Source organism: Cololabis saira, chromosome 12 (assembly GCF_033807715.1).
Source record: "Cololabis saira isolate AMF1-May2022 chromosome 12, fColSai1.1, whole genome shotgun sequence".
NCBI lineage: Eukaryota > Metazoa > Chordata > Actinopteri > Beloniformes > Belonidae > Cololabis > Cololabis saira.
In genome coordinates, this window is record NC_084598.1 from 30,739,061 (window position 1) to 30,851,490 (window position 112,430).

Genomic DNA, 112,430 nt, shown 5'->3' on the forward strand with positions numbered 1-112,430 from the left:
TCTGCGTTGGTGTAACGCGGAACTATAAATCAGCCTTGACAGCAAATCAATGACTTTTGGAGAGTGGGTGTAAGCAAACACCGGAAATCCTTCTTCTGGGATATCGTACTGTGCATGACCGAGGATGTTTGGAGCATTTTAGCCCTTATAAGGAAAATAAATCGGTTCTAATTCTGTCTAGGTCAAAATCAACAGTGCTTAATTTATTTACGAATAAAAAAGTCCAAAACAAATGATCAAATAATGGTAAAATGGAGTGTTCAGTGTCAGAGGTGTCAAAGGTATTCACATTTATTACTCAGGTAGAAGTATAGATACTAGAGTTTACAAATACTCCTGTAGAAGTTGAAGTATAAACTCAAGTTTTTTACTCAAGTAAAATTATAAAAGTACTGGTTTCAAAACTACTTAAAAGTATGAAAGTAAAAGTAATGTAAGGGGTAAAAAAGCAATTAAGGACAAAAGCCATTGAAAATGAATGCATCTTAGTATAATGCAAATATATTAAAGAACCATATATGTGTACTATTGAGCATTAACATGTGTTTCAGAGAGCAGAAGATATGATGACTAGTTGCCAATAAGTATTGTAATGGTGCAAAAAGTCAAACTTCAGAGGCATGTTATCATTTATCCTAACCTTTATTGGAATGTACATCCAAGTTTAGTTGCAGGAATCTGAGGGCAACGGATGTAAGAACAAAACTGGACAAGAACATCTGTGCCACAACCACAACCAAATTCATTCTATCCGGATGGAGCAATTTAACTGGATAGTTTTTTTTTTAAAGGCCGAAATGAAATAGAGTAACAAGGCTGTTTTTAAAATGTAAGGAGTAAAAAGTACAGATAATTGCGTGAAAATGTAAGGAGAAAAAGTAAAAAGTTGTCTGAAAAATAATTACTCCAGTGAAGTATAGATAACCAAAATTCCTACTTAAGTAAGGTACAAAGTATTTGTACTTCGTTACTTGACACCTCTGTTCAGTGTCTAACCCAAATACTGACCATGCTTACAAATACAACTATCATATTTATGAACTGCAACAAAAGAACGTTAAGAAATGATGAGTAATAGTATTTTTTTTAAATCTAGGAAAACTTTAATTTTACTAAATTATACCTCAATTAATTAACAATGTACCACTGGCCTATTTATCTCATGCTGTAATTTTCATCAATCTTGAAATTACAATAACAAGTGACAAAAATTGTGTTAGACATCCTAATGATACACTGTAGCTTTTTCATGTTTTCTTATATTTCTAAAAATAAAATGTAATGCCAAAGTTCACAATTGGCAAAGCTTATATTTGAGCTCACTCTGTAAATGGTTCTTGTATATGCTTTTTGAAAGTGTTTGGGGATTTTAACCCACTCCTTTTCCACAGCAATGTCTTTGAGGTTACAATGCTTTGTTTTAATCACTTTATTCTTTATTTCTCTTGAAAGATTCTCAGTTTGATTCAGGTCCAGACTCTGGTTTGGCCACTTTAAAATGCTGGTAATTTTCAAAGTTAAGTTCTTCTTCTTTTTCTTTTCTTTTCTGAAGCTCTCTGCTCTGCTCTCTGCTCTGCAGTTAAAGCTGATGGCTGTATATTTGACCTGTGCAAGATTAAAGCTCATTTCACACTTGGTCTGATCATCTTATGTGAATGTGAGTTGCAAAACTGCAGGAAACATCAAGCACACACACATAAAAACAGCACTTTAAAGATGTTTCACATGCCACTGTTGTTTACATCACTGCTTCCTTTCTCATGGGAACAATGAAGAGCAGCTTATTACAGTAGAAGAGGAGCAAAAGGAAGTTTCTTGCAGAGTTGGTCTCTGTCACTTCAAAAGAATTCTAGGAATCTTAGTGCTGGCAGTTTTCATAGAGACTGTAACTATAAAAACGCAAACCAGTGTAGTTAATGTCAATCTGATATATATATATATATATATATATATATATATATATATATATACATATATGTAGAGTTACTCCACGTTTGTAAAGACTCCCATGACTTTCCACATTCTACTATGTTACCATTTTTCAGTAAATGTAGGATGATTTCAGTGTGACAATTTTTGCTGTTAATTCTTTGAATCCTGGCATTTTTCGCTGCTTCTCCACTCCAAACTTCATTCTCAAATAATCCTTTTTGGCAAAGGTCTCAGTCATAGAATATTTAAAGATCAATTTCCTGTTTAGGTCAGAGGTTGTAAAAACAAGAGTGGGTATGCAATAGAAGTCACCAGCAGTCCCAGATAGAAGTCCTAACATAGTTTCCTTTCAAAACAGAAACCACCCAGAGCTGGGACAAATGTGCTTATTTCATCTTTTGTTGGATTTTATAGAAATTGCTTTTTTTCTAACAGAGAAGGAAATAAAACAAGGGTGACAGACAGTCAGCCTTTAAAATCTGCAGTCACTGAATTCCCATGGATGAGACACAAGCATTTGTGGTTAAAAAATTAACCACAAGCACCTGTCAACAGCTTATGTTTTAGTACAATACTAAGCTGCTTAATTGCTAAATCTCCTTCTGAGACATCAGTTCTTTAATCCTCAATGTGTTCTTTAGCTGGTAATAGGCTGACTTCACTCCTGTCTTGATGTGGCTGTTAAAATTCCAGTCTGAGTCCAGAACCACTCACAGATTTCTGGCTATTATTATTTCTATTCTTACTATAGTAAGTATACTATAGTTTTGTCTTCATTTAACTGAAGGAAATACTGGCACATCCACTCTTTAATTTGATCAATGTTTGAATTAGATTATAGTATCCTGGTGACATGGTTATATACATTTGTGTGTCATTTGCATAGTTATGGTAATGCTTTTTTTTCATAATTCGAGCAAGTGGAAGCATATAGATGTTAAACAACAGAGGCCCCAGAACTGAACCTTGAGGAACTCCACATGTTATAGCTCAGATTTATAGTTACCTAAAGACACAAAAAAGTATTTTAGATACAAGTCTGAAAAGATTCTCCGTAGCAAATGCCTTTTTACAAGTTTATTGAGATTTTTACTACAACACAGAGCCTCACATACAATACAGCATACTGCTGAGTCTATATATACAGATATTCTGCAAAGTGATTCTTCACGTAATCATGTTGACGCTACAGTATAGGCATACAGAAATAAATAAAAGAAGCATTTCTCTAAACAAAGTTAGAATGCATCTTATGCATGTGCATGACACGCTATTTTACTTACAAGATTAACAATAAATAGCACATTTATTTTAGATATGTTGAAATCAGACGGTGTAACAGCAGGTGACAACATAGCACACACTCCCAAGATTCAGATTTAGTCAGAAATAAAACATGATGTGAAGTAGAGTCTGTTTGACCAGTTCCTTAATTTTAGATGCCATGTGTTAGAATGCAGATGTTACAGTATATATATGTACATTTTATCACATTAGTCATACCATACCATTGCTTAAGCCTTTAATCAAACACACTGACATGATTGTTCATCAGCAATCACATAGTTTAGGAGGAAAAAGATGTTGGTGATGCATGGTTAATATGATTGTGAATGTCAAGCCCTGAGATGTTGTTAATTCCAGTTGGAGCATCAGGCCCAGTCCCTGCTGTGATGCTGCGGTACTGTGATGGATGAGGATGTTAGGGACTACACTAATGACAAGAGTCAAACACCTTACATCTGGGGTCCTTTTGGGCTATTTCAAAATTGCAACACATCAAGCAGATGTTAATTTAAACCCAGAGAAGTCACGTCCTCTGAAATTTTAATCAAGAGTAAACATCAGATATAAATGGAACTCAAAACCAAAATGTTTCTCACACTGAATTGTGCAAACAATGGCTGGGTGGTTTGCAACACTCATTTCGCTCTAATTTGTTCTTTGAGTAAGAGATTCAGTACAAACACAACTGTTTACCCAGGACATGCTGCTTTCCTCTATCCTGATTGGCTGGTCAGGATTTTTCACAGAAGAATAACAGCAACCTGGTAACCTGGTACAGGCTTCCGTCAAAGTGTCCCAGACTGGTGGCAGCTCAGCTGGGGACACACATGCAGACACAACTGAATCTCTGCACTCTGGTCCAAAGCACTGACCCATACAATCTTTAAACGTGATGACAAATAGTGAAAAATTACAATTACAGTTTTCGTTCCGGTATAATGTGAGCACTTCAGTTTTTATGCTTTACGAATATATTCTTGGGGAACACTTTTTTGCTTAGCTCTGATCCTGCAGTGTTGTGGAGAATGAAAATGTGAATGTATAAACTTGCAGGAGAGGATAATTTAACTCTTCACTGGTACTAGTATTTTAAACGTACAATAGTCTGTAGAAACTCTAAGATCAGCTCTTATTCAGCATTTGAAAGGATGATATCTGCGTATACTGTAAGAAGCGTATACAATAAGCTGCTCTAGAGGTAGCAATTTAAATTTTTTTTTCAAGGGACAGCATATTTATTTGAGTGAGATAAATCTGCTCATGTTAAGGCTCGGTAAGAAGACTCACAAGGTGTGTGCGCGATGCAGAGAATGTACAGTAGCGCCGGACAGCCGCAACTCAGCTGCAATGAAAATATCAAAGCATTTAAAAAAGGTTTTCTTGACATCACTGCAACTCTGAGCTGGGTTTACTCTCACTTAAAATGATATCCCAATGTTATGTTTTTTTCTGTCTTCAAGCCAACAAACAGATCTGCCATATGTTTGTTTCAAAATAAAAAAAATCTAGAGCACAGAGACCAGGATCAGGATTGAAGGGAAACCATCTCTCTCTCTTTCTCTCTCTGTGTCTGGCATCTGTCAAAGTCGATCAGACGTTCCTCGCAGCATTCCAGCTCCAGACCGGAATCACGACACATGCAAAGGTTTGAAAGCTTACCCGCCCGGCGACATGCATGAAGAGTGTGGGGGTTCTCTTACGAGCTACACACTATATGCACTTATTTATGACAGAGAAAAAGGTCATGGCTGCCAACAGTTTGTCACCCACATGATGGCCGTAAGAAAATATGTGCAGGGGACAAAGAAAGCTGTGCATTCACATAAACGTTGCTGGTCAAAAACCTCTACTGGAGTATACAGCAATATTATTTACATGTTTGTTTGCTGAGCGATCAGGAATGGGATCAGTCCTGTCTCAATCCACCCACCTCAAGAGGTAATCAGTGTTATCCGGTGATCAATTATCTATTTGATGTATCAAGACGTTGTATTGAGTTGATGTCGTTGAGTTATATAAAATAAATATTTGATATAATTTCAGCACTGACTGAACTGAAAGGGACTGAAACCCAAACCTGAGGGCCAGAGTGGTCACCGTAGGAGGAGGGGGGGGGGGGGTCTTCATCTATGTGGAGACTACAGGGCTACAGATCTTCATTATCATCTTCATTGGAGATCCAGCAGAGGGACAGGAGAAAGGCTGCATGCAAATGGAGGGAAGTGTCCTTGGAGGGTACAGTATTTGGTCGTTTTCTGCAAAAAGAGTAAAGAAAATTGTACAGAAACACAAAAATTAGTTACTATTTTGACAATACGATCACTAATCAGCTTATTATTAAACTATATTATTTTCGGGACCGATTTTTGCTTTAAAATGTAATGACATGATTTGAATCTTTCACTTTCCATTTTCAAGACTGCAGGGTGCCATATGCTTTATGACGCTTAAGATATCTGTACTGTAGGTTACAAGTAAACACACACATATTTTAAGGAATGTGTGCATGTACACATGTGTATATATTTCTTGTATGGCTACTCTTGTGTGGATTATTAATGCCAACCTCTTTAAATACTTTTTTGTGGTAAAAAGTTTGATTTACTGTGTCTGGATTATAATAAGGTTTAGTTTTAAGCATTCATTTGAAATGTTTAATGTTAAAGGGTATGGAAATGTCCAGGAGTATACAGTTGATCTCAGTGTAGTTTGTAACTTACCATCGGATTAACTTGCAGCAGTCTCCTGCTGAATGACGTAATGCCTGTTTGAATCATCCACCTCACTGCCACAGTGAACCTCGCTCCTGTTAATACAATCATATAAAACAATTCACTACACCATTCTTTGAACTCATTGGCTTTCTTTTGCTATTCTTTGGTTCATTCATGCAATAATGTTCCATGAAGAACAGCTACCAAACTGATCATAACATGACCATTTTATCTTTACTAAAAGGACCCAACACAATTCCACTCTCTCTTATAGATCAAAAAGTACTGAGTTATGTTTAAAACCACTCTATGTAGAAATACAACTTCTGCCCACATGGAGGCAGCACATTACAAAAACGTAATATGTCACCCCATTAACTATATGCCTTTGATCCCTAACCAACACAAAACTGCTCACAGTTGTCTTTTGCTCCAGTTAACCGTATAACAAGCCGTATTAGCGTTGCCATTAAAAAGGACTATGCTCTGTTAAGTCTTTATTCAGAGTTCAGAAGTCAAGTCAAGACATAAGTGCCAAGCAGCAAAAGTGATGACAGCTAGCCATTTTACTGCAACCATACTGTAAATATGTACATTTCTGCTGCAGAGTTGCAACTTTTAAAATGGGATTCAATGACTAACCTTTGGAGCATTCCCCAGTGGTCAGTTGATTATTACAGTAATTTAATTGTCTCTTTTGTCTAAACAGCAGAGCTATATGCTCCTATGTGGTCAAGAGCTATTCAATATTACTTTCAAGTAAAGTTTTATTCATTTGTTCATGTTTTCTATTTGCTTTTACCTAATCATTATAGTGACATGCTCACCTGTTGTCATTAATGTCTCTGGTGTCGCTGATAGTTTTGCTGTTGCCTGTTAGAAAAAAACAGCAGTTTAACAAATACAGTTATTAGGATTATCATTTAAAAAAAATGCATTAAAAAAAAATGGAATTGCTTTAATTACCGTTGTCAATGTTGAGTGGGTAGGACTCCAGCACATCCCCGTTATATCTTCCTGCTCTGTAGCCAAGCGCTGTGGAAACGCTGCTTTAAATGCCACAGTGGAAATGAAACACACTGTTAAACACCAGTTAAAGGTGACATCAAGATAAATGTCTGCCAGTTTTAAAAATCTAGTCAAAGACTAAAATCATTTTCCCATTTAGAATGGTCATGTGTCATGCTTTAAATACGGAAAAAAAATGTAACTCACGTGTTACTCTGGATTGAGTTGGGGTTGCAGTTGACGCTGGCGGAGCTCTGTTGTGCCATGTTGCTCTGGAAGAGCGCGTTGCTGTAGGCGTTGCCTTGTTCAGTGGCACGGATGTAGGTGTAGAAGGGGTTTGTAGGAGAGCAAACAGGCAGCTGCTTTGGTCTCACTGGTTTTGCTGTAAGTGGGATAAAGCCAGGGAAAGTAAAGTACACCTCTAATAAAACTGAGCCAATACTGCTAAAAAGTAAGAGGGTAAAAAAAATTACAAAGGGTGCTTTCACACCTGTACCGTTTCAAGCAGTTGTTCCGATACAGGGAACGTTTCCCCCTAAAGATCGGAACGTTTGGTATATGTGAACACAGCAATCGCGCCCTGAAACGGTACAAAACAAGCGTTCCGAGATCGCCTAGGAGAGGTGGTCTCGGCCCGATTCCAATCAAACCTGAAACGGTTCATTTTTTTTATTATGGAGTGAGAACATAATCCACACTGCAACCGAGCTACTCCATTCATTCATTGTGTGTGTGCTGCCGCGGCGCAAGGAGAGGAGTCGGTCCAGCCTCCACCACCTTCTCTCCTATTGGACGTGCGAGATGTCTTCCCAGCACGGCACAAATTAAACTTTGTTTGAAATTAAACAATGTACAATTCGGGCAGGGTTTGCGCAGCCCAAACCCGGCTGCAGCAGGCGGCCTCTCGTCCGCTGCCGGGCTCCGCTCTGCGCCGAGCGCACATAAATGAATGGGTAAAGCCTGATTTATGGTTTCGCGTTAAATCGACGCAGAGCCTACGCCGTACTCTATGCCGTAGGCTCTGCGTTGGTGTAACGCGGAACCATAAATCAGCCAAAGCCAACGGCTGCGGTCTGCGCTGCGCTGAAAGGGGCGTGTTGTCCCGAAACACGCCCCAAACACGCCCCCGAAACACGTTCTATAATACATCCATGGTTGTTTATCCCGGGGTGCGGAAGAGGAAACTCCTTCCGCGTTCATTTGACCAATCAGAGAGCAGCTGGTTAGCGCATGGAATTTGTTAACAGCTTTGAAACGGTACAGACGTTTGCCTTGTGAACACAAACCCCACGAACGAGAAACGGAACAACTGTATCGGTTCAGCCCCTGAATCGGAACAAAACAAACGGGCCACAGGTGTGAAAGCACCCAAAATGTGCAAAATGTGTCACGTTGGTCACATGCATTTACACGAATAAATGTTCTCCGAAAACAATATCACAACTGAAGATATGGGGCATGATTTTTGTGCAATACCAATTTGTGCTGCATGGCTGCGCCTTGAAGCATTCTTTGTCCTCATGGCTTCTTTGATGCGGTCAACTTCCTGCTGGTAACGGCGACGGTCCATCATGGCGCCCTCTTTGGCATCCCTCAGTGCAGTCTCCAGGGCCTTAACTCTCTCAGCAGTAGACCGAAGACGTTTCTCCAGCTTTGGAAGCTCACAACGCAGATCTGCATTGTCACGAACCAGCTGACGGGACAACACACACAAAAAATATCTTGGTGAAAAATTTGTGCCCACAGCTAAAGATCAACTGAATAACAATGGGGGGAAAAAATAAGCTTCTGTTATAGATACTATATTTTAAACAAATGATTCTGATGAAGCCATCAGACTAACTTATGTTCACATCATTATTAGTTGTCATTTGTGTGTTATTCTAATCCAGTGGCTCCCAAACTATTTCTGGGTTTAAGGTTTTATCATTTTTGCTTACTTTGTGTTCGTGTTTTTAAAATAAATAATAGTTATAAATCTTTTTATTGTAGTGATGTCAGGGCTGAGGTGGACATCAGCTGACTCGGCTTCCGCTACACCGTTGGCTATAATTCTTAATTACTTGCAATAATTTCAGATCAGGCTACGAAATCAATTTGTTTTAGCAAAATAATGTCCTTGTAGGAACACTCTGTACCTTGTATCTGCATTGTAGGTCAGTGGACAGCTCTGTAAGTGGACTTTTTTTTTTTCTAATTTCCACAGGGGTCCAGCTCATAGCCATAGCAGTTTTCAGGACCGCTGTGGCGGTCCAAGGAATAAGTGCTCAGAACTCATGTCTATTTTATTTTAATATGTTCAAAACTTCAGAAAATATAAAACGCACAGGTTTAGGAAAAGTCAGGGAGTGACAAACCTGTAGAGTTTGTTAGGGCAGGTATTCACATAATAAAACCCCTAACCTCCCATGAGACCACCTCGGTGGTTTTAGGGGTAAATAACAAAACAACGATGTATATTTCAAGTGTAATTATTTCAAGTGTAACTTTTTTTATGTATTGTGTAACAGTTTTTGCCGTCAGTGTAATTGAGTCAAAGCTCAACAGATTATATTTTAAAGAAATATAATCTGTTGAGCTTTGACAGTTTTATTATTTTATGCTTTCTTAAACTATTTTTCAAATGTATTAAAAATTTGGCCCCAGAGCCACTCTCAGTGTTTATTCAGAGACAAAACAGCAGCAGAGTTACCAGGAGCTCTACAAACTGTAACTGTCAAATACCTTACCGCAGAACAACATTCGGACAATCAGCTTTCTCAGTAAAGAGCGGTCATCTCTGGAATGGACTCCCGAATGAAATTAAATTGGTATCAGATAGCAGAATCTTTGCATCCATGGTTAAGAACTGGCTGAAAACACAACAGGATTGTACCCACTTTTGAAATGTTGTTACTGTGTGTGTTGTGATGCGTGTTGAGAGGGAGTGAATGAGTGAGGGAGTATGTGTATGATGTGTGGAGATTGTGGGATTATGTGACTGTTTATTTTGTGATTGTTTTTAAATAGATGTAATTTTATATTTTGTATTATAGGTCCTAGATATTGTTGTATTGTATTGTATTGTTAGAAAAGCCCAACTAGGGACAGGAGTTGCAAATTAGCAATAGCTTAGAACATCAGTTGCTGTCATTGCACTGAAACTATGTTTAAACTGCATTGTCCCTATCAACTAAACCAATAAAATAAATAAATAAGTTCAGTGTGACAGGTTGAATTTTTTTTTTTTTTTTACTGTGTAATATTATTCAAAATTGCTGTCAATACATTTTTCAAAAATAAATACCTCTCTAGGCAAAATGTGTTTAAAAACACGAACAACTCCCCATCAAACAAGTCCTGTCAAAAACCTGTCCATTATGCTACAGTGTCTAAGCATTCATTTTTTTCCATTCATTCATACTGCAGTGACTGCAGCACCCCCCACTTTGGGAACCACTGTTCTAACCTGTTTGTGAACCTTTGTAAGTTGGTCCAAGTTATTCTCAAGAAAGGAAATCTTCTGCTTCTGGGTGCAAGACCCCCCGCTATCATCAGGTTCCATTTCGGAACTCTGCAGAGAAGAAAAACAAAGATGTGAGGTCAGAAAATGAAGCTGAAAGCAAATATCTTAAATGGCAGCGTTGCATACTTCATCCTTACAAGCTGTCACAATTGGATGTTTGTGTCTAGTTACCAAAAATGTGGTTTTCTTTTTACATTTATCAAAAATCAAGGGGATATGGGTCATTGAGGTTTGTGTTGTTACCGCTCTGCCAGGACTTCTGGTCATCAGATTCCTTATCTTAAGTCCTTGTTGAGAACTGTGGCGAAATCCCCTCAAACCACTTCTGGTCTGAAAGCAGCCGAGGTGGCATATGTATCCCACTAATGCAGGTTCACGCATAGTCCACTCCCTAACTCTAAATATATTTGGGCATTAAGGGGTTAGGAGGTGCATAAGATGTCTTACTTTTTTAACCCGCGACGTGAGGTCTTGAACGAACAGCTTGCGCAGGTTGTGGAGGGTCTGGAGTTCGCGGGCCTGGAAGGCAGACGGGTGGAGAGAAAGTTAGGGATATAACTGGAGGAAGGTCAAGTATGAGTTAGATGAACAGAGGTCTCTGTTTAACTCACGACAGTCTCCTCCAGACCCTTCAAGTCCTGTTTGGTCTGCTCATGGCGCTCATGCAGGAATCTAACAGAAACAACAAAAACATTATCGTAACTAAGAATCCCACACTTGTTACACATTGTACAGTTTTGGACATTCCTATGTAAGAGTTCAAAGAAAGTAAAGTCCCTGAATATCCTATGTACAGCATTTACAACAGTGTTTCTCACTCCTGCTCCTGAGGGCCTCTGTAAGGTTCAGATGCACAAGTCTGTCAATCACTCATGAATACTGGCCAGGTGAGCAGGAAATCATACAAAAACATTTTAAGCTAGGGATCCTGAAGACCAAGATTGAGAAACGTCTGCTTTTTTTCCGTCCAACACCCATGAACTACTTTAGTGAAAGCAATCTTCATCTCACACTTAACTGCAGGTCTTGTTTCATTCACTTTTAGTCGTCTAGTATGACTAAATATAGTTCGGGAGTACTTACGAGAGCTCCTCCAAGCGCTCACTCTTGCTGCTGTCCTGACTCTTCAGGCGTTCAAAGTCAGCGCGCACCTGAGCCAGCTCCAGCTCCAGCTTGGAGTTACGACTGAGGGAATGTGTGATGAAACAATAAACACACACATTTAGGTGAAAAGAGTAAGAGAGAAGAAATCATGCTTAATTAAAAACAGAGCAAATCTGTTCATTTTAGGTTCTTAAACGAAAATTTCGGTTTGTACTTCTACGTTTGTAGATTAACTGTCAGTAATGAACGTAACGTTAGATTAATGAATAAGAAATGATACTTCTAGGGCTTCTACGTGCAAAAAAGAAAATAAAAAAGGTGATTACTGACTCAGTGAGTTCATCAATGATCCTCTGCTTCTCATTGATCTCATCCCTCAGGCGGGCAAGCTGCTTGTGATGGAGGCCGCGATGAGAGTCTCCCTGCTGACGAAGAGCTTTCTGCAAGTTACCAAAACAAAAACAAAAACCTTAAAAAATGCTGACCGACTGAGAAACTTCAAAGGAGAAAATATTTTTCCATTTTTACTCCCATCTGAACATTAAAAACTTAAATTGTAAATAAACAAAAGGCTATGCAATTAATCCTTTACATCAGAAAAGAGTATGGAGCACGGCTTTTCAGCAGCAGCACCACACGGGAATGTTTGAAACAGAAGAAATGCATGTTCTTCATTTGATGTAACACTTATCTCAAGTTATTTAAAAAATAATCTTACCTTTGCATTTCCATCTTCATTCATGCCCTTCTCTCCATCATTCTCCTCAGCCAGGGAATTATCTGGCAGAAAGAAATGGAAAACAGTATTTAGAGATGCACACTGCACAGCTCCACTAACCATTATTTGCACTACAGCTGTTTTTTTCCCGTGTATTTGTGAGCAGAGTGTGTTACCCTGGTCTTGCAGCTTGGCCAGCTCTTCGCTCAGAGAGTCGTGGCTCTCCTCCAGCTGCCTCTTCTTCTGCTCCACGCTCTGCATGTACTCCGTCAGAGAGCGAATCTTCGCTTCATGCTATGCGAACACAAACACCCACATACCATCAGCGGCATAGAAACCCAGCCAACCTAACCTAAATTTACAAGCTCCTTTCATTCCATCTGTCCACATTCCTCCTGATTTGTTTTATCCATCAGTTTTTCCATTTAGTTTTCTTTCCTCTTTAATTCCTGTCATGCATAAATAGACCCATCCACCTCATTTCATAGTCCCTTACCTGAGAAATGAGGAGCTGGCAGGAGGAGAGCTCCCTCCCGGTCTCCTCCATCTTGCGGTGGCACTCCAGCTGCATATTCTCCAGCTGGCGGCATCGCTTCACCATGCTCTTCACCTCCGATTTGATCTTGCTGATGTAGAGACGGGCTACAGTGAACTCTTCCTCGATTGCACCACTGATCTCCACCGGCTGAGGAGCGGAGTAATAAAAAAAAAAAAGAAAAGTACATTTTTATCACATTCAGAGTTTCTCCATCGCTGATGTGCAGCATCACAAGAGACTTCCTCAAGAAACCTGAAATGAAACTTCCTCTCATGTTCATGCTCACCAGCTTTATTTCCCCGTTGCCCACAATAGTGCTGAACTCGCTGAGATCCCTCATGAGTCCATTAAGGACATCAGCGATGCGTTTCCTCTGCTGACCGCTGACTTCCTGCATGCGAGAAAGCTCTGCCTCCAGCTCCATCAGGCTCGACTATAAAAAAATTAAAAACAAATAATAACAAGATGATGTAAGACTTTTTTTTGTGGCACCACCTATGAGCACCATAACATTTTGTAGGATTCATTTGGAGTATACAGTATACACAGAAAATACAAAGTTGGGTAAATATCACGTCTGCATTTCATCAAACAGAAATATCAGAGGAATTCAACTATTCAATGAAATTGTATGATTAAGTAAAAGGTATCACAGGCTTAATGACTTACAACAAAATAAGACTGCAAACATGATAGCTAGAGGAAACATAACACTTTAAAATATGCCACATTTGAGTGTTTTTACATATATTCGATTTTCCCATAATGCCTGCGTTATTTTGTCACTCATGGAAACCTCTGCTGCTTCTCTGTGGTGAAACAACCAGGCAAGAGGATCCTCCGTGCCAGGTTTTGAGTCTGATTTGACTTCCTACTCCGTGTATCCCAGTCTACCAGCCACACAAGTGTAAAAATGTACCATTTTCTGGGCCAGCTGGTCAGCCAGCTGCTGGTTCTGCAGGCCCTTCTCCTCCACCTCCAGGCTCTTCTGATCGTAGTTGACTGCCAGCTCCTCCAGAGCCTGAAGGACCTCCTTCACCTCCGCCTTGGCGCAGTCACTCTCCACCTGGAGTCTGCCGAGCTCAGCCTGGACCTTGTCCCCATCACCCCTGGAAGAGGCCAGGAGCTGCATGGAGGGAGGGAAAAAGAGATATGGAAGAGGGAAGAGCAGATGAGGCAAATAAGTAAAGTTCTTTTTTTAAATAGGCAACATCAACTCAAGTGTATAATTCTCCTCAGACCTGTGTGAGTAGGGCTGGGGATCGATTCAAATGTCAAGAATCGATTCGATTCCGATTCTTAAGATTCAGAATCGATTATCAAGATTTGATTCGATCCGATTCGTTTCGATTCCGATATTGATTTGGGTTAGTGTTATTAAAACTGTTTTTTGAGCTGTTGCATGAATTATATGACTGTAGTTATGCAAAATACTACTACTAGTATTATATTGAGATTCAACAGCAAGTATTGCAGCTAATGATGCTGTAAGGACCAATCAGCTCCCAGAATGCTGATAGAACTGCTTTCAGAAACATCGTGTGGGTCAGAATTACCAAACAGATCCAGGGAGGAAACAGAGACGGATGAAATCGGTTTTATTTTTTCCCACATTCCGTTTTTATTTGTTCCATTTTCGGTTTATTTTAGTTTTTAATTTTTGAGCATTTGGTTTTTAGCATTTTTTGCAAATGTAACCCCAAGACAGTATATAAAGTAATGAAATATAGACAATGTATGCAATTATAACCTAACATTTTAATGTTTTCATACCTTTAAACATATTTAAAGGCAAAAACATGGCACCAGTTATTCTTGTGTCCAACAAAACATTCTTTTTTTGGGGATAAACAAAAAAATAACCAAAAGTTGTAATTTAATGATGAAAAAAAAAAATACATAAATAAAAAATTTTTAAAAAAATAAATAAATAAAAAAAAAATCGATCTTTAGACATATAAATCGATTTTTAGGAATTAATATGAGAATCGATTTAGAATTGGGAAATCAATTTTTTCAACACAGGCCTATGTGTGAGCATGCAGGTTGTATTTATATGTGAATGTGTTTGTGCTTCCTCACCTCGTCCTGATCAAACATCTGCTGCTTCAGTTCCTCCACCAGCTGGCATTGGAGGTTGATCTCATCATCCTGCATAGTTGTAACATTTATTTTGGGTTAAACACTACTTAAAAGTGCAATATGCTGTTCCTATATATCTCTATTAAAGGATTAACATCTACAGGTAAATGAACATGGCACAATACCAGAAGTCACTAGAAAGCTAAGATTTTGGTGAGTAGTAGCTTTAGCTTCAACCTTGTCATCTAGCTGCTTGTACAGCTTGCGGATCTCCTCCTCATACTTCTGTCGCTCCTCCTCAGAAATGCGGACCACGATGGAGGAGGTGTCGTTGTCCAAAATGGGGCGTTCTTCCACTGTCTCGATACGGGTCACCACGTCGGATGTGGTTCGCTCCGTCTCCGGCACGTTCTCCCCTGAGGGTAAGAATGAAAAAAACAAACAGAAGAAGGAAACGCAAACAAGTGAGAATGACAGAGTTTTTGTTTGGAAGTATGAGTTGGACTGTGGAAGTAAGAATTCTGCTGGAAGTCATCAAAATGTTTAATCTAACCATTTCTCCAGCGGTTGAGCTCGCCCTCAAGCCTCTGGATGGTGTCCTTCAGGGTCTTGTTCTTCTCCTTCTCCTTCTCAAACTTCCTCTTCCACTGCTCGGCCGTCAGCTCCAAGTTGATGGAGGCGGTGTTCCTGATGGTCTTGGCACTGAATAAGATAAAGGCAAAGACAGATTCAGACTTGACTGAGATTCCTCCAAAGCTAAAAATACTAAGAACACAAAGGAATATGATGCTGCTTTCATTGAATTAATATTTGAGACGCAAAAATCACACTTATCACATGTAGTTTTCCTGCTCTGCACACAAGTAAATATTCCAAATCCAAAATGTAACTGGCTGTGTCTACAGTCGTATCTACCGTTGTCCAAACATCAGAGTTGATTTAGTTTCTGCATCGTTGTAGCTGGAAGGAGAGCAGCAGATGAACATGGTGGTCCGACAGTTTCCCCCGAGGGAATCCTGCAGGATGCGGGTCATTTTGCTGTCTCGGTACGGAACGTGAGTTTTCTGTAGGAGACATGAGATGAAAGGAGGGAAAGAGTGTAGGATGTAGAGTGACGGAAATTATGACGAAGATTTTATAATGTATATAGTATATTTTATATACTATATACTATATTCCAACAATAAGGTCTTTTTAGGGGAACGGACAGGAAAAATATTTGCTATCTGAGTAAACAGGACGCCTCTAATTGTACATTGGAAATGTTAGCACGTATTAGTGTAATTAAATGCAGGAGCAACATTTTAAAGACATGGAAGTAAAAAAACAAAAACAAACAAACATTGCAGTAAAAAGATAATTTACCGTTCCCTCAGCCAAGGCAGAGATGACATTTCCAAGAGCAGAAAGAGACTTGTTGATGTTTTTAGCCTCATCCAGGACGGCGCCAGCCGCTCCAGTCTTACTGACCTACAGTGACAAAGAAACAAACATGAGACGTAAAGAATGAAAAAAATGCAACAACCACATTCAGTAACACTATTTTCATGTGTTACGACATTACAGCAGCTACAGTGTCATGGATTTTCAAAAAGCCGTCTCCTACCTTCTCACTACCAGCCAGATCTACCAGGTAGAGTTTTCCACACAGCTTCTGCTCAGTTTCCACATGCTCCTGTTTGATGTTGATCAGGAAGATGCTGTGGCTGCGAGAGCTGTGTTCATTCATGTCTGCAAAAATACAGCAACGACACAAGGTTAAAGACAGGAAACAGTCAAAATGGTCTAAGCTGACAGCAGCGGCTGATTAAAAGGCTTCCTCTAGGTAGGAACTGCAGTAGCACAAAGGGCTGTAAACAGACGGCCACCCATCCTTCCTTTATACTAGATTCATCCTTTTTAGCGTCATTGCTATTTGCAATGCTATTGGTGATACATTAACTACAGTAAAACACAAGGATGCATTTGAAATGCTCCACATTTTGTCATCTGAATACGCCCAATACTGCAGCAGAAGGATGCAGATAAGACGCTGAAGCAGCCTGCTTAATTGCTCTCGAAATGTAGACACGTCTCAAAGTGAAAGTTCAGGTTTCAAAACAGATGAAATCTGAGGGCAATAGCTCAGTGTCTGCAGAGTGTTGCTCCATTAGACTGCTATCAGCACTTTGTTCTGCAGCACAGTGAGTCAGCAGGCACCGACTGGAAACAGACAACACTGTGTTGCTAGGGAGCACAGGCTTATACAGCTACGGTGTTCTTGGATGAATCAAGATAACATTTTAATTGTTCCAAATCCTCCTTCATAAAAGATTCTTCTGTTTTGTGGAGAAATTTGTCTTTGCATCCAAATTACTTTTTAAATCAATCCATCATCTTCCACGTAAGAATGTGAAATAAATTCACTAAAAAGGCCATGTGACCCCTCGCCCCCCTATCTCTTTCCTGCTCTGCCTTTTTATAGTTTTATTTATAAATGTAAAACAATGTCTATGTATCGATGTCATATGGAGGGTCAAACAACATCTCATCGGTCTCTTTGCTAGAAGGCTCATATATCAGCCTTTTAGTCAGTAAGCAGAATTGATGAATTATTTAAAACTACATGCACTTTTTCCACGTTCCGCATCAGAAAACATGAGGGTCCATTCTTACACACAAATCTTGCAGTCAATACCACTATAACTTGGCGTCACACTGAATCAGTGTTGACAGCTACATGCAATTTATTTCTCATGCAGTTTCTTTAGTTTGCCACAACATTTGCTCAGCAAAACATCCATTCTAATATCAGTTAATCATTAGCACTTTAATCTACCTCAAATTAGCTTTTTGGAGGACTTCCCACTGAGAAACAACCTCTTTATCCTCATGTGTACTGTTTTTATATATCTGGGGCCTCATTTAAAATGGACTGCGTAGAATTCATACTAAAAGTGCACGTACGCTCAAAAGCCGAAAATGCCGGGCGCAAAAAAAAATCCGGATCAATAAAACCATGTGCAACGTTCCTTTATGAATCACAGTCCAGCTGGAAGGTTGCGCAGCTGAATATCCCGCCCCCTACACGCCCATAAATGCATATGGATGAGCCTACTGAGCATGCGCAGTGGCTTCCTGCAGCCTGTTAGGCGTCAGAGAGGGTGTCAGCCACCGTGAGACTGACTTTCACGGAGACCTAGATGTTGTAGATGATGTGGAGGACAGAAAAACCACATTATTTGGTGGTCACAGTAAAAGTTAGAATAAGTATATAAATAGTATACAATAAAATAAAGCGAGTGAGTGGCAGCACGCCGTTGCTGCGCTAAACGCCGTGAGTTCCCCGGCGCAACAGGGGGACACACGTCCCCCCGTCTTTTCAAAATCATGTTTTTTTTCCCCTTACTTTTTACAGTTTAAAAACTAACGGTAGGCTCAGCCTTAAATTGCAAATTATCAAGACACTGTATGAAAGCGATACGAAAACGGCCCCGCAGCCCCGCTTCACCCCCCGTTACCCCTCCTCCTCTCCCGTCTCCCCTCAGAGCTGCTCAGGGCGGGTTTATGGTTCTGCGTTCCTTTAACGCAGAGCCTACGGCGTAGGTGCGCGTCGCCGCGTACCCTACGCCGTAGTCTCTGCGTCGTTTAACACGGGACCCTAATTTAGGCACCATACACCGGACCCGCACCTAAAGGTTTCACGCGCGCGTAAAACTAATATATATGAAAAAAAATCTGAGTCCCTTTAGGGGCTCCGTGGGGCTCCCTAAATGAAGCCCCTCATTTGTTCTGTCCTAAAGCGGGTGAAGAGGCTGCAGCTCCAGCAGCAGCAGAGTCCTGACTGACTGAGCTTCACACACAGAGGAACACGATCAGCGCTATTTTATTTAATTTTATTATTTTATTATTTTAAGTCTGATATATGTTGTGATATTTGATGACATTATTAAGAGTATTACATGAATCTGGCTTCATTTCACCCCCTCACAGCCTGCGTCGCCAGTTCCCCGTGTCTTAAGTAAATTCTTACGGGAGGGTCCGAGTTGCCGTAAAGATAAGCAGATTTTTCGGTTAGTTTTTTCTTTTTAGATCCGAGGATTTGCGTAGAAGGTGGCTTCTGCAACTTTCAGGCGCTTTTTCTGCGCAAGCAAGCTTTATAGATGAGGCCCCAGGTCTGCTACAAATGTAAGATGATTTTGATTCATAAAATGTTTTACCCTCACTCTTTGCTATTTAGATTTAATATGTTAAGAACCCAAAAATGCTTTTTTTTTAAATAACTTTTTGCCATTTATTTTCAAGGAAGGTGCAAAAAATGTACTTGAAGTTGAATATGTGTATTTTTCTTACCAGTGAATTGTCTAAATCCTACACGGGGAAGCCATGGAACAATCACTTAAAAAACGTTTGTGTATGACATAATAAACATCTGAGGATATTGAAGTTAATCCTGAGTCCTTCCTCTTTTTGGGGGGAATAACCTTTATCTGTACTTAAAAACTATAAAAATTTGAATTGTACAAGGTGTATGACACATAAATAAAAAATCATTCACTCATTCATTCATTCATTCATGTACAATATTAATTTTAAGTCTAAATGAGGCAGAACCATAGCAGGTTCAATCTCATTTGTCTTGAAAGATTTGCATAAAATGAAGAGCTTTAGAGTCAGAGCACACATAATTAACAGTTTGCATTAACTTATCAAAAATCCATGCCTCTGCAGAAAACTACAAAATTAGAAGACCTTTTTAAAATTTTACAGAAAGTCTGTGGAGACAATAAAGCACCTCTCTCCATTAACTGAGAGACAGAATACATCAACTGAAGAAGAAATGAAGTGTGTGCAGGTTGAGACCTGCAGTGAAGCTGCTGATTCTCAAAGCTCATCTGATCCCACTTTGTTTATTTTAGTCTACAACATGAAGCACACATAAAATGCCACAAGTCTGAATTAATATAGTGCTTGTTATTAGGATAACTCTCTGAGGAGTTTTTCCATTTTATTAAAAATGATTTATGCCAATATAAAATCTGTGCCACTGTTGCAGCCGAAACCAACTCAAGAATACTGTTCCCTGTTATAGTTATGTCATCAAGCACAGGCACAGTTCACAGGGTTTACAAGGAATAAAGTTTTGTACAGTGAGGCAACATTATCACCTAGACCTCTAAACCTGCAGTATTACAGGCGTTAGTCACATAAAATAATGCAAGACAGCGCAAAGAGTGGGAATAACAGATTAAAAGCCTAGTATAACCATACTGAAAACGCACTGTTTCACTAACTTACTAGAAATATCTAACAACTGTTTTTTTTATCAGTTATCCTGAAGTGAAATAATGACTTTATGCAGAGTTGTTGTTTTGCCCAAATATTTTAAGCCGTCCATGAACATTATCTCTGAGTATGAACATAATCCGAGTGAATATCTGAACTGAGCTTTAGAACGATGCACAAGTTATATAACCACACTAGAGACGCGGTGCATGAAGTATCGTTTCATGGATTAGTAACAAGTTCTGTGAGCGAATGGTGGTGTCTGATAAACTCGCGCTTGGGCTTTGACCTGGAAGCAGGCCTGCAAGAAAATTATACATTGTGCACTCTCTGAAAGATAAACGAGCAGAGAAGCGTTTGTCATTGGGGCTGTTGTTACACACATATTTGTCATGAATTATACTATTCATATATTAATGAATGTCATGTGATCCAAAATATATTGTGACTTACTGGTCACAGCAACATGGCGGTTCGCTTTGCCCTCATCGATCACGTCCATAACTTCATCAGGGCTGGAGACAAAGCGCTCAGTGCATCCCTGAGGAGAGACAAAATACGAGACAGAAATGAGATCAGTGACATAAATTAAAACGGTAATCACTTGTGTAGTGCCTTTTTAACCTTGTCTCGGTCGTACATGTTTCCTCATTCACCCATTTTGACAAATACTCCAGTAGTTCTTTCACTCTGCATGCAGAGGCGGTTTTGTTTCTTCAACCACCGACTTGCCTAACGACAATTCAACACATCCAACCCTCTAGTTCAACCTACACAATCATCACTGCTCGGCTATTGCTGCTAATGGCTAGATTTTCCCCTAAGGGGACAAGAAATAATCACATATTTTCACAAACCTTCACATATGGCACTCTGTTCTTGTCCTCATGGACAGACAAGTTGGTTTTTGTCACTAAAAAATAAAGCCACATGAGAATAACATTTGAATAATTGTTCTTGGGTTCAATATTGCAGTGTCATATGAAGGTAACCCTTTGATGCATGTTTGTTTAGCACTAACCATCCAGGAGATCACGGATTTTGTCCATGTAGATTTCAAAGTAGGAAACCTTTTGGAGAGGAAATAAAATACAAAAAGTGAATATGTGACAGAGTAAACAAACCTACTGAATTTAAGGAGAAATGGAGTTTATTTATTTTCGCTAAATTCTGTCTTTCCACAAAGGAATGCAAAATAAAATTGAAAAAGAGAAAATTTCAAGAAGAAATGTGATAAAACGCAACACATCAAACCATGTAAGTAAATATCATACCTTGATATGAAATTCAAGGTTTTCATCCATGCCAAAGATGTGGTTGAAAATATCCTCAGCAATCCGAGGAATGATTCCCATCTGGTGAGGGTCATGCAGCTTCCCCTGCAAAAGGTATAGCCAGATATAAAGTGCAATTAGGTTGGAATGGCAGCAGCTCTCAAGGTTGTATAGATATATAAAATAACACCTTTAGAATCCCATAAAATAACTCTTTAATCAAAGTTTAGGAGAGAAAGAGACATGCTAGAAAAAAGAACTTGATTAGTTGGACCTTCAACTAATCGAGTTGCTGATGGAGTAACAATAAATAACAAACTGTGGAGCAAAGTGCCATGCCACAGTAATTCAGTTGCCCATGAAAGTATAGTCTCAAAGGTCATATTAGAAATGAAAAAGTCAGTGAAGCCCCTGATGCGCTGTAAAACCATCCAGTGTGGTGCTGATTGAGAGAATAGGAAACGGTACCTCCATGGTGTGAGTTTTCCCGGAGGAGGTTTGTCCATATGCGAAGATAGTGCCATTGTATCCCCCGAGCACATCTGTGGGTAGAAAGCAACAATAAACAACCTACACAAACCACACATGCTTCCCAATGTTCATATATCAATCTGTTTGATCATACCCTTGACAATCTGCTTGGCGCAGGTGTTATAAACCTGCTCCTGGGTGGTGTTGGTTGGAAACACGCGATCAAACGCATAGGACCTCCCCTGCAAACATCACGAAAATAGATGTTAAAATGCTGTTGAGAAAAGGGGTTTTCTTATCTGCTTATTGTCGAAGCTTTTTCTGGTAATAATTGGGGGGAAAAAAGTGAAACATTAAATCTTAGTGCTTTTCTTGACATGAAAAGAATGTGTCATCATTGCTTAGTTTGGTAAATGATGTCAGACCTATGACGTGGTCAGTGACTCACTGAAGCGTCTCATGCTTGAAATGACTGAATTAAATTTTGCTGCAAATGTTATAGACCTACACGTCATCGCATAATAGTCTATTGCGTCCCAGTTGTTGCGTTCATAGTCCAGTGTGCTGCCCACATAGACGCCAGGAATCTTTTATCCTCTTCTACCGGGACTTAAACAGTGTTTGGCTTTTTTTTTTTCTTTCTAAAATCCCATTTGCTCTCTTTCAAAGTGACATGAAACCACAGCCATCCATCAGTTCTAAACTCAGCATCTTGACCACCAATGACACAATCCCAAAAACACCATAATCATCTGAGTTTCTGCAGATGGAAGTTATGCGACGAGACAGATACAGAGTGAAAATAACCGCTAAGATTGTGGTTTTATATCTATCAGGGGATCAGGGGTGGAAAGTGGTGATTTATGTCTTATGGGAATTAGCCAGGAACATACTTTTAAGCGCCTTATGCAGCATGACTCCAGGATGTGCTTATAACTTTTAATGAGCCTCTTACAGCAGCATCTTTGTGGGTTGTAGATATTATGTTATTTCATTATGTTTTCTTTAAAAAATTGATGGACTAAATGTTTGTAGATTGTACACTTTCTAGCAAAGAATTGTGGAAAATGTATCTAAAAAAAGTAAAAAAGCCCTGTATCAAGAAAGTTAGAGGACTATTTTAAACGCTTATTTTTGCTGGTTTTAAGAATTTTAATGACGAGAATGTTTCTTACCCCATTGGCAGATATATTTTTACTTAAAATAAGAAAATGTCTACTAGATTTAGGAATATTAGGCTTGTTATCATTACTATTATCATAACTATGCCTAAAAGAGATTATATTTTTATTTGGCTCTACACAATTGCACTAAGGTTTGCCAAACAGTATTTGATGCCTAGTTTTGCATTTTGGTAATGTGAATAATAACTGAATTACAGACATAAATGACTTGGATTTTAAGGGGGACATGTTTTTAATGGTTTTGTGGAAAGTTCCGGTGCCCTCTATTTTTAAATGTTTGGACAAAACTAGGTAAGTTATTTTAAATGCAGTCACTCATGGAAACTATAACTGCTTTACATTGATAGAGTATTTCAAAATTAGTATGGAAATATATTTACATGTCATAACAACCTGGACTGTTCTTATAAATGATACGTAAACAAGTGTTTTGTGCACTTAATCAGCGTTGCCACATAGAACAGCTTTAAAGTGACTTTTTCACATACTGTAAAATTGCTGTTGTGATGTACTGTAAGAGAAAACAAGTGTTTCAACCTAGTTTAAGCATTTATTCTAGTTGAACCTCATTATTGTCTTAAATTGTCTTTGTTAACACTAACACATCAGTTCCGCATTTAATTTACTAACTACATTTCAAGAAAAAGCTGGAAAGTTGTTTTTTCTTCTAAAATAAGTAACTTATCTGTAATTGTTATTTGAACAACACCAGCAAAAATGAAGTTATTTTTTGTGTCTTTGGTTATGTCTTTGGCATGTTTACTTTTGTGTTAAATGGCACTTGTCTTTAAGTAAACTCTGATCATTTGCGACTGGTTTACTGTTTACTGGTTGCTGCCGTTTTGTAAGAAGGATCTGCATCAGTTCTTGCTGAATACAACATTTGGGCTGCACAACAGCCAGTGGTCATTACTGTCTCTGCATGATGTGCCACAGCAAGACAGCAGGAGACAGATCTGGGCTGCAGGTAAGCCAGTCACTGTATTCACTAAGAAGCCCAGTTGTGAGTCTAACAAAAGTATGTCCGTCATTGCCCTGGTGACATAACCACAGATGCTAACTCAATGGTACCGTACGCAGTTATTTCCCAAATTCAGATGTGCTCTTCTGCACCAGTTGCAGAAATATGCATGTTCATTCTGTCATGGGTTTACACCATTTGATAAAAATGCTAATCATCTCATTCACGTCGACCTTTGTGCACTCATTTGCCTACAAAACAGAACAACTGCAGCTGAGCTTGTCCAGACAGTTCAGCTGCATTAATGCCCTGACTTGATGTATGACTTCCTCCCTGAATATTACAGCTTGAGGGTATTTTTATGGGTGCAGAGTTGGACCACATTGAGTGAAAATGGTTTTCTAAGTTACTCACAAGCCCCAGAAGGCTGTATTGATCACAATGTCAAGACGGTTTCCCATGCGGTGGGCTGGAAGGTCACAAACATCCAAAGTGATTTCTTACTTTGGTTTGGAACACAGAGTGTCTTGGTTTTAAGGCTCAACAGATCTAGACAGTTTCCTTTAATGAAAGTACAACGAGACTACAGCTTGCAGATGATGAAATATTATTTTTTCTATTTAGTTGTTGGGTTTTTTTGTTGTTTTTTTTTCCATGAGATTCAATTTGTTGGCCTTTTTTTTTTGTGTTCAGTTCTGACGCCCTCACTTATCTACTCCACCAATTGTTCTGCTGATTGAGGAATTTTCCAGAATGTTGTTACTATTATATTCTATTAAAGCTTCTCTCCTTGTTTACCTTTCTCTTAACATTCTCTAAATGTTTTGCTGCCATTAAATCACGTATTCTGTGCTTGTGTCTGTTGAATAAAGGTTATGTTTTGTTGCATTTTAGAAAGCTCTGCAACATTTCCACCATATGTTGCATTCTTAACCTAAAAAAAATGGACTTTGTTTATTTCAAATTTCCTTGAAAAAACAGAAATCTTCTATTACACATACTGATGGGTGTTTCAGTCCAGACATATGCGGCTACAATAAACCCTTAAACATTACCATCCCATCAGATGGAGAGGTCACATTGCAACACAATAAGCGTGGCTGCCAGAACATGAGCTGTATTAAACGTCATTAGCAAATTGACTCATCTGCAGACTTCCTCCTTGTCAGAGTGATTTACTGGAGGAGTTTAAAGATACAGAAAAGGAGATGGACGACAAGAGGACCAACTAGGATGAGAGTGATGAAGGCAGCAGCAAATGACACAGAAAGAAATATCAGGTCAAGATAATTATTATGGTAAATTCTGTAAAACTAAACAACAAAAAGGAAACAAACAAACAGGTAGTGCCTGAGAGAAAATAAAGCAGGTCAGGCAGAGTTGCATGAGCTCACGAAATGATTATTGATTCTCTCTTTAGGCAATTAGTGAGATCAGTTTCGGACTGTCCTCTCCAGCATGAGAAGGGAGAGCAAGGTCAGGATGAGAGGCTTCCATTACTGCTGGAAATAGTTTCAGCGTGTTTATTCTCTTTACATCTTACGTTTAACTACTAGATGAGACTAAACCAACAATTCCCATCCTTTTTAGCCCTGAGTACAATCTCTGTTCACTCTATTTTCTTCTTTCTTTAAATCATTTTCAAATTTGAGCTACACAATGAAGCATTTTAACTTGTACGACCAGCTACATATACTGTATAAATTTCCTGCATTTATTTTTTTTTACAAGGTTATAGAGCTTTTCTTATTTTTCATTTTGATTTGCAGATTTGTAAAATTGATGGACAAGCTGATAACATTTAATTCAGTCCCGTTCACACTGATGGGATTCAGAAATGGTTTGTTTATTGGAACAGATCTGGAATTATTATATCTCTTATATGTACAAGTAGCAAAACTGCTTTTTACCAAACCTTTTTATGTAGCCTGTTACTAAAACTACATCACTGCATTTGACAAAATGCCAAAAATCTGCCACTGCATGTGATGTCGTCACATCTGTTTTCAAGACAGGGTAGTTTTTTTGCAGTCTGTTTCTCTTTGTTTCCACACAGATTGCTGACGTCGACAGAAAACTGTCTCCCTGTTCCAGAAGACTCTTTATGAAGTCTTATTTAAAATAGAAAATATAAATTACAATAGAAATTGTTATAATGTTGGTTTTTCATAGTTGGATGTCAGAATCATTCAAAGACCAAATTAATATTTTTTGTATCTTGTGTATGAATAACACTAATGAATGTTATATGCTATGTCTTTTTATCATTACAAATTTGCTGAATTAGAAACAAAATTGTGATGTCTGTGCATATGATTGAATCCCTCTTCCTTGAAAGTAAACAAGTCTCCAGGGAATCTGGTTGGGTTCCACCCTGTTTACAAGGGCCCTACACCTGCCTCCAAACATCAACATCCACGCTAGACATCACGTCTGCAGCACCAGTATCTGCACGCCCTGCTATCTGCTGAGTAATAAACCCACCATGGAGGAAGAACTGATTAAAATCCTGTACCATGAATAGGGTAACAATTGTCTCCTTTGTGCATGAATGATACAGCAATCTGTGTGAGGCTAACTCAAACAAACAAGCCAAATTACTGGAGTGAGTTTCTATACATTACTTTCATTTACAATATTTAGTTACATCTTATTACAGATGTTTGCAGACACAATTAATAGATCAAATTAGACAATAGGAGAAATAAACCCATCAAGGTATAGTTTGTAGCATTTCATTCAAATAGATCTATATCCTTACAAATGTGGCTGACGTTAAATGTTGAAAAATAAAGCAGCCTATTGTACTTAATAAGCATCACGTTTCCTTCATTCTTTGGAGAGTTCAGTGCAGACATTTGTCAGCTGATACAGGAGGCCAGTGTGCGCATTTTCAAAACACAACCTACATACAGTTTCAACCACAGGAATGGCTAGTTTCAAAAGTAAACTGAGAGAAACTGTGTTTCAACATAATATTCTGTTACAATAGTCTATTAGAAAACTACGTTAAAGGAATCCATTCATGTTAATTTTTCAATGTTCATATTATTATTATTATTAGTATTTGTTCATATGCACTGAGAAATGTATGTTAATATTTTCAGGTTAATTGATCTACGTAATTCTTTGTATAAATGCTGTATTGTTGATTAATTGTAGGATTTAATGTGGACCCCAGGAAGAATAGTCTTCATATTTATGCGGACTAATGGGGATCCAATAAATAATAAATAATAAATAAAATACAGTTCATTTCCCCCTCCTTCATCACAACATGTAAATATAAGGGATGGATTGTAAAAGGTCTGATATTTCCCTGTTATGTATCATGTTTTCCAGTGGGATGAGTCAACCCCAGGCTCCATCTATGGAGGGCCTGCCTGCACAACAAAGCGGGACCCTTCACTTACCCCGACGGCGACGGTGTCGTCTCCTTGGAATTTGGGCAGGAAGAGATCCCCTCGTACAATCTCAGACTGGTTCAGAGGACGAAAGCGACACAACACTTTGATGTTGCATTCTGATGGTATTTCGGCCATTGCGCAGCTTGGAGGAGGAGGAGGATGGGGAGGATGCTGCTGCTGCTGCTGCTGCTGCTGTAGAGAGCAAAGATGATGCTGAGGCTGATCGGGCCTGATCTGTCCGTCAAAATAAGCGACGAGTGGGTGTAGAAAACGCTGTCCGTTTACGTCGAGAGGGTCTTTGAGCACGATGCAGATTGGTTGCGTGGTATTTATGCTGACCAGCTGAGACGAGGACTAATTGATTTATGCGCAGCTCAACGTTGTTTCTGTGTCGCAGTGAGGCGGGTGGACTAAAAACAGATGTCAAATCCCGAAACTAAACCGCTACATTATTGAATCCATCGGATCTAATTTTAGGCGCTTTTCCTTTGGCTTATTTGGAGCTGTCGGTCTTTCATTTGTCCGGTTTTTGTCTGTCAGGGGCGTCGGCGGGTGTGTGTGGCTGGTTGAAGGTGAGATGCTGCTGGAAGGGCAGTGAGGGGAAAGCTGCTGTTCCCGAGTCCGCTTTGGTCTCTTTAGCGCCCTCTGTCGGCGGGCTGTGGAAGGGCGTGGTCTGCATCCGTGTCTTTAAAGTGGTACCCACAGCCTCAGCATCATGAGCATAGACATAAATACGTAGACGCCGCATAGAGTGGTTTGCCCGCTGCTGCGATACGTCAACGTCGCCGCCATATTGGATGTGGCAAGACTGTAAACTAATACAAGTAAATTGACTTATTTTCATAAAGTGCCTTTCTAAATAATAATAAATTAACGTTTTACGTCTCATTTATTCATTCACACACGCACTAATATACTTGGGAAACAGTTAGGCACCGAATATAATATATTTAATTTTCTCAGATGGCAAAAATAAGAACTTTATTGATCCCACATATAGAAGTAATTCATGTTATATCAGCTATAGAGAACAAAGTAGCCGAAAAACAATATCCCCCCTCACAAAAATTATAAAAATAGAGAAACATATCTTCTCATCAACATAACATATTTTAAATTTTTCAATAAAAAGAATAACATATTTGAACAATTTTTCAGACAATAAAATAACATTTGAACCATTTTTCAGACAATAAAATAACATTTGAACCATTTTCCAGGCAACAAAGTAACATTTGAACCATTTTTCAGACAATAAAATAAAATTTGAATAATTTTTCAGACAATAAAATAACATTTGAACCATTTTCCAGGCAACAAAGTAACATTTGAACCATTTTTCAGACAATAAAATAAAATTTGAACCATTTTTCAGACAATAAAATAACATTTGAACCATTTTTCAGAAAACAAAATAACATTTTAGTCACACACACACACACACACACACACACACACACACACACACAGAGGCAATGAACACTACACTACACTACACACACAGGGTATGTACACTTGACATGAATTACTCCTATGTGGGATCAATAAAGTTCTTATTTTTGCCATCTGAGAAAAATTAAATATATTATATTTGGTGCCTAACTGTTTCCCACGTGTATTAGTGCGTGTGTGAATGAATAAATGATACGTAAAACGTTAATTTCTTTGTAGAAAGGCGCTTTATGAAAATAAGTCAATTTACTTGTATTAGTTTACAGCGCACTTGCCACATCCAATATGGCGGCGGCGTTGACGTATCGCAGCAGCGGGCAAGACCACTCGATGGGGCGTCTACGTAAATATGTCTATGTGCAGCACGATGATGAGGCGGAAGTCAGAGCCAACAATGCAACGTCATATTCGAGCAGAATCAGGAAACTCTTCCTTTATATGTAGGGAGGGAGGGAAAATGACATAATAGCTATTCAAGCTCTTTTCTAATGCGTGGCTGGATGTATTGGAAGTCACGTGGTCACATTATGGGGAGGGAGTGGAGATTATTGATCTTAAGAGTGTAAGCCTCACCTTGAAGGTGTATTACATGGTTTGATGAGAGAGGATGATGCAGCACAATATCAAGACTGACAATACATCTACTATCCTATATTTTTATTTCTTTTTCAAAAATACAGCAGATAGGATCATAAAAGCTCCTATTTGTTATATAAATAAAAGAAAAGGTAATTTTTAGCTTGGCAGACCAAATACATTTATAGGCTATAAACCCATCCCATTCCATTTCATTCAAATTTGATCAACTGTGAGCTAGTTCACTGGAGTCTGCGGTTGAATGTTCACACTGAACATATCAAATGGGCTGGAATTTAAAATAATACATACTGTGTTTAAAATTATTCATAGTTTGTGTTAGGGTCAAATGAATATCAATGTCATTAAGATGTACTATGAATTTTTATAAGCCCAAATTTACAAAACAGAAAGAAACACAATGTACATTTTGTGTAAATAGTTTAATATTAAATAAAAAATGACTTCCATATAAAAAAGAAAGCTACAGTTCACAATTGAATTGTCTTTTTAAACATAAGTATCGAAAGCAAAGGGGTAGAATGAGAAAAATAATTACAATTCCAAGAAAAATTCACAATTATTTTCTCTTGTCTCTCTCCGACAATATAAAATCAAACACATTAACTGTACATATGTACAAATTTCCAAGTGTAGAAATTGCATAATCTGATTTCTTTTTTAGTTTTCCTTTTTTTCTTTTCATTTTAAATACAGCTAGAGATGTCAGTAATCCTGGGACAGGGCAGTGAGTGGAAGAAAACTCAAACAGTGATATGAGGAGACAGAGGGAGGATATCACTCCAAATCCACAGTAACACACTGACTCAACAGATTCACAAGAGATCGTCACTCTCTGTGTTTAAGTAGCCCAGCCATCCATTCCACCAATCCAAAAGGACATACAGTACTTTCTATAAACTTAACGTTCCTCTAAGTGTTAAAAAACCAAATCCTTTTTTCCCTAGACTATCTTGTGGCTGGGGGGTGGGGAGTTGGGAGTGGGTCTTATTTTAAATAAGTCTCCATCACAACATAGCAACATGTAATTCTTCACAGGGACAAATAACACATATGTGAAATGTAAATAGATTTCCAAAATGTCAGTCACTTAAAGATGTTACTGTTCTATTGGAGACCCTGGTGTTTCATAACATTAATTAAGAGGTTGCACAAAAAGACTTCAAGTTAATGTTTCTAATTACTAGTAAGAAACATCTTACAAGACATGAGGAATCATATCCAATGAAAAACTTATTTTCATAATCTGTGTTATCATTGGTTGATGTTTACTGCCAAAAAAAGATGATAAGCTACATAACCTCCTCTGCTCGTCTCAATGTGAGGTTATTTCACACTTTAAGAAAAAGTATTATCCTATTTCCTTTCTGAAAACCTTGCAAACAGCTTTCTTCTCTTTGAAATAAAACCACCATTTCCTAAGTACAACAGTGAAGGAAAATGAGTTTGCCTTTACTTAAACAAAATAAATTTGACCAAAAGTTAGAAAGTAGGGGCTCAGCAACAGCACTGTTGTCCAACACACTCAAACACAAACGGGGACCCACTCATGCACACATGTCCAGACACACTTTTAACAGAGAGCATCATTCAAGTAGATGGGCTTCATCCTGACTCACAGTAACACACTGGTGAGAAGGAAACAGTACTTCTTATTCTGTTTTTCATTGATATAATTCTAACACCAACCTAATTGAAAGATTTTTGATCACAATGTACAGACAACATTACTTTGTGACCTCAGACAAAACCTAGTGAAAAAGTATCCACAATTTTTTTGAGTTTTTTAAAAATAAATTCATCTGACTATATTTTTTTTCCATGTGTTTTTTTATTTTATAGTGGTTGCCATAGCAATTGCTGACATGACAACAGCATTGTATTAGTGCAGTTGATTTTCTTTCAAAGTTCTAAACAGTAGCGATGAAGGTGGAGAGAAGGAGATGTCTCGAGAGGTGTCTGACCACCTTTCGTCGATGAACAGTTTGTGCACCAATCACTGCCTCTGAGACCTGGTGCCTCGTCGCCGCCTGCCACGCACCGACCTCTCAGGCTTCAGGAATGCTGTCTGTAAAAAGAGAGACAATCTACAGTCACATGAGGCTCCTCACTTACCACCCGAGTGCTAGATTGACTTTACCTCTGCAGTCAGAACTGCAACATCATTCTCAGATAAGAATCCTACATTCAGCAGAAATACTTCTATGTAAGTCCTGTAAATATGGTGGTTTTCCTGTATTTAGAAATGTGAACCTGAAAAATAAACATAAATGAATTCTCTCTCATATAATATATATATATATATATATATATATATATATATATATATATATATATATATATATTAATACATTTTGTGTGACTGCCTGCTCCTGTTCAAGCTCATGGCAGTACTGAAGCCTACTCTGGTTATGAAGGAGGGAGAGTTGAAAACGCAATTGGGAGAGAGCGTATTCTAACTATCCAGGCAGATCTTTATTTACTATTTACATAAACACAAGACACCATTCAGACTCATTTGTACTAAATGAAATACTTCACAAGCTTTAACATCTGTTTCAATGTTTGTAATTACCATCAACTTTGAGGTTAGATCTGTATCCTTGATTTGTAACTTAAATACACAGTGCATCTGTATTCTTAGATCAGCATTTTCTGAAGGTACACCAGGGAATGACAAGCTGAACACTGGGTATCTGAATATCTTCAGATATTGGCAACATTTTAACTATTGGTATCAGTTCATATGAACAGATAAGTGCAAACTACTGTCAGCAACACAATCAATGTAGATTTGAGTTCAGTATGTGTACGTTAACAATAAGTACAGAAAACAAATTAATGGGGAACAGCAGGTGTATCAGAAGTTGTTTGAACAAATGTAAAAGTACACACAGTATGGTATTGCATATGTGAGCAGAGCTGCTCTCCAGATTCCCATCATATTTAATATTGGCAATAATGAAACAGAAAGCATTAGTAAGATATTTCAGTATGGCTGTAATGTTTCATAAATGTTGAAACATCTCACAATCTTACTTGTCATGTTTTTTTCTTTAAATCATAGAGAATATTGATAAGGATAAGCAGTAATGGTTTCAATAAAGTCATCAGTAACCAGTGTTGCAGATAATTAAACAGATTATCATGGGAAGTGGATCTTACTGTAGCCTTGGTTTCCTCTAGTGCTGTAGCGTCCATGTCTCTGAAGTCTTCTAACACATTCTGTAGCCTATTGAATTGAGAAAAACATTCATTTTGAAATTAATGTGTAATCAATACATTTTTTGGCCATTTATTTTGACTGAAAGTTACTTTACTTATTTATCCATGCTTGCTATGACACCCAGACCACATCTGTGAAAAGGACCTTTGAGAAAGCAACTTACGTTTGTTTCCTTTTCCTTCCTCTTCTGGCTCCTCCTGCTGCTCCCGCTTGGTCCTTGGGAGATGTAAATCATAATAACATTATAAGCAAATTATGATTAATTGATTTCTCGGTCACTTAAATTTCAGCTTTATCCTCTGATTTTACAGTCCCTATTCCAGATATAGTTATGGATATAAGTCAACTGTGGAGTTTCAGCCGGATGTTTAATAGAGACCCACTTCATCATACAAAATAAAACATGGCATTCTTACTGTTCCCTGTTCTGTGTGCAGCAATGTCCCAGCTGTCTCTTCATTAGGCCTCCCACTGCATCTGCCCGTCGGACTGAGGTATCCTGCATGAGAAAGATGTCCCTGTCTTTCAACCCCTGTCTCCACAAAGGGACACATAGCCGTAGGCCCAGTACAGTCAGTCTTTGCTTCCTCCAAGTATATGGGTGGCAAAGGAGGCTCCAGGTGTGTATGTCCCTCTATAACCGGTTTCCTTTGTAACGGTGATGTAGGCCCATCCTCTGTTGGTTTGGGTGTCCCCTGTGCTGGGGAATGAGCTGCTGCTTCCAGGCTTAGTCGTGATAAGTCTGGGTTGCGGAGGGAACAAGCACGACGTGGGCTGAGGGAGACCGGGGCACTTGCCTGGGGCAAAGTTGGGACAGTGGTGGACTGCGTATGGCATTCCATAGGGAAAGAAACCGGTGGTAAGGCACAGAAGGGTGAAGTAGGGTCAGACGGCCCCACCTGGGCCCCATCTTCCTGCTCTTTAGCACTGACTTGAAGGAAAGAGGTATAAATGGTGTCCATGAAAGAAGTGTAGGGATCAATGACAGGCCTGGCCTCAGATCCTCTGTGAGTGGGTGGGGTAGATTCTTGGGCAGGTGATGGAACAAAAGATGGACCAGGACTCGGGACTACTTCTGGAATAACTTCTCTAGCTGGTATGTCTTCCTGTGGAGCAGGACTTTGGGTTTCCTGCAATAAGTCTGCCTTCTCTCCATCTGAGGGTGGTGCAAGGTTTAGCTAGAGAGAAAAAAAACATTAAAAAAAAAAATCAGTAACAGCCAAAGATCTCAAAATAAATATTTGAGAGTGAAAAATAATTTTTTTCTGTACCGAACACATTTTCTTTACCCGTTTCAGTTTGGGGTTTTTGTTTTTTTTTTTGGGGGAGCTGAGGCCATCACAGAGCTACACTATGACAACCAACCATGCACTCTTACACTCAACTATACGTTTAATTTTGAATCACCAAACCATGTATCGTTGGACTAAAAGAGAAAGCTTGACTACCTGGAGAAAATAACAGAAAAGGGGAGAACATGCATACTCCATACAGAAAAGTCCCAGCTGGCGTTTGAGTAAAAAAATCTTTATGTTTTGAAAGGAGAGTGCTTCCCCAGAGTGGACCATGTAGTTGTATATTATGAACAGTTTAGTAAAATGACAAGTTTGGCAAATATTTGAAATGCATGTATGATCAACTCCCTGCTTCGTGTTGCTACATGAAATAATCTTTATTTATTTTTATAGCACTTTTAAATAAAAGAAGCTGCATCGGTGGCATTGATCAATTATGGGCTCCTGATCATCAACAGTCCTGCCAGGGTGTCTCAGAGAACAACTGTGATGAAACACTAGCGGGGCTGAAGCTGACAAAGTATGAATCTGAAAAACAGAATAAATTAGATAAGCTAAAATTATTTGTTTACTGCATGTACTGTTGCAATTTCTTTCTTTTTTGAATATTGAAAAGGCCTGTTTGAGTTATTTATTTCACAATAATTATTGTGAAATTATTATTTCACTAGTTATTTTACAGTCATATAATTCAGGCAAAAGCTCAAAAAACATTTTAAATAACACTAAGCCAAATCAATATCGAATCAGATCGAATCGGATCATGATAATCGATTCTGAATATTAAGAATCGGAATCGAATCGATTCTTGACATTTGAATCGATACCCAGCCCTACTAATTTTATAGTAACTGCTCAATGAACACAAAGAGTCTGATGTGTTCATTTGGTCTCAAAACTCCTCTGAACTCTGATGGGACCTAAAGGCAACTGTCAGAATCAATCCCAATCTACAGACCAGTATCAAACAGGGTCAAGGACACAATCACATGTATGTTGTTCCGGTCTGACTTGTCACAGATGTGTTGCGAGTACAAGGTAGAGATGTTTAGTAATAAGCAGGCAGTCATAATGTTATGACTGGTCAGTGTACATTATGTTCAATTAATCCCAACAGTGTACCTGTATGTTGTTGAGTAAGTTGATGACCCCATCTGGACCTTGCAGTAGAGACAGGCCCAAAGCAGAAGCCTGGACAGGGGATAGTAAAATGGAACCCGCTCCAATCCCAACCATGTTATGGAGGCCTGTGATACCAGGAATATCTCCTATAAAGACCCAGATCACAAAAACACAGATACAATGGCTTAACGCCCACTGTAAAACTATAAACAAACACATACTTTCTTCCTAATAAAAGGAACCTTAGGGAAAATGATTCCCAACAACTCACCTAATAAGGCAGGGTTAAGCAACGTGGGCAGTAACTGTTGGAGGATGGGATTGTCCTTGCCTTGGAGAGACACAGGGATGAGCGTGTCACCAGCATCAGTGGTTACCTGAAAAACAGTGCAGAGTCGATGAGGGGGTTTTAAAGTTTCTGGCAAAATAATTATAACATAGACAACAAAGACAAGTGGAGTAGAAAAACAGAGGGATCTTAGATTTAAGCTCTTATGAAAAAGTGGGAACCTCATAATATCATACACAGATACCACGAGTGATCAATGATCATATGTTTTTACCAGCTGCCCTACATAGTCTATAGACTCTTACCACATCCAATTATCATTATGATAATGCTCATGTGTTTATTTGTATGCATTAGGAATGGGCGATATTTTACCGTTCACGATATACCGTCAAAAAAATTCCCCAACGATAAATTCCCGTTGATGACGTTTTTGTGTAAAGCTGATTTATGGTTCTGTGTTAAATCCACGCACAACGTACGTTAAGGAAGGAAGGAAGGAAGGAAGGAAGAAAGGAAGAAAGGAAGAAAGGAAGAAAGAAAGAAAGAAAGAAAGAAAGAAAGAAAGAAAGAAAGAAAGAAAGAAAGAAAGAAAGAAAGAAAGAAAGAAAGAAAGAAAGAAAGAAAGAAAGAAAGAAAGAAAGAAAGAAAGAAAGAAAGAAAGAAAGAAAGAAAGAAAGAAAGAAAGAAAGAAAGAAAGAAAGAAAGAAAGAGAATAAATTCCCGTTGATCATGTTTTTATGTAACAAACATGGCGGATCTGAGTCATTACAGTTTTGCAGTACAGGTGTAACTCATTTAATTGGTTTTTATTAATTCAATGTAAGTGGTGTAGTTTAGTAGCATTTAGTATCTTTTAGAGCAGTGATTTGGGGGCTCCAAAGACTAAATGTGGTGATAGATTTATAGTTACAAAGGTGGAGTTGAATTGGTATTTTTTTTTTTATCGTCATTTTTATCGTTATCAGGATAAATGCCAGAAATTATCATGATACATTTTTTAGTCCATACCGCCCATCCCTAGTATGCATAGACTATTTAAATTGATTTGGATTTGGCCTCTAAAACAATGTGAAATAATATTCCAGGACAGTTCTGCTGAAATTATTTTAGGTGAAACCTATGTAAAAGTAAAGAAAAACAACCAATGAGTTTTTGAGGAAGTTGAACTACTGGCGTTGAAAAAACAATGGAATAGAGGAAATGAAATCATAGGTTATTGTAAGGAAATGAGGATGACTTGAGAGGAAAAAGGTGTAGAATATAGGGAGCCTACCTGAGGTTGGGTATGTTGGGTTTGCTGTGCAGGAGCTAATTGGGTGCTGTGAGGAGGGTGGAGCTCAGCAGAGCTCAGGGCAGTAGTGAGCAAGGCAGGGCTGAGGGGCAGGAAGGCTGCAGGGGGGGGAGAAAGAGTAGCGGGAAGGAGCAGAGACTGCAGGGCTTGGACGGGGCCCTCCGTTCCTGCAGTAATTGGAAAAAGGCTCTGGGTGAGTTCTAAGAGCCCAGTGCCTGTAAGAGTGGACGGATCTAGGAGGCCAGAGGCTTTATCCAGAGTAAGGCCCTCCAAAGTGGTGGACATCTGCTGTGACTGCTGGATAGGAACTTCCAGGTTCACCTGACTCAACTGACCAAGTGCAGACAGAGGTAACAAAGAGCTCTGCTGTTGTCCAACTAACACAGAGGCCATAAGCAGAGCCTGAAGACTAGGTTTCTCTGTTAAATCAGGTTCCTGTCCTGCAGAGGGGCCTGAGCCCGGGAGAGGATTTAGCAAACTCAGGAGGTTCAGTGGTAGCTCCCCTTGAGTTGCACCACTCAACAAGGGCATCAGGGGAAATAGAGGACTGCTGTTCATATGCTGATGCTTCTGTTGCTGATCCTGGTTATGCTGCTGTGTGTCTTGTATCAATAACTGTTGCTGCTCTGAGTGGTGCTGCTCCTCGAGATTCTGTGGTGGTTGCGAGTTAACAGAAGCGGTAGGTATGTGTGGATGTTGCCCTCCCATCCACAGCCCCCCGAGGGGCAATGAAGCCAGGACTGTGGGGTCCAAGAGAGATGGTAGGCCTCCTGTAGATGACAGCAGCTGAAGCAGCTGCTCTTGATTCATAAAGGGGAAGGCCTCTGCCAGAGGTAAGGGAGCAGGCGTGTCTCCCACAGCTGATGGTGAAGGAGGCCTGTGATTCTCTTCATGGCGTGATGGCATATTGAATGTGGGACTAGTGGCTGCTGGAGGTTTTGTCAATGTGGAGGCCTTTGGGTGTAAATATCCAGGGTCCTCCGTTCCTGTGGAAAGATATGAATAATTTACGTCTGTTCAAAAAAACACATGTCAATACATAAATATTTTACAGAGATTCTGAATTTGATGGTGTGAATTGTGAGAACATGACTGTATTGTTGACTTTAGAGCAACACGGAGCACTGAGCACTAACAAAAGCGTATTCAATCCACAAGAGACTAACGTATCAAAAACATCCTGTTGTAGCACAACACCAATACAGAAAGCAACAATGAGAAAGAAATCTAGGCCCTTTGCCCTGAACAATCTTCAGAGTTTGTTGCTAACATGGCACACATTAATAAGGTTTTAAGGAGGAAATTGAGTTCCTATGTAAGAAACTTGATTTGACAACCACTAATCAAGTTAGTTCAGTTTAAATTCCATTTTAAAACTCCAATAATAAAAGCAGGATTGGCATGCAACATGAAAAAAAGACAGTGTGAACCTGAGCTATTGTATCTATCCCCTTCTGCATTTCATACCTTAGACAAAGAAAAAAAAAAGATCTGGTTACATCAACAAGTGATTGTAATTAAGATTTGGTTCTAAAGAAGTATCCACAAGAAGGTGAATCTTTAAGGAGTAAAGATAAGTAAATCAATCTAAAGTTTATGAAAAAGTAATTGAAGCTTTCAAAAAACAAAATTCAGCTTGTAAAGGGAAAGGATCCAAGCCTAAGATGGATCCGTGTGACCTCTGATCCATGAGACAGACCTGAATTAGGACCAGTTATCCATCAAAAAGCGGATGTAACTGATATAACCACTTAGGCAAGGGGATTACTTTGGGGAACTTTTTTCAAACATAACAATAAGGAGCTACATTCAAAAATGTCCCATGTGTTAACCTTGGCATAAAATGCTTTGGGCTTGTACACATCCAGGATACATTGGAAACAAACTATATTGTGGTCAGACAAATCAGGATTCAACTCATCTGTTTCAGAAGAATAGGATGCCGTGTGCAAAGAGAGAAAAACAACACGTCTGTGATGGTAGGGGGTTGTATTAATGCCCTTGGCAAGGCAAAGGTGCTTTATGCTTATCAAATACCAGCATTAATGTAGAAAAATCCAATGATATTTCAAAGCATCATATGCTGCCTTATAGATTACATACTTTCTAGGAAAGACCCTGCAATGTTGCACACATTAAAACGTGTTTGCGGAAGGAAAGGCACTAAATAACAACATTCAGATATACGTGAAATGATTCGTCGTTTTCTAACACTCAGTGGCAGTACATCTTTCTAAGTGTTGCGGGGAAAAAATTGGCTTCATTACAAAGTAGTAAAAGCTTTACTGTCCCAACTTATTTGAGAATCTGCAGCAGGTTTGAAATACAGGAATAGATGGATATCAGCAAATTAAATTAGGATGACTAGATAAAATATGGAATGTCTTGCCATCGCACTAATATGTTAGAGGATTAGGGCCACTGAAGAAAGAAAAAACAGAATTCTGAGAAAAAAGTCTGAGTTCTGGATTGTTACAAAGACAATAACATTAACTTTACACTGAAAGCTATCCTTACTTGCAGTACGATTCTCTGGGGAAGACATCTCAACGTCCGTGGCGTGGTTGGAGTCGCCGCCCTCCTCCTGGGTCACAGTGGAGGATGTTGGATAAAGGGCCAGGGCAGGGTTGCTAAGATCAAGAGGCTTTGGCGAAGACGGTATCCCTATAGAAATGCTGCCTTGACAATGACTCATGTCCTGTGAAGCAGATGCACTGTTACTACCATTCTCCATCGCCACTGTACCATGTGATGTGGTTACTTGTAAAGATGCCTGGGAAACAGAATCATCTGTGGGAATGTTATTATCAGCTATTTGATGCTTGTCTGTGGGAGACAGGGGCGTCGGCTGAGATGGGCTGCTGCTGTTGCGGAAAGCTAAACTTGACTTAGGTGACACTGTACGAGAAGAGTTTCTTTGTAGAAGACTTGCTTTCCTAGACTGTGGAGAAGGTTGGGACTGTGATGATGTGAAATGAGAGGAGGTGGGAGGGGAAGGGTGTGGCCGTTGCACCAAGGGTAGAGGATTAGTGTTATCCGTTTGGCATGGGGAAGGAGTCTGTAGGTGTCTTCCATTGGAACTGGGAGCTGGAGAAGACGGTGACTGTGGGGGGCTTTGTTTGTTAGTGTGTCCCCCTCCTTCTACAAACACAGTTCTTGACTGAGCTAAGGTGGAATTGGAAGCTGAAGCAGTTGCCTGCGCATTCTGCACACTGAGTAGGTGTAACAGAGCAGACAGAGGCTGAGTCGGAGGATCCAAGCCAAGAGGTGTGGGTGTTGGGCCTGTAGTGAAATCCAGAGCCTCGTTTGTCCGAGGAGGCCTGGAAAGAGGTGGCGTTCGTCGAGGAGTAGGGATTCTAGGGATATGGCCAGGGAGATTTTGATGATGGTTGTCCAATGTAACAGCACTCTGGTTCGGCACAGCTGAGGTAGAGGAGTGCAAGGTGGAAGGGAAGGGAGTAGATGAAAGATTGATAACTGTAGCAGAAATAGCTTCTTCCGGCGGGGTCTTCTGAGAACCATTAGCCAACACCTGGGTGTCTCTTAGTATGTTGAGGACTGTTGGAGAGCGTCGTTGTCTCTTTCTGTGCAATGCACTGGGTTCTGCTGTGGGAGGCAGGTGAGGCGAAGAAGAAGCCAGGGAGTGGGCCAGAGTGTGGGATGAGGGGAAGAGAGCGGCAGACGCTGCTGCAAGGGAGGGATGGGGAATTCTAGCAGAAGCAATGGAAGAGGGGGAGTGGCTGTTGTATAAAGTGCTGTTTGTTACCTTTTGTTGTTGCTGCGTCTCCTTGATGACATCCACAGGAGAGGACAAGCACCCTGGGTGGTTGGCCGTGTTTGAGCTCTGGCCTTGGCTTATCTGGGTGGCCAGCTGAGCCTTGGCCGCTGCTGAGAGCAGGCTACTAGCAGGGAAAGAAGCTTGTGACACCTTGCCTTGATGGTTATAATTATGATTCGGCATTGGGCCTAGCGGTAAACTCGAGGGCCCTGCAGAGTTCAACCCAAATCCTGGTGGTCCTGCCTTGGTAGTTGGAAGCATGATGTTCTTTGAGGGCTTTGAGGACACAACATGATTACTACTACTTTGGTTGATAAGTAAGGGAGGGTTGGTAGGGTTTAGGAAATGGTGATTATTAGAACTGCTGCTGCCTGAGTTCTTAAACTGTTCCAGGATGTCTTCAAGCTTGTATTTGGAAAAATGGGAGATGGAGTTTGGGGAGCAACTCGGGACTGGGGAGTGTGGAGAAGAGGAGGAGGACTTCCTCCTCTGACGTGCGTTATTTCCCATCAAACCTCCTCCTTCTGCTGTTGTTGAGCTTCCTCTCTGTTCAGACAGAGAGGAAGGTGAGGCTGAGGGGTGGCGGGACCGCTGGTTAGGAGAAGCACATAAGTTGTGGACCAAAGGAGAGAGGGAGAGAGATGGAGACAGGGGAGGAGCTCCCACAATGACAGGATGAGGGTGATGAGTATGAGTCTGTGCTCCTCTTACTCCTCCAAGGGTCATAGGGGAAGAGGAAGGGGGTGATGAAAGGGAACCTAGTCGAGGAGAGCTAGGTGTCTCCGGAGTTCTTTGACTTTGACTCATGTTCTGAGGTGTGGTGGTGCGGGGGGACCTTTGAGCAGTGCTGTGAGCTGAAAACGAGGAGTTGGAGAAAGAATTGGAAGATGCTGAGAGAGATGGATTGTGGAGTCTTTTTAAATCATCTTGGTGACGGTGGGAGTTGGTAGCTGTATGAAGTATAGGAGAGGAACCATTGTAAGGATAAATAAATTGGTGGGAGGATTTGGGGCTGGCACAGGGGTTTGGGTGGAGGTTATTGTGGAGTCGAGCTGGCACTGGATGAAGTTTTGGATAACAAATTCCACGGTCCTCCTCTTTGCATTCTGCAGGTTCTAGATTTGGATCTCGGCCGTCCCTTTGTCTCACATCTGCAAATTTGAGACATACACACACATCTTGTTACTTCATTTTTCTACATTAATAAAAAGGCTTTTAGATTTAGAAATCAATTGCAGTGAATTTAAATGGCAATGGTAATTATTATATTATACACTAGTATTATTGGCTGGCTACTTAATATCTTTGTGGAAAATGTCTTATAAATAAAAGAAGTGCATTTCCTCTCTTCTTTTTCTGCTGGCCAGGAACAACATATAATTTTAAGGTTTTTTTGAAAAGAGGGGATAAATATTTAAGGATATATTTATTTGGTTTCCTTAACAAGGAAAAAAACGTACAGCTGAACTTAAAATATTCAACTTTAAGATCAAATCACTCATTTTTGATTAATTTAAGAATTTGTCTGATCATTTCTATCATTTTAGTAGTAGGTTGTCCTATCTCTAGTGTGTCTCTATGCTCTAAGGTTTACCTGGATGATGAAAGTTGGCAAACGGAAGCTGTGAAGCCTGCATACTCCGACAAAGAGCGGCCATTGCCACCACTTTCCTTCGGTGATTGCACAGTTTGGTCATATCCTGCTCTGGTTTACCTAATGGCTGGCTGTGCTGTTCCACTTTCACCCCCATGCTGAAGTTGAAAACCTGCATAATACAAGATGAAAGAAGCCAAGACAGAATTCAGAGAGAATATGCATAATATTTAACTAAAGCTGAGGGGAAAAACCTACCAGATATGTCAAGTGAGTCTAAACAAGATTAAAGGTCCTTGCCAAGTTTGTTAGTTAAGCATATAGGAATAAGTTCATATTTGTAAGTTAGCATGGAATTTGTTGACAGTGAATTAAAGAAATAGTAGTGGTTTTATTATGTGGTCAGAATGAGATGAAAAGTTAAAGGGGACCAATTATGAAAAACATGTTTTCTCTTGCTTTAGCATATATAAAGTGGTCTCCCCTCAGCCAGCCAACTCAGAGAAGGAGGAAAGCAACCAAATTCTGCAGTGTCTGTACAGCCGCCCGGATGAGCCATTCAGTGTGATGTGGCTTCTACGAGCCGTTCAGATTCTGCTCCCTTTCGTTACGTAACGACGAAGCGATTTACAGAGGTTGACCTCCGATGCGTGAAACCACGCCCATAACTACTGTAACTCCGCCGGCCAGAGCTTCTGCCCTTTTTTCGTAGCGGTGTATCGCGTCATTCAGGCAGCCAATCAGCACAGTGCCTCATTATCATAGCCTCCCCGCCCACTCAGAATCCCACATAGATAATGAGGTTAGAGAATGGGATGCTGAAGACATGGCTCAGAGGCTGAATTTCTAATGTATTTAGCAAAAACAATCAAAAGCTTGTTTTTAAGACATTTACGGCTGTTTACAATAGGTATTAGATGCCATAATAGGTCCCCTTTAAGTTAGGAAAGAAAAAGGAGCCGGCAGCCTTCAGATGCCTCATCTTCACTCCAATGAGCCACAGTTCATTCATAGCATTCGTTTCGATGTCTCACTATGGGAGATGTGCCCCTCGCGTATTACTCAGTAGCATTTATCTCATTACGCCAATCCTGATTTGCTGGTGGTCATGATGATGTGACACCATCCCAAAAATAGCTTGTGCTACGATGCAACGTGATTCAAAATAATAACCTCTTCTCACTTCGCCCGAGCAAGAAGAGCTGCCTGCCAGTTTTTCTGATTGTCTGAGATGTGCAAAATAAGGTGGTGGTTTTAATATTTTGGCTGATTGGAGTATTCCTGGTTCAAAGTCCACCCAAAGTCAAAACCCACCCACTTATAGAAAGTCGTTACCTCAAAGTTTTCTAACACAACATTAGGACTTGGGTAGGACGTCTAGGTAGATTAACAGCCAACCACATATGTTGTGACCCATTCATGTTTTTATTATTCAAAATATTAACAGTTTTTAAAATGTAGATCGATGTGAATATACTTAATTCAATCACACTTTCTTCCTATCACACAAATGCTGACTTATGACTTATGTCCTTCCACTTTAAATGCACAAAAATAACAAATAAAATGATGAACGTGTGTTGAATGAAGCCTTGTTGGGCTACACTGTTACCAGCTGAGTGTTTCTGTCAGTGAGTTTAGTGCTTTTCAGATCCCTTTTTGCATTTTTTTTTCAACCAACAGAAAAAAAAAAAGAAAAGAAAAAGCAAAACACACACCAAAAGAAAAATCTGGCGATCTTATATTGTCCGTCACTTGTACTCACACAGAAGAAAGGGATTGTCAGCCCATTCGACTACTGAATGGCAGCACAAAGAGCAGAATAGCAGTTCATACGGATATTGAGAAACAGATAAATTCTGCCTTACATACAGTAACAAAAAAGTAAACATAATTCCAAATATAGACACAAATACGTTTGAGGCCCTAACAGTGGGACTACTACTACCCCTGTGTGTCAACACAAATATAGTATGACTGTGTGGGAGATATCATACCTTATGAATGATGAGTGGGCATTCCAGACCACATTTGCAGGTACCATCAGTCAGCAGATAGGTCTTGACCTGGTCCAGAGTGGACAGGGCAGTGCCACTGGGACTATAGGGAGAGGGTAGGGAGATTTTTAATTCCACGAATTGACTGGGGCATAACAAGGCTTCTAAAAGGCTGCACATAAATGCACATAGAGAGATGTTGGGTTGCACTTTTTTGTGTTTTGTCTTTAAGCCTGTATAAATTATTAAGTCATTTAAATAAAAAAAAGAATAAATCAGTTTATTTTCTGTGTAAAATGCCTTGATAGAACATTTGTTGTGTCCTGGCACAAAAAAATAAAAATACATTGAACTAAAAATGTATATAACATGAGAAAAAATGAATAAAATATCACACTACAAGTTTGGTAATAAGTGGATTCTGCAACAATTCTGCCCACTGAATATTTGTGGAGATAACAATTTGTATATATAATTTATTATAGTCCTTCAAAGATTACTTGAATTTTGGGGTGCCAAATAGTTCACATGGTTGAAACCATGAATGGAGGCTACCGTCCTTGTGCAGCTGGGCTGGGAACCTTTGCTGCTCATCTTTCACCCCTCTCTCTTCCTGTCAAACTACTTTTGATAAAAGCCAAAGATATGCAAAATCTTCATAATAAAAAAATATTTCAATTTCTGGTCACTGTTTTGCTTATTAGGTTTGACTTAAAACAGTTACTTTAAAGTATTATATTTATATTATCATTTTAAGTCCATTGCTGCTTATTCCCAAAAAACATTTAATTAGTTAATTTAAAATGTGAGGCTTCAAAACTATAATAAAATAAAAAAGGAAAAAAACAATGCTTTGTTTATAAGAAGTTATTAAATGGGTATAAAATGCAAAACAAAATATTACTAATACTCTGGACTGTATTTTACCAGCAATGAATGAAGAAAGCTCAAGGGAAAATAAAAGGGCACAAATAAGGTGGATACATAAAAAAAAAGACATAAAGTCAGACAGCAGTTTTTTTAATGCCAAGTATGGAGTTAAAAAAAAGCATATAGCTTGAAAATATCTACAAATCGTAAAAAAAAAAAAAAAAAAAAAAAAAAAAATCTGTTGACCAAATGTTGCAATAAGTCTTTGTGTGTTTCTTTTTGGAGTGAACCAACACACCTGACATAGATCACCTGCCCTCCCTCCACTTTTCTCTGCCAGCCGATGGGAACGTGTATTGCAGCGGTGTGGACCCCATCCTTGTCCCCGCTGACAGTCTCACTGCCTCCCATCATTTTGTTGCTGTGGCCTGCCAGCAACTTAAAATAGTAGCAAAATGTCAACAAATTTTATCCATCAAAACGGTAAAAAAAAACAAACATAATTTTCTCCTTTACTTGACTGAAAAAATAGGAGAGAGCAGAAAAATAATTCCTTGTAAAGATTTGGTTGGTCAAGTGTAAGGTATTTCTTTATAAGCATATAACGTTTGAAAAGTAAACTAAAATTGCACTCTATTTGGAAAAAGGATCTCCACTCGATTTTCAACATTTTGACATTATGCACTAAATACGGATCACAGAAGGAGTGCATTCAAAGTTAGATTTCAGTAGTGTCATATCATATTTCAATTTCATTTTTTTGACACCGACACTTTGGTCAGTTTCATGACCCTCAGGCTTGTTAGAAGGCTTAAAAGAGAGCCAATTCAAGTTTATATTTAATTCTGTTTATTTTTATGCAACAGCAAGTCGCTGGATGTATAGTTTGGTGAACTTCAGTGAGAGTCACAAATTAAATAAACACAAGCAAATACATGGAAGAGAAGGAAAAAAAGTTGTTCATTTAAGTCTATAGGATAATTAATATTTCTTCTGGATTTCTTCTGGATTGTTAATGTTTTAATCAAACATGAATAAGTCAGAGCATTAATCAAACCACACTGTAAATACATATATTAAAATAAGATATTTATGCTTAAATCAGTTTAGGTATAACTGTATCATAAAAAAAAACAAAAAGGAAGGACTGTAAATTAATTACATTTAACAGTCAGACACAGTGTAAAACATTTACTTTTCCCATGCGTGTGCTTCTTACTATTCAAGATTAGACCAAATGTCAGCATAGTTTAAACCAGTGTGTGTATCACTGGGTGGGTGTGGCCATGGCAAAAGTAAAGATTTATTTTTGGTTTCAAGGAAATATTTTTAAAAGGAATAAAAAGGAACATTTTGTCATTACCTTGTCATCTTTGGGAAGCCAGGATCTTTTTTTGGCTAGGGTATATACTTTCCAATGCACATGCTGGTGGGATAGAAGCACACAGACTGCCAGAAAAACCTGACTTGTCCAAACACCTGGAATTTCTCCCACAGTCCTCCACGACCCTCAACTTTCAGGATGGCTCCAACAGGTTAATGTGCTTAGATCACATCAGAGTTGAGGCTTAGGCATTGACCAAGAGCCTGCAAAGAAAGGTGGAGGTGGGTTATGTAATCTCACAGGGAGGGAGTACATTACACGACTAGCGCAATAAACGTTTCCTGCAACTGATCTCATACGACCACGCTTGAAAAGCAAACCTCAGATGCACAACTCTCCCCGATAGAACAGCATCTCAGGGTAAACTGTGGTTACTTTGAAGTAGGGTTGCCAACTCCCTGAAAAATAAATAAGGGACATCTCAGCAACCCGATTTTTTTTAGCCCCTTTTTTTGTGAGTGAAACGATTTTTTAACTATTTGACTCGAACCTGAATTGAATTAGATGCATATCATGTTTTTTTTTCACTGTTTTTTTGTGTTTACTATTTTTTTTCTCTTGTACATTACTCATTTTTCTACATTTTATATTGCTCTTTTTTTAATTATTCAGCTATTTATTAGTTATTCTATTTACATTTTTTGTATAAACCATTGAGCATGTGTGTGTTTGGCTGCTGCACGATTTAATTTCTCCTCTGGGAGATCAATAAAGTCTTCTATTCTATTCTATATTTTTGAATGCCATGAACACATGGAAAACAAATTATTATCCAGCAATTCACTTTAATACAAAATAACAAAATGAACTGAATAAAATAAGTATTTTTCTTAAACAGAAACCTGTCCTGCTTAACTTTAAATTGTATAAATTAATATAAAATAGAAAGACAGCAGAACATCCATTATGTAATAGTGCACATTTTGAGTGCAATAAAAAAACTGCAAACAGAAAGTCTGTAGAAAACTTGACTGTAGGTTACAATTGTAATAAAAGAGAAAAAAAATATTTATGAACTCCTCAATGCCATTTTCCATTGGCATTTCATGACTATTTTTTGACTCTCACAGTAATACGTCCCTTTTCAGCTCAGCACGGGACACGTACTTTAGTTTATAAATACGGGACGATTCCGTTTTTCCAGCAGGGACTGGTTGGCAGCCCTACTCTGAAGCAGGAGGGTGTGTTTGCAGAGGCCCGTAGCTTCTGCGAGCAGTCGCCTCTGCAACAACCAACTCAAGGCTGATTTATGGTTCCGCGTTACGCCAACGCAGAGCGTACGGCGTAGGGCACGCGGCTACGTGCGTCGATTTAACGCGGAACCATAAATCACCCTTCAGACTACAACAAGGCAGCAACCGTGGCAAGAAGACAGCGATTCAACCCTCTATAATTTGACTTGTAGCCGTGAAATCCGCTCACACTTTGACTCCAGGACAGCAGCCGGGCTAGTCGGTACTATTCTGTGGTCGTGACAGCTGTCAGGCACAAAAACACCCAGCAAAACTCCTGCAGGAGCGACCCTGCAGGCTCCGCCACTCCGACCCCCGTCTAAACCTCACTCACAAACCCCCAAACATTCCCCCCAGACAATATCTGTGCGTTTGGCCAAGTTTTGTGAAGTCTTGTCTTGACTCGCGGGAGAATCAAGTTAGCAGAGCTAGCCAGAACAGGCAGGACTAGCCCAAGTCAATGTTTTGGGTTTTTTACTTTAATAAACGCCTTTAACGTGGAGGGGATCAGAGGGGAAACCATAGGGGTTTAGTTCAGGTCCCTGACAGCCCGGGTTAATAACAAAGAGCCGCGGCCAGCGCTTCATTTGCCTGCGCCGCTTTGCTACGCTAGTTAGCAGCGCTAACTGCTGAAATTTACTTGATCCTGGAGTTTCCCAGCAACACTCACGGATCCGGCCGCTTTGACCTCCGCGCTGCTGAACTCCGAGTGCAGTCCGACAACCATAACGACCCGTGTAATCCTCAGTTCACTGGATCCTACTGTGTTTTTTTGTTTTTGTTTTTTTTTTTCTCTCCTTACAAATTCCGAGGTAAAAAATAATGGAGTTTTCTTTCGCGCATGCGCGCTCCGCTTAAGGAATATTGTACCCAAAATGCAACGGGACCTTTGTAGTGGAGCCGCTTCATAAAGGACCATAATACATCCATGTAAAGGACTAGTGACTGGATAGGCAGGTTTATGTATAGCAGGTTATACACAAGGTAATTCAGAGTGCTTTACATCAACATAGATAGATAGATAGATAGATAGATAGATAGATAGATAGATAGATAGATAGATAGATAGATAGATAGATAGATAGATAGATAGATTGGCAAGGCAAGTTTATTTATATAGCACAATTCAACACAAGGTAATTCAAAGTGCTTTACATTGACATTAAAAGCGGCAAGAAATAATTAGACAGTAAATAACAAATAAGATTGAATAATGTGCAATATCTTTCACTCACTGCAACATGCAATTATGTAAATATCCGTCTCTTATCTTTTTATATACTAGTATTTCTTATTATTTATCTTTCTTATTATTATTATTATTGTATACCAGTTTACTGTTTATAGTGTGTTATTATTATTACTGTGTTATTACTTTTCTATTGATGCCTCTTGTTTTTGCACTATCCCCTTTGCTGCTGTAAACTGCAAATTTCCCCTCTGTGGGACTATTAAAGGTTTATCTTATCTTATCTAAAATTATGAATAAGATGATAAAAAAAGAAGTAAAATAATAAAAAGCACAAGCTGTTAAAAATAAGGGCAGTAGAGTCCAGCAGGTAAGTATTTAATTTAGGAGTACGCTTCAGTAAACAGTAATGTTTTTAGGCCTGATTTGAAGGAGCTGACAGTTGGAGCAGACCTCATAGATAGATAAATAGATGTTTATTTGTATAGCACAATTCAATACAAGGTAATTCAAAGTGCTTTACATCCACACCAAAAGATAGATAGATATATAGACAGACACACAGACAGAGTCCTTACAAACACCAGGAAACTGGACCACATTACACCAGTCATGAAATCACTACACTGGCTTCCAGTGAGTCAAAGGATAGAGTTTAAAATCTTCCTGCTGGTCTACAAAGCACTGAATGGTCTTGGACCAAAATACATGCTTGATCTGTTAATTCCTATGAAGCTCCCAGAGCCCTGAGGTTCATCTGGATCTGGTTTGTTGTGGTTCCCAAGAACCAGAACCAAGCAAGGTGAGGCAGCGTTCAGTTATTCTGCTCCTCACCGGTGGAACAAACTTCCTGTAGACCTGAGGTCTGCTCCAACTGTCAGCTCCTTTAAATCAGACCTAAAAACATTACTGTTTACTGAAGCGTACTCTTAAATTAAACACTTACCTGCTGTACTCTACTGCCCTTACTTTTTAACAACTTGTGCTTTTTATTATTTGACCTCTTTTCTTATCATTTTATTTCCTTGTATTTGTTATTTACTGTTTAATTGTGTCTTGCCGCTTTGAATTATGATGTAAAGCACTTTGAATTACCTTGTGTTGAATTGTGCTATACAAATAAACTTGCCTTGCCTTAAAGTGGAACGTAATCAACATGTTATGTGGGTATTAAAGTTCAAAAGAAAACTCAGTGCTGTTAAAAGCTTGATATTTAAGATTTAGTTGGTATACTTGTTTCTATAAAACAGCTTTTTAGTTTTCCTGGGAAACTTATGTGACCTTCTGATTCTGTAGTTTTTAATGGCAATTTTCAAATAATTTCAAATAAGTTATAAAGGTGCTTTATAAGTGTAAGACCATTTATCACCCTGCTACAGTCAGACATAATTTTGTCGTAGAAAATAATGATTTTTCTTTTTACATTTAATGTGAAAATCATTTTTATCAAATTTCAGTTTTCAAATAATTTCCAATAAGATGAACAACTCTGATACAGAACACGTTGCGTTTTTGTATAAAATTCTTTCCTGGTATTTAGTGACTTTTATGTTGCTTTTTAATTGTGTTGTTTTTGATTACTTGTATTTTGATGACTTGTCTTTTTAGCAACATTTTTCAAAGTTTCCCTATTAAGGATGGTATTACAACTAGGTAAAAATAATACAAACACAGCTAATTTATATATACATTATATAAATATACAATACAAGTTTGGAAATCCGTAAAAGTCCACTCCACAATTACAGCACAATAAAATAAAAAAAAAGTCACACAGTCCAAGAAAACTCTTGTACAGTACCTTCCTTGCGCTTACCTATTCATCCATGATTTTTATTTGCCTCTACCCTGTTCAGAGTCACCATATTGGACTTTATCTCAGCTATGTTTAGGCAAAACCAGGGCAGGATGGGGTACACCCTGGACAGATCAAACATCCATTGCACGGTTTTTATATTTAATGCATAGATATATAGCATTTTTGTATAAAAATAAAACAAACTACAATGCTGAATACCTTTCAAACACTCATACCCCTCACACGCCATACAACTCTGTATTCCACTCTTGTCTACTATAACTTGATCAGGCTTTTTGACTGAGCTGATCCAAATGTGCTGAAAATGCTTTGAGTTACAGTTACTGTGGCCTTGATCTGTGGAACAACATGCCTGCAGTTTTGATACCACACCTGTGTCCTCATTCAAAACAAAACTCAAGACATTATTTTATTTGCTCTGTTCTGTGATTAAGATTAAATCTGCCTGTGAACAAGTGGGACAGGAGGAAAGATGTGTGTGTATATGCATGTAATGAAGACAGAGGGAGAGAATGCATGTGGTTCCCCTTCGTCACTGGCGCTCATTTCAGAGCCCTCAGCTGTTCCAAACTGTCAGCTTGACATAACGGTGCTCAGCCTGCAGTTCATCCAAATACACACACAGAATCATAGATATTCCGAAAGAAGGAATTTCACAACTCCCAAAAAAGTGTGAAATAGTTTAGGTCACACTCAAAGCCCAGATTCAGCTTGGCAATCAGCTGAGGGAAACATAGAGGAACCACAAAGACGGGGCAAGACTTCATTCAAAGGGCCTGAAGTGAGGAAGAGTTTTGGGTGGCAGCTTTGTTCGACTCAGCTGCACTGACCATACGACACCTCAGACATCGCCTTGACACGAAGCACTCGTTCATAGAGACTTGCCAACACACCGGATATATCATTTCTTCTGTGTGATTTGTACAACTTTTAGGCAAAAAGGTAAGTAGTTTTGCAGCTTAATATGTGTACATGTACTTGACAGAAATGTACTTGACAGAAATGAAAAGTCATTTTAACAAAAAAGTATTGTTAATAATTTGATAGCCACCACACGCATAACATATTGCTACATTTTTGTATTATAATTATTATTGCTGTTATTTGGTAATACTTACCAGAATTGTCCTCTTCTTTTCCTGACTGGAAACAAGTTTCCAAATTTAGTTGTGATGAGATTGAATTTCATGACCCAAGAATAGTGTGGGTCAAGTTGTTAAATTCACTGAAATATGTTGCATGTTTGTAAGATTTTAGGAGCTTGGATACATGTAACCTACTGCACATGCAGAATATATGTACCGGTATATGTATATATTTGCTGTTAGGTTATGTGTGTGCCTGACTTTAGCTAATGCTGTATGTTGTAAGAACTTTTTATAATGCAATTTAAGTTAAATTGTTGTCCAAAATATAGTTTTGTAAAGACACATTGTGAGGTAATTCTGTGTAAAAGGGAATATGTTGTTAAAAAACAATGTGTTTGGTACCTTTTAAGTTCAATTCTAGTTGATACATTTTGTTAGTTCTTTGGAACGTTAGAGGGATAAGAAAGCTTTACGTGTTCTAACAGAACAGGTGGTTGGTTATTCATATTTTTAAGTAATAAAGAAAGTGTAAATAAATTACAATTTTTTTTTATTTCATCAGATTTGATTTGGTGTCCCATTACCTTCCACATAAACAACAATAAAACTCACACTGATTTTCTCTTCAGACTGAGCAGTATTGACATTTCCCATCCTGCGCCATGGATGAGTGAGTACCACCCCCCCTTTTCTACCCACAGTGTTAATAAGGGATTCAAGCCATTGATCTTAATCACTTTTTTGTGTGTTAATATGTCTTAGGGAGGATGACAAAAACTCTGTGGATTTCCACGACAACCCTCCGGTCCCTGACAACTTCGTGAAGGAGGACGGAGACACTGTGAGTGACAGCACCACTCCCTATTAGCAGAGCCATTCCCAGGCTGTTTAAAATAGCCCCCAGTTGGACAGGGCTGGACTGCGGCGTCAAGAGTAAAAATATGAGCATGGGCTTAACTGAATCTAACTTTTCTATTGCTGTGGGATTTTAAAAAAAATAACTAAAAATACTCTGTGAGTGGAGCTGTGGTGGAAGAAAACTGCAAGTTCAGCAGAATAATCAGTGGTGGACAGTAACGGAGTAAATTTACTTGAGTACTGTACTTAAGTTTACTTGAGTATTAGATTTGTTTGGTACTTATTACTCTTACTTGAATACATTTCCAAGACAAATATTTTTACTTTTACTCGAGTAAATTTCTAGGAAGGCTGAAAAGTACTCGTTACTTTCAGGTCTGCTCTTTTTTCTTCTTCCCTAAAATCCTATTGGACACAAGCTGTTTTTGTCGAAGGAGGAGACCTATCACAGTGCACGCTCTCCACTGGGATGTACGTAAAGCGGAAATACGTCAAGCCTCCTCAAAACGATACCGCCAAAGTAGCCTGCGTTTGTCAAGACAGAGCCGCAACAAGTCAAGACAGAGCTGCAACAATGGCTACGCCTGCGTCAGGAGAAGAAAGACAATCCGCTGAGTCGTCTGAGTCTGATAATGAGCCGGACTCGGAGCAGGGACTTTCACAAAATCCTTGGCCGTATCTTAACTCAATGTTTGAGTTCGACCGAGTAAAAAACGAGGGCACAGAAAAACCACAGACATTTATTTTCAAATGTTTATTGTGTCTGCCGAAGCAGAACTACCTCTCTGCTTTGAAATTTACTCTTACTCTTACTTTTACTTAAAGTAAATTTAAAAGCATTTACTTTTGGATACTTAAGTACCTTTAAAAGCAAGTACTTTTCTACTCTTACTCGAGTAATATTTTGACTGAGCTACTTTTACTTGTAACGGAGTAAATTTTGACCAGTAGTATTTGTACTCTTACTCAAGTACTGGGGTCGAGTACTCTGTCCACCTCTGAGAATAATGTATTCTTAAATATAAAATATATTGCAATTTGACACAAAAAATATTTATTCATGCTCTTCTCTGAAGACAATGAAAAGCTTTTTGTTAGTTAAGATAATTTTCATAACACTACTCCCAAGCTGACAGTCCACTCAAACCTGCTACCCATTTATAACTTAATTCTTATCTGAGGGAAGTGCTTAGGCAACATGTAAATTCACCCCCTATGCTCTTTATCTACTAAAATTTCTGTCTGTAGGTCTATTTCATATATGAGGAGGAGGTGGAAGTGGAGGAGAAGGAGCCAGAACCTCCACCGCCTGTTATTCGGGTCAACGACAAACCCCACAAGTTTAAGGACCACTACTGCAAGAAACCCAAATTCTGTGACGTCTGTGCTCGCATGATAGTTTGTATGTGTTGTTCAAAGGAAATGAACACAAATATCAAAACATATTCTCATATTTGTGCTGCTTTCTATAATAAGTTGTAGCTAAATGGGTTATAAATATCCTTGATAGTGTTACTTTGCACATCTTTCAGTGAACAACAAATTTTGCCTGAGATGTAAAAACTGCAAGACCAACATCCACCATTCATGTCAATCCTACGTTGAGTTCCAGAGGTGCTTTGGCAAAATTGTGAGTTGTCTAAGAAGAAGCAAGATTCATCCTTTCAGTTCCCAGTTTATGCAATGTATGATGTAACAAGCCACCATAATGTTTGCATATTTAAAAAAAAAAATGTTCGCCTGTGTTTTTTATTATCATTATTTTTTTAATTCTAGCCGCCTGGCTTCAGAAGAGCCTACAGTTCCCCCCTGTACAGTAGTGACCAACCAGACTCAAGTGAGTCCACCAGACCTTGAATGACGATATATCTTTTATTACACCTGTAGTCCTGAATAATTTATTCAAGCTAATGACAAAAAAAGGGAGTAGGAGTAGAGGCTTTTAAGTGAGTTCAGAGAATCTCAGCTACATATTAAATACAGGGGCACTCAATCTTCAAAATAAAACATAAAACATTGAATACAGCTAAGATCAAATTGTAGTATGAAAGAATTAAAAGTTAAACTGAGAGGGCTGATTAACTGTTTGGCTCACAACTCTCTCCTCACCAGATAACCCAAACCGGAACGACCCGGTCTTTGACACCCTGAGAGTCGGAGTCATTATGGCAAACAAGGAGCGCAAAAAGAATGAAAATGACAAGAAAAATGTGAGTATTAGGATGGAATTTATTCCAACATTAAAAACTCCAATATTCAGAGAGAAAAACTCTGCTCACATGACACCCAGGAAACTTTTCAAGTAATGATTTTATAATGTTCTGTTCTCTAGATGATGATGATGATGGAAGAGGAGGAGGAGGAGAACCAACAGCCAAAAGAAAATGAGGAAGGAGGAGAAGGTAAACATACTAACAAAGGGTTGTCTGCTTTCCTTTGCCAGTGATAAATAATCATGTAAACACTTGAAAGCAGCACCACAAACAAAGAAGGTACATACTTGGAACACTATACATCACATGATCTGTTCTCCATTCAGGGAAACCGGAGGATAAAAAAGAGAAAGGAGGAGACAAAGCCGACGAAAAGGTGAGAACAAACAGAACAATTCTGGATACCAGTAACTCCTTGTTTCCAGATTGCACCGTGTCTGCATGCTTTTGATTTCAAATCCATATTATTTGTTTCGAGAGTAGCATGTGTGCCATTTTTCTCAACAGAGTAAAGGGACATTCACTGGATCCCACTACTACCTGGCTCTGTACCGGTTCAAGGCCATTGAAAAAGATGACCTTGACTTCCAGTACGTATGAGTCACATTTTTCAGTATATTTTTTAAAATGGTTTCAATTCAGTCAGTTGAATTCCTTGTGTTTCTAATATTAAGTGAATGCTACACTTTATTAAACAATTTGTTATTTGTTTGTGTATTAGCCCTGGTGATCGCATCATAGTACTGGATGACTCCAATGAAGAGTGGTGGAGGGTCAGTTAAAACTTCTTGTCTATGAAAGTCTCAAATACGTAAACTGTTTTCCATTTGCATTACTGCTCAGACTGGACATAAATTCTGTTGACTGATTTTTAAGGGGAAGATGGGAGAGAAGACAGGCTACTTTCCTACCAACTACATCATAAAAGTGCGCGCATCAGAAAGAGTTTATAAGGTGACTCGCTCCTTTGTTGGCAACAGAGAGATGGGACAAATTACACTCAAGAAAGATCAGGTAACTTCCCTGATGCCAAATATGAAAACATGCATAACATTTGAATGTGCACTGAAAATATATCAAAATTAAAAACCACATGGAGGTCTCAATAGACTGATGCCACACGGCTCTGCCGTTACTCTGTGCTGCAGATTGTGGTGAAGAAAGGAGATGAGAAAGGAGGATACTTGAAGGTCAGCACTGGACGCAAGCTGGGCTACTTCCCCGCTGACCTGCTGGACGAGATCACTGTGACATGAGCGATGTGCAACAACTAGACCCGACACTGTTCCACAAATACATCTGAGATTTCTTGACAGAAGAAAAGAAAAATGAGTTTTTATATTCCTGCACAAGTGAAAATTTGATTGCTTTGATGTACATCACCTTTTGACACACACAGTGATTGAAAAAGACTGTTAAAATCGTATCTACTGTACATTAGTATCTCAGAGAACTTTGCTGTGGGTGCTATAGATAGCAATACAAATGTTGAGATCCTTAAGTCACCGCCTGCTGATTTTAGTTTTGTTTATAAGGGCTGAAGATGAGAAGAGCAAAACTTTGAGCCTTTTACAATGTAGGTAAAGAGGACTGTTAGAGAAGGCTTAATATAATATTAAACATGTATATTTTTAAATCAGTTTCATAAAATGTTTTTAAATAATATGAGCATGAACATTGAAGGTTAACAAATAAATTATGTGACATCATGAAACAATTGCAACTGACAGTTCATGTCAATGAATTATTTAGGACGAAAGAATGAAAAGTTCACCAGCTTATTATGTATGAAAACAATCTGCTGCACATTGTACATATCATATTAAAAAGTCCTTGGTGAGCTCTGCTGGAGTGAAAGGAAAGTGTGTTCAGGGGACTGTATTTTCCAAAAAAAAAAGATAAAAAATAAATAAATACAAAGGTATTTTGTTTCTGTAATCTCCGGGGCCACATCAGTAACAAGTGAGTGCAGATTTGTCCACAACGCTCATTGTACTCATGTCTCTCATTAGTCTTTCATCGTTTCACGTGCAGGCACAAGCAAATACACTGAACCACACACTAACATATAAATAAAACAAAAATAATACAAAACACTGAATTGTCTTGTCCGTCAGTGAGCACAGACAAATCAGTTTTCTTCCCCAGACTTTGTAGTTTTTTCTTACTGGTGTGCTCACTGACGCCGCCTGTGGACTGATGACAATAGTCACCAATGATAATGATCTTATTTATATGTTTAACCCGTTTCTATAATACATCCATGGTTTAACCACGCTAGAAACTGCATCTCGGGATATTTTTGAAATGATCTTTTCAATGCAAGTGCGCATGTATTTTAACCTATAACACGCAAATAATGATTATTAAGAGATTTATTTTTTTTTAACATGTATAGAAAGCCCCGTCAGAAACAGGGCATCAAAAAATTAGTTAAAACTCTTATTGTTCCTCTCCACGGAAATCTTTAGTAAAAGGCGAAAGATTTATACGATCTGAAAAGAAACAAGAGTGTATACTGGAACAAGCGCAAAGTGTCCGACCCCATTCTCCGCCATAGTAAACTTACTTACGGTTCTCACAGTATGTACCTATTTATTTTATTTATTGGACAGCATTGTTACATCATTTGACACTAAAGCTCAGTAAATATTGTAACACTAGTAAAAAACAGATCCCATTCATGGAGGATAACAGATTTCTATGAAGAATTATACCGCTCCATGCGTGGTGCATTGTGGGAATATGATGACGTAACTTCTTTGTTATAAAGACCAGTCATCCTTGCATCCATTGATACTTCTTCAGGACACAAACACACAAAAGCAGCCCACAAATCGGTATTTCAATGTAATTTCTGAAGTAGACTTATGTGTTTTAAATTTATGAAATGCCCGAGTTACTTTTTAACAACTTGTGCTTTTTATTATTTTACCTCTTTTCTTATCGTTTTATTTAATTTGATTTGTTATTTATTCTATTTTATTTCATTGTATTGTTTTATTATATTATACTTGAGGTGACAAATGTATATACCATTTTAGCAGAATCTTTCTGTGACAGGATGTGTCTGATTTTATTTCTATTTTTATCTTTATTTTAATTTTTTTTTATCTTTATATGGGTGTTTGGCTTTGGGGGTGTTTGAATTGTAAATGACAGTGCTGTATGTGTGAAATGGAGATGTCAATTTCCCCGAGGGAAGTTCCCAAAGGGATTAAGTCATCTGAATCTGAATCTGAATCTGAATCTGAATCTGAATCTGAATCTGAATCTACATTACGTAGATGAAAATAGGCAGTTCTTGAAATTTGCTTGATGCAGGATTTAAGGACATATCCTGATTGATCAAATATGACCCCCAGATTCTTTACAGCGGTGCTAAAGGCCACAGTAGGTGTATTACCGTACCCAAAAATGCCTTTCTATGGTGTTCTGGGACGACCACAATGATTTCATTCTTGTCTGAGTTCAGTAATAAAAAAAATACAGGTCATCCAAGTCTTTACGTCCTTGTGGCAAGCTCAAAGTATCTAATGTGATTTTTATTTTAGACTAAGCTCTAAAAGTGTATCTAAGAATATATTTTCATTACCTCATCAACACACAGACTGGTATGTTTATTAAAACAAAACATATGACGTCAATATTCTTGAATTTTCCACTTAACATGTATAGAAAGCCCCGTCAGAGACAGGGCGTCAAAAAATTAGTTAAAACTCTTATTGTTCCTCTCCACTTCTTTCTGATTCTGATTTTAGTACTCAGTCTGGTATATTTCCAACTTTTCTTTACTCTGCCACTGCACTGTAACTTTTATTTTTCCTCCTCACTCTTCATATATTTACGTAAAGCACATCTGATTACCTTGTTGCTGAAATGTGCTATAACCTTGCCTTATCTACAGTACAACGCTACTGAAAGTGTTTTCAATGTAATCTCTAAAATAGACATGTATGTTTCACGTTTACAAAAAGACTGAGTTAATTGCTCAAATAAGTGTTATATTTCCCATGCAGGTGAGTAAAATCTTCAATTTTAAGTTTGTTTTTTTAACATGTTTAGAAAGCCCCGTCAGAGACAGGGCATCAAAAAATTAGTTAAAACTCTTATTGTTCCTCTCCACGGAAATCTTTAGTAAAAGGCGAAAGATTTATACGATCTGAAAAGAAACAAGAGTGTATACTGGAACTAACGCAAAGTGTCCCTTCCCATTCTCCGCCCTTGTAAACTTACTTACGGTTCTCTCAGTATGTAACTACCGTATTCATTTTATTTATTAATTAGTAATTTTACACAATTTGACACGAAAGCTGATTAAATATCGTGACACTAGTAAAATAAGACCCGATTAATTGAGGATAACAGATTTATATGAAGAATTGTACCGATCCAAGCGTGGTGCATTGTGGGAATATGATGACGTAAACCATCCAGTCATCCAGTCATCCATTGATATACTGTAACTACTGTACCATTTCAATCACGACACAAACACACAAAAGCTGCCCACGAATGTACAGCCACTCTGTCTTTAACATGCAACTGAAAGGGGATTTCAATATAATTTCTGAATTAGACTTATGTGTTTTAAATTTATAAAATGACTGAGTTAATGGCTCAGCTAAACTTTCATTCCCACGCCTCGTAGTTTTTTCTTACTCGTGACAACCGAAAAAAACAAATAAAGTCACTTGTGCACTCACTGACGCCGCCTTGTGGACTGGATGACAAATAACAGTTTCAGTTTTTAACCTTATTTTTATTTTAGACTACGCTCTAAAGTGCATTTTAAGACATATTTTCATTACCTCAACAACACAAACAATGATGTGTTTATTAAAACAAATCATATGACGTTAATATATTAACGTCATATGATTTGTTTTCGAGTATATACTCGAATTTTCCATTTAACATGTATAAAAGGCCCCGTCAAAGACAGGGCATCAAAAAATTAGTTAAAACTCTTATTGTTCCTCTCCACGGAAATCTTTAGTAAAAGGCGAAAGATTTATACGATCTGAAAAGAAACAAGAGTGTATACTTTAACCAACTCAAAGTGTCCGTCCCCATTCTCCGCCCTAGTAAACTTACTTACGGTTCTCGCAGTATGTAAATACCGTATTTATTTTATTTATTAATTAGCAATTTTACACAATTTGACATGAAAGCTGTTTTTTTTATTTTATTTTTTTTATTATTTATTTATTTGCACAATGATAATACAGTAATTTTATCATACAATGACAAATAATTTGTGCAGGAGAGGAAAAGAAGCCCGAAGGTCTTATAAAAAATCCTCCCCCTCAATACAAAATCACCAAAACAAAACAAATCAATCAATAGAAAAAGAATAGAAAGGAAAAAGAAAAGGTAAAAGAAACAAAGAAAAACACAATAAACACCCAAACAAAAATATCCATGAAATGGCAATTTCATTTCAGTACGAATAGCATGTTAATTTTGCCTTTATAAAAGATACCCCACTAAGCTGGTCCTAAACATTTTTAAGGATGACGGTAACTTTAGAGATCTATTAAACAGTTCCAGAGTTGAGGGCCATGGAATTTGATAAAGGATTGGTGACTGCAGGTACGACAAAGAGGTAAATGAAAGTTCTTCCCACCTCTAACTGAATAAGAATGAATATCTGATGATAACAGAAAAAAATATGAAAAGTGCCTGGAATGTCTTGTTAAATATCGTGACACTAGTAAAATAAGATCCGATTAATTGAGGATAACAGTTCTTTAAAATCAAGGTTAAAAACTAATTTGTTTACAGCTGGCTTGACTGAATTATTTGAACTATTCTGAATTTAACTTTAAACAATGCTAATTTTAAAACATGTAATTTTTTTCTTTTTACTTTATATTTTAAATCTCAGTTAACACTACTTGTTCTTTTGTATTGCACCAAATCAACACAACAAATTCCTTGTGTGTGTTAAAAAAAAAACTTGGCAAATAAACTTATTTCTGATTCTGATTTTAGTACTCAGTTGTAAGTCTGGTATAGGTCCAACTTTTCTTTACTCTGCGACTGCACTGTAACTTTTATTTTTCCTCCTCACTCTTCATATAATTATGTAAAGCACCTCTGAAGGCCTTGTTGCTGAAATAAACTAGCCTTGTTTATAACGTTTAACTGAAAGTGTTTTCAATTATATCTCTAAAAAATACATGTTTCACTTTTACAAAAAGAGCTAAATGTTCAAACAAGAGTTTTATTTTCCGTTGCTACATACAGGAAAGCAAGTCAGTTTAAGCTTTATTTTTGAACAAGTTTAGAAAGCCCCGTCGAAACAGGGCATCAAAAAATTTGTTAAAACTCTTATTGTTCCTCTCCACGGAAATCTTTAGTAAAAGGCGAAAGATTTATACGATCTGAAAAGAAACAAGAGTGTATGCCCTTCCTGACGCAAAGTGTCCGACCCCATTCCCCGTCATAGCAAACTTACTCACGGTTCTCAAAGTATGTAACAATTTTATTTTATTTGTTGAACAGAGATTTTACAATGTGACACTTAACTCCAGTACAAGTTGTTGCACTACTGAAAATAGATATGGTTCGTTGATAATAACACATTTATTTTAAAAATGTACCGCTCCACGCGTGAAGCATTGTGGGAATATGATGACGTCACGTCGGTCGCAGCTTTCACGTAGGGCTTCTCCAGTAAATGATGATAATACCAAATCCTTCACGCCTCTGTGTTTCTATCACTGCTAAGGGCCTCTATCTTTCAATTTACATTCTATAGACAATGCTTTGAAACTATTTTCTTACTTCAATGTAATTCCGTTTCCTTTCCTGTTGACCGTCCTGTTCAACGCATGTGATGCCGCGTTCCTTTTAACTCGGAAATCGGAACTGGGAACTGGGAATGGCAACCATCTTGGAATGGTAACTCAGGTGGTGAAGCTTCTCCCACTTTCCCAGTAGGAAATCCCACTTCGAGGGGCGTTCCAGTTGAAAATTCCCACTGGGAACTGGGAAATTCCGACTTCCGAGGACAAATGGAACGCTGCATGATATGTGACCTGATAAGCGCGATTGCGTTGTTTAGTAGTAAAAAGGAGATGTGCAATTTGTAATTTGCTGCTTAGACAGTGATGAATATCAAGCCATTTACATCAATTCATGCAAGTTATTATTAAATAATCTATGAAAACGACTCCCAGGCCCAGCAGGGCCTTTCTGTGTGGAGTTTGCATGTTCTCCCCGTGCTTGCGTGGGTTCTCTCCGGGTACTCCGGCTTCCTCCCACAGTCCAAAAACATGCATATTAGGTTAATTGGTGATTCTAAATTGCCCGTAGGTGTGAGCGTGATTGTGGTTGTGAGCATGGTTTGTGTGTTTATATGTGGCCCTGTGATGGACTGGTGACCTGTCCAGGGTGTAACCCCTGCCTCTCACCTGAAATGAGCTGGGATAGGCTCCAGCAGACCCCCGTGACCCCGCAAGGGATAAAGCGGGTATAGACAATGGATGGATGGATGGAATCTATGAAAATTGACTTAGCAAATTTAACCGTGCTTAAATGCACTTAAAAATCTATACGATAGGCTACATCTGGCAAGGAGATAAAAGGTGGGTAGATGAAAAGATGTACTTCAAAACTAGTCTAAAACACTATGATGTTGAGAGTCCAAATGAAATAAAGTTTGACTGTACACATATTCACCATTTAAGGTTCATAAGCCCTGGAAAGAAGCGTGAAATAGATGGAAAATAATGCTCTTAATATGGTGGAAATATCCAATCACATTACTAATGACTAAGCTACTATCTTCACGGTGCACGAAGCTCACAGCTTAAATGTACAAGGTAGGTTTTCTCACCAATGTCTGCGTAATAAAACTGTTGGTTTAGGCGTCCTCTTGTGGTCTTATCCTCATACTACCATAACTTCAAATCCTTTTTGGCTTTTTTTTATTGTGAGGTACTTTCATTAAATTCAGTATATTTCTTTTTTTATATTAACTTCGGCTGAGGTTTTGTGTCAAGACAGATAAGAAAACAACCAAACTCATGTAAGTTAGTCCTAACTAAAGTTAGTCCTTGTTACTTAATACAATTGCAATAATACCGTTATATCATGAAATACCGGCTCATTTACACCACTGTTGGTATGGTTAACCTATTTTAAACTGCAAATTAATGTTTGGATTATTGATAATGACATGTTCCACACTGAGAAACCTTATAAAGTAAATATAAGTGAGGCTTTGAAACCTCTTCTTTTTTTCTCCTGTTCTCTTACAGAGGCCATTTCACTACTTCTTTGTTATGGATGAAAACCATTTATCCATCTATCACTCCCAACATCATTCCATCCATTGACCATACCGTACACACACACACACACACACACACACACACACACACACACACACACACACACACACACACACACACACACACACACACACACACACACTGAGAAAGTAGACATATATTTTAAAATTATAAAATGACATTTCGTTAATTGCTCAGAAAAAGTATGTAAGTAATGCAACTTTTCTGTTTCATTGTACAGTCTGGAATCTGTTTTGAAGGATTTTTGTATCCCACAAAATCTTACAGTATCCCACAAAATCTTATTATGTCATCATATTTTTTTTTACTGTAACTTAGAAAACTCCTTGCCTCACATACTACCCTATTTATAGTGATTTGTCAGCTTGATATTTCACTGTCGCCCAGTTGACAGTCTTTTTTTGTATTCCTCATTTATTTATCATTTATTTTCCTTACAGAGCCCTTGTCATTTTGTCAACCTTCCTGCAGCTATGTTTGGACAGCAGGGAGGACTGTCAAACTGAGCTTGCCCTTAAAGCGCCTTCCCCAGGGTTGATAATGAGTCATAACAAGGACCAGCCAGGTGGTAAAAACGAACACAGAAGCAAATGGGGGGGGGGTTCTGTCTGTATGTGCACAACCTATGCAGCGTTTCACTGTTTCTGGTATGAGTTAGCCTACCTATATTGAGTCTGGTTTGTTCTTCCACGAGTTTTTTTGCTAAAAAAAAGGATTGTTTTTTTTATTTATTTTTTGTTTTTTTTTAGCTTTTACTTAAGTGAAGCTTGTTTATGTGAATATCTGTTAAAGAGGAGAGAGAGATAGAAAAAAAAACAAGAGAGAGACTGAGTGGGAGGGAGAGGGAGAGCTGAGCAGAGTATTCACTTCAAATCTTGGGGATTTTTGAGTTTCTCTGCAGAGAAGTAAGAGAAGGCTTTAACTAAGTGAGTCACTGACTGGCTCTCGGGATGGAGAACCGCTCTTGCAGAATGAGGGCTCTGTGCATGAACTTTGCCATCACCTGCCTGTGGCTCCTTCCACCAGCGGTAAGTCTGATCTTTTCCTGAGGCTTTGCTCATTATTCACATTAAGTGTTGTTGCAGTGACGTTATGTAATGCGACTTTCCTTCTATGCGTTGCATTGGGGTGAAAATAGTAGGTTATAAATTAATTATTGACAGACACGTCCCCTCACATGTCCTTCTGTTCTTGTTTTCGCTTGTTGCTGCACCAAAGAACAATAAAGCCATCAACATCTTCAGCAGGTCATTTCTCAGTCAGACTTCCTTCTGCGTTTAGAAAATCTACTCACTTACCAAATGTTCAGCTTAACCTATTGGTAATTCTTAAAGATTATTGATAACATAATAACACTGCTTGGAGAGCAAATTGTCTTTATCCTGAAGATCAGAAATCTAGTTAATAATGTACTAAAATGCTAAGATAAGATTTATTCTCTTCTAAAGTTCAGCTTGGCCTTAATATCTTCAAGAAGTTCAATTAAAATCTTTGTCACATTTTTTCAGGCATGAAAAGATTGAGGGGAAAAAAATCATAACGTGAGATTTTCTCAGGATTTGATCAACGTTGAGTTTTCTATTAGATGGTGAAGTTCTATGCTGTCAGCTCTAATTTGGTCCAATCTTGCGGTGTATAATTCTCTTCTCTGCAAAATATAATTTAATATGCTCCCCTGTCTGACTTAAGTTTAAGCAGCAGGCTGTGACTTTAAAACTGAAATTGGCAAGTTAAAATGTCAAAGATAACTCATTTGGGGATTTATTACAGGAGCTTAATGACTGCACAGGCTTTGTAGAGCAGCTTTCTCTTATTGTTTGTTTGTGTATATATGAAGAAAGAATTCAGCCTCCAATGTCTTTGTATATACATACACAAGTGTGTGTGTGTGTGTGTGTGTGTGTGTGTGTGTGTGTGTGTGTGTGTGTGTGTGTGTGTGTGTGTGTGTGTGTGTGTGTGTGTGTGTGTGTGTGTGTGTGTGTGTGTGTGTGTGTGTGTGTGTGTGCTTTGTCACATGTGTTGTGCCTGCATCCTCTCCTCCGCTCAGTTACAATCGCTGCGCAGGCATCCTGACAGTGAGCCAGTGACACAACTGTCACCCAGTGAGCTCCAATTAGGGTAGGTGAGAACAGCACCTCGCTAGATATTTAGGGTTGTAACAGTAGACACAGGTAGAGCTCGCTTGCTTGCAGGGGAAGGCTGGGATTGGTGCACAGGGGCAGTTAGGTGCGATAAGGATCTCGCTTGTCTGTGAGAAACAGTGATATTCCTGGAGTGGTTTATTCTGAAATACAGGCAAAAGTAGCCATAAACCTCCATCTGCCTTCGGCATATTGTCACAAAAACAGAAATCAAGTCCTATGAGACATGTGTGCAGAACATTTTTGCACAACCCATGCAGTACAAAGATTAAATAAAAAAACATAAACTGACTCTTCTCTCACACCACGAGTTCAATTAAACTCAAATGACAGAAGTTACACGTGCCTAATTAGCTTTGACCTAAAACTACTATGCATTTACACAGCAGTGGGCCGTTAACTGCTTTAAGATGAGTAGCTTCATCAGTGTGAATTTGTGCTGTCTATTTTAAAGTATTTAACATCGTAAGACATAAAACTGCAGACCAAGTTTGTGTGCTGCAGAAATGAACAGATTCTGAAAGCTGCTCAATGATACCGTCTTCTTGTTACATTTCAAAAAAAGGATAAGGAGTTTACATGTGTAAGTGTGTGTGCATTTGTGTCTGTGTGAGAGAGTCTCCGTTCCAAGTCAATGTTTAATAAGTCTGTGGACCTTATCAAGGTTGCACTGAAAGGATGATTGACTGGATCAACAAGGGATTTGTGAATCTTTTGAGGATGTACCGCAGCATTAAAATTTATTAATGGGAGTTTAAAAGTCCTTGCCTAAAGGAGATAACCTATTGATCACAGACAGACTGATCATTTTTAATTGATCACCTGCTTCCTTTTAATTTAGCTACAGTGAAGGTGTCATTCATTTGTGGTCATCCTGGTGATCGAGGCGGTTTTGTCTCTCTTTTGTCATTGATTTTATTTGATAAAAACCCACTTTTTTTGCACATTGCCCCAAAGCAAGACATTGGAATATCAATATATAGCTTTTTAAAATCTAATAGATAAGCAGTGAGATTCAAGGTTTTACAAAAAATAAATAAATACATCTGGAAAAGGATTTTGTGGTTTGTGATATGTGGAGACTATAGGTTTTATCACTGCACATTCCTGACATACGTTTGGGACATCAGACCTCCCACACAGATTTGTTGGTACCCTTTTATTAAAGAAAGAAAAACCCACAATAGTCACTGAAATCATCTGAAACTGACAATAGTCATAATAAACAATAATTTACTGAAAACTGAGTAGCAAAAATCAGACACAGGCTTTGAAAACATAAAAAAGCAAGACTGGACTTTGTCAAAATGTGTATTTACAAACCACAAAACTTTGAATGCCGTTTGGACAGATGAGACAAAAGTTCTTCGGCAAGTCAAATCAGCTCTATGTTGCAGATGCAAAAATGAAGCCGTCAAAGAAAAGAAGACAGTAGTTACTGTGAAAGATGTAGGATGTTCTGGAGCTGCTTTGCTGCATCTGGTACAGAGGGATTTGAATCTGTGCAGGAACTATGAAATCTAAAGACTAAAAAGACATTCAATTCAATTTTATTTATATAGCGTCTATTACAACACAAGTTGTTTCTAGGCGCTTTCCAGAGACCCAGATCATGACCCCTGCGCAATTATTACATAAACACTGGCAGGTAAAAACTCCCCTTTAGGAGGAAATAAACCTTGAGCAGGACCTGGATCATAAGGGGGGATGGCCCTCCTGCTGAGGCTCTGGAGGAAAACGTGCTGCCTTCTGACAGAAAGCTTGGTCTCAGTTGCAGGTCATGGATCCTCTAAGAATAATGACCCAAAATACACAACAGAAAACACCCAAGAATGACTAAGAAGAAAACAATTGATTATTCTGGAGTATCCTTTTATGAGCCCTGGTACGAATCCTTTGAACATCTGTGGAAAAAGCAGAAACACTACAAACCTGATACAGCTGGAACAGTTTGTTCATGAGGAGTGGACCAAAATACCCGTCTACAGGTGCAGAAGTATCACTGAGTATTTCAAAGATCACTTGATTGCAGGGATTGAATCAAAAGGAGGCACAAAAAAACTTTTTATCCAGTCTCAATTTGTCTTTTTTTGTGTTCTGTTGAACGACAGTTCAAAAGCATTGTCTTCGTTTTGTTAGTCATTTTTCAGATTATTTTTTTCATTCATTCACATTTTGGGGGATGTTTGGGTGAATCATCATCAACAGAAAACATACTGTAATTAAACTGTTGTATTGTGAAAGATTTGATTTTAACCTTACAGTAATCATAATCGTTTTATAATGCTGTTGATTTAGTGCCTAGAATCAAGAAACAGAAAACATTTTTTCCTCATTTAATCAATAGTTGGTCCTTCAGCTGACATTAGCATTAGCCTCCTGGCTCCATCCTCAGCCTCACTCACTTTTCATTGATTTTGTGACTTGTTCAAATAAACATTGAAATTCTGTGAAAAAGCCTAAACCATCCCTGGCCTTTTGGTTTTATCAAAGTTTAAATAACATCCACGTCTATTTGTGTAGCTTGATTAGTTTGTTTCTATTTGTGATGCCCATATGTATTTTCTCAAAAATAAAAACTGATCTTTAAAGCTGATATACCGGTATTGATTTTATTGCTTTAAGCAAGGCAAACTGAACTCAATTACTTCCATTGTTTTGAATTCAGGCCTGAAATCTTGAATTCAGATTGATATGTTAAATTAAAAACAGAGACAGAGAGAGAAAGAGAGAGAATAAACCCAGCATGATGTGCTGGGTAGAAAATATCCACTGAAACATTTGAACAAGGAAATCTCTTTGGTTCACAAGATTGTTCTGAGATTGTCCATATGTTTTGCTCTCTTTAGGTCCAGGAGACATCCAAGGCTCTGGACCTTAAGACTGAACAATGGAGATGGGAAGAACCAGGAGGAGAAGACGCTGAAGGAGCAGCGCTGAAAGTTAAACATGCCTCCAAAGAATTACAAATCATAACCAGCAAGCACAAAACCCCGGCTCAAGGGTCACTCAACCCCTACGGCTGGCCTCAAAACCTCTCACAAGCACCTGATCAATATCTCTATCAACCACCTCCCAAGCCCAAAACTCCTGCTAAAACTTCTCCAAAGGCTAAGAAGATCCTGGGCTGGGGCGACTTCTACTTCAACGTGAGAACAGTCAAGATTAGCCTCCTGGTGACGGGAAAAATCGTGGACCACATCAACGGAACGTTTGGTGTCTACTTCCGCCACAACTCTTCCCGTCTGGGGAACATTTCAGTGAGCATCGTCCCACCTTCCAAACCAGTGGGATGGGAGCGTCTGGATCCTGCAGCTCAGAGAAGTAAGATAAAGAACTCTCCAGTCCTGTTCCCGGATCTGACGTCCAAAGTCTCCGTTCCCCCTCAGTCTACCAGCTCCACTCTTTCCGAACAGCAGAAATATCAGCGAGACGTGATGATGGTGACTGAACTAAACTGCCGCTTGGAGTACCAGAGAACCAACCGGTCCAAGAAGACCAAGCCCTGCATGTATGACCCGGGCCAGACCTGCTACTCAGAAAACACCCAGTCCCAGGCAGCCTGGATCTGTGCCAAACCATTTAAGGTCATCTGCATCTTCATCGCCTTCACCGGCACGGACTACAGGCTGGTGCAGAAAGTTTGTCCGGATCACAACTTTCCGACAGAGCAGAACCAGCAGCACCATGGCTGACAGACTGGGGAATTCTGAAGTTGAGACAATTATTATTCATACATCTGTCATACATTATTCAAAAACAGATTTTCTAAGTAGAAAACACAGAAACACAATTTCAACCTTTTACTAACTACAATTTGAGCCCCAACTATGTGAAATGGAGTTGTAAGATGCAGTAGGACATCTCGTTTGTGTGAAGAATGTGCCATCAGTTGCAGCATGAGACATTGTTCAAAATATCAGCCACTCTCTGTACAGCGTTTAATTAACTTTATTTTTCACCAAAACACTATAAAGTTAAGTTAGTTAATTGTTCTTCAGAGATTAATAAAGTATTTTGAATTGAATTGTTCCTTACTTAGCAATAATTTCTTAGCTTATCACTAAAACAAAGTACGGTGCATATTTAGGATATAATAATCTGTTTTGAGTTTTTTCTAATAACACTGACTTTTCATGTTCATTGTCCATAAAATCATCTCCAGAGGATGATCACAGAGTGAGATGAAAACCCTGAAATTAATTTTGTGATGATCTGGGACCTCATAAATAAAATTAATTGAAGTCACAAGGTGAAATAGATGATTTACTGTAGTTGTGATTTTATCAGTGAACTAAAGTGCGCATGTCATTGGCTCCTTTCCAGTGCGGTCTAATGTTCACCCTTTGTACCTTGGAAGTTTTCAGTTTTCCATAGACCTCAGTTGTTGCAAACATGCTCACTCTGACGTTACGGCAGACAGTTCGGGTAAGTGCATTTGTCTAACAATTCACACACAGCAAATTACTTGCATGCATATCAACAGATTTATTTGTTTCCTTGCACGTAAGAGCAGTTTCTACTAAATCTGCTATTATTTCAGAGTAGGTCATTAATTGTATTTTTCAAATTGTCTGACCAGAACAGCAAAACATGTTTGTCCAAGAGTGTTTTTTGAAAGAAATTTAACACCTGTGCAATCTGTGCTTTGTGCACGACTTTGTATTCTCAAAGTATTGAAAAATATAACGAATGGTAAGATGAAAGCAGGCTCACATCAACATCTATTTATGCTTCAACAGTAATCTGTCTATCGGGGCAAAATGGCACATACAGTAGTTACACAACTATCACGGAAGGACAAGCTGGCTTCAGCTAACTGTGTCCCAGCCAGCCCACAGTCCACAACTGCTCCACTGAACAACATCCTTGGTCTCTGCCTTTCATTTAATGGCTTGTTTAGAACATCAAAAGGCACATTATTCTTATTATTAGCCCCACTTGTTTTCAAAACCCCTGCTGAAAAGTATTCAAACTTTGATGGATGAAAGTGTTGGGCTTTTTTTTTTGTTTTGCTCCAATTCACTGTTCATTAGGATTTGAAAAGACACCACAGGAGCAATCTTGCACAGCAACAACAACAGCCCCCCCCCCCCAAACGCGTCACAGTAGCTTTTTTAATTTTGCTCCGACAATTTCAAACACAATGGAAAGCTATGGTTTGATTTGTATCATGAACAGCATGGAATGTAGCGCACAGTATTTACATGTTATATCAAAGGGCTATTTTATGATAATTACTGAAGTGTTGAACGTGGCGGTTAATTACATTGTGTTCATTAATGACACCATGCTGCAGTCTATTCTTCTCAGGGGTTCAGGATGTTTGGGAAAGGAGGGATGGATCACTGCGGAGTCATGCAGACGGGGCCTCAGCAGTGTCGGCGGGTGGACGGGACAGGACAGCCTGTCTCAGGATGACCCAGAGATCTGGAATCTCCTGCAGCAGGAGAAGGACAGGCAGTGCCGGGGGCTGGAGCTCATCGCGTCAGAGGTGAGCCCTAAATACAGCTCAATTACAGCCAGGGACACACAAGCATGAACCTATTTACCGCACCCTCCATTTAACAGTCTAAGAGTAAAGACAAGATTTGGAGGTTTATGTAATATGTGATCACCAGTGCGCTCACTCAGAAGTGGCTGTTTCAATATTTGCTCTGTCACATCAAACTCAGAGTTCACCCGGGAATGTTGAAGTTGAAAACACGTGTGCTTTGCCAGGGCAGCTCTGTGCTGCACAGCATTTACAACGTCCATTTAATATTCAAGATAGAGAAGATGTGAGATATAATGCAAGAAAAACAACTTTAACTACAAAGGCCATCCTTCAGCAGTGGATACACGAGTCACCAGAGTCGCTGTCTCCAGAATGGGACTGTTTTCTTCAGAGTCCTGACGATTCATGTTTTTTTTTCCATCCTTTTCATGCAACCCAGTAATTTTCTCTAAGAAGCTGTAGAAAGAGATAAGTTTTCATTCTTTTGTTCTCCAGCAACTATGAACCCACAGCTTATCACTCACTGTGACATCTGAAAGGCTTTCATCTTCATCTACTTGAGATGTCAGTCATTTGCCCCTGCAGGCTCACTCCTTGACGAGAGCCCTGTCTTTTTCATCAGAAACATACTCAAATGATCCCATTAGCTTATTCACTCTTTTCCACTGATCTCCACAGTTTGAGTTGAGACAGGAGAGGAGGAGAAGTCATACGTGTGTGTGTTTGTCAGTGTGTGTGTGTGTGTGTGTGTTTTTTTGTGTCAAGATAGTAGTAAGAAGTACCATTGAAAATACTTTTATGTCATGCAGGGAACTGGTTTAAAACCTCTCTAGAATGATTGAGGGATCCCTGAACAGTGGCGGGTTTCGTATAATAACAAGACAGAGGGGGCGGCTGAGGAGGGTAGAGCGAGAGAGAAAAAAATAAGCTGAGGCTAGAGTGGGAGAAACTGAGAGACTGAGTCGGGGAGGAAAAATTCATTTGCATCCATTTCCTTTTCTGTAGCTCTATCTGCTCCTGCACAAAAGGCTGCTGCAAACCTTTTATAAGATTTAAAATATCAACACAACAGATTCAATTAGCTTTCATTTTTTTCTTCTAGCTAGTCATTACAATATTATTATCATTTTAACTAAATCGCATTTGCAAAACATTTGGCTTACACCTGAACTATACATGACCAGATAACTGAAGTTTATAATTAAGTTATCTATCCAGACCTTACTGAAAACAAACAAATAACCAAAATCACAAAAACAAGACCATGCAGTCACTTATTCTCAAGGTAAACAAAGACTTTTAAAAGATGATAACCTCAAACATGTAAAGCATAATGTAGAAAATATAATACGTTTGCACTGTGCATGTTGGTCCTGTCAGAACTTCTGCAGCCGTGCAGCTCTGGAGGCTCAGGGGTCCTGTCTCAACAATAAATACTCTGAAGGATACCCAGGACAAAGGTAAATACACAGGTCATGGGCTAAACTTGTATGGATGGTTTTGACAAACATAAACATTTGTGATTTTTAGATATGAATACAAAGCTTTCCAATTCATCCCAGATTAATTATGTAATTGTACAGATGTATTATGACATCTGTTATGATACTGTGTTGCATGATACGAAACAAGACAGACATAGCCCGTTACAACAATACAGTACAACGGCACCGTGCATTACCAATACAGTTAAACATTCTGCAGATAACACATTATTATGGAAGTCGGTGTCAGCGGTCGAACTGCAAATTCAGCAGAAAGATCTCCAGATGACATGTGTAAAAGTCTTTGGGAATGGCATTGACCATGCTTATCAGATTATGATTGTGCAACTGTATATACACTGCATATAGAATAGAAACACTGTATAGTGGGGGTGATAAACACTTTAAAGCACTATGTACAACCCAGATAATGCTTTGTAAAAGTATACACCATTTACAGTGTGATGTAATACAATATGGATGCAAAATACACGGCAGTATGCCATAATGCAGTATGATACAATATGATATGATGCAACGTTGCATAATATTACAATACAGTATGTTAAAGTACAATATAGTAAAATACAATATGATACACAACAGTTCTGAATGGATTAAGCAGACCATGAAGCTCTAAGTACTTAGTTCGGTTTCTCTCAGGTATTATGGCGGTGCAGAGGTCGTGGACCAGATTGAGTTGTTGTGTCAGAGACGAGCACTTAGCGTCTTCGGCCTGGACCCAAACCTGTGGGGCGTGAACGTCCAGCCATACTCCGGATCTCCTGCTAACTTTGCAGCCTACACCTCCGTACTGCAGCCTCATGACCGCATCATGGGCCTGGACCTGCCTGATGGTGGACAGTGAGTGAATATTCTGTTGTCCTTGTGAGCCAGAGATATTTAGAGACAGAACTTCCGAGTTTTAAATTTTGGTGTTTGCATAACAAAAGATGATAAAACTGTTAGTGACATTTAAACTGTAAATTCCATCAGTTGCATCCATTTTCTGCCGCTTTCTCAGGACCAGGTTGCAGAAACAGGAGTTTATAAAGAAAACATTAGATGTCACTCTCTATTTTCTGGAGACACCTCGATATTCCCCAACCAAGTTGCACACTAACCCTTTTTGAAACTAGTGTATATTTCATTTGACAGACATACACAAAATATGAGCAAATAAATAACTTAAGAATTATTGCAAGATACTCAACATGGTAGCAGGCTGGGTATTTGTACAGTAAAGGATTCATTTCTCTTAATGCTATGTAATTAATTTATATATTTGGTAGTGATTGACAACAATGTGTTTTTGCTGAAATCTAGTGTCTCCAATTCCATTTTGTTGATTGATAATACCTGTATCTATATTTCCTCATATTTTCCCAACTAGTCCTTAGAGATTATTGAGCTTCAGTATTCAAGTTTAAAGCTTGTTGTCATATACAGTACACTGTAAAAACACACATTAAAACCATGCTGTTTGCATTTCTTTATATAATTAAAACAACACTGATAGAAATGTGAGATTATGTTAAAAATAGACAATAAAAAAAAAACAAAAAAAAAACCTGGATATAAAGATAAAGTATACAGCCCCTGACGATAGATGGTAACAGTCCGTGTGAATATGAAGCTGCAAGGACAGTGGAACTATCCCTTCATTATTCTTGTGGAAAGAAGGGTTTTGTTGGTGTTGTAGTCCAGTGTTTTTCCATCTCTGCTCTTCGAGTACCCTAATGTTTGCCGGATTCAACACACCCTGGTAGACATGACGGTACAATTTCTGTGCAGTACTGTGACAGAACTGTTGATGACACTTTCAGTTATACCTCTGTAGAAATCTTTCAGGATGCTGGTTGTCAAGCCGAATTTCCTCAGCTTGGTTTGTTGTGAGTGCTCTCTCTCACTCTCTCTCTCTCTCTCTCTCTCTCTCTCTCTCTCTCTCTCTCTCTCTCTCTCTCTCTCTCTCTCTCTCTCTATATATATATATATATATATATATATATATATATATATATATATATATATATATATATATATATATATATATATCAGTGAGCTGTTGTGTTTTGTGAGAAAAAGTGAGGTCTTTACCGGTTAAAATGTATGTAAATACGAGGAATATGCCACTCTCTCCGGTGTCACAGATCAATGTTTATCACCTTGGTTTTGTCTGTGTTTAAGTACAAATTACTAACCAGTTTCCAGTCCAAGTACACGCTGCAGCAACTAAGAGTCGCTGAAGAAAAAGGGAAGCAGGTACATTGAGCAAGAGAGAAACACACAGTCATCCATCCATCCACTAACCTCCCTCTTCCCAGTCACCTCCTTCACCTCCTTCACCTCCTCTAGGATAACATTCCCATGACAGCTGAGAGATTTAATATCTCTAACAAGCCGTAGTTCTGTCTCAGGGGCTCCTTCCAATTGGACATGCCCAAAACTCCCTCCCAGGTAGGAGTCCAGGAGGCCTATAAGGCCCGATGCCAGAAGCAACTTGGTTGACTCCTCTGGATGTGGAGGAGAAATGATTGACTCCAAACCCCTCCCAGATGAAGAAATTCTCACCCATCTCTGATGGAGAAACCAGCAACTCTGACCACAGATAAGGATAGAAACATGGACTGACCAGTGAAATGAGAGTCAAAACACAAGTTTGTGACTCATAGATACATTTTTATTAATTGTTGTTCTTAACAGTATTTAATGATATAGGTCACATTGTGTTTATATAAGGATTCATGTTGTAGAACAGAAGAATAGAAGTTTTTGCTGCAACACAGTCGCTCAACAAGAGATTTTCACTCATCTATTGTCCAAATGATAAACCTGCTTATTTTTTTATTTCTTCATATTTCAGTCTCACCCATGGCTACATGACAGACAACAAGAGAATATCAGCCACCTCCATTTATTTTGAATCCACACCTTACAAGCTGGACGTGCGTGAATAGAAACTATGTTCAAATTAAACACTTTAAAGCACATATATATATAAAGGAACACTTGAAACAACTGATGCTTCTTTGTTTTCGTTCTCTTTTTGAATTCCTGCATCATTATAGCCTCAAACAGGTCTAATCGACTATGACCAAATGGAAAAGACAGCCCGCCTTTTCAGACCCAAAGTCATCATTGCAGGAACCAGCGCGTACGCTCGCCTCATTGACTACCCGCGCATGAAGAAGGTTCACTTTTTGTTGTGTTTTAATGTGCATGCTCTTTTTTAAATCATTGTGACAACTTTTCATTCAAACTGCCGTTTTACTAGGTCTTTGAAATTATGATGAATATAATAGCGAAAACTAAAGCGCTAATATTATAAGATATTGAAAACTGCATGCCATTTAACAGCATTTAAAAAATGTATTCCAGCTATGCGAGGAGCTAAATGCCTACCTGCTGGCGGACATGGCTCATATCAGTGGCTTGGTGGCAGCTGGAGCGGTTCCCTCTCCTTTCCAGTGCGCTGACCTGGTCACCACCACTACCCATAAGTCCCTTCGTGGGTCAAGGTGAGCATGGGCTTCAACCAGGAACTCATGTTACTTGATTTTTAGACCTAATACTAAATAAAAGAGTTGGTAGCTGTAAGCTGTGAATTCTGATTATTCATAGAGTTTGTTAGATCTTTGTATGTTATCGTCCTAAGTGCGTGTAGGAACAAAAAAGGCCGCTGAGGCCGCTTGCTGACGCGTCATTCAAAAAGGAGAAAATAAAAGTCAGTTGAATTGGTTCTTAAACTGATCCAGGTTTATTGTAACAAAAAGATCAAAAGGCAGCAATCAATTATTATAATGCAAAAATAAAATAACAAACAATGAATATTTGTGCGGCTGAAGCAAAACGGTGACAGTCAACAAAAAATATATCAGCCTACTATATGAACGCTTTCGTTTGTCTTCCACCCGCCACCACACAATCAAACCAACCAACCAACAAATTAAAGCCACACCTATAAGCCCCCACGTGATGACGTAACACAAGTATAATTTCTATTTCTAATTAAACTTATCCATAACTTAAACTTAAAGTACCATTATAATTAAGCAAAGCAAATATTTTATTTTTAGCTGCTACAGTGCATCCTAAGTTTAATGAGCCAATTTGATCCTAGATGTAATCGTGTAAATTGGTATTGGTATTTGAATAAAGGGGATCAATAAAGTATCTATCTATCTATCTATCTATCTATCTATCTATCTATCTATCTATCTATCTATCTATCTATCTATCTATCTATCTATCCATCTATCTATCTATCTATCTATCTATCTATCTATCTATCTATCTATCTATCTATCTATCTATCTATCTATCTATCTATCTATCTATCTATCTATCTATCTATCTATCTATCTATCTATCTATCTATCTGATTGTTTTTTTTTCCCCACCCTGCAGGGCTGGTATGATCTTCTACCGAAAAGGTGTGCGATCCGTGAACGCCAAAGGTCGGGAGGTGCTCTATGATCTCCAGGACAGGGTGAACTTTGCCGTGTTTCCATCACTCCAGGGAGGACCACACAATCATGCCATTGCTGGGGTGGCCGTCGCCCTCAAACAGGTCCAGATATTAATCCTACCATTCTACCAATATTCGGTGGCATCTGAAAAATCTAATGAGAGAGAAAATCCTCTTTCTGGGAAAACAAGCTGACAAACCAGCTTAATTTCTGTAGCTTATATATAAATCATACCAGTCCTGCTGCGCTTGTCATCTGAAGGTCTTTCTTGTTCACACAGCATCATTTCTGCTTCTGCAGGCTTCCTCTCCTATGTTCAAACAGTACATTGCTCAAGTGCTGCTGAATTGCAAAGCCATGGCTGACGCGCTGCTAAAGAAAAGCTACACCCTGGTGTCAGGTGTGTATTTCATACAAAAATAATGTAGGCATAATAATCTTTCTATTTTTTTTCCTACCAGCCGTGGAATTAGATTCAGCATCTCTACTGTTATTACGTTCCTACCTCTCAGTTGCCTGATGCAACTGCTTTTGCATTCGTAGAACTCTAACTTGAATTCTGTTTTTATGACTTTAGCAAAGTTCACCTCACCTTCACTTGACAGCTGAATGGGAGATATTTAGTTGAATTTTAAAGAAGTAATGAAAAATGTCATCACATTCTGCATGAAGGTTTGAATTGAGGGTAAGGGAAACTGGCAATTTTAATACTCCATCAGTCACAGTCGTCCTCAAGATGAACTTAGTGAATTTAAGCCAAACAGCAAGTCTCTCTCGGCCTCCTCCTCCTTCTTCTCATGCTCCCCCTCATCCCCCCTCACCCTTTCTTCTCTTCTTAGGTGGGACAGATAACCACCTGGTCTTGGTTGACCTTCGACCTCGTGAGATGGACGGTGCTCGAGCGGAGAGAGTCCTGGAACTTGTGTCCATTACGGCCAACAAGAACACCTGTCCCGGAGACAAGAGTGCCCTCACTCCAGGAGGACTCAGGCTTGGTATACAAGTTCATAAACATGTTGCTAAATGTTGTACTCTATGCAAGATAGAGGGTTGGAAAAATCTGAGTTTGACCTGTGTGAGACTGGGACCTGTGTTGGTCCAATTGCCAGCCTGCTGTTTTGTTTTATTTTATTTATCAGTCTCAACATCTTGATTAACTTCTCCCTTAGTGATGAAAATAATATGTTGAATATATACATACTTTGTGTTGGTTTGCTTGTGTTTTATATGTCCTTACTCTCCTACAGGGACTCCGGCTCTGACCTCACGTCAGCTTAAGGAAGCAGACTTTGTAAAGGTTGTGGACTTAATTGATGAAGGGATTCACATCGCACTGGATGTTAAGAGGAAGACCGGTGAGATATTTTGCTTTTTGCTTGGTGTTTTATCTAAATCTCATATCTATCCAAAGAGAGTCATACTAGAGTTCAGGATATTTGAACTTTTGAAGACACACCATAGTGAAAACTTGTTGACTGGGTTTGCAAGTGAGTTTATGTATCATTTCTCTATCTGTGTCCCATCAGGAAACCTGGCCAGCTTCAAGTCCTTCCTGCTGAAGGACCCGGACACAGTGTCACGCATTGCAGAACTTCGCCAGCGGGTGGAGCTCTTTGCAAGGCCCTTCCCCATGCCAGGATTCACTGACCACTAAACTGAGCAGTTAGAAAACTACTCCACTGTTTACCTTTTTCATATCATGGAAATATCCTATTGAACGGAAATGCAAAATAAATTTTGCATTATTGATTTTATATATACATATTAATGTATATTAATGTAAAGGATGTGTCACTTCCTTTTTTTAATGTAAACTAATGACATCATATACTTTACTGTATGTATACTCATGACGTCATATACTTTATGTATACTAATGACGTTATATATTTTATGTAAACTAATGACATTATATACTGTATGTATACTAATGACGTCATAAACCAATTGATAAATAATGCAAAATGCAGAAAAAAATGCAGCGCATCCTGAAGATGTCTAATTGGAATGATGGATGGATAGATTGAAGTTGTAATATACAGTAGAATAAGAAGAAAAAAAACTTTATGGGTAATAATGCTAATTTAACACCAGCTTTTTTGTAATGTGTTTCTATTTCTTAGAGAGGACAGTAGTTTATTTACAAAAACTAAGAAGTATGTTTAAATGCATTAAATCTTCTTAATTCTAATAAAAAAACATATTTTTTAATGGGATGAATACCTGTTGTTGTGTCATAGTTGACAGACATGAGATATGTTTGGAGCTGGAGAAGGGAGGAGCCGCTACACATTTTATAAACAATCCTCCATTTGAAGCTACTGGAATTTCCTTCAGTAATTTCCTCTCAGTGTCGACTCCAGGGAACAGCCTTCCAAACGAAATTTAAATCTGATCTCAAGACAGTGACAGAAATGTGACAGGCAGTCAGTTGCAGTCAGAGATTTTTGCTTTTAACAGCTTTTTACAAACTTGTGTGGTTTCTTTGCTCATCAAACATCTGATTGTTTCACTTAAGCCAAAGTCTTTCAGTCACAGTACTCTATAAAAATGTGAAGACAAAGCTGAGCTCTTTGGGAAAGAAAACACGTTCTATCATTCTGTCATGGTTGGTGCTGACTAACGAGACCATTTTTCAAAGAAGTGATCAGATCAGAAGATTATCAAAGCATTTTACAGCCACTTTCTGAAAACTATATTCGAGGTGAATGCAACATAAAATATGTTATAGAAGTAAAACTCCAACAGCGCTGACAAATAGCATTAACATTTCTGTAATTCTTTCTCTTGATGTCACCCTAAATCATGCCAAAGCTAGACAGATTTTCATGAGAAGACTTATGTAATATCAAAATGAGTGTCTTCACTAAATCTTCAGAAGTTGCATTTCTGTTTATTTATACATTTTCTTTCCAACTGTCCCTCTGTTCTGTCAGATCTTTGTAGTCCAAGACACATAAAACACAATCTGGCATCCTCATACATTCCCTTTGGAATACAAAAAAAGTCACTTGCTGTTTTATTTCAGTATATTTGTTATTCTGAAAGAAGTGAGGCTTTTAGACAAAAGAGCCCTAATAAAGCAGCACTGAAGCAGCTCTGCTGCTGCGTATCTGAGTGCTGAATGCTCCCCAGTCAGGCGTCTTTGTTCCGCGCTTGACTTTTCCATCTCTTCTCCAGATTTTTAATTACATCTGTTCTTAGCAGAGGAATTCGTGCTCTCCTTAGAGAGCTAGAAGCTGGATCACAGGTCAGTCATTCTCAGCTGCGTCGTCAGAAAACACACACTGATAGAAAAACAAGCGGCATCAGAACACAAATAATGACTGATTCGCTTCATCCCTGTGCCTCTTTCTCACGGCCTGAGGACCCCTCTGAGCGGGATTTTAAAGCCTTTTACTGTAAACTCCTCCAGGGAAATGACCCCTCATGTTCCACAATGCCACAACCCCAAACTCCTTATCATTGCATAGCGACCAGTGCGGATCGAAAGCAGGAACAATATTTGATATTCTCAGGTTTTTATTTGGTTTTGTACATGTGTTTTGTTTATTTCTATGCAGCTGATTTACTGCCCACCATGGACTATCACTTTTTTTTTTAAAGACAAAAAGGAAAAGTTTATGTAGACATTTATCCTCATAATTTTTTTATTTTTTATTTTGTGAATGAAGATTTGCATGTACCGGTATGCTTTAATTAATCAGGTTGTGTGACATTTGGTGAGTTATGTTGACGCAGTCCCTTTAAGACAGATGTTTCCAGGAAATCTGTGAAAGCTCATGTTCATGTCCTGTCAAATGATGGAAACATGACGTGGTGTGTGTGTGTGTGTGTGTGTGTGTGTGTGTGTGTGTGTGTGTGTGTGTGTGTGTGTGTGTGTGTGTGTGTGTGTGTGTGTGTGTGCTCACTCTATACAAACAGTATTCTGCTGTCAAACAGCAACACCACGCAGGGGTAGGAGTTCTCAGCAACAGGCAACGCTATCGCTGATCAAAGGTACAAGGCTACTGTCACGTATCTCTCACACACACACACACACACACACACACACACACACACACACACACACACACACACACACACACACACACACACACACACACACACACACACACACACACACACACACACACACACACACACACAACAGTAGCTGTACTGAATAAACAGCAACCAATCAACCTGCAAAGGCACAGCTGCACTGCCAACAGATGGATGTCACCTGAGTGGTAATAAGATCTGTATCAGCATCAGTTGACAGCTTGCATGTGTGGAAAACAAATAAAACTACTCAACTAGACATGAAAGAAAAGTTTATTTATTGAAATAAAACAGCTTTAATGCATCCTTTTTCACAACTGACACATCGGTGAATTTAGTGGCAGCTAAACTTGGAGTCATGCATCAGTTATGAAATACATGCAGTCTGCTCACAATGACTTCAGTCGTATGTCCAGTAGGACAGTATTCCTAAATTTACTCAAATTTATAGATGTATACTTTGATAGAATATTTGAGAACTGAAACATATCTGGATATATTTAAATTGTCAATGATGCAGGAATTTTCCCGGTCTGCATGAAGTTGTGTTAAACATGCAAAACCACCTTGGTCAGTCTTTGTTTTGTTTTTTCCTTTTCCTCTGATGTGGATGTCAAGAGTGCTCAACAAAGTAAATGTGACATTGTATTTTGTAACTTTACAAGCATGACATTCTCATGTTGGAGATTTAGAATTCGGGCCCATCTTTCTTCAGGTTTTTGTAGTCTGTGGTGATGGCAACAAACTGCGGACAAAGCGGGAAAAGATTCAGTTTAAAGGATGCTTGATGATGAGAAAAAAAAGGGATGTCAGGAACATGTCCCTATCAGTATGGTGCAACTGTAAAATGATGCCTACCAATAAGTTTGGTCTGAAGGGAAAAAAGAAAAGAAAAGAGAAAGGAAAGCACTGTCAGATCTGGTGTTTGTGGGGTGGAGTAACTTAAAGAAATGTGTACATTTTATGAAGGAAAACCCTTTCAGATCACAACACATGTGGTAAACATGCCGGCTATAAATGAACGTGACTGATTTTGTTTCACTACAAATGCTATTCATTGAGCCTTATTTTGTAATAAAATGTGGACTAAAGGTCACGTGAAGTCCCGTAAAGCTGCATATTCGGCATTTTAATTGTAAGCAAATACATTAATCATGTATTTGTATTTGGACATTTGTATTTTATGTATTGTAGGATATTTCAAGTTACAATGTAGTCTTATGTTTCAAATGTCCTCTTATTGGTGTTTACAGCTGCACCATGGCTGGGGTAAAGTTGTGAAGCTTTATGAACTTTTTAAGCTCCCTTTTACCTACTTAAAATTATAAATTAACACATTATTGTATTCAGGAAGGAATGTGTAAACAGGAACACACGCACAGCTTGAACATATCACTTTCAAGTGCAAACAAAACACATGAATGTGTCCTTTTTACCTTGTACTGGTATGTGGGGTCAAGTTTATTCCAAGGCTCAGGGTTATTGGTTTTGTTCCAGCTAAACATAAAGAAAGATGCACAGATATTTGGCACATTAGGCTTCTTGGATGATCATGTTTTCATTTCTGTGAGAGCTATTTCATTCATTTCTTTTTTTCCTTGCAAAGCATCAAAGGCAAAAATGAAACTTTGAAATCCTTACGTGACATGGGGTCCCTTGGCCAGCCGCATCAGATATAAGGATGCTCCACCCATTCCCAGGCAGATAAAGAAGAACTGGGGGATGAGCTGAAGAGAGACAGAGATCACCAGAAGATTAACTTTCTTCATGGTGTGATGTTTTACTGACATACAAGGCATGTTAGTGGTTAGTTAGTAGTAATCTGTGTTCTATGACACCATAGCCTTTGGCAACACAGATAGGTCAGTACTTTCTGTTGAAGTGTTGTTATAATAAGTTACTGCAATGACTGATGTGTTGTTTTTGTTTTGTTATGGGACTTTTTGTCAGACCGATGAGTCTTTTAGACATCCTCTGTGGACATAAAAGTGATCTGCTATTAATCGGACGCAGCTTCATCCTTTTAGAGTAACTCATATTTCAATTAATTGACGTACTGGAAACTTCCTATTGTGCATTTGTTAGTGATTACTATCAGTCTAATGATCAGCTTCTATTTTCTTCAGTTTCAGCCATAGTTTGAAATGAAAAAGTTTGAATTGCTCCTTCTTTCATGTATAACATCAGCCGGATTCATTCTCAGAAAACTAAATAATGAAAAATGAAATAAATAAATAAATCATCAAAACATTCTGTCTGATGTCTTATTCTCCTCCAAGTTAATCTGAAAACAATGTCCGGTTTGTGCCTGCATGTTGGGTTTGTAGCTGCACAGAGAGAGGTGATCTGGGCATTGGACCAGCAGCAACTCGGAGGATTAATTAGTGACCTGTTTCTGCCATCCCAGTGAACCTGCTGACACCCGGCTCAGTGCCGTTGTGTAACAGACGGACATTTAACGTAACATTTTCAAGGCGCACTAGTATTTCCCTGATACGCGTCTTTCCACCTGTTTATTAATATTATTACTCTTCACTTATTTTCATTTATTTGACTTACTTACTTATATTATTTATTCATTATCATTCAAGGGGGAGTTGTGTTATTTTTCTTTTTTACCTGATTGCAGTTGTCTGACAGTTGCAACAGTTTCTTCTTGAATAAAACGTATACATTAAACAAACTGGAAATGCTTTTAATATTGTAAATCATAAATGTGAGATGATTAACAGTTCCAGTGAAGCAGGGTTTTTCTGCTGTCATTTACTTCTTACCCTGATATTTTAGTCCAAAATGCAGTCAGGGAGACATTTGGTTAAGTCAAATTATGTCTATTTAACAACAACAACAGAAAAAAATCTTCTAAAGACAGGTTAGGTTGCCTTCTTCACTCTTCTCTTAAACTGTGATGTGACTTTAATCCAGACCAGTGGTAAAGACTGTGCAGCCCCCTCCATCTAAAGCAGGGATCTCCAACCCACGTACCCAGAGAGCCAAGTTCTGCAAATATCTTAGTTGTCTCCCCGCATGATACACCTGATTCTAATTAGTGATCATTGTCTACATGTTATCAAGCTCAACAGAACTCTGTTAATGACACAGCCATGACTATCGGGGGGTGTTGAAGCAGGGGAACACCTAAAACAGGCAGGACAGGGCTCTCAAAGACCAGGGTTGAAGACCCCTGATCTAGAGAATGAAGGGACACACTTTAAAACATTTATGTACAGTCAGAATACTGGACAAAGAAAACTGTGTCATCCATCAGCCACATATAACATAGACTTACAAACAGTTCACACGATGGCCAAGAGGGTAAACCGCTTGAAAGAGCTCATAACAGTAAACAGATAAAATTGGACTTCCTGTTAGTTATTTAGGGTCGTTCAAACTTCTTGGATGGAAGATGAAACATGTCTGAGGACCAAAGAGAAGTCCATTTAGGTTTATTTTTTAGGGGGGAGGGGGTTGTTGTGCAGATTATTCTGTCTTTTTCGTGTATTGTAAGTATAATCTTGTAGTTTCTGTGAGTAATGCTGTGTTTTCTCCATACACAGGCTTCATTGAATGTCCCTTACTTTATCTGTCTTTCAAAGCGAGGTTGTGAATTGCTATGACTTTTCCTTCTACAGCTGCACATCTTATGGACTAACACATGAATGATTTTATACAACAGTTTCATATAACAACAGTCAGAATTTCATACATTTTCAGTTAGTAGAGGAGTTAGGGAAGAGTAGCAGCAGCACCTTTAAAGACGATATTCACTTTCCATCATCTTTCAGTCTGTCTTTGTATCCGTCTGTCTGACCAACGATCCATCCATCTGTCTGGCTGTCCTTCTGTCTGCCTGACTCAAACTTCTGGACTCTGAGAGCCCGTCTCTGTCCTTACTGCTCTCTGTCTTCTGTAACTTGATCAAGGTGGTTTCTGGAGCCTCGCAGGGATTTGCTCCCTGCAGCTTCCCTCTCTTTCTGTCTGTCTCTCAGCTTGTCTTTCTGTCAAGATGATAGACCATAATAAGGACTTGTACCAGAGTCACACAGGGATTTCCTCCCTGCAGTGTCTGACTCTCTCTAGGGAAGGCCAGTGACAAGAAGTTAAAACCCTGTCACTCCGCTCTGTGACAGCGAAGCTGGTTAAAAATACAGAAATAATCCCCTTCCCTCTGGGGAGGACTCATACTATTAAATATATTCGATTCCAACAGCTCATTTCTTAACTGCTTAGATTTGGTGGGTTTAAACTTTAAGGGTTGTTTGAAGTAGCTGATGTGTTACTGAAGTTTGAACTGCTCTCGGTTTGGCTTGATTTTAAAGAACGAACCACTTGAGCAACTTAATTGAACTGGAGCTCAGATGAGATTAGATGAGACAAAATTAGATGTCTGATTACGGCTCCTGCTTTGACCGATCAATCAGCCAGCATCATACAAACGTCACAGGGAATCTCAAAGATTTCCTGTGCCGTTATTCTGATAGACATTCAGGATACATGGCTTAATTTTTTGTTATAATATTTCCTATTACAGTTTACCATCAAATCAATACATGCACTTTCTGACAGAGATATGAATATTACAAAGGCTGATTCTGCTCACTGTTTGTTAACATCTGAATTGTGTTAACGTCAAGAAATGTCTTTTTCACCTACTTAAAATGAAGATTTTCCCAAGTAAAGTTGATAAACTTCATTATGCACATATTGAGTCCTGATAGAAACATATACACACTTTTAAATCATTAAAACAAACTGAAAAGAAACAGAGTTTACTTACACCAGGGTGCTTCTTTGCATGCTCTACTGCCGTCCGCAACATCAGTGCTCCACTTAAATGTATGCCCAATAGATGAAATAAAATGAGTCAGTCCGTTTTCCCACAAGATTGGCACAATCATGCATGGACGGGATTTAGACCTGTTGCTCTTTGCATGTGGAACACGGAGAAGGGGGGGGGAGCAGCAGCAGCAGCAGCAACAGGAGGAGGAGGAGAGAAGGAGGTCATTTACATGTAATTACAGCTCCTGCTGCTCCCTTGAGGTGATTACATTATGCTGGACACTGTGTCACAATTTATATGTAAAGGTTTCTTCCTTGTAAAGGTTTGGACAAAATCGTTGATGCTCATGTTAGGATGTTCAGTAAAAAAAAGAAAAGAACAAGCTGAGTTGGCTCCAACAGAGAGCTGTAAGTTTATTCTTCACCATTTCCTCCACTTTGTTTGTGGTCTTTTGGGAGCTGAGTGGAGGAAAAGGAAAATTATACAAACACAAGGGACTGGGGAATATCTGAGCCTATCGAACCGTGTCAGTCACACAAACAGAAGACCAGCACAGAATTAAACTCCCAACCTCATTTGTCTGAGTGACTTATTAACTAATGCTAATTATTGTTTTTGAAATGTAAAAGATCTAAAATGACATTACTTAATAGATGTGTTGTTTCTTAACACTGCAACCTCTTCGGTTACAAGGATCATCCTGGCCTGATTACATTTACATCTGGTGTCATGGACACTCAGTCATCTTGTCTGCATCTTTTCAGGCTTTTCAAAGGATCGATCTAAACCGTCAATGGCCCGCTCAAACTCAGTGTTTTTAGTAACATGGCAACTCAACTTAGCAACCATAAACCGCAGACAAAAATGTGTCAAATGAGGGAAACATTTCAACTTGTTTTTTTGCACCAAGCAAGTACTTCAAATGTGGTTCAAGCTTGAGATGATTAGCACTGGAAGATTAACCCAGCTGTGCATGTTGAGCTGAAAGTCACCGGAAAACTAAACCTAAACCTATCAGCCCTCATTAGTGCAGCTTCACATAACAAACACTTCTCTAAATCCTGAAAACTTGACTTAAAAACAAAGACAAATGTTTCAATCGACAGAGGCCAGCTGACCCAAATAACAAGACAGTGCCCATCACAAGGAAACGTCCTGTTTACTGGACAAGCATCTATCCGATTCATTGCACACCAGTTCAGCTGGATGTGAAAACTAATTTGATGTGAAAACTGAAACCCAGATTGAGTCCGAGTGCATTATGCTCCCGCTCCCACAGATGTCTGTTCTGGACGAAAACAAAAGCAGCGCTGTTGGTCACGTTTCAATTATTCTAAGAAATAGGTCTCTGGATGCATCAGATATCAAATTTATGACATCAAAGAAGCCTGCAGCTTAAGTTCAAATGAAAACTGTGATACTTTGCAGGACTTGAGTCACAAGGCTTTTCAGAGCAGCACAGACTCATTGTAATGAAATCATTAGCCTCTAACAAGGTGTCCACACATTGGTCCAACGTGTGTGTGTGTGTGTGTGTGTGTGTGTGTGTGTGTGTGTGTGTGTGTGTGTGTGTGTGTGTGTGTGTGTGTGTGTGTGTGTGTGTGTGTGTGTGTGTGTGTTTTATCGTGATAGAAACTATTTTAAAATGCTGTCCTTGAAAGATGGTTCCAGTGGAGCAAAATAGGTGAGAGCTATAATTTGAGGGGTTTTTGTTTCAAAATAAAAGATCAATGTGATGTTAAAAATGTGATGATGTGATGTGATGTGATAAAATTAGCTGAGCAACGCTGTGTGTGGATCAAGCTGCTGATCAACTGTTTATGTTTCCTTGGGTAGTTTGTTTCCAATGTGGAGCTTTTTATCAATCAAGAGCAGAAATACCAAACTTAAGTAAACACATGGATATATATATACATATATTTTAAACAACTTTTAACTGGAAATTATCTCATTATACACTGTCCATGTTCTCCATCCAAACAGGAAATCTCTGTAAGTGATTTATTCTCATGTTGTTCATGCTCGTCTGTGACCCTGCTGGATGAATGCCAACTTTGGAGTTGAAAACCAGATCTGTAAAAGTTTGTCCAGGCTGGGAATGAAGACACTGTGAATAAAATGTAAGAGTTAAGTTAAAGACCAACAATGTTTTCTTTGCCATTTCAAATGACATGGAAAGGTTTTTAAATCTTTAATAGCCTTTTATTAAAAGGAAGAGAATGACCTTTTGACAGGAAACGACAGCAGCAGTCAGGCTGAACTCTGTCACAGAAATAGCAAAATCCATGTGCTGTAGTTTAATCTGCGTAAAAAACTAAATAAAGAACCTAACCGAAGTGGAGTTACATCTGTGTACATTAGGTGCAATAATCATGGTTAGTAGGAAAATAAGATGTATCTTGATGTAAGTTGGTCTCAAACATTATAATTCTTCAAAAATTCTTAAAAAAAAAGAAATAAATAAGAAGCGTTACACACTAGTAATATACAGTATGCTCCCAAATGTATTGACCAGCATTCGGGGATGGGAATTGATACAATTTTTACGATTCTAATTCCATTTTCAGTTCTGCTTAACGATTCAGTTGTTTATCGATTCCCTTATCGATTCTCATTTGGAAAAAAAGGACAACAAAAGGTTGATTAGCATCACCAAGATAAAAAATTTAATACGGTAATAAAATAAATATTCTTCTGGAGAAATTAACTAAATACAACATCAATTATTCTGTGGCAATTCCACGAGAATGTCCAACATTTTTCTAATAGAAATTAAAATTCGCCTTTTTAAAAGGAAATATGAAATCAGCACATAGCATAAAAATATGTCAGCCAGTGACAAATACAATCAAGTAAAATACAATTAACCCTAACCCTTTGACAAATAAAATCCTGAAATGTAACCAGACTTTCACGCGCGATCAATGATCATATGAGAATTTCAGCGATCAATCCTTCCTCTGGATTATTTCTCCTAAGGATACACTCCAGAAACCGTTTGGTACAAGTTAAAACATCATGGCTAAAAGAAGAATATATAATATAGAATAGACATGAATATATAACCTTATCTAAAAAGTGTGCAATGCATCTTTTTATGTGTTCCATTGATCAGGAGTCTCTGTTGTCATACCTTCCCACTGTTTGGACTGAAAAAATATTTAAAAAGAACCCTCAACATACACCATTCATTTCCAGACTGATATCTTCATGTAAGTCGAGTTCAGGTTTTCATAAGTTATTCCGCTTGTACACATTTTAAAACTCTAAAAATAGCAGCGCTTAAAAGTTCTATTATCATCATCATTATTATTACAATTCTTTTTAAAATTATTTTTTCTGTCGAGGGGTGAGGCTTTTTTATCTGTTTCGATGGGAAAGGTTCTTACATTAAATATCTATATAACATTGGTCTAAGAACAGAGTTTCAGCGATGTGTTGCATCATGTTGTCCCATACTGAAGTTCAACGGGTGCAAAATGCATCAAAATTCTGTCACTAACAAAGACGATAACCTGCTATTCTATACACACACTTTTAAATAGATAAAGGTTATCTATCTCAACCAGAGCACCAAGACTAACCTCACCCAAACATGGAGTTAACATACTAATCCCACACTGAACCAGTCCCTGACCCAGCAGGGATTTGAACCAGGAACTGCGAGACATCAGCTCTAACCATCAAGCTGCCAGAGACAAACATTTTAGAGGAAAATAGCTGAAACTGTCTCTACATTTATAAAACTGGTTGTTGTTGTGTATCTGTCAGTACTCCAGGTCTGGGTCATTATTTTTTTCCTCTTCTCAACCACAGATCTGTGACATGAGCTCAGCCCTGCCTGGTGCTCCTGCTGACCTACAGGACTGAAGCTGGCAGAATAAATCCTCAGAGCTGGAGATCAGTCAACTATAAAGCAAAGCACAGACACAAGGCCACCTTGTTTGAATTTACTCAAGAGCTAGTATTCTTTGAACTGTTTCTTAATTTGTTTTTTTGATTGATGATTGAGTCTAGCTAAAAAAAATGAGTAGCTTACAAGTAAAAGTCGCACTCCTGACTTAATGCACAGAAATAAAAAAGGCAGAAAAGTTTTGTTTTTTCCTCCTTTCCATAGGCATCATAAGGAAAGTCTCGTTAAAATCTGCTGAGGCCGAAGAAATAAATCCTGCTTATTTGCTCTTAGAAATAACAGATTGCCTTGTTTTCCCTTTTTTAATCCCTTGTTAAATTTGAGCAAATCACCTTGAAGTCGCAGGCATGCAGTGGCTTTGATTAGCCCTAATTAGTTCCTACTCTGTTGAAACGAGGCTTTTCTGAGTCTGTTTGTGTCACACTATAGCTGACACTATAGTGTGAGGAAAAGCACAGCAAGCTGGCAGCCTGTCTGAACCTCGAACCCTGCCACAGTCAGCAGAACGCTATTAGACTTCAGAGGTCTGCTGGGTTAATAATGAAAACCGAAACATGATGTGGACACGCCTGCAAGAACACTGACAGCTTTGCAGAAAAATTTAAAAATCCTTACAATCATCGGTGTTGAGGTTAAAAAGGTGCTGTTATGGATTTAAAGGTTGACACACCAACATGCAGCAGATTAAGACAACAGGATGAACAAAGAGTATTTTCGTTTAAATGGTATTCATAGGACGAAAATATTTTCAATAGAAACTAAGGGCGAAACTGTAACTCTCAGAAACCTCTTATGATAAGAAAATACAACAGCACTTTGTAAAGGTGAAAAAAAAAATCTAATGGGTTTTGCGCCATCTAGTGTTAATACAATATACTGCAATAATTTTTTCTCCGTTCTGCTCACACTTATGAAAAAAAAAGTTTTAGTTCAAGTTTTAATCATCAATTAATCATTTTCTGTTCTTACATCACTTGTTGAAAGATAACCAGGTGTATCTATTAATATTAAGATATCAACATAAAAAGGATCATGTTGAAATTTCATAAATTACTATTTATGGAACAATATCCTGGATTAAGTGGATGAAAATGGATGGAGTATTTTTGATAATCACCTTATTTGACGTATGACTACAGTATACGTCATATAAGGTATACTCAAATTAGTTACTACTCCCAATTGCATGGGATATAGCTTTTTTCTTTTTTTATTTACAGCCTTGGAGAACAGGATGTTTAGATACGTGACTTATAAGTCTGGAAAATATAATGGTATTTTTTTTAGGTTGTAAACCACAGAGTCACATGAATCCAAGTTTAAATAAGCAAACATAAAAAAAAAAGGATCAAGAGAGGGTCAAAGAGTCTGATAAATGTGTTTATGGCACTTTTTGTGCGTCATGAGGCAAAATGCATCTGACTTGTGATCAATACCTTTCAGCGCTTCACTAACATTCTGCTAATTACTAAGTATTTCTCATTTGTTTTCATTAACATATTTCTTGGTGATTAGCCTTGTGTGGCCCCGTGATGGACTGAACGGGACGAAGCAGGAACAGAAAATGAACTGCTGAATGGGTATTTTGAACACATGTTAAATTCAGAAGTGGCAGTAATTTTGAGCAGGAGGAAAGAACAAGTGTGCAGAACTTAAACAAACAAATAATTTCATTAATTTGAATGTCAACTGTACTCAGGGACTAGAGAGGCAAAATGAACTTAATTAACAACTTTAAACGATACTTTCAACGTCAACCCTTCATATCAGGCATCTGCAAGACCTTTATTACCGTATTTTCAGTCAATAGAAAACAAGGTGGTTTTCATCAGCATTGATATAATAAAAAAAACTACAAAAAAACCTACATAGTCTATTTACACAGATTTACACTAAATCCTTCCACTACAACTTAACATTTAACAATTACATGACTATTCAATATGAACAGCCTTTTACTGTTTTGTCAGATATTAAAAAAAGTTAAATATTTTGCAACAGTTACAAATTTCCACAAGAATCTTGTATTTGTACATTTTGTTTGGTCATCGTTATGTTGATGTAAATCCTTTTCAAGAGTTCAATTTTCCGTTTGGGGAAGAAAAAAAAAAAAAAAGTCTTCATTGAGGTGCATCTCTGATCAAATGTCATCGGTTGCTGCAAACTCTCTGGTGAGAATCAAACTAGATCAATGAGAGCACCAAAGAGAAAACTCCTCTCTGTTCCAAAATCAGGCACGACTGAGGCTTCAGTTTAGGAGGCAACCATTGCAACATCAGCAGTAACAGTGGAGGGGGCGGAAACAGGGCCAGAGGTAACCGTGGTGATGGCAGCTGCAGCTCCTGATGATGTTTGCACGTTGACAGAAGCCTCAGCAGGGCGAGCGGGAACTGGTTTGACGATCTTGATCGGAGTGAACATGTTAGAGGCGCAGTGCTCACTCAGGTACTCGCCTCCTTTCTCCTCATACTCCTGTTTGCTGATCCATCCCTCGGACCCGCTCTCAGGAGGATGCTCCAGCGCCCAGTCTCGCGCTCCGTACCAGGCGTCCAGTGCTGGCTGTGATGCCAACCTCACCTGTGAAGATGTCAGTTACACAGGTCAGCTTTCACTGAGTTAACAAAACAGTTTGAGGAACATTTTATAACAGGCAGAGAAAAAAAAAAAGCTAATTACTTTCCTATTATGCTAATAAAACTTCAGATTTGACATATGTGCAACAATATGATCTGCACCTTGAAGTGAGACTGGAAGGGCCTCATAGCTAGCAGCTCTCTCTCCACCCTCTCCTTCATCCCAGGGTACTGCATGTTCCCTCCTGTCAGAAACACATTGCTCACCAGCGCCTCCTGCTGCTTGGGAGTATATCTGTTTGTGGTGGAACACAAACAAAAATATTCATAGACCAGACTTTGCACTGCATTTTTCCCAGTAAAATAAGCAATATCAACATAACAGTGGATGGTGAAGAATCAATGAGATGTGATCATTTGCTTTCAAAGGCATGAGGTATGTTCCTATATATACCATGAGCCTTTTTTATACAAGATATATCCGACATCAACAACTTTATCAATTTGTCAATAGGCACCACATTCAATTATTTAAACTTTGGTCTCTGTTAATGTTTTTTCACAGTTCAGACTTGCTGTGAAAGAGATTGAGAGACACAGCTCAGAGTCAAAGTGTCAGTTTTCTCAAAGCATGTTGTATATCCGTAACAAATCGTGTCAACATTTCAAGATTTAAACATATCTTACTTGTCATGGTTACATTTTTTTTTCATATTTTGTTTCCGCTTCCTAGTTGCAAATTCCTCATAAAAACATAATTTTGTGATAAAAATTCATATTTAAAAAGAATGTTACATCATCTTGGACAGAGAAGCTATAAACAGGAGGACATTAAAAAAAATAATATTGATTTCAGACATTGGAAGCTTCATTTACAGCTGAACACTTAATTAACATAATTGGGACTAATTAACACAGGTAAGTTTGGACAATAATATTATTTACCGATACAATTTCTCTTAAGAGCTGATCATATTTCAGATGAACTCTTGAAATTCTTCCTAATCATCTGTTAATGTGGCTGCAGAAGTACTGACTCATGTTGTGTTTTGGTTTGGTTAGGTTTGACCCAATCAGACCGTCGTCACATAATGTTCCCAAAAAGCAGCAGAAAGTAGTGCAGACATGACACTGACATGTGCAGTTGCGACTAGATGAATGGAAAGCAGTTGTGGGTCTCTTTTGTTGTATATTTACCTGGCAAGGACATATTGGAGCGTTTCCATCAGTCCCATCTGGTCCTCTCCGGTCAGGGAGGGCTGAAACAGGATTTCTGGACATCGCAAACGCTCCGTACCGACAAAAAGCTGGTGGTACTCTGCCATGTTGAATGCGGGCTGGAGGGAAAATAAATAGGAACTTATTCTTCAAGTATTGACAAAATACGTCAAATGTTACTTGAGCAAAGTTGAATGCAACAACCTATAACTGAATCCATTCTTTTTCATGTTTAAAAAAAAAAAATCTGATAACTCATAACTAACTAATAACTAATTAATGCTGTATTATGAAGTTCTATGCATCCCTCTGAGACTCGGTGTCAATGTGCCCCTACCTGAGCCACATTAGCAGATTTTTCTGGCAGTGCGTCCTCAAGGAAATCAGAATCCATCAATGCCACTCCATCTCCCTCATCCATCAGCTGCTCTAACTCTGACACCTGGGAGAGAGAGACGAAGAGCCTCAGGCTTCATGTCAGTGGCAGCAAATCCACTGCAGCAAATAAGGACACATCCCGCAGGAGCCCACGGCGCATTCATAAAGCCTGTTCACCTTTATAATTATTGGATCATTCAAATTTACTGCATCCAAGAAGCTGGTCAGGTGGGGCCATCTTTTTTCTGCATTTACAAACCCCTTTTATGACCAAAAGGACAGGCAAACAAACAGTGTACCATCATACAAAAGGTTTATAATTTAAAACTTATTAACAAAGAGCAAAAGTAGATTTCATTTTACAGTGATGCCAAGGAGATTGTCAAACATGCTAGTCAGTTGTTTCTCTTTTTGATGAAGGCATTTTAGTTGCTCAGTAGCATTTTCATAAGGCTAAAACTGCCATTTGAATATTCTTTTTTTTCTACATCTGTTTTCCAGTAAAAACATTCACTTCACATCTAACAATACCTTGGATGTGACAGTGCCTGAATCTTATGTGCAGTTCCGTTATTATGCAAATTAGTCACACTCATCCCCACCACTCCTTAAAGTTTACAATTGTCTGCATGTTACAGAAATGAATTTCTCGGAGAAGACAATTAAACTGAAAAGTCACCAACAACAATAATGCATCGGAATTATAACACTGTATTTTTTATTTTTTTTTTAATGGGTTCCTACAAAAAAAAAGCATTAACATGAGTCTTTAACCTAATACTGTTAGAATACACCTATTAAAATCCTGCTCACACTGATGAACCTTGTTATAAATGTTAAGACTTGCAGTACACCCCATCCCACCTCACATGTTTGGTAAATACCTTCCTTAGATCTGTTTTATATGAAGTACGGTGCATCAAACTTAACATTTTTGCCAGTCTCACTGGTGCACTGCAGATAGTTATGATGTTTTTTGCATGTTTATTATACGTTTTCTAGCAAATACATGGTTTTCACCTACCTCTGCCTTTCCCTCCGCTCTGTCGCTGGGGTGCAGTTTTTGTCTTCCCTGCTCCACAGCCAGCTGCAGTTTATTGATGTATGACTGCAGCTCCTCAGCTGAGTCCATGTTGAGCTCTACCAGACTCTTATGAAACTGATCCAACAGCCCGTCCTCCAGCAACTCCTGCACACACAAAATTCCTTGATCACCATGTGTTATAAGCAAACAATCATCAAATAAAATACACAGTTATAGCTACAACTTTTTGTACATTTTTACACATAATATTGTTTAAAATTTCTAATATAATAAATGATTTTTGTCTTTTCATTTGAATCTTTGAGATTCAAAAATACAGCAGAGAAGAATCTAAAGTACATAAAGAACCAAAAGTAAAATAATTCTTTATAATTTATAATAGGACAATAAAGTTTCCTTACCTGCACTGCCATAAGTCTGTCCAGCCTCTCTTGGTCCTGCTGCAGCCTCTCCTCCCGGCGGCGAGCGTTAATTTCCTGAAGTCGCCGAAGCTGCTGAGCCCGTCTTTCCTGCCTCTCCTCCACACTCACACAGCCACCTGGCACCTTTCCAGAAAAGGGAAGCTGCATACGATGAACTTGCTGCTCATAAAACTCTGGGCTACGCCACTTTTCCATCTCTGTAAAGTGAAGAATCATTAAAGAAAAAGCACACGTGAATCCTTTAGCTATTTCAAACCCCAGCAGGTTACAATTATCATGTTAATAGATGACCATTTTTGGACTCCTTTAACTATTCAAGATCTAAGTACTTAATTGCTGCTAGGAGTTAATTATTTGACAGGTATATGTGCCTACAGATGGATGTCAGTGAGTTTATCTATGTTTAACATATGCGCTTTACCGTCGTGATAGTCCACAGCAATATAACTGTGTTCATGCAGCAGTTCCTCCATGCGGCTGAGTGTGATGGCAGCAAGGTGACCCGGGTATTTCAGCTGCAGGAGTCGCTGCAGATAGGATGCTGACTGGCTTCCAGCCAGGTTCACACGCTTACAGTTTACAGAATCCAACCTGAAATCAAAGCCATATTTACATTGGAACAAATACAGGACCAAGTATGTGTATGTATGAATGAATTGAGGTGATTGAAAGCATTTGGGGGGAAAAGCAAGGCCAGTAAAGCCTTTAAAATGATGTATCATTAACTTTTTGAGTGCAAATGCAACACACAAAGAACACAGAATATGTTGCATTTGTCAACTAAAGCTCACCTTCCATCGATTACTGGCAGGATGTGTGAGCAGTGGCATCCAGAGGACAGAACAAGGCCAGTTTGTGGTGGCTGGGGGGTCCTTTTTGAATTGTTGAGATACAAACTGTACAAGCCATCCACGCCATAGGAGACGTATGGGACACCGTAGCACTCAAACAGCAACTCTGACATCATCTGCCGGCAGTGGAGCGGGTTGCAGGGAGCCTCCGTCAGCACGATGGGATGTTTCACGCTGCCCTATGAAAACATTAGGAAGACACTTCATCCCCTGCTTGGTTATATACTAAATATTAATGTAAAAATACTAAAATAACTCATTATTGTGATCAAAATCCCCCTCATTAAGGGATTACAATAAAAACCATTAAACTTCCATATTCCACTGCAGAAAAGTGAAACCCAAACTTTTGTCTATTAAATGTTAAATTAAGGGGTTTCTGTCTAAACAAGACATGGAAAAAAGTATTCATGCATTCATTTTCAGTAGGTTGGATTATTGCAATGGCATCTTTACAGGCCTTAACAAGAAATCAATCAGGCAGCTGCAGCTGATCCAGAACGCTGCCGCCAGAGTCCTTAAAAACACCAGGAAACTGGACCACATTACACCGGTCATGAAATCACTGCACTGGCTTCCAGTGAGTCAAAGGATAGAGTTTAAATCTTACTGCTGGTCTACAAAGCACTGAATGGTCTTGGACCAAAATACATGCTTGATCTGTTAGTTCCTATGAAGCTCCCAGACCCCTGAGGTTCATCTGGATCTGGTTTGTTGTGGTTCCCAAGAACCAGAACCAAGCAAGGTGAGGCAGCGTTCAGTTATTCTGCTCCTCACCGGTGGAACAAACTTCCTGTAGACCTGAGGTCTGCTCCAACTGTCAGCTCCTTTAAATCAGGCCTAAAAACATTACTGTTTACTGAAGCGTACTCTTAAATTAAATACTTACCTGCTGTACTCTACTGTCCTTACTTTTTAACAACTTGTGCTTTATATTATTTTACCTCTTTTCTTCTCGTTTCATTTTTTTCGTTATTTACTGTTTAATTGTGTCTTGCTGCTTTTAATGTTGATGTAAAGCACTTTGAATTACCTTGTGTTGAATTCTGCTATACAAACAAAACTTGCCTTGCCTTGGAAGTAGCCGAAGTTTTGCCAGGAATCATCATTTAGATTGCAGCAATTCAAGGGTGTCATTCACACTGAACTTGTAAGTACAGTATTCCTTCTGGCTTTCTGGATGTGATTCTGATTAAAACAGATTTAATAATGTGAAAGTATATGAAGTCAGCTTGACCCACGTGTCCAGAGTTTTTACCTGCTACCTTTTAATATTATTTGTTCTTTTGTATTGCACCAATCACCACAACAAATTCCTTGTGTGTGTTAAACTACTTGGCAACAAAGTTTTTTCTTATTCCGATTCTGATTCTGAATCTGAAATAAACTTGCCTTGCCTGAAATCAGAGGTGTCAAGTAACAAAGTACAAATACTTCGTTACCTTACTTAAGTAGAAATTTTGGTTATCTATACTTCACTGGAGTAATTATTTTTCAGATGACTTTTTACTTTTACTCCTTACATTTTCACGCAATTATCTGTACTTTTTACTCCTTACATTTTAAAACAGCCTTGTTACTCCATTTCATTTTGGCCTTTAAAAAAAAAATTCATTTTCAATGGCTTTTGTACTTAATGGCTTATTTCCCCCCTTACATTACTTTTACTTTTATACTTTAAGTAGTTTTGAAACCAGTACTTTTATACTTTTACTTGAGTAAAAAACTTGAGTTGATACTTCAACTTCTACAGGAGTATTTTTAAACTCTAGTATCTATACTTCTACCTGAGTAATGAATGTGAATACGTTTGACACCTCTGCTGAAATACCGGCACCACTGACCTCCGAACCGATGCCCAGATGTGTAAAGACGTGGTCAAAGATGAGCTCTTGAATCTCGAAGTTGACCACCACGTTCCTGTCGAACTGGCTCTTGAGCAGCCAGCGCAGCGGCTCCAGGTTGGGGATGTCGTTGCCGATCTGCGTGTCGCTGCGGGCGGCCCCGCGGCTCCGCGCCGCCACCGACCTGAACAGCAGCCGCGGAGAGCCGGGCTCGGCCGCCGGAGCCGCCCAGCCGGCGCGGGTCTGGAAGGAGCCGTTGTCTATCACTATCGTGGCCGGACTGGGGTCCAGGCACTGCGCTGGGAGGTCGTAAATCGGGTCTGGGGTCGTTTTAAGGTCCTGAAATGAGAAAATCTGACACACCGCCCTGTCTTTAGACGCCATTTTGGAGACGTGTCACTGCAAAATAAGGCCGAGTGGAGTGTCGGTGTCTCCGGTGTATGGTTCCTAGTCGTTTTACATTTATTTCAAAAACAGACACAAGCTGTGTTCGAAATCGCCCCCTATCCCCTATATAGATACATTTATTAAAAAGAGGAAATAGATATTAGAAAGGATGAGTTAAATGTATTATTTTCTATTTGTATTTTCATTAACTTTTACAGATGTTCAAGGGTCAAGTTTTTTAATTGCCAAATGTGAATAAAACGTACAGTTCAAGCACAATGGAATCCTGTGCAGATTTCTCTCAGAGTCAAAAAGGTTAAGAAAGGGGAAAAAAGAACAATATAATGAAAAATAATAAAAAATAGAACAATATAAGAAATACAAAAACACTATACAGGAAGGTGGGGATATATATTCAATGTTAAATACAAGTACTAGACGTAAAGGATATGTATTACACAATTAGGAGTATTGCATCTTCATCAGAGCGGTATATGTTGTATTTCATGGATAGTAATATACCAAATGTACATGTCAGATGAAGTGAGGTATACTGTGTTATTATTGCACATGTTCAGTTTAGTTTCACCATCAGTCTGACAGTGTGGCAGCTAAGAAGCTGTTGAAAAAATGTGCTCTATGAGTGATGATGCTGTCCGCTCTGCTGTGTCTCAGATTGCACGAACAGTGTTTGTGTCTGAGCAGAGAGTGCTGCAGATACATTTTCCACTGTCTCAAGATATTGAGATATAATTTGATTCCACTTTAACATATCTGTAAGGATGGGAAGTTATAACATTAGTCTATACTCTCCCATTTTTGATTCTACATATTGATCCTGTTCTTTATTGGTTCCTTTCAAAATTCTAAACCAAGTTTCCATGAGGAAACAAATACACCTACAATGGTTTTAGTCTCAACATTAATGCTTTACAGTTTCAAATTCCAAAAATGAAGACACCAACAGGTCAGTAATATAATACCTTTGTAGCTTATAGCAGTATCTTCACACCTGCAACACAGAACCATGAGTCTGTCACTCCATCAATGCATGGCAAGAAAGTCTTATCTTGTATCTTATGTCTCTTTGTTGATTTTTTTCATGTGCACTTTCAACACCTGCCAGCTCTGATAACAGAACTGATAAGTTAGTGTTCCAGCGCTGAATGAAATTTAGAAACGGGTCTGAGGTGGAACCAGTTTCCGTTTCTCAACTCTACATATCTTTGGATAACTGTGCACAATGTCATCTTCTTTTAATATTTCCCATTTAAACAAACATAATTTGTATTGATGTGTGTTGTCTTTATTTTTTTATATTATACTTCATTCCCATATTGTTATGTTTTATTGTATGTGACAAATTAGGTTTTTTTAAATACAGTATGTCTTATTTTTACCACCAGAGGACGCAAAATTGCACATTCCACTATAGCCTGCAGATCGTTTTCATTTTCTACTACGGTATTCTAATATGTTTTCCCTTCCTTGTAACACATTTTGAAAAACAAACGTAACTACCATTTACTGGACAGAACTTTCTCTTAAATCCTACTGCCTCATTGTTTTGCAGCTGTTGTTTTCTCTAATATATGAATCCAACTTCAACTTCAACTTTTAAGTAGGTCCAAGGTTTGAATATGAGCAGTTATAGTTAAAGTTAATACAATCAGATTCATTACACACCATACATTAAACGTTGCACTGCCATTTTTTCCAGTAATCATATTTTTCTTTTTCTTTTTTTTTTGGTGGGGGTTGGAGAGGTCAGGTGATGTGTTAGTTAAATATGCCTATTGTGAATACCATCCTACACTACACTTTTTGAGTGTCATTAATGTGAGGTTGAGTGACACACAGCCAGATAATTAACATTTAGCAAAAGAAACTTTCTTTTAATCCATATATTTTTAATCCTTGTTTCTGCTCCCTGTGTCAACTAATTTCTGTGAACCTGTAACCGGGTCCATCTGTTATTGTCCACAAATACTTAATGATACAATCTTTTACACAAAACACCCAAAACTGTTAAATTTACCAAATATACATTTCCAGAATCTTTTACACATGGATATTTTGGATTTAATCTACCCTGATTATCTTTTTATTATTTAGTTCATCTGTAATATTAACATTGCTTTTATCCTTCTGGTGAATAAAGCAATATTGCAGCAGAGGAAGGGTTTTGTGGATTGGGTCATTTCCTGGATAGCAACGATATCTGAAAACAGAAGATGAAAAAGAGGAAAGACAGAAAATAAAATAAATGAAATCATATGGAAGGAAACAGTAGTGTGGGGTTTTTGCTCGAGCATGCACGGAGACATGACTGTGAGTGGGTGGGGATGTGTGGGTAGTATGGAAGTGACTGTGTCTTGGCAGCGTGTCTGTGTGTGTGTATGTGTGTGTGTGTGTGTGTGTGTGTGTTTGAGAGGGTGAGGTGACCCAGATCTGCTTATTAGCATTAGGAGGAGGGGGACGGGAGTCACTTAGCGCTTTGTGCCTGAGCAGTGAACTGTGCTCATGCTTCAGTGACACACCATCATACTTCATACTGTACACACACACACACACACACACACACACACACACACACACACACACACACACACACACACACACACACACACACACACACACACACAAACACACACACACACACACACACACACACACACACACACACACACACACACACACACACACACACGTCGGTGTCCATTCCAGGAGGCAAGACATGACATCGTGCCGCTGTCTATGCACAATGCTTGCAGCTCTCTGCTTGTTGTGCTTGTCATCCAAGCAGCGGCGATGAGGTACAGGAAACAAGGCTACAAGCACTGTGGGATGCCACGTCTGATGCTGAGCAGCCTCCATTTTGTGTAGGAATGAACATACTGTCAGCTCCCTCTGACACACAGTTAAAAGAATATAGAGATGGAACGACACGGTCTGTTTTGAAGAATTTTTCAGAGAATATTTAATGTTTCACAGATGCTTTCCCCTCGATCAGTTTTCATTGTGTGTTGTCTTGTGTATTTATTTCAATTTTAAGTTTTGATGACAAGACTATTTGAATTTCCTTTCCCCCAATGCCCTAGAAGTACCATGGCATCCCACGGTCGCATTAAGCAGTTTCTTTTTGCACAATGCTGCAAGGGGAAGAACATTTGTCAGCAATGATTATGTGTGTGATTATGAGTCACGGGATTCTGGAAAAATCTCCATTCTGTTGTCATGACAACTCAGAACTTTCTTTGGTAACATCTGTATAAATGTTGAAATAGGAGCACGCTCTTTTTAGTCATTGAAGATGCAGTTTTATTAAGTCTTTATATTGCATGTATCATTAAAATGTCACACATAGATGTACAATAATGAATGAATAAAATAAATTGTTCTGCATAAATGTGGGTGTAACAGAATGAAAAGAAGAACAAAAGAAAACTATGTTTGTCTCTGCGTCTTAGTGCTTAATGTTCACATAGCACATTTAAAATATACTCCATGTTCCTAATTATCCTATCAATTAGTCATGAGATCATGTAAACAGACTTTAACCTTTTATATACAAATATAGTGGACAGAAAATGACTTGCAGTGTGGGTCAGTGTGAGCACATGAATCTGCTTATTCTGTGGGAATTCACACCCTTTAGGCCTCAGAGAGCAAGTTACTATGACGTAAAATGCTATTTTTTCCTCTTCTGAACTCATGAGGTTGGGATAAGGTAGGTGAGGGTAGATGAGGATCTGCAGAGTTTATCTTGTGGCTTTAGTTGGATTAATCTTCATAAAACTGATGTCAAGTCATTTTAATGTCCTCTGACATGGTGGAGCTAGTCTTCTAATGTTTCTTGAGTGAAAAGAAATGAAGGAAGGCGTAGGAGCTAAGGTAACAACCTTGACCCTGAACACTTCTGATATACCAGAACCACACTGCGGACAAAGCCCCCATGCAACCTCCACGACTCTTCTCTGCACTGTGTCATAACTGCACACGCTCAAACCCACTTCAAGACATGGACACTGTACATGCAATCTCTTTGTCTTTTTTTTTTGCTCCTGTGTCATATACAAAAACCCACATATACACACACTCAAACACCCCTTGCACACTCACAGCTTGTCACTACTACTCTCTTCAGTCTCTGGCCCTCTAAGCCCAGCAGATCTTTTAGAGGCACATAGGGATTAATGTGTTTGTGCACCTGCCACTACTCATGCATTCATGTTCATGGTTGGAAAGTGTGTGGGGGAAAGCTAGCTCTAAAAATCCAGTATCATTTTAGAATTGCAACTTAATTAGTTGTATGTATTTAATTCTGACCATTTGTTTTGTTCATGTGATAAACTGAATGTATGCATCTATTCATTACTGTAAACCCAGGTCGGGAACAGTAACTGTCCATTATTCACACATGCACAAGAATTATAGATAAGAACAACAATTTTTTTTAAATAATTTCCCCAATAGAGTGTTTGAAAGGCCAGGATATGAAATGTAAAAACAGCGATGTAGCTAGTGGCTCTAAAAAGAGAAACCAATACAACCATCCTGAAACTGCAGTCACTGGGTCATTGTCATGCTTCAGTACCGGGCTTCTACTTTCCCTGGCAAAAATAATGAAACCTTTCTCTCATCAGTCCAGAAAACTCATTCTCAGTATTACTGTGGATTGCCCAAAACATCTTCAGCAAACGTCAAAAGTGCAGATTTTCTTTCTAAAAAAAAGAAACAAAAATAAAACAGTAAAGTTCAAGTCATGTCTTTGAAGTTCTTCCTTACCTCATAGGATTCTGGGCTGTGCCTTTGGAGTCATCTTGGGTCACCACTTATGGGAGAGAACCACCAGCTCTAAACTGTTTCATTTTATCAATTAAGGTTTTTTACACTTGATGATGTCTTCAGAGATCTCCTTTTTGCAAGCAATGCAGCTTCCGTATTGTAAACAGAAAACATGTTTGATTCTCTGTCTTAATTCAAGTTGTTCTAAAATACACATGTAAATCAAATTCCATTATCTGGGATCCAATCGACTGTTCAGTAAAGATATATGTTCAGCTTTTAGTCTATACCCGTGATGAAAGGACTTTAACAAGCAAATAAACAAACAAGAACACACACGCACACACACATATATATATATATACATATATATTTACATATATATATATTTACATACATATACATGCATATATATTCTGAATGAAAAAAGGTGAACCAACTGGAATGCTTTCAATTTTATCCTCAGGCAGTTAAGGCTTTGAGACAAAAAAGAAAAGAAAAAAAGACTGTGATGTGAAAATCTCTTTTCCCCCAAATCTCAACGTGCACACATTCACACACCCTCAACCACCCTGTCCAATTTCTGTGGCCATGGCAACTATCAGAGATTATTGCTCCCAGTCAGAGCTGCATGGCTGTTAGACGGGACTATAAGCCGCTCCGTATTTTAGGCCTGCACCAATTTACACGCACACACACACACACACACACACACACACACACACACACACACACACACACACACACACACACACACACACACACACACACACACACACACACACACACACACACACACACACACACACACTACCTATTGAGTTTCTCTCCACACACACGGAGCCGCATTAATCCTTCTCTATAATAGCTAAAATGGTAACCCAAGCAACCATTTTTAGTCCTCTGACAAAAAAAGCTGACATAAAATGCTAAGATCAATTTGGAGAGAATGTGACACAACACCGTTTTTTTAATAACTATTTAGCTTATTATATATTTGCAAGCAAAGGGGCTCTTTACATGCATTTTTGTTTGTTACTCTAACATATTTTCGAGCTTTGTTGTTTTCTTCCCACATGTGGAAATCCTCTGTTTTCGTTTTGAGCAGAATTTGGATGGAAAAGGGTCTATTTTGCGTGCTTCTATTTGCCTGCGCGCGCGTGTGTGACATTTCCTCTGTCCCACAGTCAGCCCGGGGACGGAGTTTGCGCTGGGGGAGGGAGAAATGCCTGCAGGACTCTCCCTGGTTCCTAGCCGTCCTACACACACGTGCACGCGCTCATATCCTCAGACATGGGCGACACAAAATCTAACACACACTGTGTTGGTCTGCACGCAAATAACAGCTGCCAAGGCAGCCCAAGCCAAGCATGAAAATACACGGAACTTTCTCTGTCCTCTGGCTGCTTTCTAAATTTAGACCTCTCCTTCATATTATATTTCATTTAATCTTACATTGATGCTCTTGAATTATGGGCTGCGTGCCCTAATATTTTATTCTGTTCGGGCCATCAAAATTCCAATCAGCCACGGTGAAAACAAAAGCTTGATTATAAATTGGCTGAATGCTTAATTCAAAAATATTTTCAGTGTCCTAACTGTTTTAAAGGTCATGAATGACTACAGAGAGAAATGCCCTTATTTTGCAACCCTCCCTGTCACAGTGGGCTACATTTCTGCAAGCCGACTGCAAAAATTTGATGACAGTTTTGCTCAGCCATGTCACAGCAAATTATGGACGCAAAGACGATGTGCTTTCAATTCGCAAGGATTAGAACTGAGGTGGGAAGAAGTAGCATAACTCCCCTTGCATTTTTTCCTTATTTGTGAATCTTTAAATGTATCCCATTATATGCACACGAATTATTTTAGCAATCGTGTAAATTGCGGGGTGCTAAGATTGGGGTTTAAATAAGAGGCTCCGATGATGTGTGCAGGCTTTGTGCTGAAGGAGCTCTCCGCGGTGCTGCCGGTGCTCTGCAGCAGGCCAGCTGCAGGATGCCCTTCGTGACAGCAACGAGTTGCATCTCTCGACAGCCTGCTGAACATGCTCTGAAAGCAAGCAATTAAATGAGCGAGAAAATTCAAATTTGTGTACATGCATGACGAAATTCCGAGACATAAATCTGGATAAACATGAATGTAAACATATTAATGCTTGCCTTTTCGTTCCTGGTCTTATTCTGTTCCCGAATAAATTCAGAAATGAAAAATGCATTCAATTTTTTATTTTTTTTTTGTGTGGGGGCTAAAGAGCAGTGTGTCATTGGGACATACTTGTTACATGCATCCATGCATTTCTATACCCGTTTTACCCTGCACAGGGTCACGCGGGTCTGCTGGAGCGCAGCTTACAGACGAGAGGCAGGGTACACCCGGACAGGTCGCCAGTCCATCACAGGGCTAAACATTTTATAAAATTATTTTAATAGCCTGTTAATACAAATAAATAATATGCAGGAAAATGGCTGCAGGGTGGGGAGTCATGCTTCATTTCACAAATCTGAAACTGATTTCAGACGTTACAGCTGAGCAGGCAGCGCAGGAATTTTAGGTGCAAAGAAAAAAAGAAAAAGAAAGAGAGAAAAAAATATTCTAGCTTCAAGCGTGATTTATTTGTCGTATAACATTTATAGTATTGATTATGGATTTTTACCTTTTTAATATCATATAGAAAAATAAAATAATAAAAATGTATGTATCTTCCTTGCATGGCTTTGTTGGTGCCGTGTTGATCTGCTGCTAGAATTCAGAATGAAAGCAGGTGAGATGTTTGGTCCACTAATTCATGCATGATGCCGTGGTAATTGATGCAGAAACTGCCAGCTCTAAAAAGGCCTGAGCGTTTTCTGTTTTGTTTTGCTTTGCCGGTAAACTCCCGCTGAGGGCGTAAAGCCAGAATTATGGTTCCGCGTTAAATCGACGCAGAGTCTACGCCGTAGGGTACGGGGCGACGCGCTCCGTACGGCGTAGGCTTTGCGTCGATTTAACGCGGAACCATAAATCAGCCTTAAACCCTCCTCTGCCACCCGTGACGGATCTGCTGCGCGCAAGTCGTGAGCTGGAGAGCTGTGCAACCCAGCAGTGGACACGTGCACACCCCCCCTCTCCATCTCTGCATCTCTCCATCTCTCTCTCTCCCTCCCTCTCCCATCTCTCTCTCTCTCCCCCTCTGCATCCCTCTCTCTCTCTTTCTGGGGGATGCAAGATTCCTGCGCTGTCACAAACTGGACTCCAAACGGATAAGGCTGAAAACAAAAATGCGACATTCTATATTTTAATAGTAACTGAGGACAGATATTCGTTTCTCCACGTTTTATTTGAGACATTTCTCAGTTGAGTCAGATGCCAAGCAGTGTTTTCTCTGAGGGTAATATGGAAGAGCAAACCAAGAAAAGCGTCTGAGGATTTTTCAAACGCTGTTAGAGGCTGGTCAGCAGACGTTGTGACGACATCAGCGAGGCAACAGGCATGATTTTAATGTAGCAGGTAACAGAGAAAATAGCCTGAATAACACCGCATGCGTTTTTTATGAAATTGCATTGCTCTTTTTTGACTGAAGAACGAATTTGATTGGGATTTAATTTTTAAAAATGGCTCACTTAATTCGACACAAGCTCTCAAACAAGCTGACCAATGCGGCCCACACGGTGTCCCATAAATCTCAGGCCAAGGTCAGCGGGGTTTTCGCCCGAATGGGCTTCCAGGCCGCCACGGATGAGGAGGGTGTGGGTTTCGCCGAGTGCGACGACTTGGATTATGACTACAGGCAAGGGATGCAAATGGATATCCTCCAGGGAGAAGAAGGAGAAGGAGGGGAGATGGAGGGAGATGGGGCGCTGGAAGGGGACACCCACTACCAGAGAGATGGCACCGGCCCGAGGTCCGCATCCCTGAAGAGTGGGGGCTCTCTGGATGAGGATAAACCCAAAATCACAACATGGGAAGCGGGCTGGAACGTCACCAATGCCATCCAGGTAAACCGAGAATCCCGACACGCAGCATGCGTGAAAACTGCAGGTGCTGCAAAGCATCACGCCTGTGGACAAAAAGTCACCTTGACATTTTTTCTTTAAATATTTAAATATTTAACATCTTCAATCAATAAAACTGAAAAGTCTATTTAAAAAAAAAACACGTTTAGAATAAATCAGGTTTAATGTTGCGACCTGAATTATTTAATTGTGAAAACGTGGCCTTGATAAAAAAAATTGTCTTAATTAAATATCGTGTTCAATTTCACGTTCAATTCGCTGTTTAATTTAATCCATTGCAGAATCGGGGTCTTAAAATGTATTTATTCAAATCTCTTTATCAGTGGGTCTGCAGGCGCGGCCTGCTTGACTTTGATAGTCCTGACTGAATGGCACGTGCTTATCAGCATCTCCATCAAATTGAAACGAAATTAAAATTTCGTTCTTTGATTGTCTCTCCAAGGCTCCAGTTCAGTCCAGTCAGTAATAATTTCAGAAATCGAAAATAATATTTTTAAGAAGGGAAAAAAATAAAATAAAAAAAAAATTTAATGCAGACTCGAGTCAGTTTTTGACTTTTATGACTCAAAAAAATGCAATCGTTCTCTTTTATTTTAATACGAAAAGTAATGAATGTCTATTATTATGTAAGACGAGGCTGTTTTAGTGTCTTCATGGCCAGGATCGGCCTGTCACTGCGATGTGGGCCTCGTCCATTATTCCCACTCAACTGCGCTTCTCTGTCCGCAGGGCATGTTCGTCCTCGGCCTGCCGTACGCCATCCTCCACGGCGGATACCTCGGTCTCTTCCTCATTATCTTCGCGGCTGTGGTGTGCTGCTACACCGGCAAAATCCTTATCGCGTGTCTGTACGAGGAGAACGAAGACGGCATACTAGTGCGTGTGAGGGACTCGTACGTGGACATTGCCAACGCCTGCTGCGCGCCGCGCTTCCCCAGTCTGGGCGGCCACGTCGTGAACGTGGCTCAGATCATCGAGCTCGTCATGACTTGCATTCTTTACGTCGTGGTCAGCGGAAACCTGATGTACAACAGCTTCCCCGGGTTCCCCGTGTCCCAGAAAGCCTGGTCCGTGGTGGCCACGGCCGCGCTCCTGCCGTGCGCCTTCCTGAAGAGCCTGAAGGCCGTGTCCAAGTTCAGCCTCCTCTGCACGCTGGCGCACTTCGTCATCAACATCCTCGTGGTGGCCTACTGCCTCTCCCGGGCCCGAGAGTGGGCCTGGGAGAAGGTTAAGTTTTATATTGATGTGAAGAAATTCCCCATTTCAATTGGCATAATCGTTTTCAGCTACACTTCCCAAATTTTCCTTCCTTCCCTGGAGGGAAACATGTCGAAACCCAATGAATTCCACTGCATGATGGACTGGACTCACATTGCTGCTTGTGTCCTCAAGGGGCTCTTTGCACTGGTGGCCTACTTGACCTGGGCAGACGCCACCAAAGAAGTTATTACGGATAACCTACCTTCAACAATCCGAGCTATAGTAAATATCTTCCTGGTGGCAAAGGCACTGTTGTCATACCCGCTGCCATTCTTCGCTGCAGTTGAAGTTCTGGAGAAATCATTGTTCCAGGATGGTGGGAGAGCCGTGTTTCCTGACTGCTATGGCCCCAATGGGCAGTTGAAAACCTGGGGTCTGGGCCTTCGAGTGGCCCTAGTCGTGTTTACCTTGCTTATGGCCATCTTTGTCCCCCATTTTGCCCTCCTCATGGGTTTAACGGGCAGTCTGACTGGTGCTGGTCTGTGCTTCCTTTTGCCAAGTCTCTTCCACCTAAAGCTCCAGTGGAGAAACCTCTTGTGGCACCACGTCTTCTTCGATGTTGCCATTTTTGTTATCGGGGGCATATGCGCAGTATCTGGTTTCATTCACTCAGTGGAAGGGCTCATCGAGGCGTACAGGTATAATCTCCACGACTAACAGCTCCCGAGATGACCTCTGTTGGAGAGTGATGACCCAAAAGTGAACGTTAGAACTTATGAAAACACTACCATTGGCCATTTGACTTAAAAGCTCATGAGGAGGATTGTTTTGTGTGAAACGTACATCTTTTTTTTATTTTGCCTTCGTGATAATGTGCAATAATAAACTCTACAGTGATAGTGTAAAGTAGTCTACTCATTTGGAAAAAAAAGGTGTTTTATTAAAATGGCAGAAGAAATAGGACCTCTGCATGGAAGGAGGTGATTGAATATGCAGGCATTAAAAAGCCTGTCTGGATATCCATCTTCATGCAAAGATCCAATGAAAATATCCTCAATGGGTCTAACTGTGAGTGTGTATGTGTTGGGGGAATGAAATATAAACAATGGAGTGAATATGTTATTACTGGATTATGAGCTGCTAGATATAATTAATCCCACATCAGATAAAACAGAACGCACCTTTCAGATCACATGGTGCTCCAGAAATCATGAATAACTTACGTGTAGTGGTTTTAAAAAAAAAAAGAATTATTCTTTTCTACTGGTTTTGTGTTTTATTTTTCATTATTTAGACAGTTGTAGTCCTTGTTGGCTGGTTCATTTTCTTGGTGTTTCGAGTGTCATTCTGGATGACGTGAATTCAAGTGCAAGCAAGTGGGTCCTAATTGTATTATATAAAAATGTTTGTCTGATAATATTCTGTTCCTATTGAACTTGTTATTTGTGATTTAATGGAACTAATCATGGTGTGTGAGAAAAAGAGTATTTGTTGAATTAAGAGATAAATAAATCAAATATTTTATGGCTGGTGATTCAAATGTTTCTTTGCTTAGTTGAATGTGAGTAGACTTGCTGATTTCAATTTCTTTTTCATTTTTGTTGTTTCTTCTCTGTTCACTTTTGAACTTTTAAAAATTGAAAGGTTTATGGCGCTTTTTCTTCTGGCCAAAAAAAAAAAAATATTGAAAGAAGAAGGCTGTGGGTCCTGACCTTTTTGGACTTAATGTTGACAATATCAGGAAAATATAAATTTTATTCTACAATCCCAATTCCCAATAAAGTTGGGTCTCTGTGTAAATAAACACAGAATGCATTAACATGCAAATGTCAAAAATATCAATATTTGTTTGCCAATAGCACATTAAAAATACATTATATTTTGAAATTGAGACATTTTGTGTAAAATATTAGCTCATTTTGAATATGGCACCAACCTCCCCCCCAAAAGTTGGAACAGGTGCAGCCAAAGGCTGTAAAAACAACTGGAGGAGCTTTTGAAAGCTAACTACCGGTAGATTAATTGGCGACAGGTCAGTGTCATGACTGAGTATAAAAGGAGTATTTGACCTGAGAAAGGAAAACAGAATAACAGCTGTAAAGATGGACATAAGTTCACCAATCTGCTTCATAAAATTGTAGAATAACTTCCAGGAAAATGTTCATCAACATAAAATTGCAAAGACCTTTAATCCTACAGCAGTTGTTTTCATTCCTATTCCTCAGAGTCAGTGTCTTGCATGTTTTAGACGTTTACCTGCATCAACATCCCTGATTCTAATGAATGGCCTTCATCACCTTTTCATCAAGGGCTGCACAACTTTGTTGGTGACACACAGCCATTTGTATCACTGTGTGTTAAAGCAGATAAATAACTAAAACATGCAGGATAGTGGCCCTCCAGGGCCACGAAAGAAGACCACTGCTTTACACTTTATAACACGATTTGGAGAGGAGGAATCTCCTCGTGCATGGGAAACGGCAGAAGCTCAAAACTGAGTGCAAAAACAGTTATGAAGATTGGATCCCGCTATTATCATGGCTGGATGATGAAGGCGTGTTTAGCGCGCATTGGTCATGTTAACGCCAGGCGTGTTATTTGTCACCTCGTGCCTGAAGGCGAGTCGGGAGGCGTTATCTGTGAAATAAAACCTGTGTGGGCGTGTAGAATGACGTATCAGCAAGATTTATACGCCGTCAGACGAGTGTCATTTTCAAAACGAGGATGGATGAACATCTTTGGGGTCTTTGGTCGAGATTTGCTTCTTGCAAAACCCCTGTTTGTCATTTTTTAGGCCACTTGTTCAAATAATGGACCATCCCTCGTGGTTCCGGGCATAGGCGTTTCTAGACTCCTAAAATTGAAGAGTTTTTTATTTTTTTGTTGTATGTCCATGTTTAATAATCTGACTAAATGTCAAAACCATACTCAATATGTGGTTTAAACGTAATATTTTAACAACAAAGTACAGCAGCTCCCCCCATCCTTTGAAAATGGTTTGATCCACCTGGTCCCTCCCACCTTCACCTGTTACCTGCACTAAAAACACATTATTATCATCACCAGTCCTTATTCCTGCAGCATAAATCACTGTTCATGTTCTTAGGTAATGTAGGAAATGTTCTCTTATCCTGCAAACAAAAAGAGGAGTGAAGAAAAACACTACACATGTTACTGAATTTGTATTTCCCCTTCACAGAGCCTTTATTTGGTACATTTCATACCAGAGCGCTAACATATTTCAATACAGTCACATTATTTCCGCATTCTCTCGTTATCTTCTTTCTGCAGACACAGTTTCAAGGTTATTCTTTGGCATTTGATCATGAGTCTTGATGAGGAGCAAGAGCAGCTTAATTGTTTCAAGACGAGCTGTTCTGACAACATTCTCCTATCCTAAAACTCACCTACATTCAGCAGCACTTACTCAAAAGCTTTTACACATCTGTTATGTCAGCAATGATAACATGTATTCAAAAGTATTCTAAAAGGTATGAGTTAGCTGATGTTTTTTATTGCTGGGTAATGTTACAGGTGATCAGGCGACCACTGTCCTCTGTTTGTTTGATTAGCTGAATACCATCTAACTGGCGGAACTGATACCCATAACATTATATACTATTCTACTGTGTGTGTGTGTGTGTGTGTGTGTGTGTGTGTGTGTGTGTGTGTGTGTGTGTGTGTGTGTGTGTGTGTGTGTGTGTGTGTGTGTGTGTGTGTGTACAGACAGACAGAAAACCTTATCATGGATGTTTTTTAGAAAAATAGAGCCAGGTTCACATAGGAGTGTATGACCACATGGAGTGACTTCATTGCAACCATCCATCCATCCATTTTCTACCCGCTTTATCCTTTGCAGGGTCTGCTGGAGCCTATCCCAGCTAATTACAGGCAAGAGGCAGGGGGTCACCCTGGACAGGTCACCAGTCTGTCACAGGGTCACATAGACACACAGAAAACCAGGCACACTCACACCTATGGGCAATTTCGAAACATCAATTACTATGCATGTTTTTGGGCTGTGGGAAGAACTCGGAGTACTGCACAGGGAGCAATATATATGCAAAACATTATATGAGAACATGCAAACTCCACACCGCCAGGCCCGGGACTCTACCAACCCCTAAACTGAGCTCTAGCCTCCTTCTTAACTGTAACTTGAGGAGTGAGCAGGCCACTTCTTTTCACCAGACAGGGTGGGGCGGGCCGGCTGGCCAGAGGGGGCAGTCTATAGCCCAGGACTGTTGCAGGGTAGCTCATGTTGGCTACCCAAGGGAACACGGGGAGAACATACAAACTTCACACACAAAGGCCCTTTCGCCAACAGGTG

At 39.0% G+C, this 112,430-nt stretch overlaps 8 protein-coding genes and 4 non-coding genes across 14 annotated transcripts; 4 read left to right on the forward strand and 8 right to left on the reverse strand.

The window, feature by feature from the left end:
• Nucleotides 1-5,939: 5,939 nt before the first annotated feature.
• kif5aa (kinesin family member 5A, a) lies at nucleotides 5,940-28,070 on the reverse strand. 2 transcript variants are annotated; one of them, XM_061736548.1, is made up of 28 exons: nucleotides 27,457-28,070; nucleotides 22,053-22,140; nucleotides 21,896-21,969; nucleotides 21,428-21,532; nucleotides 21,175-21,223; nucleotides 21,011-21,066; nucleotides 20,607-20,694; nucleotides 16,495-16,619; nucleotides 16,254-16,358; nucleotides 15,804-15,952; nucleotides 15,442-15,590; nucleotides 15,126-15,304; nucleotides 14,889-14,957; nucleotides 13,726-13,932; nucleotides 13,093-13,239; nucleotides 12,765-12,953; nucleotides 12,445-12,562; nucleotides 12,269-12,330; nucleotides 11,881-11,990; nucleotides 11,530-11,631; nucleotides 11,058-11,118; nucleotides 10,894-10,965; nucleotides 10,390-10,494; nucleotides 8,418-8,634; nucleotides 7,149-7,323; nucleotides 6,900-6,979; nucleotides 6,761-6,806; nucleotides 5,940-6,025 (listed from the first exon to the last, which is right to left on the reverse strand). In XM_061736548.1, the coding sequence occupies exons 1-28, from the start codon at nucleotides 27,583-27,585 to the stop codon at nucleotides 5,947-5,949; spliced, it is 3,135 nt and encodes a 1,044-aa protein (XP_061592532.1). In that variant the 5' UTR covers nucleotides 27,586-28,070; the 3' UTR covers nucleotides 5,940-5,946. The 2 variants fall into 2 exon arrangements, with proteins under 2 accessions (XP_061592532.1, XP_061592531.1); XM_061736547.1 differs by having other exon boundaries at nucleotides 6,900-6,982.
• Nucleotides 28,071-29,606: 1,536 nt separating this feature from the next.
• On the reverse strand, nucleotides 29,607-48,439 carry mbd6 (methyl-CpG binding domain protein 6). Its single transcript, XM_061736549.1, has 13 exons — nucleotides 48,251-48,439; nucleotides 46,328-46,551; nucleotides 45,263-45,402; nucleotides 44,095-44,197; nucleotides 42,098-42,269; nucleotides 39,243-41,654; nucleotides 36,708-37,711; nucleotides 35,414-35,519; nucleotides 35,143-35,288; nucleotides 33,142-33,903; nucleotides 32,889-32,941; nucleotides 32,665-32,731; nucleotides 29,607-31,567 (listed from the first exon to the last, which is right to left on the reverse strand). Exons 3-13 carry the CDS (start codon nucleotides 45,376-45,378, stop codon nucleotides 31,496-31,498), a joined length of 5,013 nt encoding a protein of 1,670 aa, XP_061592533.1. The 5' UTR covers nucleotides 45,379-45,402; nucleotides 46,328-46,551; nucleotides 48,251-48,439; the 3' UTR covers nucleotides 29,607-31,495.
• Nucleotides 48,440-51,160: 2,721 nt separating this feature from the next.
• Nucleotides 51,161-56,847, forward strand: stac3 (SH3 and cysteine rich domain 3). 2 transcript variants are annotated; one of them, XM_061735027.1, is made up of 13 exons: nucleotides 51,161-51,530; nucleotides 52,239-52,346; nucleotides 52,439-52,517; nucleotides 53,783-53,936; nucleotides 54,067-54,164; nucleotides 54,311-54,371; nucleotides 54,647-54,744; nucleotides 54,867-54,936; nucleotides 55,074-55,123; nucleotides 55,255-55,337; nucleotides 55,469-55,520; nucleotides 55,624-55,761; nucleotides 55,896-56,847. In XM_061735027.1, the coding sequence occupies exons 2-13, from the start codon at nucleotides 52,339-52,341 to the stop codon at nucleotides 56,001-56,003; spliced, it is 999 nt and encodes a 332-aa protein (XP_061591011.1). In that variant the 5' UTR covers nucleotides 51,161-51,530; nucleotides 52,239-52,338; the 3' UTR covers nucleotides 56,004-56,847. The 2 variants fall into 2 exon arrangements, with proteins under 2 accessions (XP_061591011.1, XP_061591010.1); XM_061735026.1 differs by having other exon boundaries at nucleotides 52,306-52,346; nucleotides 55,896-56,832.
• A 300-nt stretch (nucleotides 56,848-57,147) lies between these two features.
• Nucleotides 57,148-57,262, reverse strand: LOC133457586 (U5 spliceosomal RNA). The gene has a single exon (XR_009783875.1). It is a non-coding gene; the product is annotated as a U5 spliceosomal RNA (small nuclear RNA).
• Nucleotides 57,263-58,814: 1,552 nt separating this feature from the next.
• LOC133457587 (U5 spliceosomal RNA) lies at nucleotides 58,815-58,929 on the reverse strand. Its single transcript, XR_009783876.1, has one exon. It is a non-coding gene; the product is annotated as a U5 spliceosomal RNA (small nuclear RNA).
• Nucleotides 58,930-59,675: 746 nt separating this feature from the next.
• On the reverse strand, nucleotides 59,676-59,790 carry LOC133457591 (U5 spliceosomal RNA). Its single transcript, XR_009783878.1, has one exon. It is a non-coding gene; the product is annotated as a U5 spliceosomal RNA (small nuclear RNA).
• A 1,252-nt stretch (nucleotides 59,791-61,042) lies between these two features.
• LOC133457585 (U5 spliceosomal RNA) lies at nucleotides 61,043-61,156 on the reverse strand. The gene has a single exon (XR_009783874.1). It is a non-coding gene; the product is annotated as a U5 spliceosomal RNA (small nuclear RNA).
• A 2,846-nt stretch (nucleotides 61,157-64,002) lies between these two features.
• On the forward strand, nucleotides 64,003-69,428 carry LOC133456531 (neurexophilin-2-like). Its single transcript, XM_061735028.1, has 2 exons — nucleotides 64,003-64,099; nucleotides 68,062-69,428. Exons 1-2 carry the CDS (start codon nucleotides 64,022-64,024, stop codon nucleotides 68,905-68,907), a joined length of 924 nt encoding a protein of 307 aa, XP_061591012.1. The 5' UTR covers nucleotides 64,003-64,021; the 3' UTR covers nucleotides 68,908-69,428.
• A 136-nt stretch (nucleotides 69,429-69,564) lies between these two features.
• Nucleotides 69,565-78,882, forward strand: LOC133457357 (serine hydroxymethyltransferase, mitochondrial-like). The gene is made up of 12 exons (XM_061736551.1): nucleotides 69,565-69,640; nucleotides 70,512-70,706; nucleotides 72,090-72,169; nucleotides 72,857-73,057; nucleotides 75,057-75,138; nucleotides 75,262-75,384; nucleotides 75,572-75,711; nucleotides 76,601-76,763; nucleotides 76,963-77,062; nucleotides 77,502-77,657; nucleotides 77,910-78,017; nucleotides 78,189-78,882. The coding sequence occupies exons 1-12, from the start codon at nucleotides 69,608-69,610 to the stop codon at nucleotides 78,314-78,316; spliced, it is 1,509 nt and encodes a 502-aa protein (XP_061592535.1). The 5' UTR covers nucleotides 69,565-69,607; the 3' UTR covers nucleotides 78,317-78,882.
• Nucleotides 78,883-81,287: 2,405 nt separating this feature from the next.
• On the reverse strand, nucleotides 81,288-85,776 carry ndufa4l2a (NDUFA4 mitochondrial complex associated like 2a). The gene is made up of 4 exons (XM_061735029.1): nucleotides 85,484-85,776; nucleotides 82,348-82,433; nucleotides 82,143-82,203; nucleotides 81,288-81,451 (listed from the first exon to the last, which is right to left on the reverse strand). Exons 1-4 carry the CDS (start codon nucleotides 85,523-85,525, stop codon nucleotides 81,395-81,397), a joined length of 246 nt encoding a protein of 81 aa, XP_061591013.1. The 5' UTR covers nucleotides 85,526-85,776; the 3' UTR covers nucleotides 81,288-81,394.
• Nucleotides 85,777-90,761: 4,985 nt separating this feature from the next.
• actr5 (actin related protein 5) lies at nucleotides 90,762-98,118 on the reverse strand. Its single transcript, XM_061736558.1, has 9 exons — nucleotides 97,731-98,118; nucleotides 95,827-96,065; nucleotides 95,457-95,626; nucleotides 95,015-95,232; nucleotides 94,593-94,757; nucleotides 93,528-93,632; nucleotides 93,170-93,309; nucleotides 92,135-92,267; nucleotides 90,762-91,976 (listed from the first exon to the last, which is right to left on the reverse strand). The coding sequence occupies exons 1-9, from the start codon at nucleotides 98,112-98,114 to the stop codon at nucleotides 91,653-91,655; spliced, it is 1,878 nt and encodes a 625-aa protein (XP_061592542.1). The 5' UTR covers nucleotides 98,115-98,118; the 3' UTR covers nucleotides 90,762-91,652.
• Nucleotides 98,119-106,069: 7,951 nt separating this feature from the next.
• Nucleotides 106,070-109,625, forward strand: LOC133457358 (vesicular inhibitory amino acid transporter-like). Its single transcript, XM_061736552.1, has 2 exons — nucleotides 106,070-106,882; nucleotides 107,630-109,625. The coding sequence occupies exons 1-2, from the start codon at nucleotides 106,499-106,501 to the stop codon at nucleotides 108,815-108,817; spliced, it is 1,572 nt and encodes a 523-aa protein (XP_061592536.1). The 5' UTR covers nucleotides 106,070-106,498; the 3' UTR covers nucleotides 108,818-109,625.
• Nucleotides 109,626-112,430: the final 2,805 nt, after the last annotated feature.

Excerpts from the sequence above, each read along its gene's own strand:
- kif5aa (XM_061736547.1), bottom strand. The coding sequence starts at position 27,585 with ATGGCCGAAATACCATCAGAATGCAACATCAAAGTGTTGTGTCGCTTT. Across the intron at positions 6,983-7,148 it reads AACTCAATCCAGAGTAACAC|CAGCGTTTCCACAGCGCTTG; the intron begins GTGAGTTACATT and ends TGGCATTTAAAG. Across the intron at positions 6,026-6,760 it reads AGAGACATTAATGACAACAG|GAGCGAGGTTCACTGTGGCA; the intron begins GTGAGCATGTCA and ends TTGTATTAACAG.
- mbd6 (XM_061736549.1), bottom strand. The coding sequence starts at position 45,378 with ATGATGGGAGGCAGTGAGACTGTCAGCGGGGACAAGGATGGGGTCCAC. Across the intron at positions 44,198-45,262 it reads GGGCAGGTGATCTATGTCAG|TCCCAGTGGCACTGCCCTGT; the intron begins GTGTGTTGGTTC and ends CTCTCCCTATAG. Across the intron at positions 32,732-32,888 it reads GGAAGGAAAAGGAAACAAAC|GCTACAGAATGTGTTAGAAG; the intron begins GTAAGTTGCTTT and ends TCAATTCAATAG.
- stac3 (XM_061735027.1), top strand. Across the intron at positions 54,937-55,073 it reads AAATGAGGAAGGAGGAGAAG|GGAAACCGGAGGATAAAAAA; the intron begins GTAAACATACTA and ends TTCTCCATTCAG. Across the intron at positions 55,762-55,895 it reads TTACACTCAAGAAAGATCAG|ATTGTGGTGAAGAAAGGAGA; the intron begins GTAACTTCCCTG and ends TCTGTGCTGCAG.
- LOC133456531 (XM_061735028.1), top strand. The coding sequence starts at position 64,022 with ATGGAGAACCGCTCTTGCAGAATGAGGGCTCTGTGCATGAACTTTGCC. Across the intron at positions 64,100-68,061 it reads TGTGGCTCCTTCCACCAGCG|GTCCAGGAGACATCCAAGGC; the intron begins GTAAGTCTGATC and ends TGCTCTCTTTAG.
- LOC133457357 (XM_061736551.1), top strand. The coding sequence starts at position 69,608 with ATGCTCACTCTGACGTTACGGCAGACAGTTCGG. Across the intron at positions 73,058-75,056 it reads GACCTGCCTGATGGTGGACA|TCTCACCCATGGCTACATGA; the intron begins GTGAGTGAATAT and ends TTCATATTTCAG. Across the intron at positions 76,764-76,962 it reads TGGCCGTCGCCCTCAAACAG|GCTTCCTCTCCTATGTTCAA; the intron begins GTCCAGATATTA and ends CTGCTTCTGCAG.
- ndufa4l2a (XM_061735029.1), bottom strand. The coding sequence starts at position 85,525 with ATGTTGCGGACGGCAGTAGAGCATGCAAAGAAGCACCCTGGT. Across the intron at positions 82,204-82,347 it reads GCCAAGGGACCCCATGTCAC|CTGGAACAAAACCAATAACC; the intron begins GTAAGGATTTCA and ends CTTTATGTTTAG. Across the intron at positions 81,452-82,142 it reads ACCCCACATACCAGTACAAG|TTTGTTGCCATCACCACAGA; the intron begins GTAAAAAGGACA and ends CTTTGTCCGCAG.
- actr5 (XM_061736558.1), bottom strand. The coding sequence starts at position 98,114 with ATGGCGTCTAAAGACAGGGCGGTGTGTCAGATTTTCTCATTTCAGGAC. Across the intron at positions 95,627-95,826 it reads CTGCCAGTAATCGATGGAAG|GTTGGATTCTGTAAACTGTA; the intron begins GTGAGCTTTAGT and ends CTTTGATTTCAG. Across the intron at positions 94,758-95,014 it reads ACAGACTTATGGCAGTGCAG|GAGTTGCTGGAGGACGGGCT; the intron begins GTAAGGAAACTT and ends TTGTGTGTGCAG.
- LOC133457358 (XM_061736552.1), top strand. The coding sequence starts at position 106,499 with ATGGCTCACTTAATTCGACACAAGCTCTCAAACAAGCTGACCAATGCG. Across the intron at positions 106,883-107,629 it reads ACGTCACCAATGCCATCCAG|GGCATGTTCGTCCTCGGCCT; the intron begins GTAAACCGAGAA and ends CTCTGTCCGCAG.